This window comes from Sorex fumeus, unplaced genomic scaffold (genome assembly GCF_029834395.1).
Source record: "Sorex fumeus unplaced genomic scaffold, SorFum_2.1 ptg000008l, whole genome shotgun sequence".
NCBI lineage: Eukaryota > Metazoa > Chordata > Mammalia > Eulipotyphla > Soricidae > Sorex > Sorex fumeus.
This window is the reverse complement of record NW_026606065.1, coordinates 20,543,580-20,653,600: the sequence shown is the minus strand read 5'-3', so window position 1 is coordinate 20,653,600 and position 110,021 is coordinate 20,543,580. Positions and strand designations below refer to the sequence as shown.

At 41.7% G+C, this 110,021-nt stretch overlaps 4 protein-coding genes and 1 pseudogene across 15 annotated transcripts; 4 read left to right on the top strand and 1 right to left on the bottom strand.

Moving 5' to 3' along the window:
* Positions 1-43,621: 43,621 nt before the first annotated feature.
* Positions 43,622-85,069, top strand: LOC130019223 (craniofacial development protein 2-like). Of its 11 annotated transcripts, none has more exons than XM_056109845.1 (6): positions 43,626-43,712; positions 45,212-45,267; positions 58,366-58,455; positions 58,586-58,681; positions 62,465-62,588; positions 82,156-85,069. In XM_056109845.1, the coding sequence occupies exon 6, from the start codon at positions 82,408-82,410 to the stop codon at positions 83,644-83,646; it is 1,239 nt and encodes a 412-aa protein (XP_055965820.1). In that variant the 5' UTR covers positions 43,626-43,712; positions 45,212-45,267; positions 58,366-58,455; positions 58,586-58,681; positions 62,465-62,588; positions 82,156-82,407; the 3' UTR covers positions 83,647-85,069. The 11 variants fall into 11 exon arrangements, 10 of the variants coding, with proteins under 10 accessions (XP_055965822.1, XP_055965824.1, XP_055965818.1 ...); XM_056109848.1 differs by having other exon boundaries at positions 58,366-58,466; XM_056109847.1 differs by lacking the exon at positions 45,212-45,267 and having other exon boundaries at positions 43,622-43,712.
* Positions 47,123-47,244, bottom strand: LOC130019506 (uncharacterized; annotated as a pseudogene).
* Positions 63,502-65,816, top strand: LOC130019225 (prostaglandin E synthase 3-like). Its single transcript, XM_056109855.1, is given in 2 exon segments — positions 63,502-63,684; positions 64,790-65,816. Coding segments are annotated over 2 exon segments (369 nt in total). The 5' UTR covers positions 63,502-63,516; the 3' UTR covers positions 64,991-65,816.
* An 11,542-nt stretch (positions 85,070-96,611) lies between the features above and the next one.
* LOC130019226 (uncharacterized) lies at positions 96,612-100,023 on the top strand. Its single transcript, XM_056109857.1, has 2 exons — positions 96,612-96,886; positions 99,891-100,023. Exons 1-2 carry the CDS (start codon positions 96,848-96,850, stop codon positions 99,984-99,986), a joined length of 135 nt encoding a protein of 44 aa, XP_055965832.1. The 5' UTR covers positions 96,612-96,847; the 3' UTR covers positions 99,987-100,023.
* A 265-nt stretch (positions 100,024-100,288) lies between these two features.
* On the top strand, positions 100,289-106,288 carry PTP4A1 (protein tyrosine phosphatase 4A1). 2 transcript variants are annotated; one of them, XM_056109854.1, is made up of 5 exons: positions 100,289-100,426; positions 102,035-102,127; positions 102,263-102,393; positions 102,803-102,877; positions 103,741-106,288. In XM_056109854.1, exons 1-5 carry the CDS (start codon positions 100,322-100,324, stop codon positions 103,946-103,948), a joined length of 612 nt encoding a protein of 203 aa, XP_055965829.1. In that variant the 5' UTR covers positions 100,289-100,321; the 3' UTR covers positions 103,949-106,288. The 2 variants fall into 2 exon arrangements, with proteins under 2 accessions (XP_055965829.1, XP_055965828.1); XM_056109853.1 differs by having other exon boundaries at positions 103,737-106,288.
* The last annotated feature ends 3,733 nt before the right edge of the window (positions 106,289-110,021 follow it).

Here is a 110,021-nt window from a genome sequence, read left to right as displayed (position 1 = left end):
CGATTCCCAGCATCCCATATGGTCCCCCGAGCACCGCCAGGAGTAATCTCTGAGTGCATGAGCCAGGAATAACCCCTGTGCATCGCCAGGTGTGACCCAAAAAAAGCAAAAAAAAAAAAAAAAAAAAAATGATGGGGTGATGATGATCGCAGCTGGAGCAGCAAAAAGACCCTGAGCAACAACCGCCACTGCACCTTTTTTTCTGTTTGCCCACCGGGGTCATCAAAGACCCCGGTGCAGCTTGGTACACATGGCACAGAAAACAGCACAAGCTTTGTGTTTATATTTGTTCCTCTTGCCCTGTGGCAGTAAGGGAGAGGCAGGCGAAAATAAACACTGCATGCACCAGGAGGGATTAGACCATCACCGAAGCCCTGAGTTTAGAAGAACTCCTAGTCTTTCTTTTTTATTGAAGCAAATTGTAAAGTAAACTTTGTAACGGTGTATCTCACTGTGGTTCAATAAAAAAAAAAATAAACTATTCTTGCCTGGAAAAAAAATAAATAAGGTAAATTGCCTTTTTAACATTCTGTGTTTTAGATGTGAATACTGAAAGTCAACATGTGCACAGGCTATATTCAACTCACTATAAATTAGTACCAGTCAGTCCAGTCAATCATACAATTGACCCCTTATATCTAATTTACCTACCTTTCTTCTCCTTTCCTTTCCAAGAGCCACTAATTGGTGGTCTGAGAGCCTCAAATTCTATTTTTGTTTCATTGAGTTCATTTTCTCCATATAACACAACATTAATTTGTTTTTCCTTCTAACTAATTTCACTAAGGTCCATTGCTGTGGCTGCAAATGGTAAAGTTTATCTTTGGGGGCTGGAGAGATAAGTGGGTAGAGTATTTGCCTTGCACGAGGATGACCCAGGTTTGATCTCTGACACCCCAGATAGTCCCTCAAGCCCACCAGGAATGATCCCTGCTCACCACTAGGGATGGTCCACAAACACAAAACAAACAAACAAGACTACCCTTTTTTGGTAAGTGAATAGTACGGCATTGTAGGTATATGCCATACCAACTTTTATTCAATACTCTGATTGATGATTGCTTAGATCATTTCCAGCTCTTAACTATGCTTGACGCTGCAATAGACATCACGAGGATCACGACCATCCTGTTATTCGTCGATTGCCTCGAGCAGGTCCCAGTAACGTCTCCTTCGTCCTAGCCCTGAGATTTTTTTTTAAAATGCCATATTCAAGGCTCTTTCAGAGTTAGGAGAATGAGACCCATCATTGTTACTGGTATTTGGCATATTGGGTACGCCACGGGGACTTTGCCAGACTCTGCCATGTGGGCAAGTTACATTCAGTAGCCTGCCAATTTGTCCAAAGCAATAGACATGGTCTCTCTTATATCCCTTCAAATTTGTGATGCCAATGGGGTCTCCAGGGGACTTATGAGAAGTGGGGAGGCTAGAGGCGGCAGCCTCCAGAAGAGGATCTAACGCTTTCTATCCAATGCTGCTGCCTGGGATTGACTGGGGAAAACTATGACCGTGAACCTTGCACCTTGCAGGAAAGAAGTCATTCCTAACCCTTCCCCAGGCCTTTCCTGTTCTCACCTTTTCCTCACAGAAAAGGATTTCAAGAAGAGACAAGCAGTGAAGTACAACAAATTTTATTTGGAAGTTTCGAGGAAGGGGCGAGAGGTGGGTGGGGGAGAGACAGAAACCAGAGAGAGAGAGAGAGAATTTCATGCTCAAGAGAGAATCATGGCTTCTCCGAAGTGGAGCAAGAGTCCCAGTACACATCCCAGCATTGGATATGAAAGTACACATCTCAGGAGTCAGGATGCGAGTGACACATGGGCCCTGGAACCACAAGGGCTAGCCGCAACACCTTGCCTCTGCAAGGAGCACAAGGACTCAGTCAGGGCATGCACATGCTTTATTTGTTCAAGTTGGCTTTTTATAGGGTTTCCCAGCCTACCCCACCTGGGACTTTCTATCTGAGTAAGAGTCTGTTGCTAGGGTGATTGCCAAGGGGTAGAGTTGGCAGGAAAAGATGGCCTTTGAAATTCCTTTCTGGGCCTTTCTTCCTGCAGGAGCTTCTCTGTGAGAGGGGGTCTGTGCTGGAGCCATCAAAGGTCTTATCAGGCCTTAGTTTCTGAGTTCACAAGATAGATTTTTGCAGCCTTGGGGCTATCAGATTTATTACTTTACAGGAATTCATTGCCATGGGGTGGAGGTGGGGGTGTGGGGCCTTCCCTAACTACCTGCCTGCCTATTTCATATGCATTTTTTCCAGTAAATGATAAGAAGTAGGAGAATTGAATCATAAGAAATTTCTGTTTTTTAATTATTTAAAGAATCTTATAGTTTTCTTTTACAGTAATACCAAACTCTAGTCTTTTAATGAGGTATAGATAAACTTGCCCATTTGCCCCTACCAAAAGACCTTATCTTTCCTGCCTTAATCAAGAATATAATCGGCCTTCTGACTCAAGTCTTTATCTTTGTGGACAATCTCCCAAAAGGCAGGGAAAACTAGATTATTGTCCTGGAAAATAAACAAACCCAAACCCTTCCCACAGCAGTTTTGCTTGGACAAAGCTGTCAATAGTCTTTGCTTGAAGGCACCCAGAAGGCCAGGAGACACTCATTTTTATTTTTTCATTTTTATTTATTTATTTTTTTTGCTTTTTGAGTCACACCCGGCGATGCACAGGGGTTACTCCTGGATCTGCACTCAGGAGTTACTCCTGGAGGTGCTCAGGGGACCATTTGGTTGCTGGGAATCGAACCTGGGTCGGCTGTGTGCCAGGCAAACGCCCTACCTGCTGTGCTATCTCTCCAGTCCCGAGACACTCCTTTCTAATATGGTTTACTTTGATGCCTCAAAAGTCGACCTGGAGGGTAAAAGAAACTCAAGCCTGTCTCTGCTCATTGATTTTAGACAGTGAATTTGATACTTTGTACAATTATGTGCTCAGGCAACCTTTATAGTGGAATTTCCCAATAATTCAGGCAAAATTTTTTATTTTTTATTTTTTAAAAAATCCAGATCCCGGAACCGCGCGGCCGCGCAACATCTTAACAGAATTTTTTTTTTTTTATGACATCTTATTGTCTTATTCCTACTTTGGACAAACTTGCAGGCTATCGAATGTAGCCTGCCCACAGGGCAGAGTCTGGCAAACTCCCCGTGGTGTACCAAATATGCCAAATACCAGTAACAATGATGGGTCTCATTCTCCTAAATAGCCTTGAATATAATCTCAGGGCTAGGATGAAAGAGACGTTACTGGGGCCTGCTCGAGGCAATCAGGCAAAATATCTCATAGAGCAAACATTCCATGACCTCAATATGCAAAACAGATCAAAGTAGAATCTCTTTCTTGGAGAAGAAATCTTGCTAGCTGGGATTTTTCCTGAGTCCCCTCTCTCCATAACCCATACTTAAGATTTGGACCCAAACTGGCCTCTGTGTGTCCTAAAAACCTCATAAAATTACTCAGAATATAGCTGAAATCTATTACTGTTGTCACGGATTAATATTGATGTTTTAAGGGGGAATACCCTGCCACAGAGGCAGGATGGGACGGGGGGTATGGGGGGTGGGGGGGGATGCTGGGACCCGTGGTGATGGATTACGGGCACTGGTGGTGGAATGGGCACTTGATCATTGTATAACTGAAACCCAAGCACAAAATTTGTAAGCCTATAACTGTACCTCATGGTGTTTCACTAATAAAAAATAAATAAATAAATAAAAATATTGATGTTTTAAAATTTCAGCTTCCTTAGCAGCTTGATAAGTTATGAGACAAAGAAAGAAGGGACTACACATGTAGAAATAATTTTAAAAAACATCACAGTTTTTCCTGGCATCACATAGTGACTTAATTAGTCTCTAAGTCAAGGAGGCAAGAAGTTCAGTTTCTTTAACTGCGCTGTAGCACTGTCCTCCCGTTGTTCATCGATTTGCTCAAGCGGGCCAAGTAACATCTCCCTTGTGAGACTTGTTGTTACTGTGTTTGGCATATCGAATACGTCACGGGGAGCTTGCCAGGTTTTGCCATGCGGGAGAGATACTCTCGGTAGCTTGCCAGGCTTTTCAAAAGGGGCAGAGGAATCGAACCAGGTCGGCAGGGTTGGCTGCGTGCAAGGCAAAGGGTTGGCTGCGTGCAAGGCAAACACCCTACCTGCTGTGCTATCTGGGGTGGCCTTAAAGAATAAATATAATTAGAATAAGAATAAATATAATAAATAAATAAATAAATTAGAATAAGAATAAATATAATAAATAAATAGTTACCTATTTCCACTTACTTATTTATTAACTTATTTCATTTAACAAGAATCCAAATCCTTCCCTTATTTTTCACTAACATCAAGAATATTGATGTTAATAAACTCTTAAGGACCTGACATCTGGTTAGTACACAAAGGTAACTAAGACATAACCCGAAGAAGGGATGCAAAGAAACAAGTATTGCATAAGTAAAGATTTTGTGATGTTATTAGCTACAAAAATTGTATACAAGTGTCTGTCATTTTCTGCTCACCGTAGCACTGTACTGTAGCACTGTCCTCCAGTTGTTCATCTGATTTGCTGAGCGGGCCCAGTAACATCTCCATTGTGAAACTTGTTACTGCTTTTGGCATATCCAATACCTCATGGGTAGCTTTCTGTTCACTAACCTTTCTAAATCAATAAGATTTTTTGCAGCAATTCTTTGTTCAAGAAGAAATATTTGAGGGAAACTTTTTTACCTACTGTCTTTGAAATCATTCTTCCTTTATCAAAGTTCTCAAATTGTCTGATCAGCTAACCCACTGTGCATCAGGATGATTTTTTTGTATATAATGTATATGTAATAATAGCCTCCAGTTCTTTTTCTATTTTTTTATATATGAGGTACTATGATTTACAATACTGTCAGTAATAGAATTTCACATGTACAAGATTCTAATCCAGCTTCTTATCTTAACAAGACAAACTTATAAATAACATATAAATAGAACAGCCTCTTATGCAATGGTTTAGAGTTTGATATTGATAATATATAACTTTTGTCAATAATAGTAATAATAGCTACAGACTTGTAGCTATTCAAACAACAAGTGAGGACTTCAGAATGTGCTATGTAATTTACTTTAATTCTCATAATTACTTCATAAGTAAAATACAACCCTACTCTTGTCATTGAGAAGAAATAGCTAATAAGGGCTCTAAGTAATTGTCCAAGATGCTTTAGCAGAGCTGAAGTTTGTCTGACCCATTCCCAGCTACACCACGCTCTGTCCCTGCCCAGACAGCAGAAAGTCATTGCCAGTAATTCTATCTACTCAGTCTTTCTCTTAGCTTTCCCCACACAGAAAAATCAATTTTTCAACCATCTCTGACCAGTAAGCTTCTTACACCTTTCTTGCTTTCAATGTCTAAAGAAACATCACAACATATGTGAGTTAGGGTATGAATTTCCTTCCTTATTATTCAAAAAATAAACTTTTTTAATAAAGAAAAAAGGAAAGAGGTAGAGAATTTATATGTGCATGTATTTGTTTGTGTGTACCAGGCCAAAGCTTCCTACATGAAGGAGATGTGCTCTGCCATGAGCCATAGCCACTAATTTTTACCTTTATGGAGTGACAGCACAGTGGGTAGGACATTTGCCTTGCAAGTGGCCAACATGGCCAACCCGAGTTCGATTCTTCCGCCCCTCTCTCGGAGAGCCCGGCAAGCTACCGAGAGTATCTCACCCGAATGGTAAAGCCTGGCAAGCTACCTGTGCCATATTCAATATGCCAAATACAGTAACAATTGTCACAATGGAGACAATACTGGGCCCACTCGAGCAAATCGATGAACAACGGGAGAACAGTGACAGGACAGTGACAGTGATGTTAATGATATGTTTGAAGAGAAAATTTTCTTTTTAACTGCCAAAGAAGATATAAAATAAATGTCAACAGTGTGTAAAATTATACTGATTATTTTTGCTATGTTACATTGTATGATACTAAACAATGCTTATCCTTAAATTGATTTTTTAAATATATATAATAAATGGGTCAAAAAGATAGTACATGGTTTAAGTCTCTTGCCTTGCATGTGATCAAGTTCTGGTTCAACCTCCAGCACCATATGGTTCCCTAAGCATTACCGGGAACGACTGCAGAGCACAGTATCACTGGACAATGTCAAGTGTAGCAAAATCCTACTCTGCCAAAAAAAGATTTTAAGAATAATTTAAATATATATTTCTTAAAGTCAGGAAACAAACAAGAATCCAGCCTGCAATGCTCATTCTGCACAGACTCTAGCCTCCTGTGGCCTTGACCTCCCATGGCTAGGTCAAGTGAGAGACGTGACCCTCTCAAGAAAGCCTCACAACCAGTTGGCCAGGTCCAAACATGGCACACTGGGAACCTTGGGTGTATCTCCAGTTCACGCTTCACGGTTTCCACATAGGGCAACTATCAGACCTCACTTAGACCTATAGATCAAAGAATTACAAGCTAACCCAAGCGTAGACTGCTGCAATGGAGGCTCCACGGCCGAGTTAAGTCTCAGAACTTAAGCCGCTCCTCTTTATCACCTTCTCACTGTGATCACTGGTAAATCTCTCTAATGAAAGAAGTAAGCATGTCTCCTCATGCTGCAAGGTGTTTGTTTGTTTGTTTGTGTTTTGCTTTTTGGTTACCGCCATTATGCACAGAGGTTACTCCTGGCTCATGAACTTGGGAGTTGCTCCTGGCGGTGCTCAGGGGACCATGTGGGATGCTGGGAATCTGACTGGGTCGGCCGCGTGCAAGGCAAATGTTCTACCTACTGCGCTATCACTACAGGCCCATGCTGCAAAGTTTAAATGAAAAAGTGCTTAGTCAATAATGGGAGCATATTTAACCTTAGTAACTGGTAGTTATCATACGGATTCCTAGAGAAAGCTGTGTTAAGGCAAAGAGACATTCCATGCATGTTCATACTCAGGGCTCCGGCTATGACACGGCATCTACTCAAGTGTTCTCTGCTGTCAAAATTTGAGTCAACAAAGAGTCAATAACAAATTGAAGGGTTATACTAAATTTTTATTTTGACCAAAGGGCTGGAGCAATAGCCAAATACACCCTTTGCCTTGCAAGCTGCCAGCCCAGTCGAGCCGGGTTCGATTCCTCCACCTCTCTTGGAGAGCCCGGCAAGCTACTGAGAGTATTTCGCCTGCATGGCAAAGCCTGGCAAGCTACTCTTGATGTATTCGACATGCCAAACACAGTAACAACAAGTCTCACAATGGAGGCGTTACTGGGCCTGCTGGAGCAAATCGATAAACAACAGGAGGACAGTGCAGTGCTAAAGTCAAGAATAAAATAGATTGTAATATAAATTTATATAATAACTTACATGAATCCTCTTTATAAAATTGATTTGTATTTAGTAATTACATTATTAAATAATTGCATTGCTAAACATATAAGCTTTACTTGCTTAATTTATATATATTAAGGTTATACTATATATATATATATATCTTCTTATAACCAAGAGTAGGATTTCTTTTCAGTTCAAAACTTAAATCTATATTTTAGTTTTTAAATGTAAACATAATCAAGAAAATGCCGTTTGTTCTACATTTTCACTTTTGTTTTCACACAGGCTACTTGATCTTATTCCAGTAAAGCAATCATAAAATGATATTTGACTCTATTGGATGTACTATGTACTGTATTGTACTATATATGAAAAAGAAAGTATTCCAATACATGGGCAGAAGTTTATACCAAAAGTAAAATTTTTGGTTTGAAGATTTACTACACCTGCCTTTAATACACCTGACACTTTCACCAAAAACTGAAGCATAAGTGACCTTGGTCTCACTTCTAATTAGAAAATCGAACCCTTTTCTATTTTCACAGAGAACCTGTGTAAAGTAGAGAGTGGATAAGCAATTGTAAGAAAGTTAAGAAAAAGGAAAGGAATAATGAGAACAATGTTTAAAGAAACAGAGTTTGAGGCCTGGGTTCCATCCCCTGTACTAAATGTACCCCAGAGCACTTCTTGGTATAATCCTGGTAGTTCCTCATAGATTTGAGTCTGATCCCAAAAAGAAGAGTGGGAATATTTCTAAATAAAATGCATAACATCTATGTCTATTAGTGAATGGGTGGCTTCTTAAGAGAGATTGCTGGCAAATTTGAGATACAGTTTACACAAAAAATTCTGGTCTAGAAAAAAATATATATACTGGTCAAGAAAATGTTTCTTTTCATTGACTGCACCTACATTTTTTACCTAACCCCAGAACTAGAACTTTAGTAGAGTCCTCCTTCTTCTCTGGCAAGATTCTGATCTGGAAACTGGGAGTTCACCAACCGCCCTCCCCATCCACCAACCCTCAGGCTTGCTCAATCCACTGTGAAGCCTCCGCTTCAATTCTAACAGTGTTTACCTAATCTGAGAAACTCCAATGAGGTCTTTAAAAAAAAAATTATTGGGGCTGGAGCAATAGCACAGCAGGTAGGGTATTTGCCTTGCACGCAGCTGACCTAGGTTCAATTCCCAGCATCCCACATGGTCCCCTGAGCACCGCCAGGAGTAATTCCTGAATGCATGAACCAGGAGTAACTCTTGTGCATTGCTGGGTGTGACCCCCCCAAAAAAAAAAGAAAAAGCAAAAAAAATTTATTTTAGCCAGTATCATTTACAATACTATCAATGATAAGGTTTCATGCCTAGAGTGTTACAACACCGAACCCTCCAGCAGAGCATCCCCTCCCTTTACCTATGAACATATTCCCCTACCAAGGTATGTACAGCTCTGTATGCCAGTTCTCAGATTCTGTTGCTTGTGACCATTTGTTATTCCCTAACTATGCTTATTCATAGCTCACATGTGAGAGAGATCATTCGTTATCTGTTCATCTATCCACGTAGTGGTCAATTGCATGATTTAGTCTTTTCTTAGTATTAATAATATTAATATTCCACTGTTATGTTCTTTATATAGTCACCTGTTCTTGGACATTTGGGTAGTTTCTAGGTTTGGGCTATTGTGAATAGTGCTGCAGTGAACATAGGAGCACAGATGTCTTTTCTGAATAGAGTTTTTGGGTCATTGGCATGGATGCCCAGAAGTAGAATTGCTGGGTCATGTGGAATTCTTAGCTCATACTGCTTTCCAAAATGGTCAGATCAACATATTTTCACTAGCAGTGGACAGGAGTCTCTTTTCCTCCATATGTAATCCATGCCAGCACTGGTCGTTTTTATTCTTACTGATGTGTGCCAGTCCCACAGGTTTGAGATGATATCTTATTTTTGTTTTGATTTTCATTTCCCTGATGATCGGTGATGCAGAGCATTTCCTCACATACCTATGGACTGTATGTATATCTTCCTTGAAGATGTTACTGTTGATTGCCTCTTACCCATTTTTTGGGTTAGGATTGATTGATTTTTGTTTCATTGTTAAGTTTTACTAGTGCTTTATGTATCTTGAATATTTGCTCTTTGTCAGATGAGTGGTGAGGAAATATTTTCTTCTAGTCTGTCAGGTCATAATTTTTATTCAAGTCATCATTTCTTTTGAAGTGAAATAATTTCTTAATTTCACCTAGTGCTATTTGTATATCTTTGCTTTCTTTTGCTTGATGGCTTTAAACCATCAAAAATACTTTGAGATTCAATGTCATGAAGGATTCTGCCTATGTTTTTCTTGCCTAGACATTTTTTTTCTGGAATATACACCAATGCTGAATTCTAAAAGAGCTCAAAAAAGATCAGTAAGCTTCAGAACCCTCTCGATATTCCACTGAAGCAACAAATTTGAGAAACTTTCTCTTTTCAACCAAATCTAGACCAACTAGTGTCATTAAATCTAATTAACAGAGGAATTAGTGTATCTTAATCCATCATAATAATCAAGAACTTCTGAGACAGGGTAAAAAGATGATTTCCTAATTACAATAAATGTGTTCCTGATCAATTGCAATGTTTGCACTATTTTTATGTGTTAATATGTGAATATTTGTTTTAATGTATGTTTTGCCATACTATTGTAACTCCAAGTAGAATCTAAGGATACTAACATCATTTTCATTTTTTCCTTCTACAGTTTACCTCAAACTCTCCTTTAACTATGTCCAGGCTTCCTGGGGTATCTATGAAGTGAATGTTGCTATTTCGAGAACTTCCTGAAGGTAAGACACACCTATCTCTGCATTAAGTACAGAGGTTAGAAAGTTCAAAGTGATCTCAATAACTTCATTGCCAGCTAACCCCTCCTTCCAAGCAGCTGTTATATGAGCTTATACTTCATGTAATTTATTAGCCCAGGACAAGTTAATTGCTTAGTTTCCACAAAATAGAACATGTTGTCCATAGTAACTACATGCTAATTCCTTTGAAAACATCAGTAATTATATAGTGACTTTGCATCTTCCAACAATTTTGTGATTAACTGGTGTTACATGTTTCAAGCTCTTAGTGACTTTGGCATCAAGGAGACACAGTTCTGACAGGACTCCTACATAAAAGGACGCCTATTGTCCTAACTCAGCTCCCAACAAGCTTTGTTTCTTGAGTAATGCAAGTGGGTTTGCACATGACCTCACAGAGGTAGACGGGGATGTGGCAACAGTAGCAACCTTGACATTTAAGGAAACTTCACAGAGAGGGGCCACAAATCTTTTCCAGGCACAGAACAGTACGTACTCACAGAAGACAGTATCACTGGTTGCCCAGTAAGTAAACATCTATAAAAAGTTCAGTAAACACACAGGTGTAAAAGCTTGAATATTATGTCTAAACACAACTTTGAAATCATAAAGCAGGCTGAATACTTCTGAGAAACGACTATATTTTTAAAATATGTTTGAAGGATCATAGCTTTCAGGATTCTGTCTCATAAAGTCACAAAAGAAGTGTTCCTTTTGCCTCAAGTACTGATATGTCTTTGAACATCATATTTTTAGAATATTCTGCTTTGGGTTATGTTTATAAGAAGGGAATGCTTGGCACCATTAGTTAACCTCTCGAGAATGTCTTTTGATCTCCTCTTTTTCTTTCCCTAAATGCCTTCCTCAATCTCCCCAGGTTTTATGAGAACATTGATATATTTTTTCATATTATTATTTTCCCCTGAAATCTGCTTCAATGAATTACTTCCACAGTAATGAGTCTAAGGAGAATGAGGTCATGAAACTTCCCTGTGGGTTTAAACTCTCCATGGGTTTAAAATAAAAAGTGTCTTCATTATACAACGGAAGGAAAGTAAAAAAAAAAAATGCTAATACAGGCAATGATTCTACAGAACATAATTTTTTTACCCATTTAATAAAATGCAATTAATAGTCCAATAGTCCAGCTTATCAACTACAATGCATTTTCCTGCACACCTCTGCCACCAAAACTTCCGTTTAGATGGGAGAGATATTCCTCAGATTTCAGTCCTGGTAGGATGAGGTGGAAACCTCAATAGGAATAATAATTTGATTTCTAATGTTTAACCCATGTATGAAGTTTTTCAGGATATCCCTGAAGACAATGAGATGTTGTGTGTTTATTGGATCTCAAGTCTGTCTAGAGAAAAGCAGTGTGAGCTTGAAGAGGTAAACTCTTCTTTTGACCTTACCCTGTACAATGATTTATAGATCTCTTAACGATTTCTTCCTACTCTCTTTTTTTGTACAGCAAAATTCAGGCGTGTGCTGGGCTAACATGCCTGAGCTCCATGAATGATCATTCCTTCTGATTCAGGTATCAATTCTACAATGACTCATTTTTAAGTGCCCCTGGGAATTATTTCAGAAGTACTACAAACTCAGTTTTATAAAACCAAAATTGCCTCTCAGGCACAGATTTAAATTCCAACTGTTAACTGTGAAAGACATGACTCATTATATCTTGGTTTTTTGGGGGTTTTTTTGTTTTGCTTTTTGGGTCACACCCAGCGATGCACAGGGGTTACTCCTGGCTCTGCACTCAGGAATTACCCCTGGCGGTGCTATAGGATGCAGCGAATCGAACCCGGGTCGGCCGCGTGCTGTGCTATTGCTCCAGCCCCCTATATCGTGGACTTTCTTGGAGCCTGGAGAGAGAAACATGTCTATGACTCTTTGAATCCCTATAGTTACCAAGAGCAGCAGCCTATATGACTTTATAATCACAAGTTTTTTTTATTTCACTCAACCTCAACATAAAATAAAAAGAGTAGGCAGAATACACACAACATATATATTAAAGACAATATAAACATATTGAGTAGGATATACATTAAGCAGTATAGGAGAAAGAGTCAAAAATGAAGAGAAAAAAGCATCAAGAACATATGTTTCTATGGTTCAAATTTCTGACTTTAATTATAGATCCGCACTTCAAGTTATTTGAGAATTGGCATCCCACCAATTGCTGAAAGGCCAATCATCCGTTTTTCTAAAGAGAAATAGCATTTCAGAAGTTTTAAATAATCCTGCTGTACTTCTAAAAACAAAAGCATGTTATAGGCCACATTTTTAACTTTGCTTTATTCATATATTCTATAGAATCTTGATTTTTATAAAGATCATATGAATCACTTGATTTGCCACTAGATTATAGCTCTGTATAATAATTCCTAAAACAATATAATTGCTAGGAGAATATAGGCTACTGGGTTTAATATCTACAATCTTACATTTATAAGTTTTATTACGTATTTTTGTTTTGAGACCACATCCACCAGAGTTCAGGGCTTATTCCCTGGCTCTAAGCTCAGGCATCTCTCCTGGTGATTCTCAGGCTACTATATGGAATGCCAGGGATCGAAACTAGGTCAGTATCATGCAAGGCAAGCGCCTTACCTTCTGTACTATAGCCCCTCATTTAAACATTTTAATTCCTTTTTTATCAATATTTGAATATTATGTAATTGGCAGGGACCAGGAAGATGATTCAAAGGAATGGAGCACCTATGAGAGCCCCAAGTTTGATCCCTAGTGCCATCTGACTCCCCAAGAATCATGGGAGCAAATTCCAAGCACCAAGCTAAAAGTAGCCCTGAGATCTGTTATACATGGCCCTAAACCCAAAGACAAAAGTTAAATAGAATATTGTGCATTGTGTGCTTTTTAGAGGCTAGAAAATTTTCATTGCTCATTCATATATGTAATAAGAAAATTCACTCACCATTATCTATGTACAAGACACTATAAGTTATGTTATATACTTTCTACAGCTGTGGGGTTAGGGATGTGGATCAGCTGTATAGTACACGCCTTGCATTTGTGAGACCCTGGATTCAATTCCCAGTACCACACACACACACACAAAAGCAGACAATACTTTTAAAGAGCAAATGTGATTGGATTTTTTAATGATTAGTAATAGCTTCCAGTTTTTGCTTTAAGTCTTTTTGTTGAGGAGCCAGAGCAATAGTATGTCACTTTCCTGGCACATGGCTGAAACAGGTTAAGGACCAATTTCCCTCTGAGCCCTGCCAGAGTCATCTCTGAGCATAGAATCAGAAGTAAGTCCTGAGTAGCACCCAGGTGTGGCACCAAACCAAAAATAAATAAATAAATAAATAAATTCTCTGTTGAATTGTATTACTTAACTTTAATAAGTAATACTACTTGCAACTTAAATATAATTACTTGAATTATTATAATACTAAATATTAGTACCCCATAGGCTGGAGTGATAGCACAGTGGGTAGGGCGTTTGTCTTGCACACAGCCAACCCGGGTCCGATTCCTCCATCCCTCTCAGAGAGACCGGCGAACTACCAAAAGTATCCTGCCTGCACAGCAAAGCCTGACAAGCTCCCCATGGTGTATTTGATATGCCAAAACAGTAACAACAAGTCACACAATGGAGATGTTACTGGTGCCCGCTCGAGCAAATAGATGAACGGGAGGATAGTGATAAAGTGCAGTGCTAAGTCTGTGAATAAGAGAAGCTGAGCAATGATCCTAGGATCCCAGCATGTATCAGAGCAGTGATTTTCTGCACCAACTCTGCTGTAGATCTACAGACTCTTCTCAAAGAGACTCCAATCTAATGAGATTAGCATAAGGATCAAAGGAATAATTACATAAATACTCATGAATCTGAAAACATGAAAGCAAATTATTAAAGCAAAAAAAAAGCATTGAAGGCATGTTTGCTAGGTGGGAAATATACAGGCAATGTCTTGCCGCATTTTCTTAAATTAATTTCCATAGTTATTTAGCCTGTGTGGTTAACAGTTTACGTGTTTATGAATCCTTCTCCTAGCTGAATTCTGACCTTACTGATAGAAGACTGTGCTTCTTATATTAGAAATATCCTACAGAATCACTACTCTGTTACACACTGAGTTTCTAGGAAAGTTGCTCAGCTTCTCGGATTCTTCTTCACTGAGATAGTAGTTGTGGGGTATTAATATGAGATTAAGTAATATAATTCAACAAAAAGGTTATTCTTTGTTTATTTGTTTGTATGTTTATAGAACACACCTGGGTGGTGGCCAAGATTTAATCCTTGTTCTTCTCTTAGGGGTCATTCCTGGTGGGGCTCAGGGGACTATAATGGGGCCAGGGGAGAACTGGAGTTCCATCCTGGGTCAGTCACATGCCGCCATTGCAATAAATGGTAACTTAGAGACCCTTGTAAAGTGAACAAATAAAGGAATTACTGGCAGTTAAGAGTATGTCGCTTGGGGGGCTGGGGCGATAACACAGCGGGTAGGCCATTTGCCTTGCACGTGGCTGACCCGGGTTCGATTCCCAGCATCCCATATGGTCCCCTGAGCCCGCAAGGAGTGATTCCTGAGTGCAGAGCCAGGAGTAATCTCTGAGCATCACCAGGTGTGACCCAAAAAAACAAACAAAAAAAAATGTTTCTTATGACTAGTTGGAGTAGCTAGACTCACAGAAGTGTCAATGAGATAGCAAAGGCCTGGGTAAGATAAATGAGGAAAAAGAGAAGAAAGGCAGAAAATGTGTTATATAATGAGTGGCTTTTATATAATTACTTAGAAGTGAAATATTTTAAAGATTGCAAGCCATTTTCCTCTTACAACAATCCTATGAAGTAAATACTGCTATTATCCCACTTTAGAGATGAGACACAGACAGTAAATAACTTAATAATATCATTCAGCCAGAGAGCAGTTACTTCACGAACGTACGCATTTTTCTTCATTCTTGATCTTATAGGGGATTTAAAAGTAGTTTAAACCTTCACACGAATGTTAAGAACAAAAAATATATATAGCTCAAAGGTTAAGGGGGGGAGGGGAAATCCCTTGCTGGAATATTGAAAAGTTATAGCAATGCCTAACATTGAAAGTTGGAACCAGAAAAGCACAGAGGGAAATGGGTAGTCATATTCTTAATCACACATTCAGCCTGAGTGGCCTTCAGAACATTCCCTGGTAAGCATCTTAGGGAAAAGGAGCTTCAGAGATTGATGTGAGTGGTGATTGGGGATTAATACAACCTTTGGGGAACGCTTCATTTTGTATGGAAATTGTATTTAGTGAAATCACTGACATACACTCTAAGCTCAGTGATTGAAGAGGCATATTGTCTTTCGGATATAAAGCTATTTGACAAATGATTTCTTCTTCTTCGCAGAAAAAGACTGAGACTCAGGTTTGTGAACTTGACAAGGGTGTCGCCTAATAGCAGCTGTTTTTTTCTACTCAGGTACATTTAAGCTTATAGGAGACAGTCAGTCTCCTCTCCTGACTGACAAAAGTTACCCCAACCCATCATTCGATCTCATCTCAATTACCACTGACAACAGAGAACTCATCCCCTCCCTCACATCCTATTCCAGTTTATGTTCCTCCCCAGCTTATGAGCACATTTGATTATTTTCTACTGGAACATAAACACTGTAAAAGCAAGGTTGGAGTCTGTCTCATTTTCTTCTCTTTATCTCCACAATGTCTGGCAAGTAATAAGCCTTCAATTGAATTTGTTGCAAAAATGGGTAAGACCCAAATACCCAAAGTCTCACGGTCGCTGTCCTCCTGTTGTTCATCAGTTTGTTCGAGCGGGCCCAGTAACGTCTTCATCGTGAGTCTTGTTGTTACTGTGTTTGGCATATTGAATACTTCATGGGGAGCTTGCCAAGCTTTGCTGTGCTATCGAGATACTCTCGGTAGCTTGCCGGACTCTCCGAAAGGGGCAGAGGAATCGAACCTGGATCAGTCGGGCCCGGCTGCGTGCAAGGAAAACGCCCTACCACTGTGCTATTGCTCCAGCCCTCCCAAAGTTTCATCAATAACAATTGACATCAATGATTGAAAAAGTGCTCGAGAGAGGAATAAATGTATTCATGTGTTTCTTTCTATCCCACTGCTCTGCTCATGAGATAACTTGCAAAGTTAACATGATCATGGAATACAAGAAAAGAGAAATTAATCAGAGAACTTTATAGGAAACTCTTCCCAACAGTGAAAAGAGGTTTTGGATTGAGTCACGCTGGGACAATTGTAGGGTGACCATTAAGATGTATAAGGTAAAAAGGTAAAGGCCCTCCCGTTGATCGTCGATTTGCTCGAGCAGGCCCAGTAACGTCTCCATTGGAGACTTTGTTGTTACTGTGTCTGGCATATCGAATACTCTCGGTAGCTTGCCGGGCTCTCCGAGAGGGGCGGAGGAATCGAACTCGGGTCGGCCACGTTGGCTGCTTGTAAGGCGAACGCCCTACCCGCTGTGCTATCGCTCCAGCCCGTATAAGGCTAACCAAATAGCTGTAGTATTCTAAAAGGCCATCTGGTATTTAACTGAGTTCACACAGAATTTATTAAAATATTATTAGCCCCTGCTTACATCATGTGCTTTAACAAGAAAACTCACATTAAATATAACATAGACTTTCTTTCCTTTATCCTATATTTTTAAGGAATTTTTTAAATGTGTAAACATAAAACAAATCTGCTGTGTGCATCTGGAAGTGTTTTTGCCACATGGAAGAGAAATGGATTACTGTTTGTTTGTACTTGGTGGTCTGCCTATTTCTATGTATAAACCACAATGCACAGAACTTTCCTTTAAACATCTGAATCATAAAATAATTTTCATATTTACATATGGCCATGCCATGCATGGTATCCCAGTGGGAGAGAATCTTGGGGATTTTCCTCAAAGTCAAACAGAAAATGCAAGGGGAAAAAAAAGAAAACATGGTAAAAATTCAAGAGCAGCTCTTCCAGTTCTACCATGCAATATCTGTTACCTCACAATACAGAAGTCTGCAAATGAAGAGAATAATCCCCTAATTTATGGAACTGTGAAAATGGAATGGCCCAGATCTGATCAGCAATAACAGTTCTAAATTTAATGTTTTTGTATAACATTTGATTCCTAAAAAACCATCTTGTTGCTATGTTGGGTATGATATAGCACAGCGGGTAGGACGTTCGCCTTACACACGGCCAACATGGCCGACCCGAGTTCGATTCCTCCGCCCCTCTCGGAGAGCCCGGCAAGCTACCGAGAGTATTCGATATGCCAGACACAGTAACAACAAAGTCTCCAATGGAGACGTTACTGGGCCCGCTCGAGCAAATCGACGATCAACGGGAGGGCCTTTACCTTTACCTTTACCTTTACCCTTTGTTTTTCTAAGGAGAATTCCTTAGGTTATAGAGAAGCAAATATCTCTTTCTGGCATTTGAGCTAAAGATATTCTTCTCTACTTCATTTTCATCCAATATCTTCATAACTGCAACTAAAATTCAGTTCAGCATTATCCTCCAGGTATGAGTTTCTGTCAGCACACCACCTATGGGACAGTGATCTCATTTTTTAAGTTATTATAAGCGTTCTGTTGCTAGGATTTCTTTAGGCTCTGTGTGAGCTAACAATCCTACCCAGCACTTCAGTGTCTGAAAGGCAGAATGGGTAGACTGTAGAACTGAATTTTAAATTAGGAACAAAGTGGAATTTGATTATGTCCTTTAAATCTAATTTGTATTAAGTTCTGAAACTAGGAACAAGTCAGAAATTCATGAAAACAGCTGTACAAACTCTTAGGGTGTCAGAGATCTTTAGTTATAGTTATACACCCCCACCCAGATCATTGAAGTTTCTCCAGTTTCACTCATTCAAGTTCTTAGTATCCATCTCTAAGGAAGACATGTTCCTCAAATTTATATGACTGTGCTAGTTATCACTTATTTTCCTCCAGGTATATGAGGACTATTTTATTAGGGGATTGTGTTTGGATTTGGGAGCTGCAGACTATTTTAATTAATCAATGCCACCTGTATAATTTTTTTTTGCTTCCTTGCAAAGTTATTTCATTGAATAAAGCATATTGAAGACACGAGGCGATAAACAGGAATTATAATGAGAACAGAAGAATCACAACTGTATAGAGATGTTTATAGATATTCTGGGGCCAGAGCAATAGCACAGACGGTAGTTTGCCTTGGATGCATCAAACCACAGTTCCATCCTAGGCATCCCATATAGTCCCCAAAGCACTGTCAGGAGTGATTACTGAGTGTAGAGCTAAGGATAACCCCCTGAGCATTGCCAAGTGTGGCAAAAAAAAAAAAAAGTAGAAGGAGTAAACACTCACATATGATGTAACATCTTTTTGTTTTAGTAGGCACCTCCAACAAAAATATATTGAAGAGTTACTGAGACACGATCAGTATTAGACTTCTCAGTAATGCCCATTAAGTGGTCAATAACTATGTGTTGAGAACCCGCAGCAGCGCTGAACCTGGTAGGCCCGATCTTCGGGGCCTGATTACTGGAGCTTTCTCGGGATAGGGCAGGCTGAGTTCCTACTTTGTGGGAAGGTCCAGAACTTCACCCACCCACACCTCCTTCCACTAGTATTCAAGTGGCCCCACTCACGACCGGTCTTGGCCAGAAACCACCTCTGTGCCAAACCTATAGGGTCTGGACGTCGTGCCACTGAACCATCCTAGACCTTAGCAGTGCACCTCCAAAGTTCACAACACTGATTGCCTAGTAAGAACACAGAAAATTAGATGGAAAAATTCTGTAGACGCCCACTAGGTTCAATTAACAAAAATAATACCACAGAAGTCTCAACTAGCAGCTAACAGTTCAGCAAATCCTTAGATAGTACTTTAGTAACATCATTGTGAGATAAATGTTGTAAAAAGCAATATAACGTAAATTATTTTGTGCTTGCTAAGGGGCCAGGCTCGGGAGGGTGAGGGTTGGGTGGTGGAGAGAGAGGTAGCTTGGGACACTGGTGGAGGGAAGGTCACAATGGTGGTGAGACTGGAGTTGGAATATTAAATACCTAAAATGACTATATTATGAGCAACTTTGTAAATCTAGGTGTTTAAATAAAATTTCAAATGAAAAAAATTAACTGTGTGTTACTTGTATTATATTTGAGAGGTGGAGCGATAGCACAGCGGGTAGGGCATTCGCCTTACAAGCGGCCAACATGGCCGACCCGAGTTCGATTCCTCCACCCCTCTCGGAGAGCCCGGCAAGCTACCGAGAGTATTCGATATGCCAGACACAGTAACAACAAAGTCTCCAATGGAGACGTTACTGGGCCCGCTCGAACAAATCGACGATCAACGGGAGGGCCTTTACCTTTACCTTTAACTCTCTCCCATTCCTTCTGCCATTGTACTCTTGTGACTGACCCACTTCCTGTGATGCCTTTGTCATTACGCTTTCATCAAATCTAAATCTCTTAATATACGACCTCACCTCACGCAAGAGGGGACAAGCCTCACCCAAGACGGGATGAACCTCACCCAAGAGGCGACCTGCAGGAAAACCCAGGTACACGTTCCCCAGGACTGAGATCTCCAAGCCCACTGGGATTGGGACTGGGCCTCCTCCTCCCAGCTCCCCAGTTTCCCAGTAGCTAGGCAGTCACACCCACAAACAGCCCTTGGCACCATGTAATCTCATCAACGGCCAAGACCCAGAGACTATAAACTAAAATTCCCAGAAGAGAGCACCGCAGAATTTCGTGGATCGCGCAAACTCTTATATCCTACCTCACTTACTTATCAGAAGTATCACACATTTGTTTGGTTTCTGACATACTTGCTTGTGTTCTGTTATATTCAGGCTTAAATGGCTCCAGAATAAAATACAACCTCCACACACTAACTAACCTCTTATTGTGCTGGGAAGGTGCTGGGTGGTGGGATTGGTGTTTGAATATTATCGGCAATAAACTATTGTGAACTGCTTTTATAAAAAATAAAATTAAAAAATAATAAAAATAAAGACATTATAAACGCAAAAAACCAATAAAAATATAAATCTCTTAATGTCTCTGGGAGTCAGAGTTGAGAAAACTAACTTTTTCCCTTCAATAAACTAATCTACAATTTTGTTCATAAGAGACACAACTTTATTATTTTTGTAGATAAGCTAAGTCATTTAATATCTATATCTCTCTGTAATGGGTTAAGATTTCAGAGAGGGGCCCTCAACCAATGCTGCTCAAGGGTTACTCGTAGCTTTGTGCTCATGGATCTCACCTGGAAGTGCTCAGGAGATCACACAGTACTGGGAATCAAATGCAGACCTCCTGCAAGAGAAGCATGTACTAAGTCTGTTGAACTATCTCTCAAGTCTGGAATAAGACTTTTTTATTTTGCTGTACAAAACACAAGTTTCATTCAAGTGCTTTTCTCCAAAGACATATAATCCTTGGGGCAACTATAAACGAAGAGGAAACAGATAATAAAATAAGTCATCAAAAATCTGTAATTACTATTTGGAAGGAAAGCCTCAGGCAGTTTTTTGCGAACCAAAATAACCAAGGAAACTTACTTCAAATTACAAATTAAGAAAGTTCTCTCTAAAAAAGATGGGATTTAAAGAGACCTGAGGAATACAAAGAAATCAGCTAGACAAATGGTAGAATGAATATTATTGCATAAAAATTAATATTCTCCCCTCTCTAATTTTGTATTTTGATAACCTATACACACAATTTTGGGCTGGAGCGATAGCACAGTGGTAGGGCGTTTGCCTTGCATGCAGCCAACATTGCCGACCCTAGTTCGATTCCTCCGCCCCTCTCGGAGAACCCGGCAAGCTAACCGAGAGCATCTCGCCTGCATGGCAGAGCCTGGCAAGCTACCCATGACGTATTCCATATGCCAAACATAGTAACAAGTCTCATAATGTTACTGGGCCTGCTCGAGCAAATCAATGAACAACGGGAGGACAGTGACAGTGACACACAATTTTATATATGGAATATTGACTCTCTGACTGTCTGCCTGACTGTCCTCGCCGCTGGGGCCCCTTGGAGGGGAGCGGGTTGAGCTTTCCTCCCCGCCCTGACCAGGGTTCCAGCAGCCAAAGACGTCCAGGACCAGCCACCACCATGCTGAGACCACTCTCCGCACACATGAAGGTACTGGCAGAGGGACAAAGTCACGCGGGTTCCAGGGCCGAGATCTCCAAGCCTACTCGGATTTGGGCCAAGCATCCTCCACCCAGATCCTCCAAATTCCAGTAGGCCGGGGTCACACCCACCACCTGGCCCCCTGGCGCCGTGTAATCCCATCAACGGCCAAGACTCAGAGACTATAAAAACCAGCTCCCGGAACCGCGCAGCTGCATTTGCGGCCACGCAACATTTTATTATGACATCTTATTATCTCATTCCTACTTTGGACAAACTGGCAGGCTACCGAATGTAGCCTGCCCACACGGCAGAGTCTGGCAAACTCCCCATGGCGTACCCAATATGCCAAATACCAGTAACAATGATGGGTCTCATTCTCCTAAAGAGCCTTGAATATAATCTCAGGGCTAGGATGAAGGAGACGTTACTGGGGTCTGCTCGGGGCAATTGACGATTAACAGGATGATTTGTGATTGATTGATTGTGATTGACTCTCTGATTCTCCCTCTCTTCCTACCCATGAGACAAGTGAGGTTTTAACCAATCATGGAAATGATATGCCTTTTCACCCGTTTTAGGGCAGGTATGAGATATTAAAGCAAGAGAGAACACAGAAAAAAGTATGGTATAAAATTTCTGTAAGAGTTTTCCTTCTTTTGAAACAAAGTAAAGTGACCTCACCATCATCATCTCTTTCCTCTTCTTAGCTTCAGAAGACATATATGGAATTGTGGCAATTATTTTGAGACTATGAAGCAATAAGCAAATATGCCACATAATGGCAGAATTCAAAACTAAGAACAAAACTCTCTGTCTCTGTCTGTCTCTCTCTGTGTCTCTGTCTTTCTTTGTGTCTCTGTATCTGTCTCTGTCTCTCTCTGTCTCTCTCAAAGTTAAAAGTACCACTATTTATAGAATGATGCTTACTTTTCAGACCATACCCAGCAGTCAGGAATTAAACTGAGAACCTTCCATATCCCTGGAGTCCTCTTCCAGATAAAATATAAAACATAAAATCACCCAAAATAAATCTTCAGTGATTTTATTGAGTCAATGTACAGCTCTAAAATCTGCTCTCTGCCCTACCGAGGTCACAAGTTGCACACCACGAGCAGCTCTCTGACACGGCCATGGCTCCAGAGGCAAAAGGACTTAGTCCAGAGCCCAGCAGCTTTCGGCAGAAAAGTGAATGGACCATGCGTTAAACTATGGTGCCATGCCTCCCCGGGAGGGAAAGGGTGTTGCTCCCTTCTGCCTCCCCTCCTCCCCCGCAGCAGCAAGGTGGCTGCCGCCTCAGAGATTATAGGAAAGCCAGGTATGAGCTGGCAGTGACGGGTCAACTGCAGTCTCATGGGAAGGGGGGGCAGTACCGGGTAGTCCTTCACGCCCTACCGAGGTCACAAGTTGACCCCCACGAGCAGCTCTTCAGCACAACCACAACACCAGACGCACAGAAACCAATCTTGTAATTATCTGGCTCTTTGCAGAAATCCAAAATCGCAGCTGTGTGACATTATATGATTGTCATAACTAGCTATAGAAAATAAAGTATTTCACAATGCCTTTTTAGCAATTCTGATGGTTGGGGGAAAATTCTAAACAATAATGGTGCATCTTTCGTCGAAGTAATGAATGTAATCAATGTAGAGAAGAGTCAAGTAGAAATCATCTGCCTCACAGGCATTAGGAGGGGTGGGAGGGGGAGGTATATTGGGGTTCTTGGTGGTGAAAAATGAGTACTGGTGAAGGGAAAGGTGTTTGATTATTGTATGACCGAGACTTAAACCTAAAAGCTTAGTGGTTTTTCCCACAGTGATTCAATAAATAAATATAAGAAGAAAAAATAAAATTATGAAAAAAAAAAGTAAGGTGGAGTTCATGCCCAATTCAAGCAGCTAATCAGTGGCTGAATAAATAGCAGTAGTCCTACATAAATAAATAAATAAATAAATATGCTCTCAGAGTGTATCTAAAGTGAGAAAAATTAAGTGACTTTTTAAAAATGTTATTTTTCTCCCATTTACATGTGAAAGTATTCCTACCAAAGTATTCCTAGCAAAGTAGTGGCATAAGCATATTTTCAAAGATCATTCTTAAAATAGATCTTATTGTTGTGGGTCTTTTAAGAAGAACCCAGCACTATATAGAAAATAGATGAGTAACATAACATTGTAAGTTTTCTATAATGATACTTGTTTGGGTTACTAATTCATACTGAGATGAATTTATCCAGAGTAAATGATGGTTTCTAACCTAGGGCATGACGAAGGACTCCAGTTCTCTGTTTTTCAATAGTACTAATCAGCAGTTGAGAAATGTTTGCTCTTATGAGAAAAATAAGAATTAATCCTCAGTATAATTATCACAGAAAAACTCAATTCAATCTTTTGTTTATGCCAACTGGTTACCTGTAAGACAGTAATCTAAAAGGCCTATTATAATAAAGGTTATGACATTTGATATTCTATGAGCTATTCAATTCTACTTTACATAACTTGTGAGGATAAATTTTAGACATGGGATACATATAGGCTTTCATTTCTATTGCCAAAATAAATGCTTGAAGAAAGGAAAATAATACAATATATTAAGTCTGTTGATAAAGAGGATTATGACTGATGATCCTTCAAGATAATGGAATGTGACAAGCAATCAGACCTTCACTTTTTTAAAATATTATATATCAAGACATTCTTCACATACAAACATTATCAAAGTTGCTGAACCTTCAAAGAGTGAAAATAAATAAATCTCAAACTTTAGATCCCTTTAAATCCCATCTGACTAAATTCACTATGCAATTCTCTTTTCTAGGGGATTTAAGTTAAAACAAGTTTCATAGCTGTGTAATTTTACACCTTTGTATATCATAATATAAACCTAGCCAGAAAATTTCTGTGGGATTTAAATGATGAAGAACAAGTTGCTAGAAGGAAATAACCTTAACTGGAATAAAACCTATGCTCGGATCAGTCAAGGTAACTTGTGAATTAATGAATCCATCAATGTCAGATTATTTTTTTGAGCTTTTAAGTCTTCACATTTTTGTCTATGGATAATTATCAAAAACACATTTTCTACTTTTACTCAATTTTATCACATTTTCTTCTACAAAACTTATAATTGTCACTAATAAATGAAATAAGTGGTTTTTACTCTTCTAATTTTTTGCTCCTTTGAGTCAGCACCCATCCCAACTGTTGAAAAAAAAAATCTGCTGATTTAAATAAATAAGTATATATCGCCTTTGGAGATTCCCAAGCAGTCCCCAGGAGCCCTGGGAGCCCCCACAGTAATTCTTAGCCAACTCCCCAGCAGTTCAAAGCAAGGCCCTGAAGGTGCTGTGCTACTCAGAACCGCAATGCCATAGATTAAATCGCCAGGCTCCTCGAGGAAGCTCAAGGGGCCTCCAGGACTGCACCCAACAATTTTTTTGAGACTATGTGGTGGCAGAGATCAAATGGAACTGCATACAAAACACCAACCTTAATCTCTGCACTATCTCCCCAGCCCTTATATCCTCTTTTTCATATATATAGGACTTTCACCTACTGTGTTTGAGGATCATGAGGTACCAGGAGTCAAACTTGGGCCCGCTCACATAGAAAACATGTGCTTATCCATATGATGTATCTCCTAAATAATTAAATATAATATTATATTTAGTTAAGGTTCAATAGTACTTATAGTATCAAGTGACTACTTATAACAATAAACCTGTATTATGCTTACAACGTTGGTAAGGTACACAATTCAAGTGGGCTCTATCGTCAAACTGCAGAAATAGGCTGCAGCTCATTTATACAAAGATACATAGTTGAAGCTAATCTTATCATCTGGCAGGAAGACAAGAACCAGACTTTGATATGTGCAGAGTTATGGTGTTCTTGGTGGTCCAGAATCTGGAGGTAGCAGCAACGTATCTTGATGGTATGAATTCAAAACTTGACCACTAATTGATAAATTCCTACCATTTTCTCTTAAGCATGCTGTGTTTCAGAACCAGTCCCATCACCAGAGTCAGCTTTCCTTCATCACGTCTCCCAAAATTTAAATTCCAGAAAATAATAATAAATGCCTGCTTGACCTGTTTTTTTTTTTAATGTAGGAGTACTGCTATTTATTCAGCCACTGATTAGCTGATTGAATTGGGCATGAACTCCACCTTACTTTTTTTTTTCATTTTTTATAATTTTATTTATTGAATCACCCTGAGAGCAGTTACAAAGCTTTCGGGTTTAAGTCTCAGACAAACAATGAAACACCCGTACCTACACCAGTGCCCATTCTCCACCACCAAAACCCCCAGTATATCCTCATTCCACACCCTCCCCCTTCCTGTGGGGCAGATGATTTCCACATTACTCTCTCTATTTTGATTACATTCAATATTTTGACACCAGATCCACCATTATTATTTGAGATTTTACCCCAACACTCAGATCTGCTGAAAAGAAAACAGTAGACAAGTTGTTTTCTATTGCTGGCTATGAATAGCACATGATGTCGCGTGGCTGCAGTAGTGGCCGTGCAATTTTGAAATTCAGAAAATTTAACAATTAAATCTGGAGGGATTTCTGCCAAAACCTGCTGGGTTCCAAGATTTGTTCCTGAGTCTCTTGGATCATGAGCCAGAAAGGCCGTTAGTGGGTGGTGAATCGGGGTCTCATTGGGATGGGGAGGAAAGGGTCGGCTCCACCCCCATCATGTGAGGCCCCACGTGTCTCATCACTGAGTCCCCAATCCTGACTGTCCAATGGCTTCTGGAGGATGGCGGCCATGGAGTCACCTAGGGGGAGCAGGTGGAGGGACAACACCCTTTACCCTGGGGTGGCCCAGTGATAGTAACCTATTGTGGGGTCCGGACACATTTCTGCCAAAAGCTACTGGGTTCCAAGATTTGTTTCTGAGTCTCTGGGATCATGGCCGTTAAGCAGCTTGATCAGGAGCCAGAGAGGCCCTTCATGGGCAGCCACTCGGGGTCTTGTTGGGCCGGGGAGGAAAAGGCCGGCTCCTCCCCCTATTCCTTGAAGCCCTGTGTGTCTCATCACTGTGGGCCCAAACCTAACTGTCCAATGGCCTCTGGCAGATGGTAGCCACTGAGCCGCCAAGGGGGAGCAGGCGGAGTTGACCTGGTTTTAATTATAGACTCAAATATTGGTGAAAAAAGTGTAGCATATAGAATATTGACTCAAATACTGACTCAAATACTCAAATACTCAAATATTGACTCAAATACTCAAATGCTGGTGAAAAAAGTGTACCAAATGCTCCAAGTAGCACTTCTGCTACATATAGCACTCCACACTTCTGGAGCATATAGCAGAAAAGTATACATAGGTGTTATTGCTATTATTATTTCTTTAAAAGAAACATGCTACTGGGGCCAGAGAGATAGTGCAGCAGATAGGTCACTTGTTTAGCAAGCAGCTAACCCTAATTCGATTCCTGGTATCCCATATGGTCCCCTGAGCACAGCAAGGAGTGATCCCTGAGTGCAGAGCCAGGAGTAAGCCCTGAGCACTGCCAAGGTACAACTAAAAAAGGAGAAAGAGAGGGAGAGAAACATGCTATTAATAGTAAGAAGAAATAAATACTTGGAAGTCACAAATTGCAGGTGTCTATTATCATCTTTAGTCATTTTCTACAAATGACCTTACTTATTCTAAATGAAAAAAACTCATTATTGCTTTTCTGAAAATCGAGGAGGCTCTAGTTCATTGCTTGATAACCTCAGTCATAGAAACACAGGACAGGAATATGGATTTTATTCAAACTGGAAGTTAATGTTGGAAATCCTTGAGGGAATCATGATAGAGTCAGTCCTTCAACAATTTCCTCCAATGACTGCGTTGCAAAACAGGCACTTTATTTGATAAGAAGGTATTTTGTCATACATTCTGTTTTGACATAGTGAGAACTCTAAATGATGCTGCCTATAGCAAAAAAAAAAAAAAGTCAGCTATACCTCATCTCTTCTACATCACCAGCTGGTCCAATCACCAGCACAAACATAATCTTCCTATCTCATCTTTATTGTCCTCGAGTACTCACTGTACCCCACATTTTAAATCTCTTATCACTTCCTTGTTCATTCTAGCAACTTATTTTTTTCTACCTTACCGATTATTTCCCCTCCCTTTCTTATAAAGTAAGGGGAATGCATGTGTCTCTTTAGTAAGGAAATACTGGTATTTTTATATTTCTGTAGGACAGAGCGTCATTCAAGTTCTTATGAAGATGTGCCACATTTAAACTAGGAACAATTCCCAGTTGTTAACAGCCTCAGACTCATGAAGGAGCCAAGTGGGAGAATGTTTGGAAAAGTACTTACGTTCTTGGGGTTCCAAAGACAGTACAAGGGTAAGATGTTTGCTCTGCATGCAGCCGACCCCAGTTTGATTCCCCACACTGCGTATGGTTCCCTGAGCATGCCAGACGTGGCCCCAAAACAAAAGCAAAATTGCTGCATTCTTTAACTCGTAATTTTTGGAGGTAAGATTATTTATAGTGGCATTAATCTTTAGACTTTTGGCACACAGAGTTACTGCACCACTGCCATCATCGCAGAAGTGGGGGGAGGGAGGGGGAAAAGCAAACCTCCACTTATCTCTCAGTTCCTACTGGTTTGCTTTCCAGTTCTTCCTCCTACTTGATAACCTCAGGGTTTGTCTGTAGACTTTTTTCATTTTGTTTTTTTGTTTGATTTGATTTTTTTGTTTTGTTTTGTGGGTCATACCTGGTGATGCTCAAGGCATATACTTAACTCTTGGGGGAGGGCGTGTCACAGCCGGCAATGTTCGGGGATTACTCCTAACTCTGTGCTCAGGAATTACTCCTGGTAGTGCCCAGGGGACCATAAGTGATGCAGGGAATGGACCTCAGAGTGATTGCAAGCAAGCAAAAGTCTAACTCCCTGTCCTATCATTTTGGGCCACGTACTCTTAACTGTGTACTCAGGAACCACTCCTGTGAGGGGTGAGGGTCTATGCGGTGCCAGGGGTCAAATTCTGGGCAGCCACTTGCGAGGCATAACCCCCTGCGCTATCTCTCCTGTGCAGTAACCTCAGTTTTGTTGTTAGAGTCTAAGTGTGTGTTTGCCTTAGACATTTTTATTCCATTTCTTTGTTTTTTGGTATACTACATGTGAGTGGGGCTGGAGTGATAGCATAGCAGTAAGGTATTTGCCTTGCACGCGGCTGCCCAGCCAGGCCGGGTTCGATTCCTCTGCCCCTCCCGGAGAGCCTGGCAAATTACCGAGAGTATCTCACCCACACGGCAAAGCCTGGCAAGCTACCCATGATGTATTCAATATGCCAAACTCAGTAACAACAAGTCTCACAATGGAGACATTACTGGGTCCACTCAAGCAAATCGATGAACAACGGGAGGACAGAGCTACAGTGCTACATTTGAGTGAGATCTCTCTGTATTTATCTTTCACCTTCTGGCTTATTTTGCTTAACATGATATCTACTAGTTCTACCTAAATTGTAGTAGAAGGCTGGAGACATAGTACAGCAGGTAGGGTGCTTGCCTTGCCTGCAACTGAGATAGATTTGTTCCCTGGCATCTCATATGGCCCCCCAACCAACACCAGCAATAATTCCTGAGTGCGGAACCAGGAGTCATTTCTGCGCTTTGCGGAGTGTCACCAAATACAAACAAAATTTTTATCTTGTTTTAAACTTGACAGTATTCCATCATGCATATATATCATCGCAGTTTTGTGTGTGGGAGTGTATGGAGCAGAGATTAATCCCAAAGATTGATTAAAACAAGTGTTTTTGAAGAATTGATATACATAAAAGTCAAATGCTCTTCCACTAAATTATATCCCTGGTCCCACAATTTCTTACTCTTATCTGCTGTTGGGTACTTGGGTTGTTTCCAGATCTTTTTTTTCTTTTTGGGTTACACCTGGCGATACACAGGGGTTACTCCTGGTTCTGCACTCAGGAATTACTCCTGGCAGTGCTCAGGGAACTATATGGGATGCTGGGAATCGAACCTGGGTCGGCTGCATGCAAGACAAACGCCCTACCCGCTATGCTATGGCTCCAGCCCGTTTCCAGATCTATTATAAATAGGCTATATAAAATTTATAATTTTATAAATTATAAAACCAGTGCTATTATAAATAGCACTGATATAAACATACTGTCTTATTAAATGAACGGTTTTGCATTATTAGGTAGATGTCAGGAGTAGAATAGCTGGGTTATTTTTAATATTTTGAAAATTATTAACATTTTCCATAGAGTTGAACCAGTTTGAGATCCCAGCAGTGAGTGAGGAGTCTTTTTCTACAACATCCCTGCCAGGACTGACTGATTCCAGGTTGTATGATATGAGCCATTCTCAGTGTGAGACAAAACCCTCTTATCAATTTTATTTACATGTCCCTGAAAAGCACTGGTAATAAACACTTTCTCACATGCTTGTTTAGCATCTGCTTGTGTTCTCTGAGAAAATATCTATCAGCTCTTCTCAATTTTTGATGTTGTTGATTTTGTTGTTGTTGACTTCTATGAATGCTTAAATATTAACCCTTTTGCAGATGGATGGCATTTCTTAGTACCTCTGACAAAGAAGAGAGTATTAAGAAATAGTCAACTTTTTCCTTTGAAATGATCCTAAGAAAAACATAAATTTTGATTACATATTGATTTTTCTTGGTTGATTACATATTGATTTTTCTTGGTCAAAAGAAAATAAGGCATCTTCTTGTTTTATTGATGAGACCTTTTTTGTTGTTGTTGTTCAGGTATTTTTCTCTCTTATTGCTAGACCAGTTATTTTATTAATGGTCAACATGGTATACACGTTTCAGAGGAGCACACTTGAAAATTATCAGAATAATTTGAACAAGTATCTCTTTAATTTCTTTCTCGAGTAAGGGGAACAAGTCACATGAGTTTGAGCCATTCCTAGATATATATTATTGCTTGAGCAAAGAGTTTATAACTTGTCCTGGAGGTGTGGGATGAGGGTCTGAAATTTGCCCTGAATATTTCACTTAACTTCTTAGAGATATTTACTCTTGTTATATCTGAGGCAATTTTCCTGCCAATCATAGGAAAGTAGGAATAAGAGATCAGAGAATGAGTCCATATCATAATGATTTGTCAAGACAATCTTCCAATATTGCTTCTGCCGGAAGAACCCTGACCAAGCAGCCAACTCATTTCACTCTGACCCAGAGACTCCTTATAGCGCTACCACAATCCATTTCTCTCTCCATACTAAGTGAGTGAACATTTTACATGTAATATTGGCTACAAAGGTCTTCCCTTGGAAAGTGACTTTCTATATCCAGGAAGGGCTGTACTGTAATGACGACCCACTTTTTTCCACTAGTACTAAAATATTTTGAGAATTCATTTGGAAACTGAGCCCAGGTTTTATCTTCTTCCACCATTTAGTCATAGATAATTATCTACTCCTCACTTTTCCTAGAGACCCCAGGTATGACTTGAAAGAGGCTCACTGATGCAATAGGGAAAAGTGACATATGAATTTATTCATGACTTCTGGACATGTTCAAGCTAGTTGCAAACATTTCATTTCTATAAATCTGCTGATATGTAATCAAATGTGTTGCTCATTTTATTTGATAATACCACATGGGCAACTCTAGATCTATAGTCACATAATGGTCCATGATCTGGCAGTTTCTATGAGAATCTAATAAAATATAAAAAGCTAATTTTAGTTAAACTCTTCTGTGTCTAACATTCTATGTAGTGTCTATCTCAAATGATTACCAGGATTATTCCAGAAAATATTTACTTCGATCTGCTTTGGTTCCTTGAAACTAGACAACCCTGATGCATAAAAATTATATACTGAAAGTAGTTGTCTTCTCCTTTTATGCAATAGTTATTCATTTTTTGCATAATAAATTATCATGACATGATGTGTTAGAGAAAAACATATGACACTGAGTTTTCCACTGTACCCAAGACACACACAAAAAATTAACTTGGGTTGTTCAGTTCTAGGAAAACAAAGTGAAACCACAACGCTATTTACGTCTAGCTGTTTTTGTTTGTTTTTTTTCTGGACTTCCTTCTGCAGTTCTTTCACATCCAATTCTCACAAAATTCAAGTAATCTAAGAATGAAACTATCGATCTCACTCCATAAATTATGCCTACTTGTATACCATAAAAATAAGGGGTGAGAGAGAAGGTACAATTTGTAAGGTGCTTGCCTTGCATGCATATTACCCGGGTCAATCCTGGCACCCATATGTTCCCCTGAGCCCTGCCAGGAGTGATCACTAAGTGCAGAGGCAGGAGTAAGAATGGATCACAGCCGGTGTGGCCGTAAAAAGAAGAAAGAAAGAAAGAAAGAAAGAAAGAAAGAAAGAAAGAAAGAAAGAAAGAAAGAAAGAAAGAAAGAAAGAAAGGAAAGACAGAAAGAAAAAAAGAAAAGAGATGAGAAGGAAAGGAAATGGGAAGGGAAGAGAAGGAAAGGGAAAAAAAGAAAAGGAAATTACTTTGCATTTTTGACCAAAACTTTTGTTACATGTATTCATATCTACTTCTATTAGCTTAGGACATAAAAACTGAGAAAGGTATCAATACCAGTTGGAGTTCCCCCTGCCTCCAAAAACAATTTCCTACTAACTTTCCACAGAGGTAGGCTATGGCACGGAAGTGAAAGGAAGGCTTTCAGTGCATTCCCTCTGAACATTTAAACTTTTGCACTATGTAAGCAGATATGTATCTAAAAAAATAAAAATAAAGCAATAAAACTTCTTAAAAGAAAAATAAACAGAGGCTGGAGCAATGGAATTGTGGGTAGGGGGCTCAACTTGCACAAGGCCAACCAAGATTCAATGCCCAGCATCACATATGGCTCCCAAGCACACCAGAAATGATCCCTGAGCACAGAGCCAGGAGTAAGCTCTGGGTATTGCTGGGTGTGGGTTCCCCCCCCCCCCCAACAAAAAGGGTAATAAACAATTCAAGAAATTGAACTTGCATGAAGAGATGTACCTTTATATAATGAAATAGTAAACATATATTAAAATTGTATTTTTAAGTAATACTGTAGCACTGTCCTCTCGTTGTTTATCAATTTGCTTGAGCGGGCCCAGAAACGTCTCCATTGTGAGATTTGATACCATGTTTGGCATATTGAATACGTCATGGGTAGCTTGCCAGGCTTTGCTGTGCAGGCGAGTTACTCTCAGTAGCTTGCCGGGCTTTCTGAGAGGGGCGGAAGAATCAAACCCTGGTCAGCCAGGTTGGCCGCGTGCAAGGCAAATACCCTACCTGCTGTGCTATCGCTCCAGCCCATAGTAATACTACATGGTGTTTTAGGAATAAGCATTACTTGATAAAAATATAAAGAAATATAGGTAAATAAATAATATAGAATGCTCTAAGGCAATAAATTTCAGTGGTGTGGCAAAGGGTTATGTTTGTACAATGTTTCTGGGTTGGCTAAAAGAGGCTGTAGTTATAAGAGTATTATCCTTAAAGTAAATCACTTATGTAATTTTATGTATTTGATATGTGTTTAACAACACAATATTTTTAAGAAATAAAATTAAAATAGGAAAATGTGAAATTTGATGTAAAAGATAGGATTACAAGAGGCCAGGGGGATAGTGTAACAGGTAGGTTACACTATCCTTGCTTTGCCTTGCTCATGACTAACCCCTGGGCTCCATCCCTGGTGGTTACCCTATATTGGTCTCCTCAATCCCTCCAAGAGTGATCCCTTAGTGAAGAACCAGAAGTAAACCCTGAACGCTATTTGGTATAGAAAGAAAGAAAGAAAAAGAGAGAGAGAGAGAGAGAGAGAGAGAGAGAGAGAGAGAGAGAGAGGGAAGGAAGGAAGGAAGGAAGGAAGGAAGGAAGAGAAAGAAAGAAAGAAAGAAAGAAAGAAAGAAAGAAAGAAAGAAAGAAAGAAAGAAAGAAAGAGGGGCTGGAGTGATAAGCACAGGGGGTAGGGTGTTTGCCTTGCACATGGCCAACCCGGGTTCGATTCCCAGTATCCCATATGATCCCCTGAGCACCGCCAGGAGTAATTCCACAGTGAAGAGCCAGGAGTAACCCCTGTGCATCGCTGGGTGTGACCCAAGAAGCAAAAAAAAAAAGAAAAGAAAGAAAGGAAGGAAAAAGTAGAGAAAGAGAGAAAGAAAGAGAGAGAGAAAGAAAGGAAGGAAGGAAGGAAGGAAGGAAGGAAGGAAGGAAGGAAGGGATTACATTTCTGTATGCAGTGTACGCAGTATGATCCCCATTAAAAAAATTCCTGCTGGAGATTTGCAGATTTAGTCATTAAAATAGTTATCTAGGGGCTGGAGCAATAGCACAGAGGGTAGGGCCTTGCACACAGCCGACCTAGGTTCGATTCCCAGCATCCCATATGGTCCCCCGAGTGCCAACAGGAGTAATTCCTGAGTACATGAACCAGGAGTAACTCCTGTGCATCGCCGGGTGTGACCCAAAAAGCAAAAAAAAAAAAAAAAAAAAAAAAAATCTAAAGATAAATTGTACATTTTAATGTTTCATAGAGCCACCATAATTTTTTAAAATTTTAGATCTTAAATGAATTTAGGGTGTTTTGAAAAGGCAGTAGTCTTTTGGTTTTATTTAATTAAGTAACTTATTTATTTATTATTGCTTTGGTGTTAGATGTAGCTGTACTCAGAACTTACTCCCAGCTAGGTGCTCAAGCATCACTCCCAACAGTGCTCAGGAGACCAGGGGGTCCCACAAATCAAACCTGGGGCTTCCACATGCAAATATGCACCCTGGCACTTTGAACCAACCCCCCAACATTGCAATATATATTATACAAAAATAATCATTTGTAATATAAAAGTTTTTATAACAAAGCATAATATGATAAGCCTAAATTATATATAAACATTAACATTAACCCTCTTCAGTGCTTATACATGAAGGCATTTAATATAGTATAATCACAAAGTTTTATGATTATATGATTTTTAACTAGGATAAAAATAAAATATAATCTTCTCTTCTCACATTCCACTTCAGAGACTGAGCAAAAGATGGGTTAACTGACTTGCCTGGTACCCAGAATTAGTTTCCTATCTACAACAGGCAGAGATCTATGTAGACGCCTACTCTCCCTAGCTCTGAAACGTATCTTCTTTGCGTAGGGAAATACTCAAAGCTTTGCTAGGGCAAGTTTCACAAAACCTGACTTCACAAAACCTATCTGGGAGAATTATAGTTAAGCAATGTCATCAATTAACTATAAATTTATAATGCGGCATAATCAAATTAACCAAATGCTAGACATGAATGTAAAATACATCTTACGTTTTAATTTTTGTTTTTAGTTTTATGTTTAATTTTTTCCTCAGAAGAAGGAAGCAAATAAAGAATCCTACTTAAGGAGACCCCTCCCATGTTGTAGGTGCGTCCTGTGTTCTTTCCTTTTCTTTCTTTTTTGTATTCAGTGAGGAAAAAAAAGGAAAAATAACAGAAACAGCACTCCACCACTGAACTTGTAGAAATCTACTCAAATTCATTTATCTAGCATTGTAAAAACCAGCTTGTGACTTATTGCAATAAATTTCATCATTGCCACTCTAAGTGCTACAAAAATCAGACATTATAAGGAGCAACTGTTTTATTTATTTATTTATTTTATTTTGCTTTTTGGGTCACACCCGGCGATGCACAGGGATTACTCCTGGCTCTGCCTCAGGAATTATCCCTGGCACTGCTCAAGTGACCATATGGGATGCTGGGAATCAAACCCGAGTTGGCCCGTGCAAGGGAAACGCCCTACCCGCTGTGCTATTGTTCCAGCCCCAGGAGCAACTGCTTTAAATTGTGCTTGTTTTGACAGACTATGTGCATTCCGCCTCGTGTTTTAGTCCAACTCTTGTGCTGTGTAACCTATGTATTTGAACAAATACCACAAGACCTCAAGTAGACTTTCAAAAGAGGGAAACATTAGAATGTGACATATTCTAGGTTGTCATTGTCATGTAGCACTGTAGCACTGTCCTCCGGTTGTTCATTGACTTGATTGAGCGGGCACCAGTAACATCTCCTTTGTGAGACTTGTTGTTACTGTTTTTTGGCATATCAAATATGCCACGGGGAGCTTGCAGGCAGGATACTCTCGGTAGCTTGCTGGGGCTCTCTGAGAGGGATGGAGAAATAGAACCTGGGTCAGCCGTATGCAAGGCAAACACCCTACCTGCTGTGCTATTATTTCACTACTCTTTTGTTTGTTTTCCAGCAGTGCTCAGGGAAACATGAATCAAACCTGAAGGATCAAACCTGGAGTGTCAGATGGAAGATTGTACAGTAGATAGGGTGCTTACCTTGCACTCATCGAACCAAGGTTCAACCCTCCCCCCTTCAATTACATAAGGCCCCCCAAGCACTGCCCAGAGCAATTCCTGAGTGCAGAGCTCGGGGTAAGCCCTAAGTACAGCTAGGTGTGTCCCAAAACCAATATAAAGCACAACAAACCCTAAGCTACAACCTGGGGTCCCACATTCCACATGTACCCCAGCCCTTTAAGTCAACTTCTATCCAATACTTTTCACTTCTAAATTATTTGGGGGGCTAGCAGTGGTTGGTTTTTTTTGCTTACTTTTCTGTGGTACCAGGGACTGATACACAGGTAAGGCAAACCCTATGCCACTGGGTTATATTCGCAAATTATCTTTTTGATTCCTTTAAGTTTTTTTTTTTCGGGGGGGGTCACACCCGGCGATGCACAGATGCACAGGCGCTACTCCTGGAAGTGCTCAGGGGACCATATGGGATGCTAGGAATTGAATCCAAGTTGGCCGCGTGCAAGGCATTCCTTTAAGTTTTAACCCTTCAATATCTAATTTTTGACACTTTCTGAAAATTTCTGGTGCACATGGAAGCCCCAGATTTGATTCCTGGCACCACATGGTCTCCTGAGCACTGTCAGGAGCAGTGCTTGAGCACCTATATGGGAGTAACCTCTGAGCACTGCTGTAGACAAAACAAAGAGAAATTTCTGATGAGCTTTTATTGTGTGTATATTGGGGAGAGGGGAAAGTTGAGGTCACACCTAGTGTAGCACCAAAGAAACAAAACTCAAAAGAAAAACAGAGACCCTGACAAGCTAGATTAAAAAAAAAAAAAGGTGAATAAAATTGAAGCTAAAGAAATTGAAAAAAATTAACCACTGTAACTTGGAAGAAAGGATGGAAGAAAAAACCTAAGTTCATAATGTGTAAATCAACTTATATTTTTGCTCAAGATATTAGGTAATCACAGATTAATTATATATGTGTAATAAATTTCAAATAACTTGTAAGTAGTCTGTGGTCTGATTTATTCTAAGATCTTAAAAATATGTATCATTTTTTTCTTTCTTTCTTTCTATATGTATATATTTCTTTCTTTCATGCAGGCACCAAGGCCTTACAAGTGCAAGGCAAGTTCTTTACCACTGAGTTACATCCTCTGTCCCAAAACATATCTTCCCAAGGAAAAAAAAACTGGCAATACTGTGATATTTTTTCCCTATGCTAAATCATTTCTTTTATTTATTCTGTTTTTTTCCATTATGTTTTTCATTATTATGGTTCTATTTAAAATTTATTTCTTTAATACCTTAAACTCTAAGCTATCAATGGGACAACAAATCATATTTTAATGACATTTAAACCTGTTATAACCCTGAACAAGTAGAAGAAAAAAAACAGTACTTAAATCTGTCAGCCAGGAGTTTCTAAACCTGTCACTAAATTCTGTGAATTCACTTACCCAAAAGGTCAGCCTAAGTAAAGGCTTCATTGCACAAGTTGATACCAGTACTATGCCCTTTGCCAAGAAGGCTTGGTAAAATAAAGGTTTACATTATCTCAGTAGATTGACCCAACCACTTAAGATGGTTTTCCTTATACTAATTTAGCTGAAGTGACAAAATAAAGTCAAATAACTGTTTTAAAGTAGAAGAACTTCAAAATAGTGTTTAAGGGCTCTACGTTTAATAGTCCCATATTAGAATCTTGGCTTTACCAATAATAATAACTCAGATGCATCAGAGACTTCCAAACACCTCTTAAGTCTTTCTTTTATCTTAAGCAATAAAATCTTGATTTTTAGGTCTACATACAAATATATGAAAAGAGTCTCTGTTCTAACTGGGTCTAAGTTCTGGAATCGACGTGGAAATGACGTGTGCTCCTTCTAGGAAGTGTGTGTGTATGTGTATGTCTGTGTGTGTTGTTCCTTTTAATGGCTGGTCTGGAGAGATAGGACAGGGGTTAAGTCACTTATCTCTCATGCAGCTGACCTCATTTCTTCCCCTCAGTCCCACATAAGGACTTGAATCCATATGTGGATTGGCCAGAAATCCACTCCTGAATACAGAATCCAGAAATATCCCCCGAGCATGGTGACAGAAGCTCTATTTTGTTTATCACTATTTTTTTAAATGTGTTTGATTTGGTGCCTCACAGCAGTGCTCAAGATTTATTCCTGGTTCTGCACTCAATGATCACTTCTGGTGGACTCAGGGGGACTTTTATTGGGGTGCCAGGATTGAATCCTGATTGGCCCAGTGCTTGCCCACCACTGTACTCTCATTCCAGTCCAATAGCATGGGCTCTAGCATCTTCTTCTTCCTAAGAGATTACAGTGGAAAGTGAAACTAAATATGTCAGACATATTAAACGAACACATGAAGGTACTGGCAGAGGGACAAAGCCACGTGGGTTCCGGGGCCGAGACCTCCAAGCCTACTCGGGTTGGAGTCGAGCATCTTCCATCCAGATCCTCCAGTAGGCGGGGGTCACACCCACCACCTGGCCCCCTGGCGCCGTGTAATCCCATCAGCGGCCAAGACTCAGGGACTATAAAATCCAGATCCCGGAACCCGGGACATCTTATCACAACTTTTTTTATGACACCTTATTATCTCATTCCTACTTTGGACAAACTTGCAGGCTATTGAATGTAGCCTGCCCACAGGGCAGAGTCTGGCAAACTCCCCGTGGCGTACCAAATATGCCAAATACCAGTAACAATGATGGGTCTCATTCTCCTAAAGAGCCGTGAATATAATCTCAGGGCAAGGATGAAAGAGACGTTACTGGGGCCTGCTCGAGGCAATCGACGAATAACAGGATGATGAAATGAAAAAAATGAAAAATTAAACGAACAAAAAATACATATATATGGATTCTCTCCATCATATCATATCAGCGCTGACTGGACTACTCGGAACATTTGAATAGGAAAAATATACCATCTGACCTAAATAGTGTTTAGATATATTTAATTCTGTCAGCTCTAATCCTAGTTGATAGTGCTGCCAAAGAAAGCTTTTGAGGGGGTTGGAGTGATAGCACAGCAGGTAGGGCGGTTGCCTTGCACGCGGCCGACCCGGGTTCAATTCCCAGCATCCCATATGGTCCTCTGAGCACCACCAGGAATAATTCTTGAGTGCATGAGCCAGGAGTAAGCCCTGCACATTGTCGGGTATGACCCAAAAAGTGAAAAAAAAAAAAAAACTTTTGAGAATGAAATATGATCGCCTATCAGCAAAGTAACAAATACCTGAGTGATGCCTATTCTGATGATGATTATTGTTTGTTATTACTATTGTTGCTGCTTCAGTTCTAATATTATGGGAGGAACATGCAGAAGAATAAAATATGTCTAAAAAAGCTTACTTTGCAGACCAGCAACATTAAGGGATTATAAAAACATCTATCAAGTGTAAACAACATTTGATGTTACTTAATTAAATTACCTGCAATAAATAAGAGGATAAACAGACCTGGAATAGCTCCTTCTCCCCATGGTAACCACATATTTTCTTATACAATATGTTACTTTATGTCCTCAGTGTGAAGGGACCTGATTTTTAATGAGAAATGGAAAGTGAAGATACTTACTTATGATATCCTGTAAAACAAAACCTTTTGAGTGGCAATGGCCTGTTAGTTGATAACGTCAACTAACAAGAGCACTATGCTCAAAAAGCAATTTTGGAAAGATATATAACCTTCTAAAAGCTCAAAACTGAGGCTGGAGCGATAGCACAACGGGTAGGGCATTTGCCTTGCATGCTGTTGACCCGGGTTCAGTTCCCAGCATCCCTTAGAGTACCCCAAACACCACCAGGAGTAATTCCTGGGCACAGAGCCAGGAGCACCCCCTGTGAATTGCCGGGTGTGACCCAAAAGGCAAAAATAATAATAATAATAAAAGCTCAAAACTAAAAATTTATATGTTGAGCTTTAATGATAGGTGGAAAATGAAGATATTTACTAGTGGTATCCAAAAAATTGAATCTCTATGGATGACAATGGACCTCTTAATGATAACCCAACTGACAAGAACAGCACTAAGCATAATAAGCAATTTGTTAAAGATATACATCCTCCTAAAAGCTCTAAACTAAAAATATAAACTATAATGTATATAATATTATTTATATGTTAAAATGATCTAGAATGATTGCAGTCTCATTGTATAAAGAAACAGAATTTTTTAAAATTTTATTTTATTACAGCACCATGTTAGCTGCAAGGCAAACGCCCTGGAGCGATAGCACAGCGGGTAGGGCGTCTGCCTTGCACGAAGCCAACATGGCCGACCCGAGTTCGATTCCTCCGCCCCTCTCGGAGAGCCCGGCAAGCTACCGAGAGTATTCGATATGCCAGACACAGTAACAACAAAGTCTCCAATGGAGACGTTACTGGGCCCGCTCGAGCAAATCGATGATCAACGGGAGGGCCTTTACTTTACTTACTTTATTACAGCACCATAAATTACAAAGATATTCATAGTTGGGTTTTTGACTTACAATATTCCATCACTAATCCCACCACCAATATCAGCTTTCCTCCACCCATGTTCCTAGATTCTCTCTCCAAGCCCACCACCCTGACCCCAGCCTGCCATCAGGTACCTTTTAAATTTGGTTATTAAAGTTTAGATCTCGCAATTTCAGTGTTGCTGACTCTGTGGTTTGTATATTTAGTTCTATCATTCCTTAACGCAACCAAATGTACCTGGGTCCTCTTGCCCCCTACCCCCATTGCTTCTCATCTATTTCTTCCCCTCTTCTTCCCCTTTACTCTATTTCTTTCCTTCTCCTCCCTATACTCTGGGACCAAGGGTTATCTATTCCTCTCTCTCCCCTAAACCATCGCATTACCTCATCCAGATACTCTAAATACCACATATAAATGATATTATCCTGTGTTTGTCCTTTTGGTTTACTTCATTTAGTGTGATATCTTCCAGTTCCGCTCATGTTGCAGCAAATTGCATGCTTTCATTATTCCTTGCAGCTGTATAATATTCCATTGTGTGTGTGTATATATATATATATGTGTGTACATATATATATACATATATCGATAGATAGATACCACATCTTTATGATCCACTGATCTGTTCTTGGACATCTAGGTTGATTCCAAATCTTAGCTATTGTACTGAGTGCTGCAATGAATAGTGACATGCATATATCCTTTTGAATGAATGTATTTTCTGTCTTGGGCACCGATACCCAAAAGTGCAATTGCTGGGTGTATGATAACATTGGGTTTATCCTTTCAGCCTTGCTGCAGAGAACTTAGGTTTATCGGGTTACACCTATCACAGTGCTCCTGAGTCACTCCCATTCCTTTGTTTATCTGTAAACTCTTCTCTGAGCCCTCCTCCCCAACCAGTTAATCACCTTTTCCCCCCAATCAGATTCTGTTAGTTTGTAAGATCAGATCCTTCTAAGGACACTGAAGTTGTAAGTTATGTCTTTTGCACAGTTTACCTTAAAGCAATGTCCTTTCTGTATGGACACAGGAAGACAGTTAATATTATGCTTTTGTAACTTGGGAGTTGATTGACTCCGAATAATATTTACTCCTGGGCATCTGCTTTATCTACTCAGTTGCCCTTAGTTCCTACCACCCCAAAAGCAGGGTCTCGATGAGGGCCTGAATGGACCCAGGGCAAGCTGTGAGCTACCCTGACATCGAAATGGGCCAGGCCAAGCGCCATAATACTTAACTATAAGTTAAGAGCACGTTTATGGACAAACTCTGTCATGACCTAAAAGAGGTAACTGGATAAGGACACTGCTCGGGTTAGAAAAACTAACCTGACTTGAAGACTGTGGTCTGGAATCTATAGTGAGATGTCCTCAGGAAGAACCAAACTTTAAGTTTGATCTATCTCTTACTGTGCTCATACAGAATGACATTGCTAGAAATATTAGAAGTAGATTTACTACAACTATTTAAGTAGATTGCTAGCTGAGGAAAGAAGAAAGAGACACACCCTGGATTGGATCCCACGCTTTAGCAGATCTCCAAGTAATCTGTAGTAATCTCCTTAGATGAGATTTTGTCCTTGAGTTAATCTCCTGGAGGAGTGGCCTTACCCCTCTTTGTTGATTTGTTAATGTTCAACCCCACTTTTGTACTACCACCCTACACGATTGCTATATAAACTAAGACTGTAAGATTGGAGGGGGATCTGGGAGCTAGGAATGAAGGAGAGAGGAATGAAGGGCGAAAAAGAGGGGGAGGCATGATGAGTGTGTGAGACGGGAGAGATGAGAGATTGAATAAAGGGCAACTAACCATCAACCAGTTTGGTCCTAGTTCTTTCTTTGCCCATCCGGATGCCAACAGCCATCCGAGAACACACATTTTTCCGCGTGTACTTTTTACAGCTGGGCCAGAGGGTAGCTCAATTTTAAGTTTTCTGAGAACTCTCCACACTGTTTTCCATAAGGATTGAACAAACTACATTCCCATTCTCAGTGGATGAGAGTTCCTTTTTCCCCACCAACACAGATTTTTTTCTATTATTTTTGATGTTTGTCTTTCTCACTGTGTGAGATGGTACCTCACTGTCATCTTGATGTGGACTTCCCTATTATAAGTGATGGTGAACATATTTTCATGTGTCTATTAGCCATATGTTGGTCTTCCTCAGAGAAGTCCCTGTTCATTTCCTCTACCCATTTTTTGATGGGGATTTTGAGCTTTTGTTGCTGATCTTTGTGAGTATTTTTATATATCCTGGATATCAATCCTTTATCTACTGTGCTGACCACAATTATTTTCTGCCATTCAGTTATCTGTCTTTTAGTTTTAGTCCTGTTTCTTTTGCCATGCAGAAACTCTTTAATATGATTGTAGTCTCATTTATTTTTTTATTCTGTTACCTTTGCCAGTGGCATTGAATCACTGAAGACCTTTGAGGTCCAGATATTGGAGCATTCTGCGTACATTTTCCTCAGTGTATTTTATAGATGCTGGGTTGGAGCGATAGCACAGCGGTAGGGCGTTTGCACGCACGCAGCCAACATGACCAACCCGAGTTCGATTCCTCTGCCCCTCTTGGAGAGCCCGGCAAGCTACCGAGAGTATCTCGCCCGCACGGCAGAGCCTGGCAAGGTACCCATGATGTATTCGATATGCCAAACACAGTAACAACAAAGTCTCCAATGGAGACATTACTGGGCCTGCTCGAGCAAATCGATGAACAACGGGAGGACAGTGACAGTGACAGAGTGATCTGATCTCAAGGTCTTTGTTTCACTTTGAGTTGACTTCTATGTAAGGTGTGAGATCACTAAATCAAGCCAACAAAATAGATAAAAATATGGATCCAGAAACTAGGCTCTGAAAAGTCTTTTATATCTTTTAGTCTTATGTACAATAAAGTGAAACAAAATAAAACTTGATAGCTTACTAAAGTTGCTAACATTGCTGAGAAGTTGCATGACAACACAATGCGACACTAAAATTTAAAAAATTGAGACTATCAATAATAAAAAAATCAAGTTATATGTGCTAGAGGAAAGACTGAATTCTATTTTCTCTATGAATTATTCCACAACTGTCTTATGGAAAGATTGAGAGTATAGAACCCAAAAGAATTAATGTAGAAAAGTGTAATAGGAATGTGTCAGGAAATTAATTCAATAACTAACTTCTCTTTTCTGGATTTTATTATGTTTCTGCAATTATACATCTTAAAATTTTTCTGTTAAAACTGTTTATTTTAATAATGAATCTGTATTTTGAAACGTTTTTACTTAAAGGAATCCTATAAAATGCAAGTTGTAGATTTCGGAAAACTTGTATTGGCTCTGATTTCATCCCTTCCCCACTGTGTAGCAATGGTGGTGATCCTTGGTCCAGAGTAAGATCTGATTAATCTAAGCCAGTTCTCCTCCTCCTTCCTATGATTGGTCTAAGGCTGGACAGTCCTTCCTCTACTGGCTTTGAACTAGAATCACGTGGTTCCTGTTGCTGCTGGCAGATGTGAAGTCTAGAGGGAAGGCAGCCCAAGAGGTAAGCAGTATTGACAGAACCTTGAAGCTGGGAAACTGTTTGAAACATGGTTCACTGGACTGGAGAGATGGTACAGCAGGTAAGGCGCTTGTTTTGCATATGGCCCACCCTGGTTTGATCCCGGGTAGCACATATGGTTCCCAGAGCACTGAGCCAGGGTTAAACCCTGAATATTCTGCTTGTGGCCCCAAACTAAAAACTAGATAAAAAGGAAAAGTAAAGAAGTATGAAATACAGTTTAACCTATGGACATGCAGTCTATTTGTTCTCTAGTTTTTATAATAAAACCAATGCATTTATTTTTTTATTTTTGTTTGGGGACCATATCCGGTGGCACTCAGGGCTTGCTCTGGGCTCTGCATTTACGAATCACTTCTAACCTGATTCTTGGGTGGGGGGGGGGACATGGGAACTGAATCTATGTTGGCCATGAGCAAGGCAAGCGGCATACACATTCTACTGTCCTTTCAGCCCTTAAAATCAGTGCCTTTGACAGCAAAGCCTATCCTTATATATTATTTGTTTAAGATATAAGACTAATTAAAATTAGAAACATGCAGAAAAATGGTGCCCATTTTTTTTTCTTTTACAAAATTTATTTCCCTCTCTTCATTGTTGATGCAATCACAGGGCTGTATTAATGTGTCTGATTTTGGTGCTGGCTGGGGATCACATATTAGGATGTGGGATTTGCACTTGGCTGCATGGCTCATGGAAGCCTGCACACTGTTACTGCAGTGTTTGCATATAAGCTTGTAGGGGCTGGCACTCTTGGTTGAGGCACACAATTATGGTTGTGGTGCATCCTTTTCAGTTTTTGAGGTGTTCACACCTGTGTTTACCAAGGATTGCGCTTCCAATGTACAACGTTGGCACATCTTTTTTGCTGTAGCGCTTTCTTGAACATTCATGCCTTTTGCAGTGCTCACACATGACTGGCTGCAGTATAACCAGAAATTGCTTGGTCACTGGGGATCGTAGACTGAAGAGTTGCCAAGTTCAAACAGCAGAGCTGCCAAGATCATGCTCAGTGCATGTGGGACACTGGGATTTGTACTTACCACCATAGTAGCTGTAAGACAGATGCTCCAAGCCATTGCACTATTTCATCCTGGCTCTGCCTAATTTTTCCTTTAAGAATTTTCTATCTGGGCTCAAAAGGAAGCTCACTGCGTTAGAGCAGGAATCTTTAACTGCTAGTTTGTAGCCTGTTTGCAGGTGTAGAATGCTTGAAAACCTCTGTTCTACCACGATGGTTATACCAGCTAGTCTGCATAGCATAACACTATACTATAGTAAAACACATAACCGTTCTGCACGTATGAAGGTTGAAGAATGCTGCTGGGTTAGAGCATGTTTTGGATGCAGGGGACATGGTTTCAATCCCCAGTACTGCATGGTCCCTGGAGTAGCAACCGTAAAGCACCAAATTGGATTAAGTTGGGAGTTGCTCCTGCATGTGTGAAGTCTTGGGTTTACTTAATTTTATTTTTTAGGGGTTTTGTGTGTGTGTGTGTGTGTGTGTGTTTTGTGTCACACTCAGTGATGCTTAGGAGTTACTCCTGGCTCTGCACTCAGGAATTACTACTGGCGGTACTTGGGGGACCACGTGGGATGCTGGAGATCAAACCCAGGTAGGCTGCATGCAAGGCAAATACCCTACCCTCTGTACTATTGCTCCATCCCCAGTGTTGGGTTTAATTCCCAGTACTTCAGTGTCTCCTGAGCACTGCCAGGAGTGAGCTCTTATTATCCACTCAGGAATAATTTGGGTGTGGCCCAAATAAGGAAGAAAAAATTTTTTTCAACTGCATGAAAATCATTCTAATGATTGTCAGAGTCTGGAAAGCTCCCGGTGGCATATTTGATATGCCAAAAACAGTAACAGTAACAGGTCTCATTCCCCTGACCCTGAAAGACCCTCCACTATGGCACTGTTGCAAAAGACAAGTAAAGAGAAGCTGCGAAAATCTCAGGGCTGGGACAAATGGAGACGTTACTGGCACCTGCTTGAGCAAATCGATGAACAATGGGATGACAGTGATACAGTGATCCATCTATATATAATACCTTAACATTAAAATAATAAATAGCATTATTTGGAAGTTATGTGGTACTGATTAATTATAAACTGTAAGTGTATTTAAAAACTAACATATTCAATGTGAAAATATAGAAAACTAGAGCAAGAAAAAGTGAATTTATATCTACTGTGCGAAACTTTGTCATTTTGGTGTAGTTCCTCAGGCTATCATTCTGTTTTTGTTTGGAAAGAAATAATAGTGATAATTTATATACACATTTGTATACTGTTTGCTTATTCTATCTGCACAGTAATTTTCTCTGAAGTTTCCTCATATCTCAATGTTAGGGGGTCCTTTTGCCATATTAGTTTATTTGACTGATGACCGTGGGGTTGTGCGGTGAATAGGCTGTGTGGCTGTATGAGTCAGCCGTTTGTTTCTGGGGACCTAAATATTCAGGGTAACCTGGAACATCTCTGAGCCATCTATTGAAACTTAGAGTTGGCACAAAAGGTAGGACAAACCTTTTCTGGCCACCTTCCAGTCACAACATATAAATTCAGTATTTGGCTTTTATGCCTTTTTTTCCAGGTTGGTTTTGTTTGTAGCTGTGTCCCACAGCTCTCCTCTTACAAGGTTACATCTATATTTTTTTCTTCATCTGGGGATAATCTGCAGACTCCATTTGATGAAAGAGAGTCTTAAGTAAATAAACCTCACAACTTTTAATGATTGCATTTCATCCTTAATCATTTTGCATGGCTCTAGTTTGACTTCCTTCTGTCAGTTTGTTTGGATTGATTTTTTTATCTGCTCATTTTCAGGAATCTATATTGTTAATATACTTGCCCTATCTCCAACAATTGTCACTCATCTATTCTAGTTTCCTTTTTGTCAGAAAATAAAATATTGCTTGTAATCCTAGAGAAGAACCTAAATATTGGTGAAAGGGCATGTTATGTAATCATTTATAAATAGCAAAATATCATATTTCTCTCAGTGAAAGAACTAATTTGCAGGCAACTGCAGACATAATTTTATAATTTTACATGTAATTTATAAGTTTTAGACCCCTCATAGTTCTTGCAAACTCCTGTGGATGTGGATGTGGATGAATGAGGGATTACTCAGAAAAACTTGGAAGCTAGAGCGATAGCACAATGGGTAGGGCATTTGCCTTGCACGTGGCTGACCCAGGTTTGATTCCCAGCATCCCATATGGTCACCTGAACACACCGCCAGGAGTAATTTCTGAATGCAGAGCCAGGAGTAACCCCTGAGCATCGCTGAGTGTGACCCGAAAAGCAAAAAACAAACAAACAAACAAAAAAACTGCATAGTTCTCTGCTAAGATTATGAACTCAGGGCTAACAACAGACTGGGCAATAATTCATTTTTTCCCTTTCATCATAGGTTCATGAAATAGTTCAGTTTCTAATTTTCATTGTATTTATTATTATTTTTACCCCATACTAGGATAGAATAGGCAATCCCATTCAGATCCGAAGTCAATACATTTCTATCACTGTAGTTACTTTAGCAAATCTGGTTCCCTTATTAAAATCTATCTTTCTTTTGTTTTTGCCTTTGGGTCACATCTGGTGATGCTCCTGGGTCTGCACTCAGGGATCACTCCTGGTGGTGCTCAGGGGACCATATGGGATGCTGAGGAACAAACCTGGGTGAGCTGTGTGCAAGGCAAGTGCCTTTTTGGCTGAGCTTTCCCTCTGACATTTTTATTTTACAAAAGCAGGATTGAATTCTCAAATCAGGCTTTTGTAAAAGAGGCCAAACTGAGCAGTTCCTCAAAAAATGAAGTCCCTCCTTGACAAAAGGAAGAGAAGAAAAGGTAGAACTAGAACAAGGGAGATAGGTAGAGAAGGAAGATGAGGTGATAGAGGAAGGGACAAAAGATGCAGAGGGGACCACGAAGAAAAGACAGGCACGAAAAGGGTGGACCCCTCTGAAAGCTCTTTTGCTTGTACATTTGAGAGCACATTTGTGCTTTGCCCTTCTGTGTGGTTAGTGTGTTTGAAATTTTGTGGGCCAGTAAGAATTTCAGGTGAGTTTTTAGACTTCAACTACCAATGTATAAGGGCAAAAAAGAGAACTTTATGGGCTAAGCTCATGCATTGTATGCTGAAGGCCCAGTTTGATCCTTAGTACCACACAATCCTCTGAGCACCATCAGCACTGCCTGGTATTTTCTGGGTATCGAGCTCGGAGTAGCCTCTCAGCACCACTGGAAAAGAACCAATATAGAGAAATGGATCATCCAATGACAATTCTAGCATTAAATAAGATGGAGAGGAGAGGGCATGGGAAAGCCCTGCTTTCATTTCTGCAACTGACCTCCTTGCTCTGCCCACTGCCACACTCACGTATGGGGACCTTCAAGACCTACAGTGGTATCAACCAGCCCATGAGCTTCCTTCACGAACACATAGGTGTTTTTCCAAATCCAGCAGAAATCTGACTCCCTGGCCTGATCGACATTTGTGGTTAGAGTCCCAGCAGAGAAGTTGGCACTGCCGCTGGGAATTGTGAGTCACTTCTTTTGAGTTGTTCCTGATGGAGAAGCTCCTCTCTTCCGAGGAAGAAGAGCAAGCTGTCAGGTGAAATCATCAATGTCATCATCATTGTCTAAGCACTTACTTCACTGGAGACCATGTAATGTATGTGAAAAGAGTCCTTGTCAGTTTCCAGGAACATTGCTTAGACAAAGTCACTTAAGTTCCCAGAACTGTTCTTTTCCTCAAAACAAAGTTAAATAGTTCCTGAAAGAAAGTTAAAATGGAAAATGGTTCCACAGAGTTGGCACCAAAATTTAAACAATTGATGTAAATCTGTAGCACTGTAGCACTGTCCTCCCATTGTTCATCGATTTGCACAAGCGGGCACCAGTAACATCTCCATTGTGAGACTTGTTGTTATTGTTTTTGGCATATCAAATACACCATGGGGAGCTTGCCAGGTTCTGCTGTGCGATGTAGATCTACAGAGATGAAAAAAAAAAAGTATTTCAGAATATTGAGTATTACTTATGTCTTTTGTATCTGCAAAAAAGTTTGAGATACTTAAATACACCCACCAACTGCCCCCCCCACCCCCACACCTGGTAATCCCATCAAAGGCCAAGACCCAGAGACTATAAAACCCAGCTTCTGGAAGAAAACAGCACAGAGTCTCCTGCCCCTGTGCCTGGCTGTCCTCACCAGGGCCCCGTGGAGGGGGGCAGGTTGAGTTTCCCTTCCTGCAATGAGCAGAGCCCCAGCAGCCGAAGACCTCCAGAACCAGCTACAACCATGCTGAGACCACTCTCCACACGCATGAAGGTACCGGCAGAGGAACAAAGGCATGCGGGTTCCGGGACTGAGATCTCCAAGCCTGCTCTGATCGGGGCTGAGCATCCTCCACCCAGACCCTCCATCTTCCAGTAGGAGGGCGTCACACCCCCCAACTGCCCCCCAACCCATACCGTGTAATCCCATCAATGGCCAAGACCCAGAAACTATAAAACCCAGCTCCCGGAAGCAAATACATCTTATTATCTCATTCTTACTTTGGACGACCTGGAAAGCCACCGAATGTAACCTGCCCACATGGCAGAGTCTGGCAAACTCCCCGTGGTATGCCCAATATGCCAAATACCAGTAACAATGATGGCTCTCATTCTCCTAACCCTGAAAGAGCCTTGAATATGGCACTTTTTAAAATCTCAGGGCTAGGGCGAAGGAGACGTTACTGGTGCCTGCTCGAGGCAATCGATTTAAAAATGTAACAGAGAAAATAACACCCTCATAATAAAGTAGGTTGATGCAGAGCACACCTTGCATGCAGGAGGCCTGGGTTAGATCCTTGGTGCCACTGTGATCTGAGCATGCTGGAAGTGACCTCTGAGAAGTGCCACAAACAAACCAACAAACAAACAAGCAAAAAAAAAAAAAGGTAGATTATAGGGTTGGGGAAATAACTGCAAGGGCTGATTTGCATCCTTTGTAATGCTGGAGGTTCAGGTTTGATTCTCAGCACTGCATGGTCCCCCAGAGGATGTCAGCTGTGTCCCCCAAACAAACAAACAAACAAACCCAATCCCCTACACCCCAAACCAAACAAAAAACAAACCAATGTGGAAACTGGATTAAACAACTAGCAACAATGCAAACTGCTTGGGTAAAGAACTATGGCGGGGGTCACACCCACCAACTGGTCCCCTGGCGCTGTGTAATCCCATCAACGGCCAAGACTCAGAGACTATAAAAACCAGCTCCCGGAAGAGAACAGTGCAGTCTCCTGCCCCCGCGCCTGGCTGTCCTCACCGGGGCCCCTTGGAGGGGAGCGGGTTGGGCTTTCCTCCCCGCCCCGACCAGGGCTCCGGCAGCTGAAGACCTCCAGAACCAGCCACCACCATGCTGAGACCACTCTCCGCACACCTGAAGGTACCAGCAGAGAAACAAAGGCAAGCGGGTCCCGGAGCTGAGATCTCCAAGCCTACTTGGATTGGGGCTGAGCATCCTCCACCCAGATCCTCCAAATTCCAGTAGGCCGGGGTCACACCCACCAACTAGCCCCCTGGTGCCATGTAATCCCATCAACGGCCAAGACTCAGAGACTATAAAACCCAGCTCCCGGAAGCACGTGGCCGCATTCACGGCTGCGCAACATCTTATTATCTCATTTCTACTTTGGACAAACTGGCAGGCTACTGAATGTAACCTGCCCACATGGCAGAGTCTGGCAAACTCCCCGTGGCGTACCCAATATGCCAAATACCAGTAACAATGTTGGGTCTCATTCTCCTAAAGAGCCTTGAATATAGCACTTTCTTAAAAATCTCAGGGCTAGGATGAAGGAGACATTACTGGGGCCTGCTCGAGGCAATCAATGAATAACAGGATGGTCATGATTCATTGTGTGAAAGAACTGTAGCTAGGTGACGCTAATGAGAACAGCAAGCAAACTGAAAAGAGTATGGTCTGCGAGCTTTCTCCTAGTTTCCGGTCTCCCTCCAGGCCTTCCTATGTCAGAGCTAAATGAGGAGCCAGTCTGATGGCAAAGTAATGCGGTTATAGAGACCAAGCTTTAGCATCACAAGGCCAAACACGGAAGGGTGAATTAGTCCTGAGAGATTATTAATAACCAGCGCCATATGTGTGCCATTCAGCAGGCACACATATTGACAGCTGAGATTCTTGAGATCCACGCCTGAAATTCAGATTCAGTAGTTTCAGAGTGTGGGAAAGCTTTCGTTTTGAAAGGGAACCTTGGGTAATTGGATTCAGGAATCTTTAAATCACACTTTCAGAAACGCTGCTCTAGTTTTTTCAAGCTAAATCCTTGACTCAAGTTAGAACAAGAGATTGTGAAATGCTCAAGTTTGCAGATTTAGTTCCCTAATACCAAAAAATAAAATTATGCTCAGGAATTAATTTTTTTCCTTAATATTTGTCTATTTTAGGAAACACTAATACATAGGCCCTGTATTAGTACATTAGCACTTATATATAATCTTATAATTTAATATATAAAAAGTTAAAAAACTATTTTCACATGAGTATGTATACTTTCTCTTATCATACTAAAGAAAGCAATGCCTCTAAGTTTTCTTTTGCTTTTGTGCTATCAGTTCAGTCATAATTCTGAACTGATGTCCAATAATTCTGTTTTAATTATATTGTTTTGATATATGCATAATTTTTTCTTAAAGCTTGTACACAAATACATATAGCACTGTAGCAGTGTTCTCCTGTTGTTCATCGATTTGCTCGAGTATGTACCAGTAACATCTCCATTGTAAGACTTGATACTGTTTTTGGCATATCAAATACGTCATGGGGAGCTTGCCAGGCTTTGCAGGGGATACTCTTGGTAGCTTGCCAGGCTCTCCGAGAGGGACAGAGGGATCAAATCCGGGTTGGCCGTGTGCAGGGCAAACGCCCTACCTGCTGTGTTATCGCTCCAGCCCTAGATGAAATTATACTTACATGTCTCAAAATACTTTTCGATATTGTGCCTTTCTTTAAGTTCCTCACCTTTCAACTCATTATGTAATCAAGGACAAAGTTAAATGCCCTTTCAGAGGAAATACAACTGCCTGGGTACTGAACTTGAATATGGGGTGGGGGTTTTTTTGTTTGTTTGTTTTTTGCTTTTTGGGTCACACCCGGCGATGCACAGGAGTTACTCCTGGTTCATACACTCAGGAATTACTCCTGGCGGTGCTCGAGGGACCATATGGGATGCTGGGAATTGAACCTAGGTCGGCTGTGTGCAAGGCAAATGCCCTACCCGCTGTGCTATTGCTCCAGCCCCTGTTTTTTGTTTTGTACATTGTTACATTTGCCAAGTTTCTGTGCATTTTGTAAACCAAATGAGAGGATTTTTGTTAAAATTCTACTTTTTCTGTATCTAAGTCACTTTTATTCCTTTAATAATCATATCTTGGAAACTTGAGCATGGAAACAAAAGCATTAATATACTAGAAGTAGGTAGTCAAAAGTTTGGACATAAAATATTCCAGCCAGATTAGAAGTCTTCATCCTATTTTGAGAAAGATCATTGTTAACTGGCATGGAATTTATTTTTAAATAATGTATTACACAAAATGACCGAGAAAACCTATGAAAAAGCTGAAAGACAGGTTCATATCCTTGTACCTTACTTTATGCTTATTCTCTGATGATTCCCCCTCCTCCCGTGTTTTTTTTTTTTTTTTGACTGTTGTATGAATTAAAAGCAATATGTTTATCTATGTGGCAAGGATAGTATTTAGCAACTCCAGGGATCAAACTCATTGATGTGGGTTAATGGCTGGACTTGAACTCTATGCTTCATGTATTAAAGGCAGGTGCTTAACCACTGAGATACAGTGCTTCTTAAAGATTCTAATAACTCTTGTAAAGGAAATCATATAACTACTGTTATGTCTGAATCAAAATGAACCTAGAATTTGGGGCTGAAGTGATAGTACAATGCGTAGCACTGTATTGCAAGGCTGTACTTACACACAGCTGACCTGGGTTCAATCCCCATTATCTCATATGGTCCCCTGAGCACTGACAGAGTAATTCCTGAGTGCAGAGCTCAGGAGTAACCCCTGAGCATTGCCAAGTGTGACACCCTCCCCCCAAAAAAAATCCCAAAATGAACCTAGGACACTCAAACTTCCATGGCAGCAAAGTTTTATGGAGCTCTTCCCAATGTTGAAGGAATTAATTGCTCTGAGTTAATATGACAGTAAATCTTAATTTTCTAGTCATTATATTATTTTATACTGTATCAATATTGTGTTCCTTTAATTTAAAAAATGGGATTTGGGGGCTGGAGCAATAATACAGCAGGTAGGGCGTTTGCCTTGCACGCGGCCGACCCGGGTTCAATTTCCAGCATCCCATATGGTCCCCTGAGCCAGGAATAATTTCTGAATGCATGAGCCAGGAGTAACCCCTGAGCATCACCAGGTGTGACCCCCCCAAAAAAAAAGATGTAAGTTGGGGCAGCATTAAATTTAGTCCCCTTTTTTCTCCAAGAGAGTGTTTCTTGCTGTCTTTGCTTATCCATAGCTTATCATGGAAAAGACTTGAGTTATAAAGGACTCTAGCATTTGACAGCACCCCAGTATATTCCTAATGAGAATTATCTATGCCAAGAATGATTTTATTATTTTATTTTTAGCTTTGTTAACCTTTAATTCAAACTATTCTTTGACTTCTTCAGCTTAATTATCGACAAAGAATGATTGCATACAAGCGAAAACTGAAAAGAGTTGCAGTGTCCAAGGGACTTAAATTTTTAAAAAAGAAGCATTGAGAGCTCTAGATACTAACACATGCATAGAAAAAAGTTAAAAACCAATCACAGAGGAGCCTGGGACAGTTCAGGGGCCAAAAGCATCTGCCTTGCAAGAGTTAGACTTTAGGTTTGATCCCCAGTGCCACACACAAATACTCATCTCAGTCCCAGTGACTCAGCTGCTTGGGACCCTGTGTTCCAAAGCACTTGAAAATGCTATGGGGAAAAGGAGGCAAAATCCCATAAAATCAGAAAAACAGAAATGCAGGGTTGGGTTGAGAACATTCAAGGGCCCATGCAGAAGACAAAAGGATTAGCTGTTTACTTTACATGATGTGATCTAATACATGAGATATGATCTGACCAATTCTGTGGGAAAGAGCCTGGAGAAGGGGTCAGATGACTTGAGTCCTAGTCTTGGCTCTCCTGCTTATTGAGTGTGTGCGACTTTGGCCAAACTGGGGTTCTTGGCAGCCAACTGTTTCAATCTAAATAATCAGAGAAGGTTAATGTTATTATAAGATTCCCTTTGGCCTAGCAGTCTGTTGCTAAATGCTCCGTAAAATAGTTTCATATAGGCTGAAAACTAACTTGATACTCATTTGGAATTCGTTCTGCATGCATTAGAAGGCAAAAAAAGGGCCTGCTGGAGTCAGAAGCTGGGTGAGCACAATTTAAATTGTTAGTGAGTTACTGCAAGGGAGGAAGTGAAGATAAGCACATCTGCTTCTCTTGCAGTTTACACAGAGAAAGATCGAAATGTATTTATTCAAATATCTAAAATATGCTATTTATTTCCAAACTAGGTTCCCTGGGAAAAAACAAATTTTGGTGGTTAATGATAATACTTATAAAACCTAGTTGTAGCACTTAGCCTTCTGTTATTTTCTCCTTTCACAGGTGGTGTTTTTGTCCACTCTGGTTTTGATATCATTGGGTACTTTGTGCATTCTATACAAAAGTGCCACTCTTTCTTTCTGGTGCTACATGAACTTCTGATGGAATTCGTTTGGAGGGGGAGCTGAAGTGAGAGCCAATAAAAATGACGTTGATTTATTTAATGCTAGAATATAATAAGCTCGCCTTTTTGGTGTGCAGCAATGCAAAACTATTTGTTATTTTCTGGCTTAGTTTTAATACTGATATTTGTGAAGCTCATTGGCCATGGCACAGCATATGATCTACTCAACTGGTCTATCCTTCCTTCCTTCCTTCCTTCCTTCCTTCCTTCCTTCCTTCCTTCCTTCCTTCCTTCCCCCTTACTTCTTTTTTTCCTTCTGATGTAGGCAGATAGACAGGGAAGGGCCCCCATGGCAATGGAATTCCTAGGAAGTAATAAAACTAATAGCCCCAAGGCTGCAAAGTCACAGGACCTAAGGCCTGATAAGACTTCACTTGTGCCAAGAGACCCAGAGGAGGCTGGACCTCCCTCAGAGAGAAGCTTCCTAAAAAGAAAAAAGGCCAGGACAAGAATTTCAAAGACCATCAACCATTCCCAACTAACCCCTTGGCAACCACCTTAGCAATGGACTGTCACCTAGTTAGAAAGCCCCACGTGTGCGTAAATTGGAGAAACCCTATGAAAACCACCTTAACAAAGGAAGGGGGATCATATGCTACCCAAAACCATTTGCTGCTTGTGCCCACGTGGCCGAGCACGTGTGGTTCCTGAGCACCTAAGTCACCCACATTTACCCTCTTGAGATGTGTATCAGGCTTTCTCCATCTCTGAAGAAGTCTGGATTCTCTCTTGCAAGAGTTATTTTCTCTTTCTCTGCCTTCTCCACTTCCTCAAAAAACTTCCAAATAAAATCTGTTTTCCTTTGCTTCACTGCTCATCTACTCCTGAAATTCTTTTCAGGATAGACAAAGACCTGTAAGACCTGGGTAAGGCCTAGAATTGGTTTGTCTTTTCCTGCAAAGAGCAAGTCCTTGCTCCAGTCCTGGGTTCCCTGATTAACTCCCAAGCCAAAAGAAAACAAGTGGATGTCAGATGTGGTTTGACAGTCACCTGGTGGAGCTGGTGGGGCTCTGGCCTAAGCAGCACAGGGACTCATCTGCAGACTTTTATCAGTTCTACCCTTCCTAGCAGGTCCTGGGTGGCAGAGGCAGATTGGGAGAAAGTGACCATCTCTCTCCTCTTCGCCTCACATAAGTCATTGGCAGGGCCCACCTACTTCATTTCCTCCTTTCCCTTCTTCCTTCCCTCCCTCCTTCCCTCCTTCCTCTTTTTTTTTTTTTTTTTTTTTTTTTTTTGCATTTTGGGATCACACCTGACAGTATTCAGGGCTTAATTAATGACTCTGTGCTCTGAGGTTACTCGTGGTGATGCTCAGCTAACCATGTGGTGCCAGGAATTGAACTGGCATCAACTTTTCGGTGACTAAGGAAAGTGCCTTAACTCCAGCCCCTCAAGGGGTCTGTTTACCATATGTTCTCAATGCAAAAGTTTTTCGTTGTCACAAATGAACACAGGTCACAAATCTTTTCAGATGTGTACAGTTATCTTTAATGTTTTGCTTTTTTTTTTTTTTAATTTTCTAGTTCTTAGTATTATTAACTGATAAACATTCTGGAGAAAAAGGTCAACACATTTCAACATTTAAAAACAAGAAACACATACACATTTAGGGGGAAAATAGTACCAGTTTCAGAATTAAGGAATATTGAAAGTAAAAGGAGATGCACACAGAAGAGGAAACTATCAATTCAAAACCAGAGTACAATGATGTAAGAGAGCTAGTAGTTTTGTTTTAGAACTATTACTTCTGGAGTTTAAAATTGATTTGATCCAGAGACCAGAGACTCATCAACATGATAGATGATGAAACATTAAATCACTTCACAAGCTTTATAGAGTTATAGGTTAGAAATGATTGCTAAATTTTAATGCATTGACTATTTCAAGTTTCTTGTTAAGGTTTGGTAACAAAGGTCGTTAATCTGAGCATAGGGAACTTAAAGGTACATGATGACTGAATTTCAGGGACAAATACTATTTATAGTACGTTCTTATTTTCTGTTTATTTGCAAGTTGAGTGCACAAGTTAGACTTTAATTGCAGCTTTAGCATTGAATTAGAATACTCTTATTTGCTTGAAGTAATTTTACAGACTGACCTGAATTTTATTTTCATGAACTTCTTTTTAATTCAATTGAGTCACCTAATAGAGTCACAAAGTAAATGAGTCAAAAGCAGGAACTGTCAAGTATATGGGACAAACTTGGCATGTATGCTGTCTTCACCATAACTGACTTAGTGGAAATTCAGTTCTGGTAAATCAGTGTCTCTCATTAGCATTTTCCTTACTTGTCAAGACAGCACATAGACCAAGTCAAGGTACTTACTTGCAATTATGAAATAAAAAATTTTATGTAAAGAGGAAGTATCATAGAAACTTACAACTTACCTGAGGTGATTTAGCAATAAAGACTACTAAAGTGTGACTTCCATAGCATTTCCTTATCTTGGTATAATTTTATTATGCTTCAGTACTGAAATTTTAAACTATTTGACAATGGAATGCTATGTAGATCCTGCTGGATGTAGCATGCTGTATAGTGCATATTCCCTAAAATCTGAAATACATTGACTCCTTACACTTATTAGTCTTCAAGAGTACTTTTACTTTGATCTGAAATCTCTTAATTAGAATTTCTCAATGTTGCCTGTTTTATCTTTTATGCTATTTCTCAGACTCATCATTATTATTTCATTCTCATCATTATTATTTCATTCTCTCTCTCTCTCTCTCTCTCTCTCTCTCACACACACACACATACACACACACACACACTTCCTAGAAGTAGCACATATCATTTCCATTTAGCTTTTAGAACTTAGACCCAATTATAGCAGAGACTCTTTTCATGTATTTGCATGTATTTCAATTACTAATGGCAAAATTCCAGCTTTGGGGAAGAGTCCAATCTATAGAGGTAAAGATATCTGCATATCAAATCCTGCTTGGACTGCCTATAAATCATGTGTCTATAGTTAAACAATTTAACAAACCTAAGCATTATTTTCCCCTTACACTTTATATAAGAACTGTGATTTACAAAGTTGTTTGTGATGATTTGTTACAGACATTCAGTGTTCCAACACCAATCCCACCACCTTTGCACCTTTCTACCACCATTATCTCCAATTTTCCCAACCACCCTTTAGACCCCCATAGCAGGCCCTCAATAATTTATTTTATATTGCTTGTTGTCAATAATTTGCTAACAGAATGATCGAAAAATGTTTCCTTAGAAGAAAGTGATATTGTTGTATCTCACCAGAGAACCATTGAACCCTTGTATAAGAAATTACTTAGATGTTGTTACGGATTATATTTTGTGTTTATATTTTGTTAATCAAGATTGGTTGTCATCTACATTAAATTACACCCAAACTGGTGTGCTACTCCAGGTTTATCAGTGGTATAGAGATGACATTTGAGATGTCATTGTGCTCCAGAAAGTACAACTGGGGATAGAGCTAGAGTTAAATTTTTAATTGGGTGGTGATTTGGGGGCGTGTGGCATGACTGTGGGGGCCTTCAGAAGTACAGGGTGGTGGGGAGGTAGCCCATCCCTGACTCCATGAAACCTGGAAATTTCAGCCATAAAACCTGCATACCTGAGTTTTTCAACAGATCAATTCCTGGATGAGGCTTGTCCCAAGCAGTAGAGTTTGACCAGGAACATGGTAGCAATTGTTGAAGCAAAAAATTTAAAGTTGATACCAAGCTCCCAGATTTTTGTTCTCTTTGTTTCTATCTTGTGAATCCCAGGGAAGTGGAGAGGGTCTTTATCTTTTATCACTCTTAGATTCTATTGATTGCTTTTTCTTGTAATGATGGTGATGGTGACTAAAATGTCAATTTTATGCTTAACATTTTCACAGTTTATTCTTTTCTTTTCTTCTAGGCCTTAAGATATGTAGGTTGTGCACCAGAAAGATGGCTCCAAGGACTGGAATTCTTGTTTTGTATTCAGGAAGCTTTGAGATCACGCTTGGTAATGTTCAGGTGCCAGGGATATGTGGTGCCAGGGATGAAGCCTTATTTTTCATGTTAAATTTCCTCCATTACCCACTACAAGAAGCCCAACAGCAATACAAGTCTTGCCACCATTCTGTACTTCTTAGGCTTGATCAGCACAGCACAGTGGATTACAGTCTTCTTCTAGAAACCATGTGTACACCAATGCATTAATCAAGAGTTAAAACCGGTACATTAAACAGGTAAATTTAAGCCACTAAACTCAAACAAAAAGTATTTCCTATTCACTGTGCCCTTACTAAAATGTCAAAAATACTCTTGGTCACTCATACCACCCAACAAAAGGGGAAGAGTGAGGGAGAAAAAGCAAGAGAAGAAATTAAAAGCAATCCAAGGGGCTGGAGCGATAGTACAGTGGGTAGGGCGTTTGCCTTGCACGCCCTTGGGGGAATATCCCAAGCAGTGTTCAGGAGGTTCGAATCTGGTTCTGTTTATGTCCAATTCTGACAATACTCACCCCAGTTCTGCTTGGGCCCAGCAGTAATGGGAAGAGCTGGTTGTGCTTAGGAGACCAAGTGGTTTCAGGAATCAATCCCCCGGATTTCACATGTCAGAATTTCCAACTTTGGTGTGAGTCTGTATCCAAGGAAATGAGAGAGATAAGGGAACACATAGAAATATAACACTAGGGGCTAGAGCGACAGCACAGTGGGTAAAGCGTTTGCCTTGCACGCAGCCAACCTGGGTTCAATTCCCAGCATTCCATATTATCCCAGAAGTAATTTCTGAGTGTAAAGCCAGGAATAACCCCTGAGCATCTTTGGGTGTGACCCCCCAAAAAATATATACTTAAACACCAGGCACTGCCTATGAAGAACTACTAACTGTACTGAGCCATCAGGCAGTAAATTTCTGCTTTAAAATACTTGATAAGATGTTAAAACAAATAATCTATCCTGGAATTCATAATTTATAAATTTCAAATTTTGGACATAGTTTCATGAGGAAAAAAAGGCGACTATATATATATGAAAAAACTTTGATTTGAGACTCATACTGAGATTATTCAAGGAACAATCCTACTAAACTAGAGCGTGCATTGTTTTATCTTCGATACAAGATGATATACCACTTTCATCAGTTGCGTGGCTGCTAGACTAGAGTACATTGAACAAATTTACAGATATTAACAAATTGGAATATGTGACTTTGGAGGACAAGGTTAGAATTCTAAATGTTTTTGCAAAAGTGGAAAAGAAATCCCATAAATAGAATGTGAGTCATTGTATTGAGAGATGTGTGGAGAAGTCAGTCCACTTAGAAAATTTTTTAGTTTTTTTGCTTGTTGGTTGGGTTTGCCCTCATCAAAACAAAACAAAAGGCTCCTTTTGGATGTGGTTTAGCAATAGTTCATGGAAAACAAACAAAATGGAAAGTATTTTCTCTCTGTATCTGCTTTAGGACAGTCTCTCCTACATCAAGGTTTGCAACAATCTGCTATTGCAAAGAAGCTGCTATTCTGAGGGCAGAGCTGCTACATCTGATAGATTCTCCACTGAGAAAGAGGAATGCCTGGGGGGGCCTGAAGTTGGAGCCTGAGGCTTGAAGAGATAGTACTGTGGGAAGGGCACTTTGGTTTGCACACAGCTGCTGTGGTTAAATCCCGACAACAGCCTATGCCCCCACCCCCACCCCCCAGCCCCACTAGGAATAATCCTTGGAGACAGGATTAAACCGTTATCACAGCTGGGTGTTCCCTAGGAACCACCGGGGATCAAACCTGCATGCTCCACATGCAAAACAAGTGCCTTACCTTGTTTATCTCTCCAGTCCAGTGAACCATGTTTCAAGCAATTTCCACACACACACACACACACACACAAAGAAAAAGAAAAATTGGGGTCTGTTTGATCAGAACTTGGAAAACCATTTAATAGTACTTCGTAACATTGCATCAAGCACTATCGGCAGTAAGATACATAAGGCACTTTGTCTGTAGGCAAAGGAGGATTTGAAAAGATTAAAAACACAGCAACTTGGGGCCTGAGCAGTAGCACAGCAGGTACAGCCTTTGCCTTGCATGTGGCCAGCCAGGATTCGATCCCTGGCATCCCATGTGTTACCCCAAGCAATACCAGGAGTGATTTCTGAGTGCAGAGCCAGGAGTAACCCCTGAGCATTGCCAGGTATGACCTGAAAGGGGAAAAAAAAATTGAAAACAGCAATTAACATACATTTTCTTCCTTAATTGAAGAGTTGTAGCACTGTAGCGCTGTCCTCTCATTGTTCATCCATTTGCTCCAGCGGGTACCAGTAACGTCTCCATTGTGAGACTTGTGACTGTTTTTGGCATCTCGAATACACCACGGGGAGCTTGCCAGGCTCTCCAAGAGAGGCGGAGGAATCGAACCCGGGTCAGCCGTATGCAAGGCAAACATCCTACCCGCTGTGCTATCGCTCCAGCGCCACTGAAGAGTTATTAAATTTTATTTTTCTCATGGCTGAACTTGGTGGCAATTGTCAGTCATATAATCATTACCATTTTTCCACATGTAATATTGTGACATGAATTGAATGTTAACACAAACAAACAAAATGTTTATTTTACAGAGGTGTGATAGCTAAAGCAGCATTGGAAACACAGGGTTAATCACAGAACTGGACCCACACATATCAAAAGATCAGAAAGCTGACAGCCTTCTAGAACATTAAGGCCAGTTAAAAATCAATATTTGTTTATTTTTGGACCAGGTCATTTTATTACTCTGCTCTGTTGGTATTTGAGACCAGTCAGAAAGATTTAAGGATAGTTCATTAACTTTGCTGAGAAAGGGAAATATATAAAAAGATTGGATTAAAAAAACAGAATTAGAAACCATCTCAACCCAAGAGCCTCCTGAGAATAGCCATTACACTTTATCCATGATTCTGTCCACTTTTAGAGATAACCTATAAGGTATTTACATCGTTTTTCTACAAAAATGTGTTGACTATATTCTAAAGAAATAACCTACTCTATGAAAAAGGTTATCTAACAAAAAATAGAAAATATTATCAGAGAAAATTTCATTATATCAATTATTAAATAGCAATAATAAATATAGATAAGGTGATGTAAAGCATTATATAGTCTTATTAGTAAAGGATTGTAATCAAATTCCCCCCCCTAAAAAAGGTTCAAATTTTAAATTCCCCAAGGAACCTGTGACTATAATTCTCAGGTGCTACTATTTCAATCTTTTTTTTTTTTCTTTTTGGTTCACACCTGGCGATGCTCAGGGGTTACTCCTGGCTCTGCACTCAGGAGTTACTCCTGGCGGTGCTCAGGGGACCACATGGGATGCTGAGAATCGAACCTGGGTCAGCTGCGTGCAAGGCAAACGCCTTACCCGCTGTGCTATCTCTCCAGCTCTCGATCTTTTAAGTAATTATAAGAGTCATTTATCCAATACGTTAGAGGCAGTGCCTTGAATAGGGGATATGGAATAACAGCAGAGACTGGGAATCAAATTTTAAAAAAACTGTGGGAGCCAGAATGATAGCGCAGTGAGTAGGGTGTTTGCTTTGCACGTGGTTCCATCCCCAGCATCCCATATACTCCACAGGTGCTCTGCCAGGAGTAATTCCTGAGTGCAAAGCCAGGAGTAATCCCTGAGCATAGCTGGAAAAAGAAAAAAAAAAGTCAAGTCAAATTTAAACAAAAACCTCAAGGCCTGTGATGCAGGCTGGTAGACAGGGAAAGAACCTCTGCAATAAACTGAGGTCAACACGACTTCTGGGAAGGAAAATTTTAAGACTGATCCACTCTGCGGATATGGAAAGACAAAGACCTGGTAAGACCTTCAGCAGACCCTGAGGAGATTGGACCCCTCCCCATGAAGTTCCTCTCCTCCAGAAAATCCTCTGGACCTCTCCTTTAATCCGATTAACTTTACTGATTCAGCCCTGGAAAAGACTCCAGAACTTCCGGATCAAAACAACCGGAGAAGAACCTAGAAAAGCCAAATGCTTTTTTTTTTTTCCAGATCGTTAAGTCATAGCCAAGTATCAGGAGGACCTGACGATCCACCCCAGGTTCATCACATAAAACCTAGATGCAGTCCGAGCCCCCTCGAGCACGTGTCGCCCGCATCTTCCCTCTTGAGATAGGTACTTTCATGCTTTCCTATCTAATTGTGCAATGTGTGTAGGGGCTCTCTCGGCCCTTGGAGAAGCCCACCTGCTCTCGATTGCGTGTGTCTCTCTTTCATTCTCTCTCCTTCCCTCCACACTTTCAAAAACCCTCCAAATAAAATCTATTTTATTTCACTGCTCTGTCTACACCTGAAAATTGTTCTCTGCGCTCGAGACAAGAACCCAGTAACCCCGGGTCCCAGATGGCAGAGGCGGATGAGAGCCAAGTGACCCTCATTCCCCTCCCGCCTACTGCGAGCCCCCCGTGGGGCCCATCGACAGCAGCTGGACTGATAGCACAGTGGGTAGGAGTTTGGCCTTGCGCATGCCCCCGGGGAGGGTTTGATTCCCTAAGTGCCCCCGTGGGGGTCCTCAGATCGGAAAATCATGGCCAAATACCAGGAGAACCTGCGGATCCACCCCAGGTTCATCATATAAAAATTAAACAAAAAAAAAAACCCAGAGCCGTTAAAAAGCTGCAGATGGGCTGCGTCACTAGCCGCCGCCCGACCTCACCGCCCCTCGCTCGCTCGCGCGCACGCGCAAACGCACGCACGTTCATCCTCCCGTCCTCGCGCCCCCTTTTTCCCGACCCGCGCCTCAGCTTCCGGGTCGGACCGGCCGCCCCGGCGCGCGGCGCGCGGTGCATTGTGGGACGCAGGTCGAGCCCGCATCCGCCGCCGCCGCCGTTGCCAGAGGGAGGAGAGCGGAGGCCGCGCGCGGGAGAAAACGCCCATTTTTATCAGCCTCCTCAGTGGCTGAATTAATAGCCGAACTCGTACACTAATAAAAAAACCAAAAAACGCCCGAGTGGCCACCGGAGAGGAGCCAACGCCGCCCGCTGCCGCCGCCGCCGCCGCAGAGGCCCGCCCACCCCCTGGCGCCTTCCCGGGCCCTGTCCACCATGCAGCCCGCTTCTGCGAAATGGTACGATGGAAGGGCCTGTGTCTTCATGGAATTTTGTCCTGAAGACAGTTAAAGGTGTTAAGTGTAAACTTTGAAAAAATCGAAACTTACATTCAGCTGTCTTGGAGGAAGTGGTCATTTTATTTTTTATTTATTTTTGATTTCCGTTCCTTCTATTTATTCATCGTCTTTTCCCATCTGAATTATTGCACTCAATATTATACCTATGATGCTCACCCATGTGTTGCAAGTTGATAGTGTATATATATATATATATATTTTTTTTTTAACCATTATCTAGCTTATTGTAGAATTTAGAAATCAAGCCTTCCCCTTAAAATGTTAATCGGGTTTGTGACCTAGCAAGTCGGGTTTATATTATTTTATTGTGATTTTACTGGCCTAAGGAGTGCTAGGGTCACTGAGCCTTTTCGATCTTGGCGTTTTCGCTAAAACTCTTGGTCTGAATTTTTTTTTTTTTTTTTAGATTTTTATTAGTGAAACACTATGAGGTGCAGTTGTAGACTTAAAATTTTTGTGCTTGGACTGTTTACAATAGCTAGAATATGGAAAAAACTGGAGTGCCAGATGACTGGTTAAAGAAACTTTGGTACATCTACACAATGGAGTACTATGTAGCAGTTAGAAAAAATGAAGTCGTGAAATTTATATACAAGTGGTACTACATGAAAAATATCATGCTAAGTGAAATGAGTCAGAAAGGGAGAGACAGACTAGAAAGATTGCATTCATCTGGGTAACAAAGTAACAAAATAAGAGATTAACACCTGAGAACAGCTGTGATAAATACCAGGTTTTTCACTCCATGACTTAGAGGCCAGCCCCACACTCTAGGGGCAAAGGCAGCTCAGATAGAGAAGGGAGCACTAAATAAAGGGTGCTGGGAAGATCCACCCAGGATGGGAGATGCATGCTGAAAGTAGTCTATAGACCGAACATGATTGCCACCCAATGTCTCTTCTGCAGACCACAGCACCCAAAAGGAGAGAGAGAACAAAAGGGAGTGCCCTGACACAGGCAGGGTGGGATGGGGGTTGGGGGGGTGGAGAATGGGCACTAGTGGTGGGATGGGTACTCCCACCCACCATTGTATAACTGAAACCCAAGCACAACAATTTGTAAGTCTACAACTGTACCTCATCTGAATTATGAATTAATAAAAAACAAATTTTGTGCTTGGGTTTCAGTTATACAATGATTGAGTACCCATCCCTCCACCAGTGCCCATTCCCCACCTCCAATGCTCCCAGCATCCCTCCTGGCTTAGCGTGGACTTCAGTAATTGGAAAGATTGGGAAGATGATTCAGATGAAGACATGTCTAATTTTGACCGGTTCTCTGAGATGATGAACAACATTGGTGGTGATGAGGATGTAGGTTTGCCAGAAGTAGATGGAGCAGATGATGATTCACAAGACAGTGATGATGAAAAAATGCCCGATCTGGAGTAAGGAATATCATCATCACCGGAATTTGAGAAAGAAAAAAATATCTTGTCTCTGCAAGGTTTCATAATTGAGAGAATTCCTGAGTTGGTAGCTCTAAAGGCAGATGCTGTATTTGCCTCCTTAACCCACTTTTCAACCCCCTTTTTTGTTTGTTTTTTTTAAAGGCTTCACTAAGGGTTGATATGTACCGTTGTATGGGGCAGTTTTAAGTCAGCTAAGGCAATAACCTTATGCATGAACATTTCCCAGATTTCTCTGACACGTTGAGGTCCTAGGCAGTTGATACAGTGGTTATGACAAAACATTTCACCTTGTCTCCTTTACTTCATAACGTAGATAACTGGCACGATAGGAAGCTCTTGACTTAGGGAACGATAACTAGATTTTAGAACATGGACTCAAAGTGGCTGAAACAAATTGGTTGATACCATAAATTGGTAACCTTTTTCCTCTGGCATGTCCTTCAGGGTTGTTTCACTAAAGTTTTATTTTTTAAAAGTTTACATTATTGTATGTAAGTAATCACTTGTCAGTATCCCAGATGTATCTTAGCTAAAACTAGTGTATGCTCTATTTAGATGGTTTTGGAAGCCTGTACATTTGGTATTGTTTGCCCCTTAAACTTTTACATCTCTTAGCATGGAGGACGAAAAAAGGCTGTACATTGTTGCTTAAGAGTCTGTACATTTATACCAAATTTGTATTTGTACTGTCAATACGGCAAATGAGTGAAAAAATGTTGATACACTATTGGATTTTTTTTATTTATTTTTTTTAATTCAGCTTGTCAGGGCTGAAAACCTCAATTTATGTTCATGACATTGGGGTTTTTTTTTTAGTGACCTATTAGATTTTCCTAAGTGAGATTTCAGACACCACGTGTACACACACCCACACAGAGTGCAAAGACTTTAAAAGTATTTAAAAGACTAGAATGAGAATTTGCAAAAATGGTAGCACTGTAGCCCTGTTCTCCCGTTGTTCATCAATTTGCTAGAGCAGGCCCAGTAGTGTCTCCAGTGTTAAGACTTTTTGTTACTATGTTTGGTATATCGAATACGTCACGGGTAGCTTGCCGGGCTCTCCGAGAGGGGCAGAGGAATTGAACCCAGGTCGACCGCTTGCAAGGCAAACGCCCTACCCGCTATGCTATTGCTCCAGCCCTGCAAAAATGGTATTTCAATGAAATATTTTTCTCTTTATCTCAGTTTTACCAAATAATCACAATAAAGTCATTCCATTTGCAAATTAACTTTAGTTAAGTTGACCAGTTTTTTTTTAATCATGAACACAGCAAAATCATAATCACAGAATTTTTTTTTTCGTACTGGTGATGGAAGCCAGAGTCTCTTGCATTAAAGGCTTGTTCTGTAATACTGAGCTACTTCCCAGACCAGAACTTGCCTTACTAGAAGTTTTCGCTAAGAAATTTCAGTCTGAGAGGCTAAAGAGATAGTACTGTGGACCGGGAGCCTGCCTTGCTGGAAGCCTACCTGGGTTTGATCCCTGGCACCTCATATGGTCTCCCAAGCCCCATGAAGAGTGAACAATGAGCGCAGAACCAGGAGTAAGCTCAGAGCACCACAGGAAGTAACTGAAAAACAAAACTTTAGAAAAAGGAAAAAAAAATTTAGACTGAGGGGTCAGATAGTCAAGTGGGCAAGGCACTTGTCTTGCAAGCATCCAACCAGGAATAAAGCCCCACCCCCTACAACCCCTTACCATCCCCCCAAAAATCAAAATTTCAGACAGAATTAATGTCCTCTCAGGGCTCAGGAGTCAGGTCAATCCATTTTCTAAAGCACCATCAACTTACCCTGTCTGTAACACATGTCTAGTGCCCACTCTTCTTAAGATTCCCTAAGTGATCTGAGGTTTGTGTGTTGCCAAAGGGCTCCCTTTGTTTCATTTGGTACACTGGAACCCTGTAAGGAAGATGCCTGCATATATTCTTTGTTTGCTCTGTGATCAATCTTATTTCTAGAACGTCTCGCCTTTAACATTCCAGTCTATGCCTCAGTAATACAACCCATCTCTAAAGCATCTATCATAGAAAAAGACAAGATTTTCCCCCAGCATTTACGCAAACACTTGGTCATGAAAAATATGAATGCTTACTAAACACTTAAGGCTGGTGTCAGAATCGAAAAGAAACAAAGTTTGAGCTCACAAAATGAGGCAAAAATGAGGCAATCTACCAAATTGCTGGAGATTATAGCTCAAAAAAGGAAAAGTTCTTAGATCTTAAAAAAGCAAGCCATTGCTTCAAACTAAAGGTCATAAGGTTACATTCACCCTCCATGGCCTAATCATTTTTATGTAGAGACTCTTCATTTCTTGTAATCATTAAGAATACAGGTTTTTGGGCTGGAGCGATTGCACAGCGGGTAGGATGTTTGCTTTGAATGCGGCCCACCTGGGTTCGATTCCCAGCATCGAGCACCACCAGGAGTCATTCCTGAGTGCATGACATAGGAGTAGCCCCTACGCATCACCAGGTATGACCCAAAAAACAAAACAACAACAAAAAAAAAATACAGGTTTTTTTTCTCGCCCATAGACTGCATTTTTCCCCCTTCAGTTTCACAGTAAAACTGTCTTTGAAAGAGTGTGTAACCAAGTCTTTTCCTGTGAATTTGCCTCAACATTCGACCACCAAACAATAGCTTCTGGGGCCAGGGAGAGAGATCAATGATCTAGGGTATATATTTAATATCCAGGAGCTGTAGTCCAGATGGATCTCATCAATGATAATCCGACCACCAGAGCAACCTCTAGGCACTGAACCAGGAGTAGCCCCCCAGCACTGCTGGGGGGAGGGGGGAGAGAAGAGAGAGAGACAGACAGACAGGTCTGTCGGGTAGAGCGTTGTCTTGCATGATGTCGACCTGGGTTGGATTCACAGCATCCCGTATGGTCCCCTGAGCACCTCCAGGAGTGATTCCTGAGTGCAAAGTAACCCCGAACATCGAGTATGATGCAAAAAAAGCAAAAGAGAGAGAGTGAAAAAACCTAATATTTACTCTAAGTGGCAAAGACTTTAGAGTGGGCATAATTAAATTTCTTATTAACTTTCTTACTACAATGCAGTGCCAGAGTTCAGAGCCTTGAGTACGACCCCCCCCCCCCCTTTCCTACCCAACCCTAATCCCCGATACCACAGCATGTAGCGCCAGAATAAACAAAAAGGCAACGACAAAAAATCCTTCAGACTCTGATTCTCTGGAGATACTTTCCATTTTCCCAGGTGTGAAGCACAAATTCTTGCGCAATCGGGGCACTTGTTCCTTCCAGCCCGCTTTCCCTATTTCTGTCCCATACCCTCCCCTGTTCTTTCCAGGCCGAACTCTTGCACAGAGCAGCCTTAAAAGTTCTGAAGAACTCCTCGTTCAGAGATGGAATCTGGAGCTAGACCACCAGACTTTGAATGCAGATCTCCAAATCTTTCATTTTAAATATGTATTTTTTTTTAATTTAAAGAACTGTGATTTACAAAGTTACTGTTCGTTGAGATTTAGGCATATTAGCTCTCCAACTTTTAATGTGACTTGGCCTATCTGTGCTTCAGTTCCCACAGCTACCGAGAGAGGAAAACCCTGAAGCCTTCCTCACAGGATTCTCATAAGGATTAACGCTTAGCACGGCTTAGGGAACGCTAAGCCCTTGAGAAGCAGCAGTAAACCTACGACCTCCTGCCACTTTTCTATGAGATGAACATTCATTTTCTAGTTTGTCTCTATGCTGTCCTGGGAATTATGTAGAGCCTGAACACATGTCCTATTTTATTCCTATCCCCTAGCACAGTTAGCCCTTGATATTCATAAAAGAATTGTTGAATTAACATACAGACATTCCTGTTTTAATTACTTTTAACAGGGCAAAATGTTGAAAATTTAAAGCCCTAAAAACTTTTTTTTTTTAACCCATAGGACTGGGTAGAAGAATTGCTTACATGTGTGAGGCCCTGAGTTGAACCTGCCGCACCACAATTAAAAAAATAATGATGATGATGATGACAATTTAAATTTTTTAATTGGGAAATAGGTACCAAAATGAATAGCCCACAGGATTGTTTTTTGAATCTATAAAAGAAGGAGCCCAAACAAAGTGCTTTATGGGGTCCTTCCTAGAGTATATTAACAGAAGTATGAAAAAGATTTCTTTAGAAACTTAGAGATTAGCATCTGGAGCAATAGCACAGTGAGTAGGGCATTTGTCTTGCAAGAGGCCGACCGGGTTTGATTCCCAGGATCCCATATAGTCCCCTGAGCACCACCAGGGATAATTCCTGAATTCCAGGAGTAATCCCTGTGCATCGCCCATTGCGACTCAGAAAGCAAAAAAAAAGAGGGGATTAGGGTGGGTAGGAAAGATTTGCCACGCCCTTCACAGTATAAAAGGGGTAGGTGGGTTTGGGTGAGCCACCTCACCTGATTTGCAGAGAGAAGCTGTTCAGAGTGAGACTGGTCCAGAGTCAACGGACCCCAAGAGCCTCCGGGTGAGTAGGCCTGGGTTCTCGAAACTAGGGGTCCTCAATACTTTAGAAACTGTTACGGCAATTCTTTCCAAGGGTGAAATCTATGGGCACAGGTATGACTGGGAGGTTTGGTTTCAAGCATATCTGCCATGATTCTAACTTCCTCTCTACCAAAAAAAATCTAGCTTATGTTTATTTCTTTGAGATTTATTTTTATTGGAGAGGGGGGACCTGGAGAGCCCAACATAGGGCCTCAAACGTCGGAAGGATGAACGCTATTACTGAGCCATTCCACCCTCATCCCACCCTATAAAACTATTAAAAAAATTACTGGAATCCAGGGATGGAAAGATAGTAGAGTGGGTACTGGAAAACTTAAATATTCACTTAAAATTTTTTTTCACGTCTATTTAACGTCATTAGAAAGTGAACCATCTTTCTTTAAATAACTTAATTACTTTTGCTTTGCTTTGTAAATTTAACTGTATTTTATACAGCTGGACTTTTTAAAAGCTTGTTAGGGCAGGGAGTGTGTCTTGAGACACAGGTTTTGTTTTGATCCCGATGTCAGCAGAAAAAGTAAAATGAAGAAGAGAGTTGATTTTTCTCTACACAAAAGCAGTATAAGTATATAATATGAAAGATATGGGAAAGTATAAATGCGAAGTCCATACTGCTTAAGAAAGATGCTATATGAAATTTGATCTATAATTCGAGGGTTTTTATCTTCACATATATAAATATATAAATATTTTGTTTAAAACTAAGATGATATCATACAAAGTTTATTATTCCCAATATTGCCTAATGACCATGCCCTCTTATTTTATTTATTTTGCCTTTTTGGGTCACACCCAGCGATGCTCAGGGGTCACTCCTGGCTCTGTACTCAGGAGTTACGCCTGGCAGTGCTTGGGTGGGACCATATGGGATGCCAGGAATCGAACCCGGGTTCGCCGCGTGCAAGGCAAACGCCCTACCCGCTGTGCTATCGCTCCGGCTCCCTGCCCTCTTATTTTAAAGGAGTACTATTTATTTATTCCCATTGATGTTATTGTATTTGATTTAGTTGTAGCTGTTATTGCTGTTGCGCACACATCTTTAGCTGTACTGCGCTCTTGGAATTCTTTACTTCCGGTTGTGGTACTTTATTTTCTGGTATTTTGGAGATTCAAGCAGGCCTAGACAGGACCTCTTTTTCAGAAAACATTCTTTAAAATGTAGTACAGACAATTGCATAGATTGGTGTGGGAGAAAGTCCATATTTGACTCTGGTCACTGTAAAAAAATCTTTGAGGGCGGCCAGGGGGGTCCCCAGTGGCTTTCGCCCTCCCCGCCCTCGGTCAGGGTGGGCCCCGGGCTGCTCTCATAGCCAGGGAGCCCAGCCTGTGGGGCAGACGGTGGATTGATCAGTTGCCATTTATTCCATTCTCACCACGCGCCTGCCCCAGTCTCTCTGAGCCTCCCATTCTAGTCTCCACTGCTCCTCATTCCCGTCTCCTCCTGTCTCTCCCGCTCATCTCTTCGTGCTCCATCTCGCAACCCGGGCTCTCTCTCTCCACGTGCCTGCTCCTGTATTCCCCTACATCCTTCTCTCTCTGTCCCCCTTGCTAGCCTCTCCGCGGTCCACCTTGCCGCCCTCCTCTCTCCTCTCTCCAGCTCTCTAGCCTCCAACCCCCCTGCACTGAGGGCTGACACCTGCACCCAGTCAGGTACCAAGATCAGCATAAGAAAGCCCTTCCTGAGGACCCACCAGGTTCAAAGGGAACACCACTTAAGAGGTATTCCAAATCCCTTCCTGACTGCTTAAGGGCAAAATACCCCATAAGGTGTTTTTCTCTTCCTGTCCAATAACTATCAACATATCAATATTAGCTATTTTTGTATGGACACAGTAAGACATAGCATTGAGACTTGTAGGGCAGCTCTCCTGGGAACATCTTGCCACAGACCCAGGCTACAGCGCTCAGGCCAGATTAATCATTCCTAACCCTAGCAGGGTCCGAATCTAGTTATTACTTTTTGGATCATGACAGCGTTTGTCCATGACCAAGCTCTTATATTATGGCGCTCTGGCTAGGCCCATCTTGATGCCAGGGTAGCACATAGCTTACCGCTTGCCCTGGTTCCATCCAGTCCCTAGTCGGGACCCTGCTTTGGGGGGCCCTAGGAAGTAAGGGCAGCTGAGGCTTAGGTGAGAGAACAGATGCCCAGGAGGAAAATATCACTGGGAGTCACATAACAAAAGCATAGCATATACTGTTTTCTTGTGTCCATACAAAAAGAACATTGCTCTGAATAAACTATGCAAAGGACATAGGGAGAAGAGAAAAACAATATTTATAAGTCAACAGAGCACAAAGAAAAAAAGTTACAAATAAACACAGAGGAATGGGAGTACTGTGATAGGAGCAACCCAATAGACCTAAACTACCTGAGGCTATGCAGGAAGGACAAAACAGTGTTATCCTGCAGGGCACACCCAGTAATGCTCAGGAATCACTCTTGGCTGTGCTTGGGGGACCATATGAGATGCTGGGAATCAAACCTGGGTCAGCAGCGTGCAAGGCAAATGTCTTCCCCGCTGTACTATCGCCCCAGCCCCCAAGTTCAAAAGTTTTATCTGTGAATACTGACCAAATTAAAACCAGTTGGTTTTTCTCAGTTTCAACTTTAAACTACCTCTCTTGTCTATTCATAAGTTGCCAGTAATTGATGTGACAGTGATTGCAACCCCTTAATGATATCAATACTCGACTTCAACATGAAACAAAAATTTTGCTTCTAAGATGCAGGCTTCAGAGTCATCAAATAATTTGGGTTCTGTTGGTTACTCAGCTTTGAATAAGTCTGCTGTAATAATTAAGTGGTTTTCAGTGTTAGTCTCCATGGTCTCTGCTTAATAGTAAAAGCCAAAGGTCATTGTGTTTCTTCCTTATAAATAACCAATTACGTGGATGGTCTAAAAATGGAGTTCTTGTTGGCGCAGACAGGTTCATGAAAGCCAGCTTGGATTTCTGTCCCCATATAGTATCGCTATTTTAGAACCACAGTTTAGCTGGATTTGTCAGTGCCCTTTGATTTACCACATTTTAAATGTTGAGATGACATTAAGGAAAAACTGGCTGCATTGTGTCTGATTAGATGCAGGAAATTGAAATTCTGTTTTTATTGTTTGATTTTTATGAAGATTAAGCTCTGGATGTTTGCTTCCTGGGAACTGTTCCTCCCCACATAATCTCAAACCATTCTCAAATTTCCTCACCATGAGTTCAAGTGAAAATAATGCACTTGAATCTCCGGCAGTATTTTGAATGGTTGGGATGGGGTTTTGTTTTTTTGTTTTTGTTTTTATTTGGGGGCCACACCCAGTAATGCTCAGGGGTAACTTGATCTCTGAACTCAGGAATTACTCCTGGCAGTAATACGTGCATCATGTGCAATGCCAGGGGTTGAACCTGGGTCAGTTGCATGCAAGGCAAGCAAAATCTACCTACTGTGCTATCCTCCAGCCTCTGATTGGGGTGTTTTTGGGAGAATTACTCTCTTAAAATTTTTTGTGTTTTTTGTTCTTGAGCCATACTCAGTTGTGCTCAGGGATTAATCCTGGCAGAGCTCAGGACACCAAATGTGGTGCTGGAGATAAACCCAGATCAGTCATATATATGCAAGGCAAGTGCCCTACCTACTATATTCTTTACAGCCCCTGAAATTGATTTGTAACTGGGGTATCCTACTTTCCAATATTTTTAAAATTTATTTATTTATTTATTTGCTTTTTGGGTCACACCCGGCAATGCACAGGGGTTACTCCTGGCTCAGTGCACTCAGGAATCACTCCTGGTGATGGGATGGGATGCTGGGGATCGAACCCAGGGCATAAAAGTTAGTGATGTTGGTGTCAGTGGGCCCCACGGATGACTTACGTGAAGCAGCGGGGAGAAAGACGGTCACTTTCTCCCCAGCCGCCTCTGCCACTCAGGACCCAGGGTTACTGGGTTCTTGTCTTGCCTTGCAGAAAGAAATTTCAGGAGTAGACAAGCAGAAAAATAAATAGATTTTATTTGGAGGTTTTTTTTTTTAAGGTGTGGAGGGGGAGTGACAGACAATGCACTCTGGAGACAACACAGCTTCTCCAAGGGCGGGGAGAGCCCCTACACACATCCTAGCATTAGACATGAAAACGTGAAAGGATACCTCTCTAGAGGGGAGATGGGGGGGACACATGTGCTCAGGCACCACATGTGCTTGGATAAATGGGCATAAACAGCACAAGGGCTCTGGCAGCATATGCGTGCCCCTCCTTTGTTCAAGGTGGCTTTTTTAGGGTTTTCTCCAGCCTGCCCTTACTTGGGGCTTCTACCTAGGTCAAAGTCCGTTGCTAAGGAGTTTACGCGGTGGGGGTGGGGGGAGTGGTAATGGTCTTTGAAATTCCTTTCCTGGCCTTTTGTTCCTGCTGGAGCTTCTTTGGGTGGGCTGCTGGAGCCAGGTGAGGGTCTTATCAGGCCTTAGTTCCTGTTTTCTGCAGGGCTGGCTTTTGCCGTTGCCTGGGGGAGGGGGCCTTCCCTGGCTACCTGCCTCCTATATCAATGTCATTTCTATTGGTTTTATTTAAAGAAATTTATAATCAAAAGTTTGTGTTTATGTTATCAATCTAGGAATATTCATAGACATAAACAATACCCTTTTCTTTTACTTTTTTTCCTTTTGCAGTTCATTGTTTAATATTATTTTTAAAAAGCAGAATACTGGAAGTATAGATATTCAAGCAAACAGATGGCAGATTCCTGAGCATAGGCAATAAAAAAGACTACAATTCCTTTTACCAAATGTGTGTTTAGTTACAATTAAGTCTTTTGGGTTGTTTAGCTGAGTTTTTTTTTAAGTGCATTTCATTACAGTAGAATTCTCCATTCTTGTCAAGCTTCTAATCCTTCTGGAAAATATCAAAACATAGGAAAAACATTCATGTTCTTTTTGTATAGTTACCACAATACTGGAAGTAGCTGATCCAAAACTTGAAACCCAAAATTCTTGTCCTCTTTCCTTCAGACTCTAGTTCCTCCTCACAGACACTGTGACGGGGCTTCACTTCCACTCCCCTCTTTAACCCCTCAGGCTGAGTTAGGCATCATTCCTCAGGGTCCCATTATCAGAAACTATCTCTCATGTTTTACTTTTTTTTTTTTTTTTTTTGCTTTTTGGGTCACACCCAGCGATGCACAGGGGTTACTCCTGGCTCATGCATTCAGCTCCAGCCCTTCATTTACCCTTGAGGGTGGTATTCATGTGTACAACACTCAGGGTAGTAGAAACTCACCATGACCCCTACCAGAACATGAGATGCTCAGAAACTTGATCAGAACCATTCAAGATTTTTTGTAGATGAAGTTAAGACAATTCTGAAGCAAATAGCAGGGTTTCTGCTAAATATGTTACTATGTGGTTACTGTGAAAACATAGGCTTACTGTGAGAACATAGTAGCAATTCCATTTTCTCTTGGAAACTTACTTTCATTTGCTTTTCATTTCCACTCCCAGAACAATTGCTATTGCTTATAATGGAAAAAGAATGTTCATTTTTCTTCAGAGAGAGCTTGCTTGTCTCCGGAAAGAAAATGGCTCTATAAAAATCTCAGGGGTCCAGCTTAAAAATGGTGGTGGTAGCTAGTCCCTGGTTACTGGTGCAGCTGTATGAGACCAAGGCACTTAGATTGGCTTATTTGACAGGACACCTGTTACAAGGAGGGAACAGAACACTTGTGGAAGGCCCTCACCGATTTCCATATTGCTCTGAAAGGGGGGATATGCTGCAACTTTTCCTGAAGTTACAGCACAGAAAGCAGAAACACCTAAGTTCCGCCCCTACCCCCATCTCTACAATAGGCTCAATCAAACCATTTGCCTGGGGAGATGCCATCCATTCTCTATTCCTTAACTCCTGTGGATATTAATTCAAGGAACATGAACACTATCCAAGCAAAGAGGACCAAGGCACTGGACCATTTATCTGCCTATCAGCCAGAAAACATATGGGGCTTTAAGCTGACTCCCAATACTTGTATCAAATGATAACCAGTATACAGATATTCCACTCCATTCTATATGTCAGAAGACATTCTGAGATAAGTCATTTAGGATGTCCTGAGATAGTTGAAGTACAGGTATGAATCACCAGAGTGACTATCTTATCTCCATTAAAGGATTGAGTCAGGTTTTCAGAATAAAGAACTTTGGAAGACTTCCCTGGAAATAAGCATTTCGAAAATTCTTGTCAGAATAGAACTAGACCTTTAGGAAGTAAAGTCATTGAAATTACTTTGGGTCAAGAGTATCCTTCTCTTTCTGGGGCTGGAGTGATAGCACAGCAGGTAGGGCATTTGCCTTGCTTGAGGCCATCCTGGGTTCGATCCCCAGGATCCCATATGGTCTCCTGAGTACCCCCAGGAGTAATTCCTGAGTGCTGAGCCAGGAGTAACTCCTGTGCATTGCTGGGTGTGACCTAAAAAGCTTTAAAAAAAACCCCAACTATCTTTTTCCTTGATATCACTTTGAATCAACAGCATGTGTGGGGGCACGGGGTGGGGGGTGCAGAGAGATTTCAGTGAGTAAGGTATTTGCCTTCTACAGAACCAACCTGGTATTGATGCTGATAAACATATGGTTCCCCCAAGCCAGCCAGGAGTGATTACCGTTGCTGTTATAGCTGTTGTTGAAATAATAATTCTTGAAACCCCAAGAAAGTTTTCGTGTTCCATTGTGCCAAGAATGGATGTTTTTTCCTCCCTCTGTGATACATGTACTTTAGATTACTGAAGACAGACATGTACTTTAGATTACTCTGTCTAGCAGTAAGAAGCTAGATTTGAGGGGCTGCATCTAGGAACTTTTAGAAATTACAGAACCTTTTAAAAGTAGGTAAAGGGATACTCTCTCTCTCTCTCTCTCTGGGCATGAGCATTATGGTCTGTAATATAGATACTGAAAGTCCATCATGGGTGTTGGAACATTTTATGACTGAAACCTAATTGTGAACAGCTTTGTAAGGGTCTATCTCAAAAAATTTTTAAAAATTACAGAGGCCATTGTCTGAATATGAAACATGTCAGTTGCCACTACAGAGCTTGGGAGCAATGCCTCAGAAGTGCTAAGCATTTATTTAATGGATCCACAGGTCTTGATACTAGGAACAGAATAATAAGTCTGGGAGCAGTCCTTAATTTTGACTGCCTCACTGTGTTTAACCGGAATCTAAATAAAATGGGCTAGTGAATTCTTCCAATGTCTTGTTAAGTATGAGATAAAAAGGAGATCATCTAAGAGAACCACTTACAGAGAGAATTTGCATGGGAATGCAAGCCACCTCCTTCTTAGGGGAAGAAGTCATGGGCTTTCAGATGACTGTCACTTTCTCTGAGCACTTGGATGAGTCACTCATCCTCTCTAGAGCTCTGTTTCTTGGAGAAGTGGATGATTTTCCTGGCCTTTCCAATTCTCACTTTATCTGGCTAAAATTTTTCCATTTCTTATTTGGAAAGATTTCATTTCCTACCCTTACTGTATATGCTGCATTTCCTCTTTCTGGCAGTTTCTGAATCTCTTAGGCCCTCCAAAAAGACAGACATATACAAACACGTAACAATTCCCTTTTATGATGACCATAGCAGGGAGAAAGGGCATAGAGTCAAAGTGTTTTTGAAAAGATTATAATCCTTCAAAATGAAAAATTTTCTGAAGAATCCAGGGGTCAGAGAATAAAAACCTGATTAATTTCCACGATATAAATTTTGCGTAGTCTCAGGACAAAACCTCAGATAAGAGGAGATGTTTGCACAATACTAAATTAAGTCCTATTATTATAATTGTCATTTTCCTATTCTAAAAGCTGTAATTTATTGAAAACCATGCATATTATAAAATCTGCTCTAATTATCAGTATAATTCAATTTCAGTAAATGTAGGGATCACGCATATGTCAAAAGTAAAACTGCATGTTCTTTTCAATTAAACTTTAAATATTAATTTGAATGAATTTTGTACAACCAAAAAAATACAGATTAAGGAAATATTTACCTTAAAGCTAGTCTTAATTTTCAAGTTCATATTTTTGCAAGTCTAAAAATCTTAGGGCACTAATACGACAATTATTACAATAAAGTTGCTTTCAATATAGCAGCTCAAGTATTTTCTAAGGGCATGATTTCTCTCTCCTTTATACTACACAAACAGGAAGATGATAGAGAAATTCAGTATACAATTCTCTGCAAAGGCTCTGCCAAAGAGATTGGCATGTCACTATCACTTTGAGTGAATCTGTACTAGATCAATAATTTATGAGTCACTGATACTTTTTGTCAGTTTATTTTGTCTTGTTATTCACCTCAAGGAGAAAAAGTAAAATTATTTTAAACAGTGACATAAAAGTAAATTTCTGATGGTGTCTGGGGAGCAGATTCAAATATAGAGAACCTAGTAAACAATCTGTCCTCTTAATGATTCTCCCCATGACAACCCAGCCTACTATCATCATTTTCTTGATTTCACTTTCTAATCTCATTGTCTGCTGCCTTATTCAAGTTGTCAGGGTTTCTGTGAACTATGAAATACTGGCACTGTCCTCTACACATCCTTAAATCTAGCATAAAACAATAGCAAGAAAATATACAACATACCCTGAATGTGCAAACATTTATTATACTTCAACAGACATGTATTCTATATAGATATTCTATGTAGGTATTTTTGTGCTTCCAAAGAAATTAGAATATGTCAGTTGGGAAGTTAAAAAACTCATGAAGGCAACAAGTCAAAATTAATATTGGGGGAAACTGAATATATTTCATAGGTTAAAAAAACTGAAAATATGTGGAAGAAAAAACAGCATCAATTTTTGGAATTGCAGTTGATTTTAAAAATCTAAAAAAGTTACAGTGAAACAGGGGACAGACTGGTTAGACAGAAGCAAGATTTGGAGTGTGTTCAAAGTCCGCTGAAGAAATTTACTGTTTTTAAAAGCTAATGCAGAAACATTGGAGGGTTTAAGTAGGGGAATGACAAGATCTTATTTGCATATTTTTAAAATACAGGATAGATGAGCTGGACCAAAGATTAGAAGTCAGCATAGCAAGCTAGTTTAGTATAACTTAGCAAATTTTGTTTAAAAAGAGAACTGGGGAAATAACTCCAAGAGCTAGAGCACAAGTTTGCCTGTACCAGCCCCAAGTTCAGTCCTGGGCACTTACCGCCTTTTTTTTTTCTTTTGGCTTTCGGGGTCACACCAAACAATTCTGATGGGGTGCTCCTGGCTCTGCACTCAGAAATCACTCCTGGCAGTGCTCAGGGGGCCATATGGGATGCCTGGATCAAAGCTGGGTCTGCTGCGTGCAAGGCGAGTGTCCAGCCGTGGTGTATTATCGCTTCGACCCACCTGCCATGATTTTGCCTCCTTTTTCCATCACCACTTTCCCTCACACCCCCAGCAACTTAGGTAGTGAGGGCAGATAAAACCCCAAAACAAACAAAAACAATGAAAGATTGATGGGCGCAGGGAAAGGAGGATGGAGGGAAAAATAAAATGAAAATACTGTAAGAAATAGAGGGAGGCATCTCCTTCTACTAGACATAGTTAGCGATGGATTCAACAAACTGGGGGGCAGTCAGAAGTGAAGAACAAGGGGGAGTCTATTCTTGGACTGGGCATTAGAAGGACATAGGTATAAGTCACTGATATCAGGACAGTAGATCAATGAATCTTTCTCTAGGGGACAGAGGTTATTGACTCACCTCTGACTATGTTGCATATCAGGCTCTTAACATCTATCTCTTAGAAATATATAGCTGAAAGGGTGGAGAGACCTTGCTTTTTTTTCTACCCCTATTTATAATTTCATTACATTAAAAAACAGTAAGTTTTTAGGAAGGGGAATAGATTGGAATTTGTGTAAATATACAAACATTTCACCTAAGCAGTCGACATGGTAAGAAATAAGTGGATTCTAGCTCAATAAGTCAACTGAATAAAGAGGAACGGGAATATTCAAAAGGACTATCTTTACCTGAGCTCACGTCTGCTTTTGCCATTACCAATCTTCCTGAGTTTTATAATATGTCTAGTGTCTTGGGAATATATCTTAAAATACACATTGAAATTACCATAGTTATAACTTATGTTTAAAAAAAAAACTCTTAAGACTATCCCCTTCTGGGATTGTATAGGTATGAGAATGTTAATGCTTGCCTTGGATGTAGCTAATCCCATTTCAATCCCCTTTGCTGCATGTGAGTCCCTGAGCACACCACCAAAGTGACCCTTTAGCATAGAGCCAAGGAGTAAGCACTGAGCACCATCAGGTATAACGCCAAAATTAACCAAACAAAAAGAAAAAGAATATCCTACCTTCATTTTCTTATGTGAATCTACCTTATCTATACTTTTTATCTCTTCCCTATTTATTTTCTTTCTTTCTTTATTTTAAATTTACTTATTGGGAGTGGAGTTTTTGGACCATACCCGGCAGTGCTCTGTAGCTACTCCTAACTCTCTTCAGGGGAATATATATGGTTCTGGAAATCACACCAGGGTCATTCAAAAGCAAGCCAATGCTTTGATCTCTTTGATTACTCTGGCATTCTTATTTATCTTCCATCCTCATACTCCAAAACAGACTTCCTAATGCACCAACTGAATACATCATATTTACAAACCTTTCAAAATACAACTTGAAAAACTGGTGACATTAAAAAATTTTTAAAAAATAGGCAATTTATACTCCCTCAAAGAATTTTAGAATTTAACTTTCAACTTTATAATTAAGCATCTTTATCCTTTAACTTACATATATAAATCCCAATATAATTTTTTTTCTTTTTGGGTCATATCCGGTAATGCACAGGGGTTACTCCTGGCTTTGCACTCGGAATTACTCCTGGCAGTGCTCAGGGGACCCTGTGGGATGCTAGGAATCAACCAGGGTCAGTCGTATGCAAGGCAAACACCCTACCCGCTGTACTATCACTCCAGACCCTCAAGATAAGGACTTAACTGCATGTTTTATTGAATTTTCACTTGATTTGCTCAAGAAAAATCAGATATTCCCTTTTCTTTGTGCTTACTCATTATTCGAAAATCACTAATATTTGCCAAGAACTAAATTGGGCAATAAGGTATTCAGATGCCTACAAGCACTTATAATACAAAGTAATGCCTGTTATAATGGAATCTCCATAGGGTAAAATAAGATCAAAACAAACATACATACATACTTGGAGAACTAAAGGATTTTTAGTGGAAGTGACACTTTTAACATGCTTTTTAAAAGGAGGAGCAAGGATTTGAAAGGCAGACAAAGGTATTTGAGATAGAAGAAAATGTAAGTCTAAAAATAACTCAGGCAACACAATCTAAGAACATGTCCACAGAACAGAGTTTATTAGGGCAGTGTGACTTAAGGAGCATGGTGGGAATGGGAAGCTGCAGATGGGGTGGAGGGTGTGTAGGGGTATGGTGTGGGGGCGCAGGGACAGAGGAATCCTGAGACAATGGTTCAGGGAAACAGACACTATGGTGGAGGATGGGGTGTTGGAATGCTTTGTGCATAGAGCCTAGCACAGACAGTACTGGAAGATTGTAAATCACAGATCTAAAATTAAATTTTAAAAAATACAAAGAAAGGCCAGTTTGCTTGCATGCAGCCAAACCAGCACTGATTCCACCACACACCATACGGTCCCCCTGAGCACTGCCAGGAGTGATTCCTGAGTGCAGAGTCAGGAAGAACCCCTGAGTGTAACAGGGTGTGGCCCCAAACAAACAGACACAAATAGAACTCCAGACCAGAGTGATAGCATAATGGTCTGAGTGCATATTTTGTTGGCAGCTGGTATTTGATATCCACTACTGGGCCCTTCCTCTGGGCACCACCAGATGTGGTTCAAAAACCAAAGATAAATAAATATCATAAGTTATAGTAGCTTTAATATTTTTTTCTGTAGTCTTTATCACTTCGTGTTGCCATTTACTTAACTAGAATATAAAATTTTATCTCATTGAGAAAGAGGCAGGCAAACCAACTCTGGAAGCCCCAGGAAAATAGACAAACAAGATTTGGGAATAGATTTCCTCCTGTCAAGAAACTAACAGAATGCCCAGAAACTGAATCAGAATTTATTACATAGAAGTTTGTATAGTATTAAACAAATGTAAATAGAGTCAGGAGTTGGCCTCAGATAATCAAGGTATTAAGACCATGGTACATGGAATTTTGCTTATTTTTGTCCTTTTCTTGGTGAAAAAGATTTCTGAGTGGTAACATTAATTTGAAAAAGATTTGTAAAGTCATAAATAAACAGCTTAAAATATTGCATGCAGAAATAAGCATTCATTTAAATGTCAGTTGTTGATATCATGTATCTAAAGTAATTGGGGGCGGGGGTAAGGGAATGGGACTACACCTAGTTTGTGTTCGGGGTTCCTTCTAGCTCTGTGCTCAGTCACATGCAAAGCAAGCATCTTAAACCCTATTCTATTTTTAATCTATAGAAGTGAATAGTAATAGTAATGTCATTGTATTAATATACAGCATCTTTATCCAAGCATCTGTTGATTAAAACATTTAATTCCTTTCATGGTTTAGTTATTATAAACGATACAGTCATAAACATGGGATTGACATGATCTTTTTTCTTTACATAGATCACCTGTATCACCTGCTGTCCCATTGCTCATCAGTTTGCTCGAGTGGGCGCCATTCATCCCAGTTGCATGCTGGTGTAACCCAGTGGCACCTGCTCGCTCCAGGAACACAAAAAGCATCAAACCGTTTGTTCAGGTTCTTAACGAAGAAGTCCGAACATCTCATAGGTGGGCGGCCAGGTGTTCTCTTGACCTCAAAAACAGTAACAATAACTGGCCTCATTTTCCTGACTTTCTGAAAGAGCCCCCAATATGGCAGCAGTGGGAAGTACAAGTAAGGAAAGGCAGACAAAATCTCGGGGCCTATCAGGTCTGCCAAAACGACGAAACACTCATATGACTGTCTGTACTTTCAATCCACGTATGCTGGCATCAGACGCATCCATCAATAACCTGATGTTGCAAGCACAGAGGATCAAGTACGATATCATTGGACTGACCGACACCAGAAGGCCTCAACCACATCACGTTGTTTTCAACACCGGAGAAGAACTGTTCCTCGGAACATGCAACAGAAGAGGCATCGGTGGTATCGGTGTCCTCGTCAACACGAACGTGGCCATGAGCATCAATTCATTCAAAAGCCTAACAAACCGAATTGGACGCTTACGTTTGAATAGATGTGGCTCACTGCCGGCAGTTTCTGTCTTCGTCGTCTACGCACCAACACCCAACGATACCAAAGAAGAAATGGAGAAGTTCTACATGGACCTGGAGACGTTCTATAAAGAAGACCACGCCTTCTACAAGATCATTGTCGGTGATTTTAATGCCAAGATAGGACCGAGGAGATCAGCCGAAGAACTCCACATCGGGACCCATGGCCTAGAATGGGATGAACAGGGTGAGAGACTGTCTGAGTTCATCATGTCGACCAAGACCATCCATGGGAACTCACAGTTCCAGAAGCCCGAATTTAAGCGTTGGACATGGGAGTCTCCTTGTGGACGGTTCCACGATGAAATTGACCACGTCATATTCAATCGACGGTTTTGTCTGACTGATGTTGCGGTTATCCCAAAATTCCAAACGGGATCAGACCACCGTCTCCTTCGTGCGAAATTTTATTTCTCGGAGCACGAAGAAAGGAGTGCAAAGTTTAAGCAGATAACTCCCAAAACGACCACCAACTGGGAGCTCTCTGGCACTCCTGCAGTAGTATCAGAAGATGCCGTCACTGACAACATCGACGAGGAATGCGGTCGACCGGTTCAGCACCTCCGTGGATGTTCGAGGAATGTCAGGAGTGCCAGAAACAAACGCCTGTCTTCAGAAACTCTCGAGCTCATTCGCCAACGTGGTATTGCTCGATCCTCAGGCAATTTCAAGCTAACGTCTGAGCTGGCAAAGCGGTGCAGAGAAGCGATAAAGAAAGACCTCAGAGAGAGAAGAGCAGCAGCGTTGGCTAATGCGGAAGAAGCCGGGAAGAGTATTTGCAGCGCCCGCCCGCCTGTCCAACAAGACCAAGATGACTGCCCCCCGACGTCCTGATGATCTATCACATCTTCTAGAAGGGCAGTGGAGAAGATTATCCACGACTTATACTCGGATCTCTTTGATAGCTACGTCCATCTGCCCACATGCCAAAATTCCGCAGGAGGGATAGGTCGTTCCCAGTGTTCTCCCTTCTGAAATCTGACACTCCGTGCAATGACTTTACATAGATACCTGAATTATTGAATTTCATATGGTTTCTGTTTTTAACTTACTGAAGTAGTTCCATTCTGTTTTCCAAAACTGAAAGCACCAATATACGTTCTCTTCAACCCTGGCACAGGGTCTCACCACCTTCTCTAATACTTTTTTTTTGGGGGGGGGAGGGTTAGCTTATCACTAGACCACATCCCTAGCATCTGTGTTGTCTTAATATTAGGATAGGATAGGATGAGCATCTTTTCATATGTTCTCTGAAAATTTGCATATACAGTTTTTAGAATTCTCATATTTTGAAAGCATTTGTTTAAGTACACTTTGAGAGCCTTTATTTTATTTTTTTGGGGGGGGTCACACCCGGTGATGTACAGGGATTATTCCTGGCTCATGCACCCCTGGCGGTGCTCGGGGGACCCATTGGGATGCTGGGAATCCAATCCGGGTTGGCCCCATGCAAGGCAAACTCCCAACCCGCTGTGCTATCACTCCAGCCCCCTGAGAGCCTTTATTTCTATCAAGCTTACCATTTCTTTTAAGTTGCAAACATTGCTAGCAAAAATGGGTTAAAGAATTTTACCTGGGCATACGAGCAAACACAATTCAGTACCTGGTGTGGGGCAGGGAGACCCTTTCAATACTTGTTTTGTATCTTTAAAACAATTTTAGTAGTATGTTGTGGTTCAAGTGTTAATTCTATTTCAGTATCTTTATTCCACCCACCTTTCTTTCTTATCCATTTTTCTTAGTTTGCACTATCCTCCTCATAGGACATCCACTATTATTGCTGCCCATTTAGAAAGGTATGGGAAACTCTGTCACCTCATTACTTCTGCTCATTGCATCTCCAAGGCATTCACTACAGAATCTGAAAAAAATCTTTTAAAATGTTTTCTGATTGATTACTATTGCTGAATGTTCTTAAAATAAAATCCCAATTTTAACCATTGCTCAGAAAATCTGCACAATCTAGTCCATGTACATCTCTAAGCCAAGACCTTCCTTCTTCCAGCTTGAATAGAGAAGGGATCACTAAGAAAATGTTGGCTTGAGGAACCAGTCGGGATGGTAGATGTATGCGGAAAGTAGATAAAGGACCAAACATGATAACCTCTCTATATCACAAACCATAATGCCCCAAAGTAGAGAGAATGGGGAATATTGTCTGCCATGGAGGCAGGGGGAGGGTAGGAAAGGGGGTGTGTACTGGAGATACTGGTGATGGGGAATGTGCACTGGTGGAGGATGGGTGTTTGATCATTGTGTGATTGTAACCCCAAAGTTTGTAACTATCTCATGGTGATTCAATAAAATTTTTAAAAAAAGACCCTTCTTGCCTTTTATGTTGCTGCAGCCCCTCAGATTTTCATCACCCTAAAGACTACAAAATTTGCCTTAGTATTTGCACTGTCACTCCCCCCCACCAAGAATATCACAGGCTTCCCCTCTTTCTGTGTTTCACATTTAAGTCTATGTCCTGGGAGACAGTGCCCGTGACTTTCCTGTCTAAACAGAATCCCTCCAACTAGGCTGTTTACCTCTTTCACAGAACACATTACAAGTTATAATTAGATGCCCTGCCTGCCTCATTGCTTTTTCCCCCCCTTCCCTCATCTGTTGGAGGTCCACTGAAGGCAGAAACAATGTTTTTGCCTGCATAAGCTAGGAGAGTGTCAGGCATTTACCATGCAAGATCTGAGGAGGAGGGGCTGGAGAGGTAGCACAGTGGGTGGCGCAGCGGGTAGGGCGTTTGCCTTGCAGAGACTGACCCAGGTTCGATTTCCCAGCATCCCATATGGTTCCTTCCCCTCCCCTGCCTCAGCACCTCTAGGAGTAATACCTGTGCATCGCCGGGTGTGACCCAAAAAGGAAAAAAAATCTGAGGAGGAAGGGAAGGTCAATAAAGTATTCAAAAAGCACAAGATATAAATTCTTTAAAATTCTTTTAAAAATTATTTCTTGTTTTTGAAGCACAATTGGCAGTGCTCAGGAGTTATTTCTAGTTTAGACTTCAGGAGGGTCTTTTGGCGGTGTTCAAGGCACCACATGGTGCCAGGGATCAAACACAGACTTCTGGCATGCAAAGCATCTGCACTAACCCTTTGAGCATCTCCCTGACACCAACAATTGTCTTTAAATAGTAGAAATTTCAAAATGCTTCTCTACTTTTTTTTACACAGTATCTTCCAGTGATGAACTGTGCCATAGAGATAAATCAATATATTTATAAATATGATAGCAGAAGCAGTTTTTAGCAGATAACATACCCGGATTTTAGAAAAAACTGTGATTGTAGGGGGAAACGAGTACTTTTTAGTCTTTTTATTAAGTAAATATTACTCTAGTTTGCCAGAAACTGTTTAAAAATAGTTCTCCTCTGTAAGGCTTACCCCAGTAATGCTGAGGTCAGGGACTGTCTGGATTATCTGCAGCCTAAATGCCAACTTTGTAAATTAAACCTGTCAAGTGACAGCTTTTCCATAGCATGCATAACCAACCTTTAAAACTTATTTATACTCATTCCCTTTCTCTGGCCAGATTAAATTTTCCCTTCCTAAGCTATTTTTGTCTCACTTCAGACAGTGGCATAATTCAACATGTTCTAAACAATTACATGGAATCTGGCTCTACTGATTTCCAGCTCTCAAATGATTTTTTTTTTCAGGATGTAGAGCAACAAAGGGAAATTGTTCGAATTTACTAAAAGTGAGAAGAGTTGTACCGGAGCGTCTAGGTCACAATAAAAATAGGCTATAAAAATGATACGGATTTTTATAGATTTAACACAAAATGTCCCAAGGAAATATTTTCTTCCAGAATGCAAATGCAAATCTAGACTTCTTTGTCCACCACAACTGTGGACTCTGTTCTCAGGGGTCACTACTGGCAGAGCTCAGAAAACCTTATGTGGTGCCTCAGATCTAATCTTAGTCAGCTGCTTGCAAGGCAAGCACATGCCTCTTGTACTATATCTCTGGCCAGTATGACAATTTTTTTTAATATAAAACTATGCTAATTTTTTATTACTGAAACACCACGAGGTATAGTTAGTAGACTTAGAAATTTTTGTGCTTGGGTTTCAGTTATATACAATGATCAAGTACCCATCCCTCCACCAGTGCCCGTCCTCCGCCGCCACGAGTCCCAGCATCCCTCCCACCCCCCATCCCACCCTACCTCTGTGGCAGGTCATTCCCTTTTGTTCTCTCTCCTTTTGGGTTCTGTGGTTTGCAAGAGAGGCATTGAGTGGAAATCATGTTTGGTCTATAATCTACTTTCAGCATGCTTCTCCCATCCTGGGAGGATCCTCCCAACACCCTTTATTTGATGCTCCCTTCTCTATCTGAGCTTCCTTTCCCCCTAGCACGTGTGGCTGGCCTCCAAGTCATGGAGTAAAATTCCTAGTACTAATCCTGGCCACTCCTGGGTGTTAGTCTCCCATTTTGTTGCTTTATGTTCCCCAGATGAATGCAGTCTTTCTGTGTCTATCCCGCTCTTTCTGACTCATTTCCATTAACATGATACTTTCCATGTAGTACCACTTGTATGTAAATTTCATGACTTCATCTTTTCTAACAGCTACATAGTACTTCATTGTGTACCAAAGTTTTCTTTAACCAGTCATCTGTTCTGGGGCACTCAGGTTTTTTTTCCAGATTCTGGCTATTGTAAAGAGTGCTGCAATGAACAAATGCAGATGTCACTTCGACTATACTTTTTTGCCTCTCTGGGATATATTCCCAGGAGTGGTATTGCTGGGTCAAATGGGAGCTCAAATTCTTATTTTTTTTTTTTAATTTATTTATTTATTGAATCACTGTGGGAAAGGTTACAAAGCTTTCAGGTTTATGTCTCAGTCATGCAAATATCAAACACATTTCCCTTTACCAATACTTATTTTTTCCCATGAAGAACCCCAATAAAACCCCACCCCCCACCCCTCCCCGTCCCTGTGAGGCAGATGAATTCTAGTTAACACTCTATCCGCTTTGATTAGATTGTTTCAATAAAAGATTCACCACTATTATTTAGAGTTTACCCCCCCCCCCCAAATCAGACATGCTGAAAAAGCATTGTGAAGTGATTTGCTTTCTCCAGCTGGGTTCAAGAATTAAATGTTGGTTTTGGATTTCTGCTATTTTACTTATTGACCCTGGAAGTATTTCTACTGAAAGTCAGATAGTTAAGAAATTGGTTTCTGTGTTCTGGAGTCGTGGCCGTGCTGGAGAGCCGCTCGTGGGGGGCAACTGGTGGCCTCGGTAGGGCGTGAAGGGCGGAGCGAAACGCCCCCCTTCCCATGAGGTTTTAGTCGCCCCCACACTCCCGGCTCATACCTGCTGTCCACAAGGCTCCCATGTGGCCGCCATCTTTCTTTCCAGAGAGGAGAGGGCGAATGGGGCAACACCCTTTCCCCTCCGGCAGACTTGATGGGCTGGATCAATGCATAGTCCATTCACTTTTCTGCTCCAAGCTGCTGGGTTCTGCATTAAGTCCTTGTGCTTCTGGGGCCATGGCCGTGCTGGAGAGCCGCTCGTGGGGGGCAACTGGTGACCTCGGTAGGGCGTGAAGGACGGACCGGAACGCCCCCCGACCCATGAGGTTTTAGTCGCCCCCACTCCCCCGGCTCATACCTGCTGTCCACAAGGCTCCCATGTGGCCGCCATCTTTCTTTCCAGAGAGGAGAGGGCGAATGGGGCAACACCCTTTCCCCTCCGGCAGACTTGATGGCCTGGATCAATGCATAGTCCGTTCACTTTTCTGCTCCAAGCTGTTGGGTTCTGCATTAAGTCCTTGTGCTTCTGGGGCCGTGGCCGTGCTGGAGAGCCGCTCGTGGGGGGCAACTGGCGACCTCGGTAGGGCGTGAAGGACGGACCGGAACGCCCCCCTTCCCATGAAGTTTTAGTCGCCCCCACACCCCCGGCTCATACCTGCTGTCCACAAGGCTCCCATGTGGCCGCCATCTTTCTTTCCAGAGGGAGGAGGGCGGAAGGGAGCAACACCCTTTCCCCTCTGGGCAGAAATGATTGCCTGGATTAACGCATAGTCCTTTCACTTTTCTGCTCCAAGCTGCTGGGTTCTGCATTAAGCCCTTGTGCTTCTGGGGCTGTGGCCGTGCTGGAGAGCCGCTCGTGGGGGGCAACTGGTGACCTCGGTAGGGCGTGAAGGACGGACCGGAACGCCCCCCGACCCATGAGGTTTTAGTCGCCCCCACACCCCCGGCTCATACCTGCTGTCCACAAGGCTCCCATGTGGCCGCCATCTTTCTTTCCAGAGAGGAGAGGGCGAATGGGGCAACACCCTTTCCCCTCCGGCAGACTTGATGGCCTGGGTCAATGCATAGTCCGTTCACTTTTCTGCTCCAAGCTGCTGGGTTCTGCATTAAGTCCTTGTGCTTCTGGGGCCGTGGCTGTGCTGGAGAGCCGCTCGTGGGGGGTGACTGGTGACCTCGGTAGGGCGTGAAGGATGGACCGGAACGCCCCCCTTCCCATGAGGTTTTTGTCGCCCCCACACCCCCGGCTCATACCTGCTGTCCACAAGGCTCCCATGTGGCCGCCATCTTTCTTTCCAGAGGGAGGAGGGCGGAAGGGAGCAACACCCTTTCCCCTCTGGGCAGAAATGATTGCCTGGATTAACGCATAGTCCTTTCACTTTTCTGCTCCAAGCTGCTGGGTTCTGCATTAAGCCCTTGTGCTTCTGGGGCTGTGGCCGTGCTGGAGAGCCGCTCGTGGGGGGCAACTGGTGACCTCGGTAGGGCATGAAGGACGGACCGGAACGCCCCCCTTCCCATGAGGTTTTAGTCGCCCCCACACCCCCGGCTCATACCTGCTGTCCACACGGCTCCCATGCGGCCGCCATCCTTCTTTCCAGAGAAGAGAGGGCGAATGGGGCAACACCCTTTCCCCTCCGGCAGACTTGATGGCCTGGATTAACGCATAGTCCTTTCACTTTTCTGCTCTAAGCTGCTGGGTTCTGCATTAAGTCCTTGTGTTTCTGGGGCTGTGGCCGTGCTCCAAACTTAACTCTGACTTTCAGGGAGAAAGATTGGGTGGTTTACTTCTCATTGATCACTTTGTATATAGAGAGATTACGCGGCTTACGCGGCCGCGCGGTTTTGAGAAAAAGTCCTCGTTCCCGCATACTCGAGCTGTGTTTGTAGAGGCTTCTGGTCACCGGGGTTCCATCTGGGGAAGGCGAGATGCGGCGCCTACTCCATCTGGAACTTGCGGGTGAACTTGGCTCTTTTTGGAACCTGTTTTTTCTTTTTTTTTTTCCTCCGGGATCCCGCACGCTCCATGTGTTCTTTCTCTTATGCTTACGGCTTCAAAGATGGCCCAAATTCTTATTTTTTGAGAATCGTCCATACTGTTTTTCCAAAAGGGTTGGACCAGTCGGCATTGCAAATTTTTACAGAGAAAAGTATGGATTTGACAGAATGTTTATTTTTGATCAGTAGGATTTTTTTTTTATCTATATTGGTACATGTGTGTGTGCGCGCCCGCGTGTTTTTGGGGGTCACACCCGGCGATGCACAGGGGTTACTCCTGGCTCATGCACTCAGGAATTACTCCTGGTGGTGCTCAGGGGACCATATGGGATGCTGGGAATCGAACCTGGGTCAGCCACGTGCAAGGCAAATGCCCTACCCGCTATGCTATTGCTCCAGCCCCTATATTTGTACTTTTAATTCTCACTTTGAGGGATATCACTTTTATATCTGACACTTACAAATTAACAACAGCAACACAGCTATTGGCCCATGATTTTTTTCCTTGGAAGGTATTTTTGTGAAAAACTGTTCTTCGGAAATTTCTCTGTCTACACTTTCCACAGACCTAGCACTTTTGATGGTTTTTATTCTCTATCAAAGTTTTTTAATGACTTGAAGTTTAAATTAGTGTGTTAAGAGAATAAAATCATTTTAAAGTAGGAAAGACTTTAGTTCTGAATATTTAGTCACTGGAAATAATTTGTTCAAAGAATTTTAACTTTGTTCTTACAGTAACATAAAAAGTTGTTTCACTTTCAGTATCAATATTGCAAACCACAGTGCCCAAAAGGAGAGAGAGAAACGTGTCCACCTTAAAGGCAGGCATGGGGTGGGGGTTCGGAGGTGATGGGAGAGAACCTGCAGACACTGATGCTGGGAAATATACACTGATGGAGGAATGGGTGTTGAAACACTGTATTACTGAAATCCAATCATGAACATCTTTGTAAAAAAATAGTAAAATTTTTTAAAAAGCTGTTTCAATGCAGCCAAATAAAAGTATTTTACAAATTGATAGAAGCCACTATCAAAGTGCATCTCTTTTAGGAAACTTTTTAAATAGTGAATATAATTAATATTTTCTCTGCACTAGTATCCACTAGGTTGGATACTAGTAATTACCTACTGAAGTATTTGCTTTATTAAAAACATTGGAGATGTAACCATACTTTGCAATCTGATGTTTTTTGTGAGGGTTCGTATTATCACATTTGATTCTTCTATCATTGCAATGCAGTACTCTTGCTTTCAATTTTTTTGAGGTCATACATGGCAGTTCTACTCTCAGCCCTGTATTTGGAGTTAGTCCTAGGTGCTCAGGGGACAATGCAGTACTAGGAATTAAATCTAAACTTCCTACATGCAAAGTCAGTTGCACAATTGATTCATCTCTCTCCAATCCCATGTATCACTTGTTTTGTCAAAGCTTTCTCATAGCACTAACTAATCAGTCCTAACCAGAATCTGAAGCGAGTAGAATAAGTGAAATTATCCCTTCTTTTTACTTGTCTGTTATAACTAGAATCACTCAATGTTTACTGGTAGATGTACAGTTCTTATAAGGAGTTCTCTAATTCTTCATCACCAGAATTTGCTGGTTTGTTGGTTTCTTCAGTGGTTCCTTTTAAGGACCTTCCTCACATGTTCTTAGGTTCTTGACAATCTCCCTTTCGCTTCTGCATTCTGAATATTCTTATGAAAAGTTCTGGTTACCATGATAAGCCCAATAGTGTGTTTTGCTGAGAAAAAAAAAATGAAAAACTAAACTTCACTTCTTGATGAGTATCTTGGTTCTTTCCACCTCACAAAATGTGTTGAACTGGAACAGTTTTCTATTCATCTTAATTAGGGTTGCTTTTAGTCCTTCCATATGAAGGAGCACCCCACTCTAGATATGGCTTTTTCACCTCTAAAAGGATTGTAGAGCATTGTACAAAATTACTGTGTAGCACAGCGGTATGGCATTTGCCTTGCAGGCAGCCAACATGACCGACCCGAGTTCGATTCCTCCGCCCCTCTCGGAGAGCCCGGCAAGCTACCGAGAGTATCTCGCCCGCACGGCAGAGCCTGGCAAGCAACCTGTGACGTATTCGATATGCCAAACACAGTAACAACAAAGTCTCCAATGGAGACGTTACTGGGCCCGCTCGAGCAAATCGATGAACAACGGCAGGACAGTGACAGGACAGTGACAGTTGCTAAACATGGTGGTGATTTTGCAGCATCCTGGGCATTTTTTATACATGAGGTAGAAATTGGACCTGCGCACCTCGCGCTTGTCCCCCCCCACCTTTTCTCTTCTGGAGAGAAATGAAAAAAGCTTTGCAAAAAGGCATGTTCTCCCTAGGTAGTTGTCACCAAAAGTAAAACAGGACACGCATTAAAAGCAGGAGCAGCCTTCTTTCTCATTGACTTTTAGGGGTCATTTCTTATTTGTAGCTGTCTAGAACTCCATTTTACAAACTTGTTGACTCAGTCTAGAAACCCCTGCTAGTAAGTGTGGGTGCTTATTGACAAGTGCAAATCACCTATAATCTGTGCCCCCCAGGCCAGAGGACTTTCTTGACAACGTGACATGGACTTCTTTTCTCTAAGAATATCATCAGCTTGGGGTCACAGATTCTGCTCAGCAACAGAGTGCTTGCCCCGCTTGTGTGAAGCCTTGGGTTTGATCCCCAACATCAGAAGATTCAAGTCAGTAGCCTAAACAGATTGCACTAAGGAGACACCACTACTGCAGTGAACCGCAATGACCTGGGGGCACATAATAACATGACAGTTGCCAGAGACTGACCCGTAACAATCTGAGAATTTAGGGAGCTAATGAGTAAGAGCAGTTGTATCTAAATAGTTGTCTCTCTCAATAGTAAAGTGATTCTCTAATGTTTCAGTCTTGAACTCTGTTTTCAAAGTGGAAGTTTGAAGGTAAGACCAGAAGTTGATAGTTTTGAGCTCAGCTTTTCAAGCTTGAAGAGCAGAACTGACTGGCTAATTCGTGTAAGCACTGCTCATGGTAATTACAGGATCTCTGGATCACAGGGCACACAACTTGTATCACAAGTTCTACAAGAAATCGGGTTAATACTAATTTGGCTATGCTGTTTGCTGAATTTATATCTTGTTCTACCAAATTCATGCTCTGAAAAGTCATCACATAAAAGAACTTACTGCCGTCCTCCCGTTGTTCATCGATTTGCTCGAGCGGGCCCAGTAACATTGTGAGACTTGTTACTGTGTTTGGCAGATCGAATACGTCACGGGTAGCTTGCCAGGCTTTGCCATGCAGGCGAGATACTCGGTAGCTTGCCCGGCTCTTCGAGAGGGGCGGAGGAATCGAACTCAGGTCGGCCATGTTGGCTGCGTGCAAGGCAAACGCCGTACCCGCTATGCTATCGCTCCAGCCCAGCCTTTGGAAGGTAGCTAATCAAATATGATCTTTTTCTAAAGGGGAGGGAAATTGGAGTTCTTTGGGGCTACTCCCAAGTCTATTGGGGTTCACTGCATTCAGTGTTGAAGATCAAGTGGTGCTGGGGAATACAAATCAAGAGTCTTAACTCCTTTACTATGTCTCTGGCCTTCAAATGTTGTTAATAATAGCATTTTATGTGTTGGTGAAGTTTCATTATAATGTTAATTCTTCCCATTTTATATATACATCAAAGGGCCAGAGCGACAGCACAGTGGGTAGGGCGTTTGCACGCTGCCAACCTGGGTTCGATCCCTGGCATCCCATATGGTTCCCTGAGCACTGCCAGGAGTAACCCCTGAGCATTGCTGGGTGTGACCCGAAAAGTAAAATAAACTGGGTGTGACTCAGAAACAAAAATAAACACATTACATATACATCACAATGGAGATGTTTCTGGGCTCACTCGAGAAAAATCAATGAACAAAGGGAGGACAATGACAGTGACAGTGACATATTACATCTGTTGTTAAAAACTTTTATTTTTGGGATCTGAGGTCACACCCTGTGATGTAGGGCTCCTTCCTCACTCTGTGTTCAGAGGTCACTCCTAGAGGACTATACATGCTATAGAGACCAGATCAGAGTCTGTCACGCAAGGCATGTACCTGGTTAAGTACCTTAACCCCTGTACTAACTCTCCAACTCAATACAGCAAACTTTTTCCCATTCACTATTACTATTGCTATTACTTTGACTTAGTTTTAACTGCATCCTGTAGTGCTCCAGACTTAGTTCTAGCTCGAGGCTACTCTTGGCTCATTGCTGGGGTCACTGCCAACTGTATTCACACCATACCATGTCATATACACAGACCTTGGTCTTCTGCATGAAAAGCATGGGTTCAACTCTATATTTCCTAGGCCAAAAGGTTTTCCTTAAAAAAAAAAAAAGATTTGGGGAGGGGTGGGGGTTGCTTTAGTTTCATTTTGAAAAGTTTTTTTGGGCATTTGGGCCACACAAAGCCCTGCTAAGCACTTACTCCTGGCTCTGTGCTCAGGGGCCACATGATGTGCCAGAGATCCAATACTGGTCTACCATATTCAAGGTCAAACCTCTACCTGCTGTATTATCTCCCCTATAGTCTAGAGTTTTTGTGGTTGTTTGGTTTGCTTTGGTGGGCCTAGAAAACTCAACCCGGGTTCTCAGAATCAGACAAGTGCTTTAACACTGAGCCACCTCCAGGGCCCCACACAGAAGTTTTTAATTTTTTTTTTTTTTTTTTTTTTGGTTTTTGGGTCACACCTGGCGATGCACAGGGGTTACTCCTGGCTCTGCACTCAGGAGTTACTCCTGGCGGTGCTCATGGGACCATATGGGATGCTGGGAATCGAACCTCAGTGGGCCGCTGTGCTATCTCTCCAGCCCCAAAAGTTTTTAATTTTTGTGTAAAACTTTTTCTCAAAATACTTGATACTGTCAAAGGTAAATAAAGCTATTTATTAACTCTGGGTGGAGAAATTTTTCTCTTGTGATTAGCGTTTCCTGACCTTGTTAGGAAATCCCATCCATGTCACAATATTTTTAATACTATCTATGTCACTTTGGAGGAACAGGTATATTTCTCAAGCTCTTTAGTTTTTGATTTTGGAAAGCATTCAAACGTGTCCTATTTTATATCAAATTTCCTTTAAAATCCAAATGAATGGACTCTTTGACCCAATTCTTTTTTCTTTCCCTTTCCCAAAAGCAAAAGCCCTCAATCTACAGAGTGTATGTTTACAAGGAAGTTTAATAAGTACGTAAGCTCTGTCTCTAAATAGCAGTTCCAATAAATCCTAAGATGCTTTAGTATACTGGGAACACAATTAGATCCTGAAAGCCCTCTCCATGAAAACAGTAAACAAAAGGCCCCAGTGTTGGGAGACCGCGGTGCTCGAGTCTCGAGAGCAATTCGCAGAGCGCAGAGGAGAAAGGGTTTTTTTTTTTTTTTCAGTTGCCAAGGACAGGTTCGCGCTGATCGTGGGCACCGCGCGATTGTGATAGGGGTGGGCCGGCCGCCGCGGGCAGCACAACCGCCAACTCCGGTTAGGAACCAGAAGGAACGCTGGCGCTTCGGCGCGAGGCCAGTCTAGCCCGGGAGACTCGCGAGGGGCCCGGGAGTGGCCGAGCTGGACGAGGAGCTCTTTGATGCGGCTCCTGCTAACCTTTCACGATCCCACGACCCATCAGGCGGACCTCAGCACAAAGGCCGCGTGGGATTTCGAAATGCCACCCTGGAGCCGAGGCGGCCGCCGGCGGGCGTCGGATGAGGCGTGACCAGAGACGCCCCGACCCCGCGCTCCGACTGCCCGGGAACGGCCCCCGCGGCTCCGACAACTTTGCGGAGCTGCTGCTGCTGCTGCTGCTGCTTCTGGGCGCTGGGCGAAGAGCCCTCGGGGGGCTCCAGTTATCCGCCCCGTCTCAGCCGGGGGGTGGGGGGCCGCGGCAGCAGACGGCCTTGAGTCACCCGCTTAGCACGGTCGCGGGACAAAAACATTCGATGACGGAGATTTGGAGGGGGACACAGGTGCCAAGGTAAACCGCTGGCAACTCCGGTGGCGGTTCTGACTTCCGGCAGAAGCTACGCAGGGTGTCCACGCGGGCGGGGGTGGGGTGGGGGGGGGAAGGATGGACCCCGATCCGGCCCCTTAAAGCTCTTTTGTGGTCGAAGTTGCAGGCAAAACTTCCTGCGACAGCGGTGCCCTCCCCGGTGGGATTCCCCCCCCACCCCGCACCCCGCACCCCGGAGAGCCTCAGGATTCCTTCCGGTCGCCCGAGCCAAACCACCCCCACCCCGGCTCGGCTCTCGCCCTCCCCGCCCCTCCCGTCCCCTCCCCCGCCCGCGGGAGATGCTCCCACCTCGGCGCTTCGCCATTCATCAACCGGTTCACACCGGCGGCAGCCGCCGCGCGGTGGTGACGTCCGCGGGGGCGGGGGAGGGAGGGAGGAAGGGGGGAGCAGGGTGGGGGGAGTGGGCGGGGCTCCGCCCCCGCTCGTGGGCGTGGGGCCCGCGGAGCCCCGGGCGCCGATTGGCGGGCGCGGCGGCCGACGTCAGGCGGGCTATAAAAGGCCGGGCTTGTGACGCAAGGGCGCCTGGGCGCGTGCATTGGCTCTCGGGACTGCGGGCCGGCTCGGCGACGCGCTCTCCTCGGAGCCGCTCCACTGCATGGTCGAGGCTGGTGCCCCCGCTGCCGCTCGTCCCGCAGCCGCCGCCGCCGCCGCCGCCCCGCGACTACCACCACCACCACCACCACCACCGCCCCCTACCCTGCCGCCGTTGCCGCCGCCGCCACCACCTGTGTCGCCGCCGCCTCGGGACCGGCTGTATGATTAGGCCACAATCTTCAATGAGTAAACATATTCCTGTGAGTAGCCGTCGTGCCGCCGCCGCCCGGCCCGGCCCGGGATTCCACGAGCTTCTCCCCCCACACAGCCCAAGTCCTCGCCTTTGTTAGGAGCCCGGGCGTCCGCTGCCTCCCGGATCGGGGAGTCGGGGCGTCCCCGGGGCTGACGTAGGGGGAGCGGAATCGGGCGCTCCGTGGTGTGTGTGGTGGTGGTGGGGGGGGTCGGCCCGTGGCAAGCCGACCGCGGGGGGAGGCGACTGCTGCGGGTCCCGGGGGTTGGGGGGGGCGGAAGCCGCTTTCGGGGTGCGACGCGGGGCCCCGGGTTTCTGGCGGCGGCCGAGTTGGGGGGACGAGGCGGCGTGTGCCCAGGCCCCTTTGTTTGGCCGCAAGGGCGCGCGCGCGGGGGCCCGCCCGGGGGCCGCCGCAGACGTGGCCCCGGGCCGGGTGGTGGCACGCGGGGGGGAGGCGGGGCGGCTCGGCCCACCCGGGGGTGGCGGTGGGGGCTCTTGTCGGCGTCCGGCCGCCGCCGCCGCAGACAAAATGGCCTCGGCGGCCGGCTGAAGAAGGCGCGGCGCGAACCCCGTGATTGCGGCGCCGAGTCGGGGCGCCGCGGGCGGCTCCCGGCCCCCTCCTCCCCGCCGTGGGCGCCGAGCCGCGGGGGTTTGGGGTGGGGGGGTGGCCTCTTTCATCTTCCCGCTCTTCCTCGAGAGCTGTGGTGGCGGTGGCGGCGCTGCGGGGGTTCGAGCGGGCCCGCCGGGGCGAACGAGGTGAGCACCCGGGCTGCGGCCCGCGCGCGCGCGCGTGCGTGCCCCGCCCGGCACCCGCGGGCGCCACCTGGGAACTCGAGCCCTTCCGGCCGCTTCCCACGCCCCGGGCGCGCGGGGGCTCCCGGGTGGCACGGGGCGGCGGGGGGGGGGGTGGGGGACAGAACGGAACAGGCCGAGGCATGTCCTCGCTCCTTGGCAACGGCCGCGGCGACCTTGGCTCCCCGAGCGACGGGCGGGGGTGGGGGGGTTCCCGGGCGCACGCACCGAGCCGCCTCTCTGGCTCGGGGCCGGAACCAATCTGGGAAGGGCCTCGAACCGGGATGGGGTTTCCCCGGGGATCTCCCCCCCACCCCCCAACACACACACACCGGCTGGGGGGTGCGGGGGCCAGTGGATGGGCCCGGTCCGGTCGCAGAGCAGAACTCTGGAGCTGGTCGGCTTCCCCATCTGCCGCCGCTCCCGGAGCGTTCAGTGGTTCTCTCCGGTTCTCTCCGGCCCCGGGTTTTTATTTAGAACCGGCGCGCTGCTGGGGATCCACGTTCGGAGCCGGTGCTTCCCGCTCTTAACTCCTTCTCCCCACCCCACCCCCCACCCCCCGTCGAGTTGGGTTCGATGGCCGTAAATCGGTTGGGAAACCGTCGAGTTAGCGCCTTCCCCCGAGGAAGCCGCGTCTTACACATGCTCTAGTCGAGGTGCATCCGCCAAACTTCCGGACGGGAACCGACGCCCACCCAACAGGATGGGACCCGGCGGCCGCGCGGGTTCTAATGGCCTGGCCGCTGCTCTCTGACCGATTTAAGCGTTACGCGGAAATGGCTTTGCTCCCCCGGGTATATTTGCTGCGCGGCGTCCAGTTCATAAGTCTGAGCGGAGGTGGAGTGTGTGTGTGGCGGGGGGGGGGGGGGTGGGTTGGTGGTGGAGAGTCTTGGGGTGTTTCCGACCTGCCAATCATGAATCGTTTGAACAGGAGACCCCCGAAGCATTGGGGGCGCCTGGGAAAGAGGTTCAGGGTTACTGCTTCCCCCTCCCCCCACACTGAGGCACGTGCTTCACCAGCCACTGGGTGGCTCCACTCGGGGGAAAAAAGCAGTTGATTCTGTTGCTTTTGAGGCTTCCTGCTGAAACTTGCTTGCACCGAATCCCTTAGACTTGGTGGAGGGAGCTTTCTTTCGCTGCTAAAATATGGGACTAGGGGTGTGAGATACGGGCCCCTACTATCAGCTTCCAGTTGGAAAAAACAAGCTGGAAGGCCTCTATGAAATGAGTCATTGCTTTTAACCGTGCACAAGTATCTAGTTCTTTCATATATATGAAAGCTGCTGGAAGAGATAGTTGGACACTTCTTATCTAAGGGAGTAATGTTCAGGATATAAACTGAAAGCATTAATTGAACTTGTGTCCAGATTACTGCAGTCTATACACTGTAATAAAGGCCTTGGTGGTAATTAAGTCACTGACTTTTAAACCCAAGGAGCAAGTAGGTGAAGTAACAACCTTGAGGGTTCATTTGAACTATCTGAAATTATGAAAGTTATCTTCCCTCCTAGATGAACTTTTAAGCAATGCCTCCTGAGGCTAATTGCTTTGCTTTGGCATAAAAAATGATTTTGACTTCAGGATTTTAACCCTCAAAATCTAGCATTTTCCAAACTATCAAGAGACTTAACTATTTAAGCAACTTAACCAAATAAAGATAGAAAACATAAAGCATTAGTTACACGCAGGCCGGCACTTAAGAGTCTAATAATATATATTAATTATTAGTATTTCCTAAGTCCTATTACTATTTTTTAAGTCCTCTCCTCCTGCTACACAGGTTATTTCAATCTACTTAGAAACTTGATATCAGCATCAGTACTTTTTGTATATATATTCCAAAATAGCCTGTGAATATTTTGATGTTTGCTGTTAACATACAACTTGAGTTCTTAAAGGGGATTTGAGAAATTCAGAATAATTTCAGCCTTAAGTTGAAAAAAATTTTGGTTATAAGGTAAAAGTAGTATCAGGCAAATATCACTTAGAGTTGTGAATAGGACACCTTTTTAAGATTCATAAGCAGGGTACTTGATACATAAACTTCCAGAGACTTGAATGATGAAAATGGTAACTTAATAAATTCTTCAAAGTAAATGTAGGGAGATGCGTTTGTTTAATTATCTTGCATCCAAATTCTGTAAATTGGAAAGGAGTATATTTGTTCTTTTGAATTGGAAAACAACTTTTTTTCCCTCCCTTTCTCTTTTTCTTTTAAACAGCAGTTCTGTGGTGTTCTTGGTCACACATTTATGGAGTTTCTGAAGGGCAGTGGAGATTACTGCCAGGCACAGCACGACCTCTATGCAGACAAGTGAACTGCAGAATTCTTGCTACTCCACCAAGAAGCCCCATAAGAGTGGTTAACCTGGACACAGACGTGTTGAATTGAAATCCACAGATCATTTTACAAGAGTTCTGACCTGGATGGGGTAAACCTCAGTGCACTTCCTTTCTATTGCCTCAGTATTACTGGATTGAAGAGTTGCTGCTTCTTCGTAGGAGGTTCATTTCTCATTACTCCCAACTCCATTACTCAAAGCACTGGGAATTTCAAGTGGAGTGTATTGAAGTAGACTCAGTTTCTTTGCATCATTTCTGTATTCAATTTTTAAAATTCTTTCATAACTGAGTGTTTTTTAACTAAATTAACATGGCTCGAATGAACCGCCCAGCTCCTGTGGAAGTCACATACAAGAACATGAGATTTCTTATTACACACAATCCAACCAATGCGACCTTAAACAAATTCATAGAGGTAAGGTTTGATGCTTTTTTCTATTATCTATTTTTTTAATTTTAGTAGATGTACTTTATATCTGACAATAATACTATTGAGATTTTGAGATGGGCATGTTTACAATTCTGATTTCCAGAAATGAAATAATTGGTTTCTGTGGGGGAGAGAGAAAATGTTTATGCACTTTGCAGAGAACAGATATTTGAGCTTAGATATATGGATTAATGTCTATAGCATAGTTTACTTAATTTAAGCTCATACGTGAACAGTATAGCTTTCTTTTATTTTGTACTATATAGGTTGAAGGCTGTCAGTTGAGGTTTTTTTTTTAATCTGCTTTAATACTATAAACCTTTAAGTTCGCGTCTTAAACCCAACTTTGATGTTTAAGTATCCAGTAGTGTTTAATATTACTTGAACATGTGTATATATGTTATTGCTGATGCTCAGGAGCAAGAAATAGACCTCATAGATCATAGGGAAATACTTGAATTTTTTTATTCTATTGGAGTCTTACTAATTTTTTTTTTTAATTTTTATTAGTGAAACACCATGAGGTACAGTTGTATACTTACACATTTTTGTGCTTGGGTTTCGATTATACAATGATCAAATATCCATCCCTCCACCAGTACCCATTTTCCACCACCATGGATCCCAGTATCCCTCCTGCCCCCATCCCCTCCATCCCCCCCTGCCTCTGTGGCAGGACATTCCCTTTTGTTCTCTCTCTCCTTTTGGGTGCTGTGGTTTGCAAAAGAGTCATTGAGTGGCAATCATGTTCAGTCCATAGTCTACTTTCAACATGCATCTTCCCTCCTGGGAGGATCCTCCAAACACCCTTTATTTGGTGCTTCCTTCTCTATCTGAGCTGCCCTTTCCCTTATAATGCCCGGCTGGCCTCTAAGCCATGGAGTAATCCTCCTGGTACTGATCTCGGCTATTCTTGGGTATTAATCTCCTATTTTGTTACTTTATATTCCCTAGATGAATGCAGTCTTTCTCTGTCTATCCCTCTCTTTCTGGGAGTCTTAACTAATTTCTAAGGTGTTTTTGTTTTAAATGTTGTATGCCGTTTTTACGTGCTCTAGGAAATTTAGGAGGCTTATTTTCATTTTGTTTTGGCAATGCTGTGGATTAAACCAGGACTGGATGCATGCAGAGCCAAACTACTCTAGATCTAGTCTCCAGCTCCTCTTTAAAAGTAGTTTTATTATAATGATTATGAAACATACTGCAAATGAGCAGATGTTTAAAGAATTAATGTGATTGAGTCAAGTCAGATTACTTTGTCACGAGTGTTCTATTTATCTGAACTGTGTTCTAATCCTCTTTAATGCTTTAGTTACTATGACTAAATTCATTGTAAATATGTATTTCTTTTTTTATGCTAGTCCAGTTATGTCAAAGATGTTAGTCTCAGTGGTAGAACAGGACATGTGTAAGTTCCTTAGTTCTAACCCTAGGGCTGAAAAAAAATGATGCTGTTTCATTAACCAGCAAACTATTAACGATTTTAAGTATTTTTACTTACTTTTTTTTTCCCTTTATTTTATTTTATTATTTTTTTCAGTTGTAGATTTACAATTTTTTGTGTACTTACTTTTTAATGTATGTTTTACTCAGGAACTTAAGAAGTATGGAGTTACCACAATAGTAAGAGTATGTGAAGCAACTTATGACACTACACTTGTGGAGAAAGAAGGCATCCATGTTCTAGTACGTATTAGTTCTGTATGTGCTTATGGGTCTATGCTAAAAAAATACATTTCTAGTTAAAGGGGTACTTGGAATTGTAGTTACTTGTGTGGCGTTTGTATTAAACTAAAATGCCTTGAAATTCTTCATATTTAGGATTGGCCTTTTGATGATGGTGCACCACCATCCAACCAGATTGTTGATGACTGGCTAAGTCTTGTAAAAATTAAATTTCGAGAAGAACCTGGTTGTTGCATTGCTGTTCATTGTGTTGCAGGCCTTGGGAGGTAAGAGAATTTTCCTAAGCCCGTTTAATATGTTTTGATTCTATTGAAAACTCCAGTAAAGTTACTTGTAGAACTAAAAGGTTATGTCAATAACAAAGAAAATTTGTCAGTTCAGATGTAACTGACATGTTCTGGGTGTGATAGGTATAGTTTACTCATCCTCAACTGTTACTTTGTAAAGAATGAAGTGGGAATTCATGGGTGGTGTCAGGGGCAAGTCTTCATAGATAAGATGTTTGCTATGAAACTGCTGGTAATCTTATTTATTTACACACTTAACATGTGCTATAAGTATTCCACATAGAAATATGATAGATGAGACTATTTTGGGATTAGGAATGACTTGAAGAATGGATTTCTTCAGTATTGGGTTTTGGAAACCAGCTTATAAGGATTCTTTCTTTATCAGAGCTCCAGTACTTGTTGCTCTAGCATTAATTGAAGGTGGGATGAAATACGAAGATGCAGTACAGTTCATTAGACAGTAAGTATTGACTTTTTATTTTCATTTCTTTGTTGAATATCACTGAATAATTATACCGTTTTCCATCCTACATGACCTTTTTTTTCCTAATATAAAAACCAGGAATTAGGGATCTTTTCTCGCCTTTTTTGTAAATGGGCTCATATTACCAAAACTTTTCATTCATTCATTCATCATCCTGTTATTCGTCGATTGCCTCGAGCAGGCCCCAGTAACGTCTCTTTCATCCTAGCCATGAGATTATATTCAAGGCTATTTAGGAGAATGAGACCCATCATTGTTACTGGTATTTGGCATATTTGGTACGCCACGGGGAGTTTGCCAGACTCTGCCCTGTGGGCAGGCTACATTCGATAGCCTGCAAGTTTGTCCAAAATAGGAATGAGATAATAAGATGTCATAAAAAAAAACCTTTAGGCCAATAATAATACTTTGAATTACTGTTTTACTTTGAATTTTTATTGAGATAGTTAATGTGCCGTGAAATGCACAGGTCTCAACTCTTAACGGAGTTGACGATAGAAAAACCACCAAGTAAATCAGTCAATACAATATAGAGAATAGTTTGATTTGCTTCGGGAAGTGTCTGTATACCTTTTGTAGTCACTTTCCTTGCCATCGGATGCACCCTTCTCACTTGATTGCCATTGTCTTGTTTTAAAGTTTTGACTCACATTAAATTTAGAAAAATAACTTTGTACTACACTTGGTGTTTATAAAATCGGCCCGTCTTAATTCTGCATTGTCACAACATACTTATCAAAAGATGAAATGGCACAGGAGAGAAGCTTGAGCTACAGTAAATATTATGATAGTTATTACTTCTAATTACTCAAGAAATTTATTTTTTTCCCCCCAGAAAGCGGCGTGGAGCTTTTAACAGCAAGCAACTTTTGTATTTGGAGAAGTACCGTCCTAAAATGCGGCTGCGCTTCAAAGACTCAAACGGTCATAGGAATAATTGTTGCATTCAATAAAACTGGGGTGCCTGATGCCATTGCCTTGGAAATGGAACTTGAGCTAGGACCTGATTTGTCCACGTACTGGCCAACATGTTGGCTTGGTGAATAAGTCTAATGAAGCTTCCATGGAAAGCAGTTTCACCAGTCCACAAGCTTGACAGAATTGCATCCTCTGTATTTGGCTTATGATCAACCTATTTGGACACTTAGCAAAAAAATTCTTGCTACTCAGCATTTAAGATGTGCTTATTGTTTGTACCGATTCTTTCCTGAAATCATGCAGTATTGAATAACGTCTTTAAATCTATTCCCAGGCCAGAGTTTTATCAATATATAAGAAATTTAGAGAGATTAGGTGCCAAAATACCCAGCACAATACTTGTATATTTTTTAGTATCGTACAGAACTAAAATCCCAGGAACTATGAGCACTCTAGACCTTATGTGGTTTATTCCTTCAGTCATTTCAAACATAGAAAGTAGAGGATAAGGTTATTTGCCTGCTCACTTTATGTTTACATCTCCCACATTCATACCAGTATACATCAGGTTTGTGCACCTTTTTTTTTCTTTTAAGCCAAGTCTTACAGTGATTAGGGTCTTTCTATAAATCTCATTTTGTGCTGTTATGGAAAACCTCCAGTTTGAAACCTGCATTGTACAGAAGCACATGTCTTTAATGTCTCCAGACAAAAAAGCCTTACAGTTTATTTTATTGTTTGCACTTTGGGGTGCAACTTAACAGGGAGGGCCTGGAAAAAAAAAGAGAACAGGAGGGGGGGCTAATAAGTATTTTTAGTAAAATATTGCCTTTGTCTTGTGCAGAACATGTAGAATATGCTGTTTAAGTTAGGGTTTTTTTTCCCCTTTAGAGATGCTTTATTGTACCTGAAACAATTGTTAATCATAAATTTTTCTGATTTTAATTTTTTCGTACTTATCTGAAGTTGTTTACCAACTTATTTTTGTTTGAAGTGTGATTTTTTTTCCGCAACCTCTTGCAAAAAAAGTGGGTTTCTGCTAATGAATTGAGCAGATATCTAATATTTTATATGCCTTTTGAGCTGTGTAACTTAATATTTGGATACTTGATAATTTGTTTTATTATGTAATTGATAAAATGGTGATGTGTATTAATGTTAGTTCAACCATATATTTATACTGTCTGGAAATGTGTGGTTGTCGTTCCGTGGGAGAAATAATTGTCCGTGTTCACCAGCTTGTAAAAACCTAGTGCGAGAGCTTCAACATCTAAATAAATAATGAAATGCAATTTATCATTGAAATTGTTTTGCTTAAGGTTAACTTGTAGAAAACTGGATGAATTGTAGTTCACATAATGCCATTTGAGGTCCTGTATATAGTGTCCTTGTTTAGTTTTTGTTTCTAGCAAATGAAGGATTTAAAATGAAGTTAGTGTTTTAGTTCTTAACTCCTTGTAGGTAAATTTTGTAAGGATCATGAAGGCTGTTTAATATTAAAGTGCTTCTCATTATTTCCATTTTAATTAGTTAAATCATTTTAAAGGTTTAGATAATTTTAAGCCAGTGTAGTATTCAGAGGATAAACAATAAAGTAGCTTTGTGGCTCGGTTCTAATAATTGTTCATTGGTTTGTGAGCAACTTTCATTTGCAAATCAAACGCTGTTACAGGCTTAGAAATTAGTTTGAACTTAAGTATTTGGCACCTGTGGGCTTACTAAATTTTGTTCAGTGACTTGAAATCTTTTGCTTATCTATTTTTAATTTAAAGGGGATAATCAAGATAAGGCCATCGTCTTAACTTTTTTTTTAATGCTAAGTTCAAAATTTGAGTAAAATTTGGCATCTACCTTTTACTTAATGTACTACGCTTGCAGCTGAATAATGTAGTCCATCTTGAGTTCAGAGCCAGGGCAGAAGCAACAAGTGGGGCACACAGAGGTGGGTGGGGGCTCTTTGGTTCTCTAGATTTAGATCTTTTGTGAATGGGGCAAGTTAAAAATTTTTAAACAACCTCCTCGGTAATTTTGTGTGCTTGATGTAAATGACAGTTGTTGCGTACCCTGTGGAATAGCATTGTGTATGAGGAGGTGTCATGAATAGTGAAAAACTATTTTTTAAAACTAATAGTTTTATTACAGTGTTGAATTGTATAATGGTGCTAAATTAAAACCTGTAGTAGAATACATCCTGGAAGATCACTTATATCTAAGAAAAATTTTAAGTGAAATATGAGTTGATAAATACAAGAAATTACCATATATTGTTTTAAAACTTGGTTACTTGGTTTTGGATAACAATATCCCTCAATAGCATGATGTATAAAAAGTGACTAGTTGATTAGGTTTGTCTATTGGAACCTTAATGTTGCTGAAATGTAAGTAATGTGATTACTGAATCAACCAGAAAATGCAGTCTCTTAGTTTGAGGAAAAACCTAGAAATAAATGTACCATTGATTATTTTGCAGCTCACTGCAATCTTCATTTATTACTCCTAATGCCCCACTTTTCTAGGACCAGGGTTACCTTATTCCTATACATTTGCAGCTTTATGCCTAGAAGCTTTCAGCCCAAACATTTTATTAGAGTTCTTTTGCTGCTAGAACAGCCAAGTGATAATTTGAGTCCAAACTTCTTTAGAACCTCAATCTCAGGGATGTTTTGAACTGTCATACTCATCTGCTGATTACTAGGCATTTAATAGTATGGGCAGAAGTCATGAAAGATCTTATCCCCAGACTTGGTCCTTTCAGTAACTGAGAATACAAAAAACTTCCAGGCATTGTACTTTTAAGTGACAAATCAGTATCCTAGAGCATAAATTTGTTCGGTTTTTACATAACGGCTGGGAGGGCAGTGTCCAAAGGATTATATAGAGGAATATTGGCACTCAGATGTGAAAAGTTTCAAAGAGGAAAGTAATGAAAGCAATTTGTAAAGCCAACTTTGCTTTCAATGAAGTTTTTCAAAGTACATTTGAAAGTCACATTAAGTAGTTTCTGCCACACAGGGTGCATTACCTAGTTTAAACCTTTAAGGGTATCAGTTTTCTGAATTGTTTGGGTTGATTAGCCTAAGCAGAACCTTGAAAGGAAAGCATTCAATGGGTTAAGCCAGTTACATAAAAATAGTATAGCTACCTTTCAGTAAGGATCTCATTGTGAGTTTCACAACTACCCCCAAATGATTCTGTACAGTTGTGATTTTCTAAGCCAACAGTTAAATTGGCAAATGGTAGGACTATACTGTGCCGAACACTATCATATGAGTTACTGAATTGCTGTGCAGTTTCTCGTTTCTCTTAAAGTACTCCTGTTAAACACTGATTGCCCAGCGCAGGACCTTCTGCTTCCAAGGCAAATTACCACTAAGCTATATGTTCCAAAATGGTGATCTTTATAAACTAATTTAGACAGAACTCTTACCTTTTAAGGGAAAAATCTTAGAAATTAAGATAAGCTAAGATTGATGCATGACAGGAGTTACAGAAAGATTTATTCCTCACAACAGATTTGTAGCAAACATGGGTTGGGAACCACCAGGGGTCGCAGCTGAGCACAGCAGGAATGGTCCCTGAGCTCTGATGAGTTTGGCCCAATGCTCTGCCCCCCTCCAACCCCCAATTCTGGAGTGTCACGATAATTAAATGGCTAAGAAATCATCCATAGTGCTTCTGTTTACCTGATTGAACAAACTTAGCATGGCTGCCCAGCAGGGAAAATGCAGTAATGGATGAAAAGCCAGAAATAGCATTAACTGCTACCGCATTAAGTTTTTAAAATGGATTTTTTAAAGCATATTCACAGAAGCACCCCCGCATAACTGAAAATAACTAAAGTAGGTAGTAAGGAATTAGGTGAATATATAAACCTGTGTAATTTTAAAAGCTTTAGTCTTGGTAATTCAATTTCCTGCCGAGTAAAATACAGAAGAAAAACAGGTAGCAAACAGTAAGATAATTTTTTGTCACTGTCCTGTTTGGTCAAGGCTCCCCAGAAGTGATCCCTGGTCCCCTGTTAACTCAGACATGCATCACAGAAACAATTTTACACTGGGCTGGAGAGAACAGGAGGTGAGATACCCATTCTTGAGTGTGGCCACTGTGGGACCCACCCAGTTCCATCCCTGGAACAGCACATGGGTCCCTTGAGCACCCAAGGTATGATCCCAAGAGTGTTTCCCCAAGACCCCCCCGCCCCCCCCCCATCATTGGAACCCTAGTTTACAATTCCTTAGGCCATCAGTGTTTCAAAGACAGAAAATTTTGACTATAAGCGATTGGTGGCAGGGAGGTTAGTGCACATGCCTTGTATGCACCCTATCCAATTTTTATTCCTGATACTATATATGACCTTTTAGACCACTGGTTTTGTCCTGGTGCTCCCAGCACAGAAATGGAGTAGCAACACATCTTTGGGCTCTGGTTGGTCAAGAATCACACGGCTCCTAGGTCCCCTGAGAACAAGTTGGGAGACGAAAAGAAGTATATAAATGGTTATATTTGGCTTGCTTTTGCGTGGGCGTGGGGGGGGGGGTGATAGGGATGTCACACCCAACTGCTCTGGGCTTACCCTGGCTCTGCTCAGGGATTACTTCTGGCAGGGCTGAGGGTATCATATGTGCTCCTTACCCACTATACTACCTCCCCAACCCTGTTTTTAATATATATTTTTATATTTTTATAATTTTTGCTTTTTGGGTCACCCAGCGATACACAGGGCTCTGCACTCAGGAGCTACTCCTGCTGGTGCTCAGGGGACCATATGGGATGCTGGGAATCAAACCCGGGTCGGCCGCGTGCTAGGCAAACGCCCTACCCGCTGTGCTATCTCTCTGGCCCCCTGCTTTATATTTTAAGGCAAGAAATATTGCAATCCAATGTGTTCAAAGTTATTGCATACATTTACAAAAATACTATGAAAAATGACCTAGCAAACACTGGGCTAAACTTCAGACTTTATTTAGAGTATACTATAATATTTAACAATTGTGTAAGAATCCAAGAATGAAATAAAAGGGTAGACTGGGTTAAAGAAACATTAGGTCAGGAGTGTGGCAAATGATTTTAAGACTGGATTTGATCCTTGGCACTGCCTGGCCTCCTAGTACTGCTGAGAATAAGTGGTGACCCCTACAGCACATGCCTGGTGTGACCTTCACAACTAACATTTGATATAGAGGAACGAACAGGATGGATTGTTGCTACCTATTATATCTCCAGACCAAAGGAGGTAAAGAGAGGAAACCACGAACAGAAAAAGAGAACAACTAAGTTGTCTACCTACCTCACATAAACTAGGGCCTCGAAGACAGACTACTAGCCCGTGTAATCTAACAGGAAAAGGGGTGGTGAAGGAATAAAAACAGGAATATAAAAAACTTCCTTCTCTATCCCCTTGAATATTCCCTCTAATGAAACCTCAAAGGAAGACAAGACAAAGAAACCTATAATCAATAATAGTAATTAGTCCTTTGGGCATAGAACAAAAGAGACAATAATAGAGAAGTAGAAAATATCCAGTTCAGCTGTGGACTCGTGGTTTTCCACAGATGAACTACAGTTTTCTGCAGTACACACACACTTTGGAAAAATTAACATCATCTACTGTCCTCACTGTCCCGCGGTGACCTGGACTCCCCTGGTGCATTCGGGCCAAATGACTCTTCCCCACCAGCTGATGGACTAGTCAATGGCTGTTTATTCAAATCTCTCAGCATTATTACAGGGATCGTGAGAGGTTGGGAGGCAGCAATTACACAGGTGTGGCTCCACATGAACACAAACGAGGAATAGATGTGAAGCCCTTCCTTCAGGGAAGTTCTACTACCAGATAAACCCAAGGGTAGAATATCATCTCGGGGCTCCACGACTCTGGATTCCTGCTAGGATATCCGCCCAAGGGTGGAATTCCATCTAAGGGCATATTCCTTTCTCCTTTCCTTTGATGGTGAATCTATTTAAACAATCATTAAGTTTACTTCTTTATAATATTTCTAGTCATTTTGTATGAACAGAGATAAAGGCTTTTATCTACACCCTAGATTAAGTTTACAGGGTGGCTTTTCCTGGGGACATCTCTCTCTATACCCCAGACTACAGCCCGCAGGCCAGGTTAGTTTTTCCTAACCCCAACAGGGTCCTTACCAAGTTATTTTTATGTGTCATGACAGAGCGTCTTCCATGACCATGCTCTTAGTTT

Bases quoted from the DNA above. Each gene is read 5' to 3' on its own strand.
- LOC130019223 (XM_056109847.1), top strand. From the start codon at position 82,408: ATGGCAGCAGTGGGAAGTACAAGTAAGGAAAGGCAGACAAAATCTCGG.
- LOC130019226 (XM_056109857.1), top strand. From the start codon at position 96,848: ATGATTAGGCCACAATCTTCAATGAGTAAACATATTCCT. The intron at 96,887-99,890 runs GTGAGTAGCCGT...TCTTTTAAACAG, and splicing joins CAATGAGTAAACATATTCCT to CAGTTCTGTGGTGTTCTTGG.
- PTP4A1 (XM_056109854.1), top strand. From the start codon at position 100,322: ATGGCTCGAATGAACCGCCCAGCTCCTGTGGAAGTCACATACAAGAAC. The intron at 100,427-102,034 runs GTAAGGTTTGAT...TGTTTTACTCAG, and splicing joins CCTTAAACAAATTCATAGAG to GAACTTAAGAAGTATGGAGT. The intron at 102,878-103,740 runs GTAAGTATTGAC...CCCCCCAGAAAG, and splicing joins GCAGTACAGTTCATTAGACA to CGGCGTGGAGCTTTTAACAG.